The 139,512-nt window shown below is 50.0% G+C and overlaps 2 protein-coding genes and 2 long non-coding RNA genes across 6 annotated transcripts; 2 read left to right on the top strand and 2 right to left on the bottom strand.

Moving 5' to 3' along the window:
- Positions 1 to 33,798: 33,798 nt before the first annotated feature.
- Positions 33,799 to 48,620, top strand: Prom2 (prominin 2). Its single transcript, XM_006986449.4, has 24 exons — positions 33,799 to 34,183; positions 34,685 to 34,734; positions 35,105 to 35,307; positions 35,403 to 35,523; positions 35,757 to 35,820; positions 36,053 to 36,142; positions 36,465 to 36,667; positions 37,036 to 37,110; positions 38,025 to 38,088; positions 38,295 to 38,454; positions 38,746 to 38,898; positions 39,800 to 39,923; positions 40,334 to 40,425; positions 40,562 to 40,646; positions 42,519 to 42,665; positions 43,578 to 43,649; positions 44,328 to 44,420; positions 44,556 to 44,609; positions 44,880 to 44,960; positions 45,142 to 45,210; positions 45,940 to 46,029; positions 46,192 to 46,298; positions 46,613 to 46,685; positions 46,844 to 48,620. The coding sequence occupies exons 1-23, from the start codon at positions 33,940 to 33,942 to the stop codon at positions 46,674 to 46,676; spliced, it is 2,505 nt and encodes an 834-aa protein (XP_006986511.3). The 5' UTR covers positions 33,799 to 33,939; the 3' UTR covers positions 46,677 to 46,685; positions 46,844 to 48,620.
- On the bottom strand, positions 39,274 to 40,568 carry LOC121828821 (uncharacterized). The gene is made up of 2 exons (XR_013050735.1): positions 40,382 to 40,568; positions 39,274 to 40,027 (listed from the first exon to the last, which is right to left on the bottom strand). It is a non-coding gene; the product is annotated as an uncharacterized LOC121828821 (long non-coding RNA).
- A 5,460-nt stretch (positions 48,621 to 54,080) lies between the features above and the next one.
- On the top strand, positions 54,081 to 134,869 carry Kcnip3 (potassium voltage-gated channel interacting protein 3). Of its 3 annotated transcripts, none has more exons than XM_006986451.4 (9): positions 54,081 to 54,258; positions 63,861 to 64,026; positions 125,595 to 125,719; positions 126,139 to 126,208; positions 126,449 to 126,519; positions 130,952 to 131,059; positions 131,394 to 131,498; positions 132,136 to 132,198; positions 132,967 to 134,869. In XM_006986451.4, exons 1-9 carry the CDS (start codon positions 54,244 to 54,246, stop codon positions 133,012 to 133,014), a joined length of 771 nt encoding a protein of 256 aa, XP_006986513.1. In that variant the 5' UTR covers positions 54,081 to 54,243; the 3' UTR covers positions 133,015 to 134,869. The 3 variants fall into 3 exon arrangements, with proteins under 3 accessions (XP_006986513.1, XP_015860505.2, XP_006986514.1); XM_016005019.3 differs by having other exon boundaries at positions 54,106 to 54,258; positions 125,599 to 125,719; XM_006986452.3 differs by lacking the exons at positions 54,081 to 54,258; positions 63,861 to 64,026 and adding an exon at positions 97,489 to 98,018.
- On the bottom strand, positions 129,980 to 137,627 carry LOC143272985 (uncharacterized). Its single transcript, XR_013050734.1, has 5 exons — positions 137,498 to 137,627; positions 135,882 to 136,055; positions 132,118 to 132,188; positions 131,304 to 131,888; positions 129,980 to 131,022 (listed from the first exon to the last, which is right to left on the bottom strand). It is a non-coding gene; the product is annotated as an uncharacterized LOC143272985 (long non-coding RNA).
- Positions 137,628 to 139,512: the final 1,885 nt, after the last annotated feature.

Here is a 139,512-nt window from a genome sequence, read left to right as displayed (position 1 = left end):
TAAGTTCTAAGGAAACACGTGGGCATTTTAGCAACAGAAATAAAAGACTGAGAATTCACAGTGAGCGTGCCTAGGATCCGGAATGGTAGAACCGTTGTCCTTCAGCCTAAAGCACACGAACACGGAAGAAGTAGATGGAAAGGTCAGGGGAAAGAGTTGAGGGGTGAGGGGTGCGGTAACTTAGTGTTGACAGCCAGAAGAAAATAGTCGACTTGACGGCTGCTCTGTTCAGAGCTCACGTGAGGGCAGCTTCCCCCTAAAGCTGAGGAATATTGGCATGGAGGCCTGCTTCTGTGCTTTTGTCTTTCTGTCTAGCTTTTAAGATGTATACTTGGAATCATTTTATCCCAAGGCTGAAAACTTACAGCTTAGTTAGTTTACGAAAGAGACCTTTGATATGTTCAGTGTGTTTTAAACTATCTGAGTTACCTGAGAATGTTTATTTATAAAGATTTACCTCAACTATAAGTAGCTTGTACCTTGCATTTTTTTAATGCCATAGAAAATGTAGATTTGCACTGACATTGCATTGACTGTGAGAGCCTTGGGAAGACGGATATGCTTGCCTTTCTCTATTATACTCTTGGACTAGTGGCAGGTGACTTTGAACATGCACGTTTTTAATTGAAAAGGTGAAGGTTAGTATTGGAAACATCATTTGAAAGTGGCTATTTTACTTTCGGGTTTCCCTGTGCTGTGTCTCGGTGTGGATTACTGTTTTGTAGTTGTTGGGCTGCTTCAATCCATAGGTTTAGAAACTTTACCAAACATGGAGATTTTTCAGCCTGGTGCCATTTCTTCAAAATTACATTTTTTAGCCCACTACCCTACCTGGTCTCCATTTCTGGATTTGGATGGCAGAACCGTTAGCTCTGGTTGTAGTCTCACAAGTTTCTGAGACTGTTCGTTTTTTTTAATTCATTTTTTTCTATTAGTCTCCTTGATCTGCTGAAACAAAATCTCATAGATTAGGTAGTCCAAGGACGGTGTCTCCCAGAGTTCTGGAGTGTGAAGAGTCTAAGATTAGGATGCCATCTGACTCCATTTCCTGCCAGACTTCTGACTCACAGGCAATTGTCTTTCCTTTTTGGTTTTATAAGGATCTTATGTTGCATGTAGTCCAGGCTGGCTTCAGATTCTCTATGTAGCTAAAGATGGTCCCCATCCTCCTGCATCCCCTCCCCACATGCTGGTATTGTAGGCCTGCACCATCTTGTCTTCTTGATGAATTCTGACTCTCTCTCTTGGTTTGTTTTTGTTTTTTGAGACAGGGTTTCTCTGTGTAACTCTGACTGCCCTGGAACTTGCTTTGCAGACTAGATTGGCCTTGAACTCACAGAGATCTGCCTGCCTCTGCTTCCTGAGTGCTAGGATTAAAGGCATCACCACCACTGCCTGGCTATGATTATCTTCTTGATATGTCTTCATGCAGACTTTTGTTAGTGAATGTAGAGGGTGAGAGATAGAGATACTTCTCTCATTATGTTATCAGTCCCATTAGATTAGGACCCTACTCTTATAACCTCACTTAGCCTTAATTACCTCTTTTAAGTCCTATTTCTAAATACAGTTTACACTAGGAGCTCAGCCTTCAGCACACAGTTTTTAAGGAGACCCAAATGTATTCCTTGTCATGCCATTCCTGCCCCTTCCCACCTAATTCATGTCCATGCATGAATTACATACATTTGCTCCAGCCATTTCCAGAGTCTGGAATCCCAGCCCCAGCTGTAAAGTCTAAAGTCCAAAGTTTGGTCTATCACCTGAATCAGATATGACTGAGATATTTGATTATCCATCCTAAGCTATGCACCCGTGAAACTAAGTTATGTGCTTCTAAAATACTATGGTAGGATAGGCATAAGGCAGACATTCCTACACCAAAGGATAGAAATGCAAATGAAGGAATGGGTGATGGATGCCAAGCAAGCTCAAAACCCAGCAAATTGCACTAGATGGTAATATATGAGAATAATCCATTTTGGCTTGATTCACAGCTGGTGAACCTGTTAGTGTGACAGTCCTTCCTCTATGGCTCTGCCAAATAGCCCCACGCCCCGGGCTCTGCAGGGCAGTCTCAACTGTCGGGTTTATGGTGAAGGCCATCTTGCCTGTTGAAACCAAGATGAACTAGTTGAATTCATCTATGAGCTACGCCCATCACTTTACTAGCTCGGGAGCTGTACCCACCATCTCATCAAATGGCTGTCCAGACACAGTGTTAGCACTTTCTTCCTAGCACACTTTCTCGGGTTTTCCCATGAGCAGAATTTCCCCATACCTTTCGAGTCTCATTTCTTCTCGATTAACATTCCAGTGCATTAGTTCATCTGTCCCATCGCACATCTTAACAACTACAAGCAGTGAGACTCCACTCTTCCCTTTGGGTACCTTATCTAGAAGTTGCTGCTCTATACCCAGTTCCATCGCTCTCAAGGTCTTCCTTCCACAAAACACTAGTGTGTTCATCAGACAAGTCTAACATCATAAAAAGTTCATCTCTAGTTCCAAGAGCATGTTCCTCTGTAGATGAATTTCTAAATGGTCTTATTAAATAAAAAACACGGAGTTGGATATAGAGGTTAAAGCCTGAAAGAGATCAGGGAAATAGGGAAAGTCACAGCTAAACTTATCTCACCAACTCAGCAGCTTCCAAAGGCGAGTTACTTCCTGTCTACTTAGGCCTATATGCCTTGCTCTTCTGCCATCTGATTTGCTCTCTGTTCAGCTACATCACTTCCTCTTTCTGCCCAGCTCTGTCACTTCCTGTCTGTCTTTACAGACCTCCAGACCTCCATGGTTAACTAGTGTTGGATTAAGACGTGTGCCACCACACCTGGCTCTGTTTCCAGTGTGGCCTTGAACACACAGAGATCCTGTCTGCCAAGTGATAGGATTAAAGGTGTGTGCTAACATTGCCTGACTTCTGTGTTGTGGCTGGCTTTTTCCTCTGATCTCCAGGCAAGCTTTATTTATTAAAGCACAAATAAAATATCACCACATTCCTCACCGCCATCTAAGTCCTCACCAGAACAGCCTTCCCATTCTGCATGTACCTCAGGACTCTTCTGGCCTTTCCCCACTATCCAGTTGCAAAGGTGCTTAGGCATGTTTAATGTTTGCTATAGCAAAACTCCATTTCTTGGCACCACAACCTTAGTTGGCTCAGGATGCCATAGCAAAATACACTGACTAAGTGGCTCAAACAAAAGACATTTATTTCTCACAGTTCTGGAGGCTAGAAGTCCAAAATCAAGGTCCAGCAAGGTTCAGTTCCTGATGAGAGTGCTCCTCCTTATTTGAAGATGGTCTTCATATGGCCTTACCTCTATCTATCTATCTATCTATCTATCTATCTATCTATCTATCTATCTATCTATCTATCTATCTATCATCTATCTCTCTATCTATCTAGAGAGAGAGAGAACTCTCCTTTGCTTTTATAAGGCCAGCAGAGTAGTCCTGTTGGATTAAGACATTACTCCTATGACCTCTTTTAGCCTTAATTACTTCCTAAAAGCCAATCTTCAGATATAGTCCCATTGGGGAGTTGTGATGGCTGTTCTTGGTTGTCAACTAAAATACATCTGAAATTACCTACAACCTAAATGACTGGGTGTACCTGTGAGGGATTTGTTTCTTAACTAAATCATTTGAAGTGGGATGACCCACTTCTAATCTGGACCTTTGAGGTGGGAGGATCCACCTTAATCTGAACTATACCTGGTGACAGCCTGTATAAAGGACATGAAAGGACTCTCTCTCTCTCTCTCTCTCTCTCTCTCTCTCTCTCTCTCTCTCTCTCTCTCTCTCTCTCTCTCTCTCTCTCTCTCTGCCTGCTGGCATCCTCTTGCTAACAAGTCTACTCCTTCCTTATCATTAGAGCCGATTTCTTTGGGATCTCAGCATACACTGAAGACCAGCTGAGACATCCCACCTCGTGGCCAGAGCAACTACTGGATTCGTGGACCTTCTGTTGGTCCAGCTATTGTTGGAGTGGTTGGACCACAGCCTGTATGCTACTCTAATAAATCCCGTGTGTGTGTGTGTGTGTGTGTGTGTGTGTGTGTGTGTGTGTGTGTGTGTGTGTTCATTCTGTAAGTTCTGTTCCTCTGAAGAAGCCTAATACAAGGGTAGAGCTTCAACATAATGAATTGGAGGTGAATGGGAAGAGATAGATGGATACAATTCGATCCTTTGTCATTTTATCTGTTGATCATATTGGATATTTTCTTTTGTTTTGTTTGTTGTGTTCTCAAGTTCACAGTCAGTTTTCCCTCTCTCCCTTCATTGTACTCTGGAGCCCATCCATGAGCTTATTCCAGTTACTGTATTGCCTTGTTGGGTAATTATAATATCTATGCCATATTAGTGTGTTGGACATCTGTTTTAAGATTTTCTTGGTCTTGGAGTGATGAGTGATTTTATACTGAAATCTGGATATTTTGAATTTTACAAGACTTGGTATTCTATTTAATCTTCTGTATTGGCAGGCCTCCTCAGACATTACCCTGATAGAGAAAGGGCTGGGCTATCCATGTTTGAATTGGTGTTAGAAGTCTCGTTGTACCTGGGCCTCTAATGGCACCATGGTAGGGGACCTCAATACTGCTAGGGTGATATAGGATTTATAGCTCCCCATTCATGCCACCCTGGCTAGGAAATCCATGAATGTCATGACTTCCAGTATTAGAGAAGGGTGAGATAACTTCATTACCATGGGGCAAATCCTGACTCTAGACTTTCACTGATGCCAGTGTGGCTGGGAAGGTATATCTGGTCTCTGGATAGTTTGGAAAGCCTCATCCCTCCACTGGCATTGGTGAGGCGGGGGCTGGGGTAGGGTTTCAAACTCTGGCCCCGTGGGGGAGGAGTAGAAATGCAGTCTCCCCAAATATCCCTTGCTGGTAGGGAAGGACCACATGTTTTCCTGTGCTAGAACTGGGAAGTATTGTCTAAACGTTTTCTATGCTGCTGGACTGCCCCCTTCCGGACTCACTTGCTAGAAAGACTAGGTAGACTTTTCTTGGGCCTTTAAAAATCTACCTCCCCCTCTCCTCTTTCCTTTCCTGTTCTTCTCCCTGCTCCCACCTCTGCATTTTTTGGCTTGCCAGCTTCTCCAAAAAGGAGTTTGTGATACAAGGCTAAAAGAAGTTTCAAGAAAGTCTGCTGTGGGGTCCCTTGGGTTTCTAGGCCCTTGTGCATTTCGTCTCTCTCCACCTGTTAGGACCTTGCGTTTGTCTTGTTCCAATTCTGAGCCATGCTTGGGCTGACAGGGAAAACAGCTACTCCATCTCCCCCTCGCCATTCTTGTTCTGAGACTCACCCAGCACGTGGAGTTCTGTGGACAGAGCCTGCAGGTCTGTGGCGTACGGGGTGGTAGTGCAGGATAGCCAGTTAGAGCTGGTTCTGCAGAGGCTCCTGGGGGAAAAACACACACTGACTCCTCTAGCTTTTCTCAGTTGAATAGCAGTGCTTAGTTTGTGCGTTGCAACCTTGAGAAGGAAAGATAGCTACAGCTAAACATAGAAACTGTAGTGTTAATATTTTTGTTTGTATCTCCAAGATATGATTTATATATGTTTATTATTACTTCAAGAATGGGTAAGAACCACTGACAGATTGAATTTACATTTTTCAATTGCATTTTTTCCCCAATTACGTATGACTTATATCTGGCTATCGGTTCATTTAAGTTTGATATATGGTATTATAGAGAACCAACAAAATTAAAATGATAATTGATATTTGAGACAAGTCACTTTATGTTTGAACTGTTTGTTTATATATGTATTTTTCAAAATGTCATACCTCTTTGAGAGTGACTAGAACTAGGTGGAGAGTGGGTGCAAAGGTGATTGGTAAACTGTCAAGTGCTATATAATTTTGATTAGTATTGATATAGTCACTTATATGATCTGTCCATCCTGATTCTTTGTGACGGTATAGCTCAATAAAAATGACTGTCAATAAAATGGACAGAGTCTTTGTATTTTCTTTTTAAACTACGTTTTCTTGAGCAGTAGTAAATATATATGCCTTTTGTAATAAATATATTTTATTTTTTAAAGCATTTAATTTTTTACTTATGTGATTGCATGTGTATACAGAGGGTATGCCCACATACCTGTAGGTGCCCGCAGAGGTCAGACATATCAGATCTCCTGGACCTGGAGTTAGAGGCACTTATGTACAGCGCAGCTACCAAGAGCTGAACTCAGCTTCCTCTGCAAGAGCAGTACACACTCTTAACTGCTGATGCATCTCTCCAGCCCCAAGCTCTTTATTACTAATTAACAAACTGTATTGATTTATTTTGATGTTAAAGAATCCAAGCATTCCTGGGATTTACCCAGTGTTGTGATTTCCCCATCTCTGGAAAATATGGGAAAAGACATGCCTTGAATGTCTGTGTTCTCCTGCTAAGCTGGGACTGATGTGTTTATAGATTTGTTGATTAGCTTTAGGACTAGTCATATTTCTGTTTCTTATGTTTGGTTTGTAATTGTGTCCTTTTCCTTTTGAGATTGCTTCTTCATAGTCTTTCTCTTGATTCTGTTTACAAAGTTTTGTCAACTTTATTAGGCCTTGAAAATTAATTTTTTTGGGAATTTAGAAAGTCAACTTTATCAATATTTACTTTACACATAATAAAATTCATCCACGTGTTCAGTGAGCTTGGAAAAAGTTAATGCCTCTTTCATCCACCACTGTGATTGTGTGCTGTATGGTAGGGTAGCTGTTCCTGCTTCTCCCTCCTCCTCCTCTACTTCTGTTCCTGTGTTCTCCCCCACTCTGTTCTACCCTCCTTCTCTCCCTCCCTCCATCTCCTTCTCTCCTTCATTTCTTCCTTTATTGCCTACTGTGCTGTCTCATCTGTTCCCAAATTTCCTTTTTAAAGCTGAATAATATTCCTCTGAGTGTATGTCCTGCTCTTGAGCCATCTCTCCAGCCCTGCATTTACATCTTAAGAACTGTAATTAAAATCTAATTACATCGCTCCCCCTCTCCCCTTTCCTCCCTCCTGTTCTTCCCATGTCCCTTTCCTTCATCTCCTCCCAGACCCCAACCCTCAAGGAGGCTAGAGAGATGGTCAGTGGTTAAGAGAACACGCTGCTGTTGCAAGAGGACACCAGCTCAGTACCCAGCAATCATGTGGGTGGCTCACAACCACCTATAACTCCAGACCCAGGGGATGTGACACCCTCTTCTGGCCTCTGCATTGAACTCATGTGCAAATCCATACTCAGATATACACATTAAAAATAAGAATAAAAACTTTTGACGTGGGATATCTGAAATGTTGGCAGGGACTGGTGGGGATAGAGCATAGGGCCTCTTGAAGGCTAAGCATGCACTCTGCCATAGAGCTACATCCACAGTGCCTCTAGGTTTTTATCCGTTTTAAAATTTCATTTCTATTCATCTGTGGGAGTTTGGTAGACATACTCTTGATGTGTTCTCAAATACAGCGGTAGCGTGAATCCTAATCGGTCTTAATAATAAAAACTTGGAGTCAGAGAGCTGGGTAAATGCTGAAAGATCAGAGAAGTAAAGGAGCCAGCCAGTAGAGAGAGTTCTTACCTCTACCGAAATCCTCAGACTGAAAAGGGGGGCTCCTGTCTCCTGCCTTATGTTACTGTCTCCACCTCCCTAGTGCTGGGACTAAAGGCATGAGTTTCCCATGTGCTGGGATCAAAGGCATGATTCTCCCTAGTTCTGAGATTAAAGGTGTGAGCCTCCACCATCTGGTTCTGTTTCTTTTTTAGACTGGCTCAATCGCATGTAACCCAGAGTGACCTTGAACTCCTGATCTTCCTGCTTCCTCTTCCCAAGTGCTGGAATTAAAGGTGTGTGCCACCACTACCTGGCCCCTATGGTTAACTAGTGGCTAGCTCCACACTCTGATCTCCAGGCAAGCTTTATTTGTTAGAGCACAAACAAAATATCACCACAGACAGCTGCTGTCATCTATGAGGATGTGTTCCATGATGGTCTCAGTGGCACTTGAAACCTCATGTAATACCATATCTATGTACTTTATTCTTATAGTTTTTCTTTAGCATATGTGAATCATTGATCTTGTGCCTTAGAGTCATTATTGAGTAAAAGTAAGGACTACTTAAATGCAAGCACTGTGATATCCTGGCAGTCAATCCGATAACACGGTGGCCAAGTGACTAAGGAGAAGTAGTGTGTACAGTGTGGATACATTGGACAAAGAGATGATCCATGTTCCTCTTGGGGAGGATGGAGCGGAGGGGCATGACAGTTCATCATTCATCATGCCACTCAGATCAATGCACAACCAGAAACATAGGAATTGATTATTTCTGGGATTTTTCATTTAATATTTTCAGATGGTATTTGATGTAAGCTTTATTATTATTTGATGCAAGCCTTATTAGGGTACACAATATATCACCACAATTTGAAATTTCAGAAAATGGGGCCACAGGTAGAAGAAGAACCACTATGTCTGTATTGGGATAGTATCTCCCATCATTCAATAAAAAACAAACAAACAAACAAAAAACAATATGGAGGGCCAGTGAAATGGCTTCATGAATAAAGGTATCTACCACCAAGTCTGATACATAAATTCAATCCCACGCTGACAGGTGGGTGCATGCCCAAGAGAAATAAAAACACATTTACAAAAAGATTTCTACAAATGGGTCATTAGCTCACCATTACAGCAGCCCAAACAGGAAACAGCCCAAAGGTCCATCAGCAGTATAACAGAAAAAACAAATTACAGTGTTTTCATGCAATGGGCCATTAGTCAACAGTAAAAGAATGAGCTGTTAATACACAAGTGAATGCCGCAAACATCTTGCCTTGTGGAAAGAGCCAGAACCCACAGCACAATGCTACATGACTCCTTTCATGGGACCCTCTAACGGAGGCCAAAGTGATGGATAATAACAGAAAGGAGAAAGGCAGTTGCTTCTTAGGGAAGGACTGTCTGGGAAAGGGAGAGCGAGATTTCTAAAGTGCTTCAAAAAGTAATTAAGAAGCCAGGGTCTGGGGGTGTATACCTGTTATCGTCTCAGGATGCTGAGGCAGCATTGTGAGTTTGAGGCCACAGTGTGCTAAACTGGGGCTCTGATTCGAAATACAATATGGGAACATTAATAGCCTAGTAAAGGCCCAAGGTCAGTTTAACTTTGGGGTAACTGGAGCTGCTTGCACACTAATGCGCTCCCACCATGCTGTCCAGGGGTTCTGCTTTGGTTTCCTGCTTAGGATTCCTGTGCTTAAGAATTTCCATGTAGTTCTCATAATTGTCACCAGGTGGCAGTGTCGCTCAGTCAATCAGACTCCTGAGGTGGCTCCATGGAGCTTCTTGCCTCTATGCAGCTGTTTACATTGTCATCAGTCACTTTTGAGTAGACCACATTATTCACCCCGATTACCTATTTAATCCACCAGGCTCAGGGGAAAATGACTTATCTGTTTGTCTAGGACGTATCTGTGGCTTTGTTGCAGGAACCCAAGGATCCTGTTGAGGACTGAACAATAGCAAAATTCAGATACTGCAGTGGCATGACCTTTGTCTTGACAGGTGGCACATGTGCGGCACAATGCCCTGTGGAAGAGTTTGGAAAAGCAGAGGGGCCACGTGTGTGTGTGTGTGTGTGTGTGTGTGTGTGTGTGTGTGTGTGTGTGTAGAGAGAGAGAGAGAGATAGAGAGAGAAGGAGAGAAGCCAGTTGTGGTGACTCACACCAATAGGATAGCCTGAAGAGGTGGAAGCAGGAGGATCACAAGTTCGAGGCCAACTTGGACTGTGCCTTGGCACTGGTAAGTTGGCTCAGTAGGCAAAGACACTTGCCTCCACGTCTTAGGATGAGTGTGATTCCCCAGAACCCATATGGCAGAAGGAGAGAATCAACTTCTGCAAGTTTTCCTCACTTCCGCGTGTGCAATGTGGCATGCCCCCATCAAATGAATTAATCATATAGTAATATTCTCTAAAAGAACTTATGAAAGAGTAAATACATTTTAAACAAACCTGCATGTCTCCGTGCTCAAAGGCACACTTCCATAGCTTGCCCACTAGCTGTATGGCAGAGCTCTGGACCCAGGGGGGATTGCTGGCTTTGTTAAACACATGCCATGTCCCATGAACAGCTGTGATTGCTGAACACATCTGATAGCTTTAAGATGTAGGGAGTCAATTAATCATCATCAGTCATCACAGAGGCTTCCTCAGGGGTAGATGCAGAGACCCACAGCCAACAATTAGGTAGAGCTTTGGGAACCCTGCCGAAGAGGCAGAGGAAGGATTATAGGAACCAGAGGTGTCAGACACCAGAAGAACACAGCCCACAGAATCAACTAAGCAAAGCTCATAAGGGCTCACAGAGACTGAAGTGGCAACCACAGAGCCTGCATGGGTCTGGGCTAGACCCTCTGCCTACATGCTGTGGTTGTTTAGCTTGGAGTGTTTGTGGAACTCCTAACAATGGGAGTGCGGGTATCTCTGACTCTTTTACCTGTTCTTGGGACCCTTTTCCTCCTACTGGGTTGCCTTGTCCAGCCTTGATATAATGGTTTGTGCCTAGTTTTACTGCATCTTTTTATGCCATGTTCTGTTGACATCACTGGGAGGCCTGGTCTTTTCTGACAGGAAATAGAGGAGCAGTGGATCTGGGGGAAAGGACAGGTGGGAACAGACTGGAAGGAGTGGAAGGGGGTGAAACTGTGGTCAGGACATATTGCATGGGAGAAGACTAAATAAACAAACAAATAAATATGTAGGGACTATTGATATCTCAATTTTGAGGCAAAGAAACAGATAGCCAGGGTTCTCTGTGTCCAGTGTCAGGGCAGCTGGTCATGACTGACAGGGCCACAATCAGGGGAGGAAGATCTGAGATGCTTCTGTTTACTGGCTGGGAAGACAAAATGATACATAATTGCCATCATTCCCTTATAACTCTTGAGAAGGTCCCCAGTTCAGCAGTCCTTTGCACCCAGGTACGTGCTGACCAGTGAGCCAGACCTTCAAGGCCAGCCAGAGCAACATAAGACCATTTTTCAATGTCTCACCAACATGACTGCCTAAACATGTGCTGAACAAGGTCAACAATAGGCATGCCAAAGTGGATGGGGAAAACCCACGAGGTCTCAGTCTTGCACAAAGAATTGTACACAACTAAGGAATGAAGAGAATGGGGGAAATAGTCTCCCCCAAGGAAGAGCACACCAATTGGTTATCCAATACCAATGGTCAGCCCTGAAAACACGAATACAAGGAGTAGTATAGAGACTGAGCAGGTTGTGTTTGTAAATATGCATGTATATACATATGTGCATGCAATAACAATTAATGGGGGGAAAGGCCATGAATTTTAAAGAGGCCCAGGAGGGGTATATGAGAGGATGTGGAAGGAAGAAGGGGAAGAGAGAAATGATGCTATTATATTATAATCTCAAAATAAAGGGAAAAAAGAAATCAGCCCTAAAAACAGACCATGGTTCTCTTGTTGTGCATACTTAGCCTAGCTCTGCACTCTAGTCCTGTGGCCAGCTGCTGCAGGCTGCTCAGGGTTTGTGTTTAAAGGATGACAGCAGCATCCCTTGTTTTCCTGTACTTTCAGCCTGAGGTGGCTACATCGTGGGCAAAAGGTGTGTGTTTGGAATTGCTTGCTGATTCTTGGCAAAATAACCTGGAATTATTTTTAGCTCTGTAATCCTCACTTGCCTCATTGTGTAGGATGTCCTGTTCTCTGATAGACTACTCATTTTTTTAAAAAATGCCCTTTCACAAGGGATGACTTCCAGTCACATTCTTGGCTTTGGGTCCCCCTCCCCACTTTGTCCAGGGGTTCTTATAAGACTCCAAATTATAGCTCTTTGGTTTAGCTTTGTACACACACACACACACACACACACACACACACACACACACACACACACCTTAACTGTATTGGTTTCCTCCTCCATACACAGCTCAAAGCAGGCTGTTCCTAGCTGATACCTGCACGCTGTTTCTTGCTCCCACAGCCCACAGTCTGAGCCGGGCAGGACCAGTAACCAGCCCATCACCAGCAGTTTCCACAGTACCAGATCTGTACATTTGTTTCTATAGGTTTCCACACCCAAAGTTGGGAGGCAGATCCAGCCTAGAGTGGAAAGATGGCTCCACTTCCTCCCCTACTTGTCCGAGAGGTAGAGGGAGCTCTTGGGAGCAGCCCTGGGAAAGGAGCTGGAGAAATCACTCTCAGACCACACATGAGACAATTGGCAGTTTGTGAAGGTGAAGCCTGAGACCTTGTGCTTGGAAATGTACTGTTACAGTTTGGATCTTGAATGTCCACCAAAGGCCACATGTTTAAGGCTTGGTCCCCAGCCTACAGTATTGTTTGAGGGGGAACCTTCAGGTTATGAGGCCTAGGAAAAGGGAGGTAAGCTCCTGGGGTCATGTCCTCAAGGGAGATAGTGTGATCCTGCTCCCTTCCCCTCTTTCTTTGCTTCCTGGCCACCATGAGGTGAGCAGCCTCCTCCGTCTTTCACTCCCACAGTGATGTACTCCCTTACCACAGGCTAAAAAGCAACACAACTAACAGACCACGATCTGAAGCCTCCAAAACTGTGAGCCAAAACAACCCTTTTATCTTTAGAAGTTGATTTCTCTCAGATGTCTATTGAGGAACAAAAGCTAACCATTACACATACCCTCCAGATGGTCCTGCCCAGTCTGCTCTGAGTGTTTTCAGAGATTAACATACTGCTCAGAGACACACCCGCTTCAGTGGTGTAGCTATTGATAGGTTGCCCATGTTCCTGTGAAAAGTCTCTTACCCATCCTCGTGTGAAGAGCCTCTTACTCATGCTCCTGTGAAGTCTCTCACCCATGCTCCTGTGAAGAATCTCTCACCCATGCTCCTGTGAAGAGTCTCTCACCCATGCTCCTGTGAAGAATCTCTCACCCATGCTCCTGTGAAGAATCTCTCACCCATGCTCCTGTGAAGAGTCTCTCACCCATGCTCCTGTGAAGAGTCTCTCACCCATGCTCCTGTGAAGAATCTCTCACCCATGCTCCTGTGAAGAGTCTCTCACCCATGCTCCTGTGAAGAGTCTCTCACCCATGCTCCTGTGAAGTCTCTCACCCATGCTCCTGTGAAGTCTCTCACCCATGCTCCTGTAAAGAGTCTCTCACCCATGCTTCTGTGAAGTCTCTCACCCATGCTCCTGTTAAGAGTCTCTCACCCATGCTCCTGTGAAGTCTCTCACCCATGCTCCTGTGAAGAGTCTCTCACCCATGCTCCTGTGAAGTCTCTCACCCATGCTCCTGTGAAGTCTCTCACCCATGCTCCTGTGAAGAATCTCTCACCCATGCTCCTGTGAAGTCTCTCACCCATGCTCCTGTGAAGAGTCTCTCACCCATGGTCCTGTAAGGAACTCTATTGAAATTCATTGGTTAACAAAAAATAAGACATGAATGTAGAGGGGGAACTAGTTGGGAAGAGGAAAGGATCTGTGGGGGGGAGGATATAGTGAGGGTGAATATGATAAATAAAACATATGCATGTATGGAAATTATCACAATGAGACCCATTATAACTTACAATTAATAAATGCTAACAAAACATTTTAAAAAGAAAATTTCTTAAAGAGAATTACCTTCAAGTGGAACTATGGACTGGAACACAATGACGTCACAAGAAGGGAGATGCATCCAAGCAGATAGGTATTCCAGCACCCTGGGGCCCCCATCCAGATGGTGCAGTTAGAGGTTTAGTTGGTAGAAAACTATGGGAGAGCATTCAGGTCAGGAGACAGCATGTACTTGCAGGGAAAGAGACTTGAGGGACTAAGGTGCATTGGGGACAGGGACAGCCTCAGCAGAGCTACTATTGATGGCCAACTGAGAGGTCGGCCAGCTTATGAAGAAGCCTAGAACGCCTCCCACCAATGAGTACAGGAGTCCGGGGGACTGTTTCAAGACATAATTAACGCTGGGCCTTAATCAGCCAGGTTTACATTTCTCTTGGGCCAGTGTCAGTGGCTGGTACCTGTGTGGAGGGGAGACACAGCTTTCTCCTCTGCTGCCCTATCTTGAGAATTAGATTGATAGAAGGCAAGTTAATAGTAATAAAGCATGCAAATGTAAAATAAGTCTTTTTCATGACACGAGCCTTTAAAAGGAAATCCAACAAAACTGATGTGTGGTGACAGAGAGGTGACTCAGGAGTACCTACGCTCCTGCAGAGAACCTGGGTTCAGTTCCCAGCACCCACATGGCGGTGATGGGGGCAGTCTCACAACTGCCTGTAACTCCAGTTCCAGAGGATCTGACACCCTCTTCTGGCTTTTGAGGGTAGCTGCATGTATTTGGTGCACACACATACACTCAGGCACATACACATAGATAAATATTTTTAAAAGAACATGTTGTAGTGGGTAGCTGTTCCAGCTTTGACCTGGAAGTGCCACTTTTAGTGAGACTTCCGGTAAGTGCCATGCCTACCTATGACCTGCCTCTGAGGCGGGGCTGAGACAGGAGCCCTTAAGACCTGAGATCTGGATGTGCCGGCTCTCTTGGTTCCTTGTGATCATGGACGCTGGATGGTAGACCTAGCAGAGTTTTCCAGAGAACACTGCTGGACTGCACGCACTTCACCTCTCCCAGATCCTGTAACCAACCCCTTTACTGGCTTTAAGTTACCCCAAAATAAACCTTCTTTTTAACTACATGGAGTTGCCTTAATAAATCTCCCAATAACATGTTTGGTATAATATTGAACAAAGTGAGGCAGTTGTGGAAAAGATACAAGGATAGTGAAGGGGAGGACAGCTAAAGGAAGATGACCATAATTAAACTTCTCTCAGCCATGACTCCTCCTTAAAATGCGCTCTGTTCTTCCTGGTATGAAGAAAGCATCTCCTCTCCAGAGTTTCTAATCTGCCATCTTGAGGAACAAGAGCTAATCGCGCCCTACTCATACCTGCTGTTCTTTAAGTTGTCCTTGAGGTGACTCCTCCGTCAAAGCGGCATACTGTGTGGATGGCATGCTCCACCATCCTTCCCTGGGATTAGGGGTGTTTGGTGTACATGGGTAATTCTGCTGAGACCCAGGGATCCAGCTGACAGAGACATTGCTATTCTATAATAACATGCAGCTTTAGGGACCCCATTGCAGGGCTAGGGAGCTGTGGCCCCTTACTCTTGTCTGGATGTGGTTCATATTCCAAAACTCCATGTACTGAAAGACTACGTGGTCATTCTCACAAGCATCTCTCCCATGATTCTATCAGCCAAAGTGTCCTCACCAGAGTCAAGGCTGTGCTATTTAGATTTTTAGCCTCTAAAACTGTGAACTAAACAACCTTTTTATTTTATTAAGAACCCAGCTTCAGGTATTTCATTACAACAACAGAATAATATGGACTTCATGCCTGCTTTGCTATGTGTTAGCCAAACGGTGAACTCTTTATTTCCATCAATAGACTGTTCTCCAGCACTAGCCCTACAGTCTTAACCCAGAGGTTGAAAGGCCATAAGAAAGACCATGATGCTCACCTTCCCAGCACATGGGAGAGGAGAATGAAATGGGGCTTGGGGCTTGACTAGAGTGGTCATCAAATGTTTGGAAGATTATTTTTATTATTATTTAAATTTTTTGTTATTGTTGTTAATGATGATGGTGGTACTTGTGTATATGATGGTGTGTGAGTGTGGGTGTGCACGTGGTTCACAGGACAACTTTTGGGAGTTTGTTCTCTCCTTCTGTCTTGTTGAGGGAAAGTCCCTCTTACTTCTACCATGTTGCGTCCCCCAGGCTAGGGGCCTAGCTTCATCTCCAATCTTGCCATAGGAGTGCTGGGATTACAGGTGTGTATCACCACATCTGGATTTATATGTACTCCATATTTTTAATTCAGGTCATCCAGGCAAGTGCTTTTACCCACTGAGCTACCTTGCCAGCCCAGACCTTTTTTAAAAAATTAACAAATTAATTTTTTGTGGTGTTGGGCATAGAGTCCAAAGTCTTCTGTGTACTGGGCAAGGACTCTACCAGTGGTCTCTTGGTGTGTTTTGAGACAATATCTTAGAGTTACTATTGCTATAATGAAACACCATGACCAAAAAGCAACTTGGAGAGGAAGAGATTTATTTGGCTTGCATATCCAGAGTCATAATCCATTGAGGAAAGCGAAGGTAAGAATTCAAACTAGGCAGGAGCTGATGCATAGGCCATGAAGGAGTGCTGCTTACCGGCTTGCTCCCCATGGCTTGCTCAGCCTGCTTTCTTATAGCATCCAAGACCAGCAGCCCAAGGATGGCCCTACCCACAATGGGCTGGGTCCTTCCACATCAATCACTAATTAAGAAAATGGTCCACAGGCTTGCCTACAGTCCAGTCTTACGGAGCATTTTGTCAATTGGGGTTCCCTCCTCTCAGATGACTTTAGCTTGTGTCAAGTTGACATAAAACTATCCAGCTCAGACAGGGTCTCACTATGTAGCTCAGGATGAACTCATAATCCACCTGCCTCAGCTTCCCCTGGTGCAGGGACAACAGATCTGTACCACTGTGCCTGGCCGGGGCAGAGGACATGGAGTAGTCCTGGAGTGTGTTGAGGAGAAATGTCGTCACATGGCAGCAGACCGTTCTTCATAATGATGCAGACAGCACCTGAGTACCTTGACCGCAGAACAGGCAGATGACCGCCCTGGGCCCACTGCAGTGCGGAGCTTGGGGATGTCCCACAATGTATCAGATGCTGCTTGGCCTGGAGAATTCCTCTTGCTAGGGAAGGTCCTAAAGGGGACCCCAGGGACCTCACTCACTCACTCAAAGCAAAGGCCACTATGAACAGGGTCCCTTGGGGAGTATGACAGCCACCCACCTGACTGGGTGGAACCTGGATCCTTGAGCTGACTCTGGAAGCTTCTGCCTCCAGAACTCCTGCCCAGTTCCTGCTGCTCCGGCTTCCCAGCAGTCCCCAGGGCCAAGACCTTCTTCCTGCTGCCCGGCCTCTGCGATGCTGCCTTGCCGTGGCTGCATTGCCTCGCCAGACGGCACGCTACCTGCCGAGGCTTGCCCACGCTGGAGCTCTGGTATCTGCACTCACCTGCTTATCTAGTTCCTGCCGTGTCAGGCAGCTGCCACCCCATTTTGCCAAATTTCTGTCCATCCCTGCACTTGCCACCCCATCGCTTCACGCTGACTTGGAAGGGATGTGTGGGTCTGGCCACTATATCCCCCAGCCCACTCCCTGACTGAGCCCAGCTCAGGGCTCTTCCTTTCTAGGTTCCGTCCACTGACACACCCACATCAAGGGTCCATCTTCATTTGCACCCATACCTTCTTCACCAAAGTGCATTCCTGGACTTCCAGATGCCATCTCTTCTGCCAGCTTGCAGTCAGTCACACCATAGCTCCTCCCCCCTTCCACCCAAAGATTTGACCTTGAAGCCAGCCAGCCTCTTGGTTTCCTGTCCTGTGCCTGTGGGGCCAGAAATATCTGGCTGTGAAAACAAAGAGCCTGTCCCAGTCTTCCTCAGCCATGCCTCCTCTGGGAGAGCCATGCTTTCTGGGCGGAACCCACCCTCCCTACAAAGGCAACTGGCCTTTCTTCTCAGTCAGTGAAATCAGCAATAGATCTGTAAAGCCAGGGGCCAAACCTCAGCGATCATCTTGGGAAACTGAGGGTCTTGTGGTTGATGGTGGCAGAGGGATGAGGCGAATAAGCCTGCCGTGGGAGGCTGAAGCCAGCTTGGACACAGTGTTTTCGAGTGCACCACACCCAGCTCCCAGAGTGACAAGCAACGGCCAGGCAAGTGTCGATTCTAGTCCAAAACAAAACTCCCTTGTGTTTTCACCAGCTTGGGCTTTCAATGCCAGGATCTAAGGCAGGAAGAAGACTTAGCACACCACTACTGTTTGATTGCCTTCCCTCCAGAGTCCAGGCTTTGGAACCTGGGGGGGGGGGGGGGGGATATTGAGGGGCGGGGCTTCAGGCTCGGTTCCTTAAGTGTTTGCCTAGCGTTCACAAAGCGCTAGATTTGACCCCCAGCACATCAAAAACTGGACAAGGTGGCACACGCCTGGAATGCCAGTACTCAAGAGGTGGAGGCAGGCTCCCCATGGGAGCCCTTACCCTTTTGGAGGAGGTGATGGAGGGAGGAAGGCTAGGTGGGAGCAAGAGAAGGGATGAGAGGGGGATCTGTAGTTGGTATGTAAAATGAATTAAAAAATTTCTTAAATAAAAAAAAAAGAGGTGGAGGCAGGAGCTGCAGAAATCCAGTTTCATCCTCTGCTACATAGTAAGTTCGAGGTCAGTCTGGAATACATGAGCTTCTGTCTCAAAGGGGGAAAAGTGGGGAACTGGAGGGATGGCTTAGTGGTTAAAAGCACTGGCTGATCTTCCAGAAGACTCACCCAGCACTCACATGACAGCTTACAACTGTCCATAACTCCAGTTCCAGGAGACCCACACCATCTTCTGGCCCCCACAGACAATCAGGCACGCATGTGGTACACAGACATACATGCAGGCAAAAACACCCATACACATAAAATCAAAATAAGTATCTTTAATATTAAGATAAATTAAAAAGTGGGACCTTTAAGGGGAGATGAAGGACCCCCATCAGGAATGGATGAAGCCATTATAATCAGAGACTTTAACAGGGTTTAACAAAATAATAATCAAAAGGGTTTTCAAGGGAGCCATTGGGGACTCTGGGCTTCTCCCTGTGTACAGTCACATGGATGATGTTCACACGCTGCACGACACACAAGCATCCATGGAGTGACATATGAATGAGAAACTGGAAATGGCACAGATTGAGTAATGTCTTAGGGTTTCTGTTGCTGTGAAGCGACACCGTGACGACTCTTATACAGGAAAACATTTCACTGGAGCCCGCTTACAGTTCCAGATTTGATCCGTTGTCGTCTTGAGGGGACACATCACAGCATGAAGGCAGGCATGGTGCTCAAGAAGGAGCTCCTCCAATTACCAAGTTATAAATATCAGTTTGTCCATCCAAGCCACTGGCTCAAGTACTGCAGGAGGGCCTGTATGGGAGATGGGAGCGGAGGGCCTGTGCTCTTAGGGTGGAAACTCTTAGAGCCTGGTTTTGTTTGTTTGTTTGCTTTTCAGCTTTGAACCCTGAAACTGCTTGTGGCAGGTTCAGTTACTGACAGCACAGATCCCATTGAGTCAATTCAAGGGCTGAATGACTTCACAAGCCCTGGTCTCAGGAGATTCACTCTCATATTTGGGTAGTGGTTCATTTGACAATACAAACCTTCCGATTAACTATGTCCAAAATACTGTCTTGAATCATGAGATCCATCAATTTCTAGTATTGTCTAGACCTGAATCTAGAACTACATTGTAAAATCTTTAAAGCATGTGTTAGATGTATGTGTGAAAATTTTGTTTAAATGTAAACTTCATACCATGCTGTCATTTTTTGTCTTAATAAAACTATATATATATGTGTGTGTGTGTATATATATATATATATATATATATATATATATATATATATAGAAGGGAGCTCCTAGGAAGTGAACTGACTTGAGCTTCTGAGACCTCAAAGCTCACCCCCCACACACACAATAGTGATGCACTTGCTCCAACAAGGCCACACCTCCTAATAGTGCCACTCCCTATGGGCCAAGCATTCAAACACATGAGCCTATGGGGCCATTCCGATTCAAACCACCACAGATAGTATCATGGTCCCCCACTGTGTTGATGACCCTCCCCCTCCCTGAGCTACAGCTGGATACAGCTGTTATACTGTGTTCCCAGAGCACCTGGACCTCTAGGCAGCCATAAGAGCGAGTTCTGACCAAAGAGATAAAAGTTCAAGATTTGAAGACAACTTCTCAGAAGGCTGTTTTCGAGAAAGTTCCCACAATCAGGAGGGAGATCAGCTCCTCCTAGCCTCCAATGTGAACATGACTGCAGAATGCACGGCCAGTTTTTCTTTTTCTTTTTCTTTTTCTTTTTCTTTTTCTTTTTTTTTTTTTTTTTTTGGTTTTTCGAGACAGGGTTTCTCTGTAGCTTTGGAGCCTGTCCTGGACTAGCTCTGTAGACCAGGCTGGTCTCGAACTCACAGAGATCCACCTGCCTCTGCCTCCCGAGTGCTGGGATTACAGGCGTATGCCACCACCGCCCGGCCAGTTTTTCTCCATGAAGCAATTGCAAGTTAGACACAGAAATGTATTCCTCACAGTTCTCTGGGCTGAGAAGTTCAAAGTCAAGAAGCTGCCATAGAAGACGACCCAGGCCAGACTGGAATGGAAGAAGGCAGTCCTGATGCTTCTGGAGTCACCCACAGCCAGGATGCCCTGCTGTCCCTCTGTGCCACCCCCTCTCTGAGAACAGTAGTGCCCTCCCTCAGCCCACACCCTACTTGCTCTCTCTTCTACATACCCCTCCACTTGTAGGTACCCGGCTGTACCCGGTGCTCTGGTGCCTTATTCTTAAGGTCACTGGCTGCCTGTGGGAGACAGGGAGGGTGGGGTACAGATAGCCACAGCAGAAGTGGAGGAGTCTTGATATCCCTTCCACACCCTCTACAGAAACCTCAGAAGGGTGGGAAGTATGATTGCCTTGTCCCTCAGGTAAGGGTTACTCTGGGACAAGGGCCTGTGGTGCCCTAGATCTCAGTCCTCCTCTCACACTAGAACCCCCAAAACCCTGTATCCTGACCCTGGGGAGTCTTGTTGGAGGACTTTTGGTGATCCAGACATCTGCAGGTGGTTCTGATGGGAAACCTGGTAGACACCCCAACCCTTCCTTGGCAGTCAGGCTTTCTCTGTCCTCTTGCTCATCCTTTCTTTCTGGCTGAGCAAGCAGGGGCCTGCTCCTTCATGCTCCCCCCACCCCCCGAAACATGCTTATTTTTCAGTGCACAGTCATTCTGTATTAGATAAGCACACCTGTCCCAAAGGAGATCCTCATTGGGGGAAGGTGTTCATGTATGTTCGTGGTATGGAGGCCAGAAGACAGCCCTGGGTGTCGTTCCTCAGGTGCTATCCACTTTCTTTGCCTTTTATTTATTTTATTTTATTTTATTTTATTTTATTTTATTTTATTTTATTTTATTTTATTTTATTTTATTTTATTTTATTTTATTTTATTTATGAAACAGGGTCTCTCACTGACCTAGAACCCAATCAGTCAAGCTAGGCTGGCTGGCCAACAAGCTCCAGGGATCAGCCCATCTCTGCCTGTCCAGTGCTAGGGTTGTGAGCAAGCACCACCCTGCCCAGCTTTTTACAGGGTTCAGGGGATTAAACTCCTGTCCTTGTGCATATAAAGCAAACCCCGTACTGATGAGCAGTCTCTGCAGCCTGGAAGCCTCACTTCTGAGCTTATGTCATGAACTCAGGTGGGAAACAAGCTCTCTTGGCAGAGAGGAAAGGCCTTCTCCTGAAGAGGCTCAGAAGAGCAGCAGGCCGGTTCCTTTCCACAGAAAATGCCTTGCTTCCTGGGTGACACCACTGTGCACGTGCTTCTGGGGTATCTGCGGCAGCAGATGTCAGGTCCCCTGTGCTCTTTGTGACAGTCCGGGGGCAGGGGCAGCAGTGGACCTAACACTTTCCGACTCATCTCAGCCTGCCGAGGACATAAGCTGCATGGGAAGAGAAGGGTAGTGGGAGCATGCCTGTCTTCATCGGCTGTGGTTGTGATCCAGGCTCAGTGTATATAAAGGGGCAGAGAGTGGACATGAGTACTGAATGAGAGAACAGGGCTACGGTCAGGCCTTTTGACTGCATCCAGTGTGGAAGATCTTTCCCCGACCTTCCTGTCCATGTCCTGGCCCTCAGGTAGCCCAGGCAGCCTCTCCCGGCTTAGTGCCTTTTGATCCTGCCTGGAGACCAGCCTGTAACCTGCCACATCTGGTTATGGCTAGCTGTGGAGAGTGCTCAATCTGCAGGACTGAACTGCACCCGAAAGCGGCCCTGCCTCTGTGGCCTGACCTGTGACTTCTCAGCTGACTTGTGTTACAGAGCTGTCTTAGATGTCTCACCTCGTTATTGACCTTGTGATCAGCCAATCCATTACGGACTCTGCCTCGGCACACATAATCTAGGATCTAGGAATCTGTGGTCTGGTCTTTCTGTTTCCCAGGCCTCTGTGCACTGCTGTGTTTGAAGCCATCCTTCCAGCTGGTCAAGATTCTTTGAGACTTGTTCGGTCATCCAGCTCTGCACCGTCCCCCACTTGGTTTTGTGTAATTAGCCAGCTTTGAAAAAAAAGATTTCTAGGCTCCGAGGCAGAGCAGATGGCACCACCAGGAATTCCCTGAGGGACTTGGGGGTCTCAGCTGATGTGTTTTTTCTCTCTTACTTTCTTTGCATCCCAGCTGGCCGCACCTAACCTACTCCCCTCGCTCTATTGGGGTGAGATCTGTAGATAAACCCTTCTGCCAGCCCCGTCCCCAAAGAGGAATCTCTGCCCTTACACCCGGTGTCTTCCCCAAGCGCATCAAGGGAAGAGAGTGTGACCCTTGCTGGCTGTAACGTCACACCTCTTGGTTTTGAACATCGTCAAAGGACACTTGGTGCTCACTGTGCTCCCGAGAGTATGAGAGAGGCTGCTGCCATGATGTCGCATGACAAAACTTTCCTGGGGAGATGCAACGCACGTGTCTGCTCTCCCCAGATAGGGAGCCCACAGCAGACCAAGCATTCACACCACCGAAGTCCAACTTGGTGAACCACTGAGTTTTATTCAGGTGACTTACAGGAATATGGGTGAGGGGTCACTTACAGGAACAGAGATGACTCAAAGACAGCTGCATCACCAAGGCCCGCCCCAGCATGAGTGACAGCTCACAGAGGTGGGAACCTGGAGCTCAGGGCACAGCCTGAAGGCAGCTCAGCAGGTTGGAGGGTGTCCTTTCCAAGTGACTCAGTTGATCGACACCTCTTCAGGCAGTTTGGCTGATTTCTGTTTCTTCCAGGCAGCTGATCTGATATCAGACTCTTCTTTGCAGCTTGGCTTATCTGAGAGTCTTTTTTGCACCTCAGCTTTGCTCTTCTGAGAGGGACTCTCGGCTCTTATTGCTTTCTCTGGCTAGGAGAGGCCTAGTGAATCCGGTCAGCTTCAAGGACTTCCTGAAGCTGTTTTGAATTGTTTACCTTCCTGTATAAGGACCTTCCCTGCAAGATGGAATATCTCAGTCTTGGAGGAAACTGTTACACAACACATGAGCCCAGACAGACATGTGGCCTTGCACTTGTGGTGACAGAAAATGGTAGATTAGAGAAGACGTTGCTATGGTTCCAGGAATGTTGACTGTTCTCGGGGGGTTCATATACTGCAAGCTTGGTCCTCAGAATGGTGAGGATGGGTTAGCAGAATCCTTCAGAGGCGGAACCCACAGGGAAGTGACTCCGTCACTGGGACCACCACCCTTCCTTTAGCATCATTGTGACCACTACACAGAGATAACTTTTTTAAAACGAGAAAATGGGGATCTGGAGAGATGGCTCAGAGGTTAAGAGCACTGGCTCCTCTTCCAGAGGTCCTGAGTTCAATTCCCAGCATCCACATGATGGTTCACAACCATCTATAATGAGGTCTAGTGTCCTCTTCTGGCTGCAGGCATACATGCAGGTGGAACACTGTATACATAACAAATAAATAAATCTTTAAAAAAAATAAAAGAGAAAATGGATATTAAAATTTTTATATACTGGCACATTTCCAGGCTGTTTTGCAAAGAAAAAAAATTATGTTACATTAGTTCAAAACTCCACATTAAAGTTTATTTATTCAAATTCTAATTTTATAAACACATAATAAAAGAAATATAGATTTTATAAATATCTATTCAGAACAGTAATTATGAAGTATTCAAAATATCAGCCAGGTTTTTCCTCTTTAAATATATAAAATTCCCATAGACTTCATAAGAATTCCTCTTCAAGAGCCAAAACTTCCATCTTACAAAAGCCATCTAAATTCTCATCAGACACAATCAAAGTTATTAAGAATACCAAGAAATGGAAAAGCTCTGTATAAGGGAATACAGATAACACATAAGTAAATCCAATTACCGTACATGCCTTCTGTGGTTTTAAATGCTTTATAAAAAAAAAAAAAACTTCCACTGAAATATGGGTGAGAGTCCTTGCCTGACTGTGAACATGTATAAATTGTTACCCTTCCTCATGGGTGACAAGGTTCCCACGGCAGGGGCTGGGGAGAGAAGTCACCATGCATGTCCCCTGTGGAGGGACCTGAACCATCGAGACCCACTGCTTTCCTGACGGTAGCTTTTTCTAATAGTTCGTTCATTGTTTCTCTTCACTTCACAAAAAGCTTCAGGATCAGACAAATGGCTGAAGGATGACCAGATGAGAGAGGCAACCGACAAGTCTGTTCCCTTTGTTTGGTGACCATTTCTGGAAGCCTGGTCTATGACCACTGCCAAAGGCACACCCAGACACCCCAACCCAGGAAAACACGGGCAGAAACCCAGGCTGGTTCTTTGTCTTTCCTCTTCTGGTCTAAGCTGCGCTGTGACTGTAGTGTGTCAACCACTGTCTCCTCCAACACTTCTGGAAAGAACTTTGAGAAAGTATGACACCCAGGGTCATCCATGCACTTTTCTGAGCCTGGAGCTCAGCATTGTGCCTCCTCCTCTCCCCTTGGATCATGTCTGCCCCATAAAAGGTATCTTCAGATCACATGTCAGAGGCTGTGCCTGCCTGCACCCTCTTGGTCAACTCCTCTAAAGTATATGTGTCTCCTCTCTTTATTGCTCCCTGGGATCCATCTTTAGGCTCAGGCTGGTACAGTCACACAACAAATGATCCAAGACACTTGGCCCCAGAATTCACCTTCAGGCCACTTGACTTGGATGACTTCCCCCTGAGCAGGAAGGCCCAGCTTTACACAGTCTCAGCTCACAGTATCCTCTGGAAATGTGTCTCTGCTGAAGACATAAAGTCAACCCAAACATGAGGTCCAACACTTGTGAGAAAGCCATCTCTGTAGGTCAGGCCGTCATCACAGAGCGTCACAGCTGTAGAGTGATGGCTGACATCGCAGACCTTCCATGGGACTATGTTTGGTGAGCGCCCCTTCAGCTCAGTTTCAGAGGGTTTCAGCCCATCACGGCAGGGCAGCTCCACTCATGGTGGGTGAGCATGTGGTGAAGGCTGTTCACAGTGTGATGGACCAGGAAGCAGGATAGGAACCAGGCATCAACATCCCACCAGCTAGGCCCTACCTCAGAGGTTCTGCAACCTCTCAAAATAGCATCACCTGAGAAACATGCTTCTCAGGTTTAAAGCACAAGTCAGTCGGTTACATTTCAGATTCAAGCATTAACATCCTTGGATGAATTAAGGCTGATCTCATGGAGTTAGTTCTTTCAAGAGCAGATTTTTATAAAAGAATGCCTAGTATCTCTCGAGTCTCTCATTTCCTATCTCTCCGTGAGATCTCTTATGCATGGGCTTCCGCCATTGTGGTGCCAGCTGTTGAGAGGCCCTTACTAGAGCCAGGCAGATGCTAGCACCAGGCTCCTGGACTTCCAAAACTGTAAAGTGGAGTGAATTTATAAATTTACTCTTTTCTTTATAAATTATTCAGCTTCAGGTAATTTGTAATGGCAACCCCAAATTAGCTAAGACAAAGTTGGAATGGGCCCAGTAGCTCATCTCCAACAGGTATTCATTATCTCTCTTGGGTTCACAGAGGAGCTCCTGGAGTGCTACTGGACAACATATGGCCCCTCAACTTCAAGACTCTACAAAACGGACTTCCATTTCTGTCTTCTTCCACAGAGGCCATGGCGGCAGTGCCATGAGAGGAGGAGGGCCTGGCATCGGTATAAAATGTGGCCTAAGCCCTGATAATGAGCCAAGCCCTCTCATGACTGAGAACAGAGGCAGCAGAGGAGGCTCTGAGTGACCAGAAGGATGTGTTCCCAGGCCATCAGCCCTGAGGAGATCTTGCTCAGGCCAGAAGGTGCTGTTCTCCCCTCTGCCATGGTTTTTAGAACATGGTGCCCGACTTTCATATCCTAGGGGCTCGCGTGGCCATGCAGAGAGTACAGAGCCTACCCAGAGAGCTTGTGCTGAACAACTGAAGCTTTAGCTGGCCTGAGGCCTCCACGGTCATCTGAGAGATGTTTAATATTCAGTTGCTGCTTCTAGAAGCTTACCCCGCCATGAGTAACTGAAGCCCAGCCATCTCTACCTGCCTGGGCCCTGGCTGCCTACTCTGGCCACTCTAAGCTGCTATGGCCCCTGCATATCCAACACCTTCCAGCACATGCTCAGTAGCTGCACGGAAGCTATGCCCAGTCTGTAGTCACTGGCAGGGACTCTAAAGCACTTTCCTGAACCCAGTGGCCTCTCTTCGGGCCTCTTTCTCCTTACTGCCTGATGGCGATATGAAGACATTCCCGGGATAGCTGCTTATCCCCGGGGATAGCTGCTTACAGAAGAGCCTCCTCCATCCCTGCTCCACCCCCCCACCACCAACCCACCACCCACCACCTCTCACTCCCACCCCCATCCCCCAAACTTGGCCTCTTCCTCACAGGCTCTCTCTTTCATACAGAACTTTAGTCTGGGGCTTGCCCAGTTGTTTGATTGATTGATTTTTAAATTATGTTTGTTTGTTTTGAAGGGATCTTACTATTATACCCAGGCTGATCTCAAACTCCTGGGCTCAGGTGATCCTCCTGCCCCAGAATTCCTGGTAGCCGAAATGACACAGGTGTATGTCTATGTCCAGCTCCCCGCCCCCCACCAGAGTGTATCCCAGGCTGCCCTCTAATGTACCACCCTTCTACCTCAGCCTCCCATGTGCTGGAATCGCCTGTGTAGACATGCACCACCAGCTGACCTTTCCGTCTGTTCCCAGTTCACATTCTATACAAAGATAAGACAGTCCTTCATTCCAAAATGGTTTGGCAGAAGTTTTTAATGCTAAGACAATGTGTAAGGGTACCCATACAGCCATCCTGTTTTTTCCACTTTCAGTATTTAGCAAATTATATGAAACATTCAACACTTCTTTATAAAGGAGGCTCAGCAGGTAAAGGTACTTGCCACCAACCCGGATGACCTGAGTTCGATCCCTAGGATCCACATGGTAGAAGAGAACCAACTCCCAAAATTTGTCTTTTGACCTCTGCATGTGTTTACGTTGCCCCCCCCAAATAAATGTAATCTTTAAAAATTAGGGAGATAGAGAGATGGCTCCTCAGTTAATAGCATGTTCTGCTCTTGCAGAGGACCTGAGTTCAGCTCCTAGCACCATACCAGGTGACTCACAACCACCTGTAACTCTAGCTCCAGAGGATCTGATGCCTCTGTGGTCTACTCATGTGCTTATACCCCCCCCACACACACACACATATAATTAAAAATAATAAAAATAGATCTTAGGCAGATGTGACGGCATATACCTTTAACCTGCACTTGGGAGGCAGAAGTAGATAAATCTCTCTGAGTTCAAGGCCAGTGTGGTCTACATAGAGAGTTTCTGGCCTGCCAGGGCTACATAGTGAGACCCTCTCTCAAAAAACAACAAGTCTTTTAAAACGGGCTGTAGCCGGGCGGTAGTTGTGCGCACTTTTAATCCCAGCACTCGGGAGGCAGAGGCAAGTGAATCTCTGAGTTCAAGGCCAGCCCTGTCTACAAATCGAGTTCCAGGACAGCCAGGGCTACACAGAGAAACCCTGTCTCAAAAAAACAAAAATAAAATAATAAAATAGAATGGGCTTTGTACTAGATGTTTTTCCCAGCCATAGACTGCCTTAAACGCTCAGAACCTCATGCCCTTGACACGTGCACCCCAACTGTCCCATCCATGCATGCTGGGTGGAGGAAGTAGGGCTAAGTCGGCCTGATGATAGATTGTCCCACTAAGATCTGGCTTGGTGGTGGCATTGGCTCCTGATCCGGAGACTGACTCAGGAAAGTCCCTTCCCTGCCTCAATTTCTCCACCTGCCAAATAAGTGCCTTATCTTTAGCAGCCTTCCTGCCCCCAGGTTGAGGAAGAGGCCTGTATGTTTTGTTTTTCCTGGGGAAATCTCACCTTCAAAGTGCTGCATTTTTATTACAGACATTTATGAAAACAATGGTGGCAGGCAGTGATTGTCTTAATTATGATAATTAAGGAGAGAGAGAAAGAGAGAGAGAGAGAGAGTGAGTGGGTAGAAAAAGATCTGCTTGTTTAGCAAGTCCTCAAAGAGTTCAGTCTTCCCTGCTCTTCCCCACAACCCCAGAGCTTGGGCACAGACTCCTACATCACTAATTCATCCAAATCAGTGTACACACACACACACACACACACACACACACACACACACACACACCTCTTTTTGAAATTTTCAGTAGCAGTTTCCGTTTGCCCAGTAGTGGATTATATTAGGTTTGGTGAAAAGCTGTTTCCATCCTGTTGGTATGGGGCTAGAGTGAGATTGTGATAGCTCGCTCCGAAATCACTCTAACAGCCAGAACCTAGGGCGAGGGAGAAAGGGGACGTGGGCTACCAGGGAGGACAGTAGGCTAGCTGGGTGGGAGCAGCCTACTTTAGCTTTTCAGCACAGTCGGGGGCCAAATTAGTCAGGTGTCTCCTCCATACACCAGGCTGGGCTCCAGGGAACATGTTGGTCAGGTACACTGCCTGGGTACTGGGGTACCCCAACCCACTCCTCACCACAGCCTTGATCTTCATCTCTGAATCACCCTTTAATGAGGTCCCTTTTCAGTCTGCACCCCATTATTAAGTGTACCATTTCTTCCATGTCTGTGCACTATTGTCCCCCAATCTGAGAACTGTGGGGGTGACTGTAGGCAGATTTTTCATCGGGACCATTGGCTCTCCAATAATAACATGGAGACATGTTATTAATTATGAAAGCTCAGCATAATTATGAAAGAATAGTGTAGGCTTGTTTCTAACTAGCTCTTATAACTTAAATTAACCTATTTCAATCCATTACTTTTTGCCTCATGGCTTTATTACCTCCTCTCCATATTGCCCATCCTGCTTGCTCTGCATCTCCTGGTGTCTCTAGGTTCTTCTTCCCAGAGTCCTCTCTGCCTTGAAAATCCTGCCTCACTGTTGGCTGTTCAGCTTTTTATTAAACCAATCAGAGTGACACATCTTCACATGGTACAAAAAGACTATTCCACAATGTTTCTCCCTTTTTGTCTAAATAAAAAGGAAAGGTTTTAACTCTAACATAGTAAAACTATATACAATAAGAAAAATTATCAGGTATTATCTAACTAGAAAGGAAAGGTATTAACTTTAACAAATGAAACTATATACAAGAACAATTATCATGTAAGAATTACATTTACAATGTCCTGTCTATTTGTTTTTGGCATATCCAGTGAAAATACTGTATTTTCTATCTTATCTTGATGAATTAAAGTTTTGTAGCTAAACCATTTTTATTATAATTTGTATTACCATCTTAACACTACTTCTTTAGACCTCAAAACATTTTTTAGATAAACAATTTAAGCTTTTCTGTCTCTCAACCTATAAACTTTACAATCTCTTATGTAAGTTTCTTTTCTAAATTTGGTAACAAGGAAAACTGTAAAACTATAATTATCTAGTCTTCAATATCCATCAGAGACCCAAGAAGGATAAAGTATTATTTGAGTAAACAGGAAGTGCAGAGCAAACAACTTCCAAAACTATAGAAATGATAGAAACAGCTGGCTGCTTGGACAGTCACCCAAGGTTCTTCTGTAACATTGGGGCATCCATCTTTGACGGATAGACCTAGAATATCTGACAGATTTTTCTGTAAAGCAAGAATTTTGAAGGTAGGAATTTTGTCCTACCTTGTCTTATCAAAGTTCAGTAGTCATTTCTTTGTGTGGGTCCTGCTTGTCTAGCTTGGATAGCATGCATTAGGAGTCAAGGCAAGGGCAGATTTTTTGCCCAGTGGCTAGCTTTTGCCACAAAGAAAGCAAACTCATATGGAGGTTCTTCAATGCCCATCATCCTTTTTGAAGTAAATTTGTGCTGCCAAGAGCAAACTTGTTTCACTGTCATGAAAAGCCTTAGGTTACTAAAACATTTTAAATGCCATATTCTGTAGGTCTTTGAAGTGTTTGAAGATCACCTATCTAAAATATATCCTTGTGTGACCTTGAAAACATACCTAACATGACTATAAGTTTGATTGTTATAGATTACTAACTACTAACCTGTATTTATTATTTATTTATTTATTTATTTATTTATTTATTTATTTATTTATTTATTTTTGTTTGTTTGTTTGTTTTTCTTTCTTTTTTTTTTTTTTTTTTTTTTTGGTTTTTCGAGACAGGGTTTCTCTGTGTAGTTTTGCGCCTTTCCTGGAGCTCACTTGGTAGCCCAGGCTGGCCTCGAACTCACAGCGATCCGCCTGGCTCTGCCTCCCAAGTGCTGGGATTAAAGGCGTGCGCCACCACCGCCCGGCCTTGTTTGTTTGTTTTTCAAGACAGGGTTTCTCTGTGTAGTTTTGGTGCTTGTCCTGGATCTCGCTCTGTAGACCAGGCTGGCCTCGAACTCACAGAGATCTGCCTGGCTCTGCCTCCTGAGTGCTGGGATTGAAGGCATGCACCACCACCACCCAGCCCTGTATTTCTTTATTATTCTAAATAGCTTTCAAGGACTAAAACTTTTCATTACATTTTGTATGAGCTGCATAGGCACAATACCTTGAACAAGAATAGAAACATATATATGGTATAACAAAAATAACCTTAAATTTGTATCAATATACAAAAATCCATAGTAATGTAAATTATTTGAGACTAGTAGTTGCTCTTTTAGTTTGAAAGTAGATACAATAATCTACCCTTTTATCCTTTCTATATTCCCCCTTTTCTTTTCAGAATGAGATCCCTGAATCTAATTTCCTTTGCTTAGTATCCTCCCTGACCATGACCAATAACAACTTGTGACCAACTCCCCTAAGTAGTGACAAACATCCATCCAATGACCAAAAACCACTCACCCCACCTCTTGGGAATGTGGACATCATGTTCTTAAAATTACTTCCTGTTGTCTGGGGGTGACAGCATCTTTAGGGGACCCTGAAAAAAATTAAGGTAACAGTCAAGTCCTGGGGGAGCTATTTGTTGTCTAGTCTTGGTGTGATGAGATAATACAAGGCTGATCTTAAGTCCTGGCTGGAGTAGTCTATGAAGCTGGACCATCTTAGCTAACTGCCTTGAACTCTTCCTGAGCAGCTTGTAGTCCAGAGCTGATCTTTGGATGGTGTTTGTCAGCTTAGTGGCATTATCACAACCCAGATGGAATTATCATTGTGGGGCCCCATCATCTTTTTGGAGACTTCAAAGGTAGCTGTTAGGAATGTTCATGGTTAAAACTTGAATGTTTTAAATGTCATCTACAACAGATCTCAGAGAGACTAAAAGACAGTAATCTAAGAGAGAGAGAGAGAGAGAGAGAGAGAGAGAGAGAGAGAGAGTAATCTATTAAATACACCCAGGACACACAGGCTTAATTCCTAGTACCTGCTTCAGACACAAGCCTGAAATCACATACAGGAAGCTAGATGAAGCCTAAATATAGAATTAGTTATTATTCTGTATGGTCATTACTATTACAACATAAAGTTTAAATATATATACATATCTTAATCTTATAAATTTTAAGATAACATTGATACCTTAAGAAAAGTTTTAAAGAGTCAAAATAAAACCAAAGGATTATGAGATTAGTAGCAATAGAATAGTCCCTAATTTTGGTTTTTCTTCTGTCCCATACCAGGTGGCTCTTCTGACATGAGACAAGATTTTGGATTTTCCTTTAACAAGCATGGATTTAGAGGAGAGAGCCATGCTCCAACTCCAAAGCCAGCTTTAATTTTTAATTGAATTGGGACTACAAGAAGACTATTTGCCTTATATGTCTGTAGAGAACATTATAAACAAACATTTGGTAAGATTTATGAGATTTTATCCCATTGGAAGTGTGCTATACCACTAGGTCAATTTACTCTTTTTCTTAGGGCATTTTCTCTGGATGATTCATCCTTCTTCTTCAGATGTCTCATTTATCTAGTGGTCTTCAGATTCCTTAGTTGGATGCTTTTATTTTCCTGGAAAGAAAAAAAAAAAAACCCTACCCCAGCCTTAACTTTCAGGAGTTTCCCATTTTTGCCACATGTAGACAGATTTTTCAATGGACCATCAGCTCCCCAATAATGACACAGAGACTCATTATTAATTATGAAAGCTCAGCTGATAGCTTAGGCTTGTTTCTAACTAGCTCTTACAACCCAGAGAGGGTAATGCACCACCAGTGATAGTGCCAACCCTGATGACCTGGGTTTGATCCCCAGGACTCAAACAATGGAAGGAAAGAACCAACTTCTGCGAGTTGTCCTTTAACTACCATACACACACACACACACACACACACACACACACACACACACACAGAGAGAGAGAGAGAGAGAGAGAGAGAGAGAGAGAGAGAGAGAGAGAGAGAGAGAAAACAAATAAACATAATAAAACAATTGAAAGCCAGATGTGGTGGCAAGAATCTGCAATCCCAACACTCCTAAGATGGGAGGGTGAGACAGAACTACCCAGAAGCCCTAAGGCGCTCTAGCCCAGAGAAAGCATAATTGCAGAAACTGCGAGAAACCTTGCCTCTCCGCGAGGTGGCTTGGTAAAACTGTCCCCTGACCTCCACACTCACACACTGTGGCACTCCTGCTCTCGTGCACAGAGAGAGATCAGTAACTTTTTTTTTTTTTTGGTTTTTCGAGACAGGGTTTCTCTGTGTAGCTTTGCGCCTTTCCTGTGACTCACTTGGTAGCCCAGGCTGGCCTCGAACTCACAGAGATCCTCCTGCCTCTGCCTCCCGAGTGCTGGGATTAAAGGCGTGCGCCACCACCGCCCACATAGAGAGATCAGTAACTTTTAAAGTTAGTTGAATATATTTATGTGTATATATTATCTAACACGTATATTTTTATATATATTGCCCATGATCTACTGGAAAAGATCATTGTTGCGTGTGTCTTCACACCACAGACTGTTCTGTGATAACTGTTTGTGCTTATTAATGCATGAGAGTCTATCCAGACCAAAGGGGCATTTTCAGTTCACTGTGATGACTGCCCAGTGTGTTCTGGAGGGTGTTTCTCTCCCCAGTTCCTCAGTCTTCCAGGTTGTTTCTGGTGGCATGAAGAATGCGGCTAGAAGTATCCTCCATCCATCAGGAGCATTTCTCCATCACCTGCTTAGTTACAGGGTCCTGAGTGTTCAATCTCTCCCAAATCACAGACCCTCGGAGACACATCTCCGGGCATAGCGTCTATCAGTTCTTGTCGCTGATGACCAATGGGCATGGCTAGACCAAAGGGCAACCCTCTTCTCTCCCTAAGGACAGTGCCTGCTCCAGATTGGCCTGGCAGAGGTCACTCCTGGAGTCAAAACAGGCTCCAGAGGAAGCAGGAGGAAGGAGCCAGGATAGTTCTTGGTTTGTGGCTCTGGTCTTAAGACCCCTACTTTGGGGTCCTAAGGGTTTCATTCAGTGGTCATGTTTAACCTGCCCTTAGGTTGGGCTGCTGGGGTTTGAGTGTGGAAAACTGTTAGAAATTGGGCTACCTTAGATAATCCAGAGACTCTGGGGTACCCCTGGACGGGCTCCAGGCTGCCCTTGCCCAGCATGTGGGGAGGGGAGAGAGGCACAAGCTTCACTGAGATCGCCAAGGGCGGCTGGGCCTGGCCCAGCCCCCTATCCGGCCTCCGCCCCTGCCCTTCCTACGCTCCCGGCGGGCGACCTGGTAGCTCCAGAGCCCAAACCTGTCGGGCCGGTTTGTGGAGCCACGGGGACCGAGGGAAGAAGGCTGCAGAAGGATGCACGGCCTGCCCGGTGCTGGCCCGCGCTGTCCGCCGCCCGAACCTGTGCAGCCCACCCGCCCGAACTCATGACGCGCTCGCCCGGCCTCGTGGTACCCTTGCTGGGCCTGGGCCTGGGCCTGGCCCTGAGCCTGCCCGGAGCTGTAGCAGCCGACTGCGGGTCCTTGGCGCGGGCAGAGCATCTGGCATTCCATCCGGTAGCCAGGACGCGATGGCTGACCCCTCGTGTCCGCGCACCGGGGCCCCTGGACTCCCTCTATGGCACCGTGAGACGATTCCTCTCGGTAGTTCAGCTCAACCCCTTCCCGTCGGGTGAGTGTCCCCTCCCCCGGCGGACCTCCGCAGGCCCTGGGCCCCCAGCTAGCATCTGTGCACATCCCCTGTCAACAAGCACTTGACAGGGTGAGGTTTCTGGCACTGCACAGCCGCCTTCTTCTTCCGTACGTTCTGGGACTCCACGAGCAGTGCCCGAGCCTTCTTGTTTGACCTTGAGCCGGGGCTAGGTGCGAGAACATAATGTTAAATCTGGCTCATTGTCCCAGGGTCATGGTGCCGGGTCAGGGGGGCCACAAGAGGCAGGAGGAGGGGAAGGACTACCAGGCCAGCTGCAGAGCCTACCAGAAGGGTCCAGAAGGTCCGCTTGCAGGCCTTCTCTACCAGCTGCCTCTCCTGCGGCGTGATGAGGCCTGGCAAGGTGTCACAGCCACATGACACTGCCTTCTAAGAACCTCCCTTAGCCTGGCGATAGAGCGTCTAGACACAGGGGCAAGGCGGTGGCGGTCCCCAAACCCTCAGCTTGCTTCCTTTCCCTAGAGTTGATAAAGGCCCTGCTGAATGATCCATCCTCCGTGAAGAGGGATGAGGTGAGGTCTGAGCCGCAGGTGCTGGGGGAGGAGGGGGTTAAGGGTGAGCAGCAGGGCCCCACCCGCTCAGTTCAGCCCACCCTGCTGAGGGTTTACCATCCTTTTCCTTCCTGGGTTCAAGCCCCGCGTCTTCCTTTTGCTCGTGGTGGTGGGGTTTGCAGTGATCCCCATGGTCCCTAGACCTGGATTGCCTCATCTGTACCACGGCAATGAGCAGGGACACCGCTGACCTCCTGCATCCTGCCCCGGGGGTTCACCGGGGTATAAGCAGAGGCTCACAGGCTTTCTCTCCACCTCTGTCTTGCCCTGGAGTAGAGGAAAGGCAGGGCTGCCCCGTCCCCCGCCCCTCATGCCTCGCTGACTTGCCCAGGTGGTTCGGTATGAGGCAGGCTACGTGGTGTGTGCTGTGATCGCCGGCCTCTACCTCCTGTTGGTGCCCACCACCGGGCTCTGCTTCTGTTGCTGCCGATGCCGCCGGCGCTGTGGGGGCAGAGTGAAGACGGAGCACAAGGCCATGGCCTGTGAGCGTGGCACCCTCATGTCCTTCCTGCTCTTGACGACCCTCATGCTTCTGTGAGAGGCCGCCTAGGTCGGGGGGCAGGACGGGCTGGCGGCCCTGTGCTCCTGGGCACCCCACAAACCCTTTTCTCCTTGCCTCCGGCCCTCAGGATTGGTATGGTCTGTGCTTTTGCTACAAACCAGTACACACACCGTCAGACAGGCCCCAGTGTGGAGGCTGTGCCTGAGACCCTGCTCAGCCTGAGAGGCCTGGTGTCTGATGTTCCCGAAGTGAGTACTACCCAATTCCCTCATCTGTGTGTGAGTGCCCTGCTTCAAGACAGACCCAGAGAACCGCATCTCTGGGTCCCATAGACCTGCAAAGCAGAGAGGGTGTTCCTTCCTGTGTGCACGTGACTGCCACCCGATGGAAAGTCCCTGAAATACCTAACTGAAGGATGGGGCTGCTGAAGGACAGGAAAGATGGCTTACCCCTGCCCCCCAAAACCCCCATGTTTGCCTAGGAGCTTCAGGCCGTGGCTGAGCAGTTCTCTGTGCCCCAGGAGCGAGTCTCAAAGGAGCTGGAAGGTGAGGGTTACAGCTGGCCAGCTCCAGGTCCCTTAGTCCTGGCCTGCCTTGGGGAACCATCTCAGCTCCCTTAACCTGGACTTCACCAGGATACCACGTCACCAAAAAGAGTCTCCCCATGCAGCAGCCAACCACCCACACCACCCTGCAGAGCCCAGGGCTCGTGGGAGGCAACGGGGATGTCCTCAGCTCCTGGGGGGGCCATCCCTGTCAACTGTCCTGTGTTGTCCAGATGCCGGTGAGAAACTTGGGAACATAATTCATAACCAGCTCAAGAGCACAGTGTACCCGATGCTGGCATCAGTGCACAGCCTGGGCCAGGGTGAGTTGGACCAGTGCCCTGTATGTGGGTGGGTCCGGCAGGTGTCCTCCAGGAGCCAGTTCTCCCATCCCCCACCCCTGGGTTTCGCGTACTACCCCAGCCCCACCCAAGTCCTTTCTTCCCATTATGCTGGGATCCTGTGTGTGGCATCCCTGCCTACTTCCTGGCCTCATGTGCCCAGCGGCAGTTTCCACTGTGGCTATAGATAGTTTATGCCCCTCTAGCCAGGAGGAGGGAATAATATGGTGTCTCTTTTTTGCTGGGGTGCCGAGGACGCCAGGAAATGGGGAGGAGACCCTCAGGCTACATGCGACTCTCTTAGCCCTGCAGGTTTCCATAGACCACCTCCGAGCCCTGAACGCCACCTCAGCGGAGCTGCAGGAGGGTCAGCAGCACCTGGAACCACCTGTGCAAGCTCACCGGGAACGCCTGCTCACCCTGCTGCAGGAAGGCTGGTGCCACGGGGACTGCAAGGGGGCCCTGAGCCGGGCCAGCGCTCTGCAGCTGGATGCTGACTTTAGCCAGGTGCAGGCACTGAACAAGCCTACCGGGACTTGGAAGGGCTGGTCTAGCCTGCGCCTTTGGAATCCTCTGGCATCTTAGTGGCTCTCATGAGGCCAATTTTCAGGGAACACCTTCCTTAGGCTGTGCCTTCCTTCCCAGAGCACCCAGGGTTAATGACCCTTTGCTCTTAGAGGGAGCCAAAGCTCTCCATGGGCCACACACGTAGCCCCGAGCTTCATGTGTATTAGCTTCTTAGGCTCTCACTGCCCCTCAGGGTGATGGGGGGGGGGGCTCTGCGGTCCCCATTTTACATATGAGGATATTAGTGCAGAGGCACCTCCTTTCTCCCATAGGGATCCTTCTCCTATCATAGACACCCTCCATTTCAGGTGCCCCCTGTGGATGATGTCCTGCATCGCCTGAAGGGTGTCCCAGAGGCCAACTTCTCCAGCATGGTCCAGGAGGTAAGCCCTGTCCTGGTCACCTGGTCTTTTGCTCCACCTGCCTGGGAACTGACAAGGGAAGAGCATCAGTCTCACTCTCTGGAACAAGAACCTGGTTAAGCCAGGCGGTGGTGGTGGCACACCCCTTTAATCCCAGCACTCAGGAAGGAGAGGCAGGTGGATCTCTGAGTTCGAGGCCAGCCTGGTCTACAGGGTGAGTTCCAGGACAGCCAGAGCTGTACAGAGAAACTCTGTTTCGAAAAATCAATCAATCAAACAAACAAACAAGAACCCAGCTAAATCCAGGACGTGAGTCCACCCTCACCCTGCAGCTGCCTGGGCTAAAGACTTATGGTGCCCCGTCCTCACTGCAGTCAGATGGGAGAGGCAGGTCTGCAGCTCAGAAAGAGGAGCTGGGCTCCCATCAGGGATGGGGTCTTCAGGCCACAAGGGAGCAGGTGCTTTGACTGCACCCCGAAAGGCAGGCCTGCTCTCTGGGTGGAGACAGCCACGGTGGGGGTGGTGCCATGTGAGTCAGAAGAGCCTGTGACCCAGGGCCTGGAGTTGGGGAATCAGTGAGTCAGCTATGCTGGGAGGCTGGGAAGAAGGAAGCCAGAACTAAAGGAGATGGAAGGTTGGAGCTGGATTGAAGGAGTAGAGCTGGTTGTCAGGATGGGGTGGGTGGGGACCGGCGAGAGGGTGAAAGCCACCGCTGTCCAGGAGGTGACTGAGTAGAAGGGGTGTGAGGGCTCATAAGTGACACATGTGGAAGAGCTGACTTAGGCGGGAGAAGCCATGTTTGCAGGAACAAGAGGATCACTTCCTTGGCTGGGAGCATCGAATAGCAGCACCCTCCCTTTGGGCCTCTAACTTGGAGACCCCAAGGTGGAATCCCAGGTGATGAGCAATAGCCACAGCCTTGCTTGGTCCCGCAGGAGAACGCCACCTTCAATAGTCTCCCGCTCCTGGTTGCAGTGGAGATGGCCGATGCGCTCAAAGGTGAGGCCCTGCTCAGGGGCCTGGCTGCCTTCCTGGCATGCTTCCCCCACCATACCCCTTCCAGGGAGGCTTGCTGAGAGAGGAGCTGGGCAGAGTGGTGGGGACGGCTGACTTCCCTGCCTGGCGGGCTCTCTGTGGGCCCCAGAGGTTTGGCCCCGGCTCCTGGGTGCCCTCTGCATCCTCTGAGACCCTGTAGCTCTGGGCAGATCTGAAAAAGGCACTGGCTGAGCAGCCTGAAGGTGTGAGGATGCTGGCCCGAGGATTCCCAGGTTCAGAGGCAGCTTCGCGCTGGAGCCAGGCACTGGAGGGGCTGGAACAGCGCAGTCGCCCCTACTTGAAGGAGGTCAAACGATACGAGAAGTACAGGTGAGTGCGGGTTGAGCCTCCATCCCATCCCTGTCCACTTCCGGCCTTCCGACAATACCGCTGCCTTCTTTTAAGCCAAGAACCCTAACTCCTATGGCTTCCATGTCCCACCTGGCTGTGTACCTGAGCCTGGGGACCCTGTAAAAGCTACGAGACCTCAGGAAATGTTTGCGCCCCCCTACTCCTAAAGACCCAGTCTGGGGCCTAGAAGCCTAAGTCCCCGGCCGGCTGGCCGGCCCTCTGGTGCCCCTGCCTTCCTTCTCAGTAAGCCCCACCCTCTCTCTGTGGCAGGTGGATTTTGGGATGCGTGCTGTGCTCTGCCATCCTGCTTGTCGTGGTCTGTAACCTGCTGGGCCTCAGCCTAGGCATCTGGGGGTTGTTCGCCAGGGAGGACCCCAGCCACTCAGAAAGCAGAGGCGAGGCTGGAGCCCGCTTCCTCATGGCGTAAGAAGGGGCCCGGGAGGGGGAGGGGCTCTCAAGGCTGGATTGCCAGATTCCGTCCCCCACCCCCCAGTACAGTGGAGTCGGGCAAGTCAGGGGAATGAACCTTGGTGCTGACCTTGTCCCCACTCCTTGGGTGACTGGGTAAAGCAACGATCTCCCTGGGCCTCGGTGTCCTCCCCTCTAAGGGGGTTGGGCTGATGCAGGGACAGCAACAGGCGTTGTAACTATAGTGTGCCCAGCAAGCCCAAACACAGCTCCAGAATCCCTAACTCAGCGTCTAGGCGGTCCCAAAGCCACCATCAGGAGGCAGCCTCAAAGGCATTATCTGCTTGTCATCCTCAAACTAGATGGCCATTAAGGCCAAGGCTGCCACGTACGGTTGGCCAGGCTGTTTATCACACAAGGTGCCTGGTCAAAGGGAATAATGAGGAACTGCAATCCACCCCACATGTCACTCTCCAAACCTCACGGCCCGGCATGGGGCTGTGCCCACGCACAAAGAGGCTCTGTAAGTCAGGGGCCCTGGTGGAAGGGACCCGACTGCGCAGTCTGTTTGAAGTGTTATCTATGTAGGTGACTCATGTCTCGCTATGCCAGTGACGACTTAGAAAGGTTGAACACTGGTGGAGCAGGTCACTTCCACGGACCATAAGTCCAGAAATGGCTCTTTGAACAAACAGGTGTCCTTCCTCTAGGCTTCCAGGGCAGCAGGACCCAGCAATTGGATGGGGGAGGGGGAGGGTGCCAAGGAGCTGCCAGGAGTGCCGGGTTAGCCTTTGCCCAGGAGGCATGCCTTGTTGCCAGCTCGTGGCCCGTGCTGGCCCCAGGGTGTGGGTGGGGACAAGCACTGGTCCAGGGCAGTCAGCTTCCACATCCCTTCAGCCATGTCTCTCAACTCCAGAGGTGTGGCCTTCAGTTTCCTCTTCGCCGCCCCCCTCATCCTCCTCGTCTTCGCCACTTTCCTGGTGGGCGGCAATGTGCAGACGCTGGTGTGCCGGAGCTGGGAGAGCGGAGAGCTGTATGAGGTGGGCCTGGGCCTGATCCAGCGCCCAGGGAGCTAACGGGAGCTTGGGCCAAGAAACTGAGTCAGGAGGAAGCGGGAGGCAGAGGCGCAAACAGGAGAGAGGGACTGGAGGAAGGGGGATGAGATGCAGGGGAGAGAGGGGGCGGAGAGAGAGACACCCATGAGCCCTGAGTCCCTGAGGTGCTCCCTGGGTCCCATCAAGGACCCCAGGCAGTGGCACCCACACCCCCGCCTAACTCCGAAAGTCCTGTTTGCACCACTGCCAGAGATTCACGAGCCAAGTCCCCATGAGGAATCAGGGCCTGGAGTCACTTGAATTGGAGGGGGTAATGGAGGTGGGGGGGGCATCAAGCTTTAGGGCAGCTCTGCCCCTCACCTCTCTATGCCCCCTTTCTTCCTGCCCACCTGCAGTTTGCAGACACCCCAGGGAACTTGCCCCCATCCATGAACCTGTCCTACCTTCTTGGCCTGAGGAAGAACATCAGCATCCAACAGGCCTACCGGTGAGTGGGAGGCCTGGGGTTGGGGCTGGAGTGAGGAAATAGAGGGAGGAGCAGAAGTGGGTGTCCCCTCAGGGTGATGCCAGCCCCACCTGCCACCCCTGGGGGCTCTTCATTGATGTGTATCTTCTTTCCCCAGACAGTGTAAGGCAGGGGCAGTACTCTGGAATGTTCTACAGCTCAACGACTCCTATGACTTGGATAAGCACTTGGATATCAAACAGGTGATAGAATGTTCTAGAAGGCTGTTAAGATGCACCCCTTCCCCCGCCCCTCCTGTGCATTCCTTTCTTCTGTTCTTCTGGGGCATTATCTCCGAACTCAAAAAAAAGTCTCTTATCGAGGGACCTCAAGCCAGAGGTCTTAGCAACCAACTCGGGGCCTGTCCAGGGTTTGATCTATGGAAGATTCCAGGGCTGTGAGTGGGTGTGTGAGTAGCTGGCTGCCATGAACGCCTCTGAGCATGTGCTCCAAGGAAAGCATAATACAGCACAGGTTATGGGAGGAGAGGACAGGAACAGTAAGAGTAGGGTGTGTGTGTCCTGGGTGGCATGTCCTAGCTGGGAGTGAAACGGGAGTGAGCCACCGAGCAACACGGATGGAAAGCGCTCTGGGGTCTTGGCTGCACCTCAGAGCCAGTAGTTGGCCATGGCAGATTCTATCCGCCCACCCCCAGCCCTACCCCTGAGTATCAGGCTGTCCGTCCTCCCGGGACTCAGGTGGCCCATTTGCCAGAAGTGGTGCAGGGAGTTAAGAGTGGACTTTGGTGCAGAAGTGAGTGGAAAGGCAGCGTGAAAGTGGTGGAGAACAGAGGCGCTCATCAGTCCTGACAACAGAAAGCTTCAGGACCAGGAAAGGGCGAACGTCTTAGAATGTGGTCCTAACCGTGTATGAAATACGCCCCTTTCCCTCTCTCCATCCCTAGGAAAGGGGAGGGGAGAGGTCCCTGAGGAACCATTTCTCTAAGCATGTCCTAGGAAACACTCCCCCCTCCCCCTCCCCAGCTAGCACCCTTGCTGCCCACACAAAACTAGTTCATTTTGATCCTCCTAAGAAACCTGTTGGATTCATCTCCATCCCAAGTCAGGGCTGGGACAACCAAACAAGATCAGTCCTGACTTGATACTTTAAGCCTTGGCCAGGGATGTTTGCTTAATGGCAGTAGCTTTTCCCTCCCAAGTCTTTAACAGTGGCCCCCAAAGCTGGAGGCTCTGCAGCCTGGGCACAGGGGATCTCCAGCCCTGGTGGCTGGATGCCATCTCAGCCTTAAGTGGTCCCAGCCCCAGAGAGGAGGGGCCCATCTTACAGAAGAGTATGCACCAGTGAGGGACCATTGGTTCTGAGGGACCAGGCAGTTTTTTGAGGTTGCATGGTGACTTTGGAAAAAACTTCTCAGAAGAGACACCAAAAAGCCAATAAGCATAGATCAGAAAGGCAAAATGTGCCATCCAGGACGCCAGGCTGTCTACTGCTTCATGTCCGATCCCTGTCAGTGATGCCTGCAATGCCACTGCTAAGGGAGTTGGGGACCCCTCTCCCTGGAGGAAGTTTGCCTAGTAGAGTGGGGAGAGGTGACCAGAGATGGGCTGCCTTCTCTGATACTGAAGCTGGATGCCATGGCCACAAGACAGGCAAATTCTGGGTGTCTTTCCTGGAAATGTGGATCTGTCATCCATTCTTCATCCATTCCTTTACCCATTCACTCACTCACTGACAAGTCTACAAACTGGACTCCCCTACCACTGAACAGGCGCCACTCCAGATGAGGGGCCTTACAGCAGAAGAGCCAAAGTCCCCAGGACTATTGAGCTGATGTTATCGACAAGCCCAGGAATAAGGGATTTTAGAGCATGAGGTGCTGTGAAGACCTGATACAGAGGATGTGAGGAAGAAGGGCCAGAAAGCTGTTTTTGTATCAGGTGGCCAGGGAAAGTCTGTGTCACAGCCCAGTCATCACATGGTCCCTGGAAGCAGGCTGGGACTGAGTAGAGGTCTCTTGGGAGCCTGTGAGGGTGTGTCCACCTAGAGAACCAGGTGATGGCTCCCAGCCAAGCGACCAGGCTCAGCAATGTGCCTCATCCTGTCTTCTCCTCCAGTACACCCACAAGCTTCAGCAGGAGCTGCAGAACTTCAAGTTGGATGTGAAGGGTCTAGACCTGTTGAGCCCCGCTGCCCGCCGGGACCTGGAGGCTTTGCAGGGCAGCGGGCTGGAGAAAATCCACTTCCGAGACTTCCTTGTACAGGTCGGTGAGGGGCAGGCACATCTGCTTCCCCAGCAGGATGTGGCACTGAACAGAAGGGCCAGGCGCTGTGTGTTTTGCCTCTTTCCAGCTGCCCACAGTCTCTCCACTCCTGGGACTTCTTCCTGTTAAGGAACTAGGGCATGTCCCCAGGTCCCTTAAGCAAGAGTATGTGTTGCTGTTCATGGTCCTGAACCCACTGCTGCTGAGGGTAGAGGTGTGATACTGGGTTTCATTCTTTTCCTCACATGACATGGGTGTTTTGCCTACATGTATGTCTGTGCACCACATGCATGCAGTGCCTGAGGAGGCCAAAAGAGGGCAGCTGATACCATGGGACTGGAGTGTTAGATGGTTGTGAGCCACCAAGTGGGAACTGGAAATCCAACTCCCAACTCTGGTCATCGGGAAGAGCAACCAGTGCTTTTAACTGCTGAGCCATCTCTCCAGCTGGACACTGGCTTTTCTTCAGATCACTCTAGAGGACATCTTGGGTTTTTTTGTTTGTTTGTTTTTTCCTAGTCCATTGGAAACTCTGAAATACTTTACAGCTTCAGTTCAAACTCACCAGGACTCACGTCACAATAGACTTAGCTGGGGCTGGGAACATGGCTCAGTTGGTAGAGCGCTTGCCTAGCATGCACAAAGTCCTGGGTTCAATCCCCGGTACTACCTGAAGCCTGATACGTAGCACATGCCTGAATCCCAGCACTTGAGAAGTAGAAGGCGGAGGATGTGCAAGCTTGGGTTCAGCCTACGCTACATGAGACTTTCTCTGAGATAATCGAGCTGAGATGGGGTGGTGGTGGAAATGAATGGACTTAGTTGATGCAGGACACATTTGGGAATTCAGAGGCTGAGGGTATCTGGGGACATCTGAGTTCAGCCTTCTTGGTGTCTCCGGTCTTCCCTCAGATCCAGAAGCCTGTAGTGAAGACTGACATGGAGCAGCTGGCACAGGAGCTGGAAGGACTGGCCCAGACTCGAGTGAGAATGGAGCGGAGACCTTTTAGCCAGACCGCCATCAAGAAGATCTGGGCGGGAGGGACTCCAATGCTGGGGTTGGAGAGAGGGCGGGGACGGAGGCTGGAGACCGAGGGTCCCAGCCTTGGGTGCTGAGGCCTTCTACCCGCTGTTGAACCTGAGGGGCCTGCAGCTCCAGTTCTCATTCAGACACTGCTGCCCACTCGCTGTGTGGCCTTGGGCAGGCCATTTCGAATCTCTGGGCCTCTGTCCGTGCATCTGCAGACTGTCCCAGTCTCTGATCAGACGAAGTTTCTGGCCTAACCTTGCACAGCAGGGCCAGCTTCAGGCTCTACCAGGACAGATGCAGTGGGGACACCCCCCCCTCCAATGCACGCACTTCACACAGGGAGCCACTCTCTGTATTTACAGACATCTCCAGTTTCTGAAGTTCCCTTTAAGACATCTCAGACTCCACAGCCACCTTGGCTCTGGGTGGAGCAGAGAGCATTGGCCAGTTTTAGCTTACATGGTCCTGCGGCACGTTTCAGTTTCGTAGCCTCCATCAGCTCGGGGCAGACCTAGAGCAGGGAACATCTGAGCTTGAGGATTTTCTCTCTGAGCCCACACTTTTCACCTCCCTTGGAGGGCTGCTCTTCCTGTTGGGATGGGAGCCGTTCTAACCCTTCCGTCTGCCCTCAGAATGACTCCGCACTGAGGCAGCAACTACAGGAGGAGGCCAGAGAGCTCCGCAGCCTCTACCAGGAGAAGGTCATCCCCCAGCAGAGTCTCGTGGTAGGTTTGGAGGGAGTCTGGGGCAGGAGGGAGAGGAGGGGTGGAGAGAGGGCAGTGAAAGGAGGGAGGGGCCGGCCACATTCTCTGTTTCCTGCCTCTAAATCCTTGTGTGTCATAACCCTGATTCTTCCACAGGCCAAGCTCAACCTCAGTGTCAGGGCCCTGGCGTCCTCTGCCCCAAATCTGCAGGTGACTAATGGGAGTGGGAGGCCGGATGAGAACAGGTGGGCAGTAGAGGAAAACAGGAGGACTGGCTGCTTTGAGATCTCTGTGTCCCATTGGAGGGGGAAGGGGGAACGGGAAAGGGGTCAGATCATTGAGGACCTCTTTTTTGGCTTCTGGGCCCTAGAGCCTGCCCTTCATCCATTAAGGTGATGTGTGGTACATTGTAGGATGGATGGATGGACTGGCGGGTGAGTGGACAGATGGATAGCTGATTTGGGCTATTGTCTCCTGCAGGTGGATACCTCAGAGGTCCTCGCTAATGTCTCTCGTCTAAAAGGAGAGCTGCCTGCCCAGACCAACCTCATCATAAGGAATGTGAGTTGGGGGCAGAGTGCCGCCTTCGAGCCAAACATGGAGTGTCTACCCCAGGCTTCCCCTCCAGCCCATCTCTGACTGTGGCTCCCATGAGAGCCAGGCTCATCCTGGTGACGTCGGACATGGAGGGAAGTGGGGAGGCAGGACCCCTGCCAACCCTGGGCTTCTCTCTTTCCTGTAGGCCTCGGAGTGTTTCCTGACCAGGGAAATGGGCTACTTCTCTCAGTATGTGGCCTGGGTGAGAGAAGAGGTAAGTGAGTCCTCAGAACCCCACCCAGCCGCAAACCAGTGGTATACCAGTCCTCAGTATACCCACCCCAGTGGACCAGCTGTGGAGCCCTTTGGGGGGGGGGTACCCTAGGCCTTTGGGATTGGACCCAAACTCCCAAACCAACCTGCCATCTGCCACTCTTGTTCACAAAAATGGATCCTACCCCCCCCCCATTTCTACCCCTAGCCCCTTTGTGAGGCCCAAGCATAGGCTAGGTTGGCCATAGCTTTCTAGAACATTCCATCTACTCCTTGCCCCCATGCCTTTCCATGGATAGGTCCCTTCACTGCTTGTCTAAGGCCAGCCATCAAAGCCCACCTGCACATCCTGTGGGCCATAGCTTCTAGGAACAGTCTGGGATTCACAGGGGTTTGGTTTATCCTTGAGTATCTGTGTACGTATGTGTACGTGCATTTGAGGGCAGGTGTGTGTGTGCACACGTTGCCCCTCAGGAACAATAACTTAACACCATAATGAGGGACAGAGTGGGACTTACATACGGGCTGGTGAGTAGATGGAAGGAGCCAGACTACGCTGAACAGGAAGTTCAGTGTCCTATCCTTCCTGTGGGCCCTTGACCATTCTGTCTGTGTGTGCACCCGGCACTCTATGTTCAAGTGTGAGGTGGACCCCAGCTGTGTCTCTGGGCTTCTCTGTCTGCCTCTTAGCCTTATCTTCACATACACCAGTCTCATGTTGGCACCACAGGTGACCCAGCACATCGCCACCTGCCAGCCCCTCTCTGGAGCCCTGGACAACGGTCATGTGATCCTATGTGACATGATGGCTGACCCCTGGGTGAGTGTCCCCAGCCCATCATGGCTACAGAGCCCAGTGGACAGGGGCAGTAGGAGGGCGTGAGGCCAGGCGTGTGGAGTCAGTGCAGAGCCTCTGGGCACAGGGCTGGTGGGAAGGCACTGTTGCCCAGCCTGGTGAGCTGACCTCATGGCTCCCGTCCAGAATGCCTTCTGGTTCTGCCTGGGGTGGTGTACCTTCTTCCTCATCCCCAGCATCATCTTCGCCGTCAAGACCTCCAAATACTTCCGCCCCATCCGGAAACGCCTCAGGTAAGGGGCTGCCAGAACCACCGTGGGCATCAGATATCCAGTGGGCATCAGATGTCCAGGAATTCTTTACAGCCATTGGGCCACACCCTGTCCGGAACCCTCCCATGCAGAGAGAGCTTCTGGCCCAGCTCTAAGGAGCGTTGGGGCCCAAAAGTTCCCACATAAGCCTGCCGCATCTGAACCCGGGGAATAGCGTCTTGGGACTAATCATCCTCTGGACGGTTCCTGGGGCAGGGACATCAGAGCTCCAGTTGTCCCTGTGTCAGGGCTGAGGGTCTGTGCTGGGGACTCACTTTACCTCTGTGATGTCACAGCTCCACCAGCTCTGAGGAGACACAGCTGTTCCACATCCCCAGGGTCACCTCCCTGAAGCTGTAGGACCCACTGGTGAGTTCTGCCCCCCCCCCATAATCCCTCCATGCCTGAGCTGAGGGGCTCAGATCTGGGGTTTTCAACATGAAGGAGGGTAGGAAAGTTGACCCAGATGGGTCAGTGTGGATGGGACACATCCCTTCCCCCACCACCTTCACCGGTTTTCTTTTTAGTTTATAACAGGGCAAGATGATCCCGGGGCTTCCTGCCCTGCTTCCTTGTCTCAGCCTGGACCAGAAGACTTCAGGAATCACTTTCCCAGAGCCAGGCTGGCTTCCAGTGCTGGCTTGGACCCCCCCCCCCCCCCCACTTCTCCAGCTTACCTGGTCCCACCTCTGCATGATTTTCCTCATGACCCAAATCATACTCCGCCCTTACTGCACTGCAGAGCCAATGGGTCCTTCTGGGTCTCTAGCCCTTGTCCTCCTTGCTGTGGTATTCCAGCAACAGGAAGGGCCTCTTCTCCACCCGTGGGAGCTCCTCTCCAGCCCTCAGGTGGGACCCAGGCCCCTCCATTTACCCCGTCTCTTTCTCTCTGCTTCCTGTCCAAGTCCCTTTCTCCTTGTCTGAGTTCGATCCCCCCACCTGCCCCAACCTCCTTCCTGCTCCCTCCCCCAGCCTCTTGCTTGCTCTCTCCATGGAACTCCTGCCCCACCCCATTGCCCCTCTTTCCCATGTTCTCACTGCCATCTTGCTGGCTCCCAGGCCCTGCTTGCTGGCCACCTAACCAAGTAGGCAGCAGATGTCATGGTGGAAGTTATGACCCCTGAGCCTTGCAGGCTCTAGTCTGGATCTCCTGTTCCCAGTGGGGGTGAGACAGGCCGGTCTGGGGGCTGAACTGTCCTGTCTGCGTCCCAGGTTAGAAATAGCAGAGCTGGCCCTGGCCTTGTCTTCTCTCTGAGCACTGGCTCCTAAGAGAGGACCAGAGATGTGGGCCACGCTGGGGCTCCCCATTTGCCTCACAGACGGTCGCATGGGTGGTCCCCACTGTCTTTCCCAGAAAGGATCCAGTGGTGAGAACAGGGTTTTGCACTCCCCTTTCCATCCTGCACATATGGCCTGGGATTGCCCCTCACTTGTCTCTGCATGGTCCCTATGTGCTGGACACTGGGTCCAGAAAGGACAAAGAAAAGGGAGACAATATGGACAAGTGTCTGTTCCGTCACTGTGTCCTCACTTCCCTAAGCTTTGGTTCTGGGTCCCTGAGGCTGAGTCTCTAAGGCTGAGGTTCAGCACACAGTTGTGTTTAATGGGCATCTGTGGGAAGAATCCCAAGGCCTCTCTGACTACAGGCATCCTGGGACTGGGCAGCAGCAATTCAGTGTGGGGAGCAGAGCCTGCCTAATCATGTGATTCATAGCCTGCTTCTAATGCTGCTAGCTGGGGCACCTCCAACATGTGAGATAGGTCCCCCAAGCCGCAATTTCTTTTTCTGATAAAGTGGAGAGGCTCCTTAGAGCCTGTATGTAGGGTTGTGAAAGTCAAATGTGATGGGTGGAAACCCTTGTCAGGGCTTGGAGCAAGTGCTGCTCAGGAGTTGAGAGCGAGGCTGAGGGCAGAGGCAGAGTCTGGCCTTTGTGGTGGTCTGCTGTGTTTCTGAGCATATCTATGAAGCATCCTTTGAACCAGCAGCAATTTTGCTGCTAGGACTTAGGACGGTGGTACTGATGTGATAAGACTCCTGCAAGCACAGTCTCAAACAAGGTTTTTTGTTTGGTTGGTTTTTTGGTGGTTTTTTGTTTTGTTTTGTTTTTTCTTTTTTCTTTTCTTTTCTTTCTTTTTTTTTCTTTTTTTTCTTTTGGCTTTTCCCAGAGGTTGGAAGATTTTTGTTTTGTTGTTTGTTTGTTTTTTGGTTGTTACTTGTTACTTGGGGGTGAGGAAGTGACACCCTGTAATTTTTTTTAGATATAATTGATGGGATTTAAACAAATGAAATAAAGCAATTAAAAATCATTTCCAGTTCTGTCAGAGTTGCTTATCTGATCTATTATACATCTGAGCACGTTAAGCAAAGTTATTTTAAACTGAGTCTTTCGTGTAGAAGGGAGCTCCTGGTGACCTGCTCCTGGTGGCTGTTGTGTTCCTTGTTTTTCTTAGTTTCAGCTTGCCTCTTCTATAGGGTCAGTTGAATATTGGTACTCTGGTATCTGAAAATCTATCAGATAATAACTGGAGACCTGGAATGGTATCATCTTCCATGAGGGTGCTGTGTCCATCTGGCAGTGGCTGAGGACTCAGCCGACAGAGACCAAATAACTCAGAGTTCCTGGAGAGTGGGTCTGTGCCAACTCTTCACCCCCCACAACATGGAAGACTTGCCAGGCACCCCACTCTTGATGGGCATGGCTTTTAACCAGATGTTACTTAAAGCTCTGCTCAGCATCTTCTGAAATTAGAACACATCCTAGGATGGAAATACCCCCCCTTTCCCACCATGCCTGGCTTTAAGTGATACTGGGATTTGAACCCAGGACTTCATAAGCTTTAAGCAACCATTCTATCAAATGAACCACATCTCCATTCCAGTTCTGTGGTTCTTTACTGGCCCATTTGCTCCCTGCAGCTTAAAGACATATCATTTCAAACACTGAAAAGGCACATACATCACACATTCTCTTTAATGAGTGGTGTCTAACTGGGAATTATCCTCAAGCTTAGCACCCAGAAACCTCGTCACAGCCTCTTGGACAGTGTTTAGAGAAGTAGTTCAGAGGCTATGGCTGTAATCACTGGTCATCGGGGATGAGGGTGCTGGTGGTTAAGAAACAGAAATAACTGGAGAGAAAAGCGGATGCCTGTTTTTCTGGTTTAAAATGCTGGGTGGTACCTGGCTGGAGCTGCTCCATATAGAAGCTGAACCAACACACACACACACACACACACACACACACACACACACACACACACACACAGGCAGTTACTGTTGTTACCACAGCCGCTGAGGAGGTCAAGTTGTTATCTGTGGTTGAGCATAGTGAAGCCCCCGGAAACTACCTGGAAGCTTCAAGGTCATCTGAGTTAGATTCAGTTCCCCTGGTTCTGACCCTGGACATGTCCTACTGAATTCTCTGCGGGTCTCCATCTCCTGTGGGAACCTGGGAGGGAGGCCCTGACTCCAGGGAGGTTTGAGTCAGATGTCCTTGGTGTCCCTGTGGCAGGAGGGATGACAGATTGAGGGCCCTGCGAGCTCCGCTAGATCTCCACCTGGTTCCTCAGCACAGGACCCTGTGGCAGATTCTGCCAACGAAGCACCGTGTGGGTGAGGGCATCTGAGGTCGCGGGTGAGCCACTCAGGGGGTACAAAGCGAGGGCCACGTGGCTGGGGCTGGAGCAGAGGGAACAAACATTTATTCACTGAGCTAGGCGCTGTGTATTAGTCTAGAGCGAGGCGTGCCTTTAGTACTCGGTTTAGAAAAGGACAGCACAGAGATTGGGCATGGGCGAGATCCACCCAGAGCGATCTCCCAAGGCTGGGGACACTCCAGTGCCCATCAGAATTCCCTGGGACCAACCTGAGGTCCTGATCAGGGTTGATCATAGACAGTGTCGCTCTTCCCTCTGTCCAAGGGCCAAAACTGTTTCCTTACCTCTGCAGGCCACGTACTGAGCGAGGAGGCTGGCAGCCAGCCTGAGGAAACAAAGCCGTTTCTCCTGGCAGCTAGTCCTTCCCTGCGTATCTCAGGTACGCCATGTGGAGCACTTCACACTCTCCAGCCTCACAGACAATAATGAAGTTGTAGACCTGGGTGAGGACAGAGGTGGGGTGATGGGGAGCTAGACTGATCCCAGTCCTGACTGCTGGGGGATAGGGAATTTAGGGTGGAGGCAGCCAAGCCCTCATCTACGTTGAGGGTACCAAGGGGTCAGGGTCGGTGGAGACTTGAGGGAGGTTAGCTAAGGCCGAGGGTGAGGTGAGATGCCTTCCCTGCACTAAAGCCAGCGGGAAGAGGCATCGACAAGACCAAGAGGGTCGGCAAGGTGGCTCACTGGATAGGGGAGCTTGCTACCAAGCCTGGTGACTTGAATTTGCTCTCTAGGACCCACGTGGTTGGAGAACCAACTCCTACAAGTTACCCTTTGACTACCACATGTCTACTGTGGCCCGTGTCCCCTTCCCGACCCCTTCAAAAAAGAGAGCAAGTGGGGTGCATGGGGTTCCTGAGGTGTGGGGAATGTAGGGAACAGATGCTTCCTTCTCTCCTCCATAGGGTCACTGTTGGATATGTAAATGGCAGAGCCTAGGGGAGGGTTACTGGTCCAGATGAAGGCTCCTGTGGGAGCTGGCACGGGACCACAATGGTTGGCCTCTTCCAGGCCTGGCGAAGGAACAGGCTTCAGGCAAAAGCAGGTGCATCTGCCCCTGGGTGTTGGACGCTCCTCGTTAGTCGTGATCCCCCAACCACATAACAGCCCTGTGGAAGATCCGATGCGGTTGGAAGGAAGGTCGCCAACAATGGCTGGGTGTGAGTCTGCAGGGCATTGTCTAGATTCGTGATTGATGTGAGAGGGCCCAGCACACTGGGGCAGTACCAGCCCTGGACAAGTGGGCGTGGCTTGTATAAGAAAGCAGGCAGAGCAAGCCAGGAAGCCATGCTGGCTCTTCCTTGGTTTTCTGCTTCAGTGCCTGCCCTGACTTCCCTTCGTGATGAACCATAAGCTGAAATAAACCCATTCCTCCCACAAGTTGCCTGTGGGTGTGGTTGTTGACCACAGCAACAGAAAGCCAACTAGGAACTAGAACTCTAGGCCCTGGGAACCCTTGGAGCTGCCCACGACAGAAAGAAGATGAGCTGTAACCCCACCAAACCCAGAAAGACGCTGAGCTGGAGGCTGACCACCCACCTCCCTGGGAGCAGGCCTCCTGCCTTCGGAAGCTCAGTTTGACCCCAGGGACCTCCACTTCAGGGCAGGTGTGCCGACCCGAGTGAGCCAAAGGAGAGGCCCAGCTGTGCGGTGTGGCCTAAAGGGACCAAGAACTGCTTCTGTCCCCCTCCCAGGAAGTGTCCTGGGCCTGCCGGGTCTGGAAAGATTTCAAGGATCTGAGGAAGAGCGTGGAAGTGACTCCAGGTGTTCGCTGTGGCAGGCTGGGTCCGCTTCAGAGATTTGCAGCATCGAAGGAAGGCTTTTCTAGAGCGACAGACATTTTTGGAGCTCTTGTGAGACTAGACCCACCTCTTCCCAGTGGGGGCCTGAGAGATGGTCCCTACCCGCTCTCCCAGGCCCTCTGCAAGGCCCAGACACAGAAGGGTCCTGAGGGAAAGTTGTGAAGCTAGGTGCTCCTCAGAGCTAAGTCTGAGGGGGCCGGGGAGGAAAGAATTAAACCTGAGCCTGGTATGGAGAGGTCATGAGCAAGAATTGAGAATGGGTCGAAAGACTCCGGCCAAGGTTCTTGATGGTAGTCGTGTGTGTGAACCTCTCTCCTGGATAGGAGGAAAGGGCCCCGGCTGGCTGGAGTGGCCCATGGCTGTGTCTTCCAGTGTAATACCAAGAAGAAAACAGCCTCCTGAAACTTGGAGTCATCCCTCCCTCTTCCTCCTGCAAACTACACACCACCACACCTCCGGGCCCACCTGAAGAAGCCCCTGCTAAAACCCATCAGCCTAAGTGTTGCCAAACCACACTGGGCCTCCTCTGGCATCCTAAACCGATTTGGGGTCCAACGGACCTCCAAAGAATCTCTTCGGGAAAGTCAGCCTGTGTCCACGTGGCGGAGCAAGGCTGAGGTCCACTTGAGGAGGCTTGCCTTGGCTCTTTTTCATTCCTCCATCTTCCAGAGACCCTGGAAGGGCCCTGGCAATGTCTGGGGCACTGATTAAGTCCCTAAGAGAGTTCAAGGAAGAAAGATGGGTCAAGTGACTCCAGGCTCCTGGCAGGGCACAGACGCCTCGTGCCTGTGTTTTATGAGGGGCACCTGCTGGGTAGCGACTGTAGGAGGAGGTTGCTGACTCCCTGGTAGGCCCAGGACGGGAGGACTCTGTTCTAGGCTTGCTCTGCCACAGCCTGTCACTCCCAAGGAATGCATCTCAGAGGAGTGGAATTTTGCCAAGGGTGCCAAGCAGAGACTTGTGGCTCTCCGGAGGGAGGTACAGACTTGGGCTGCTCAGAAGACCCTGCCTCCTCAGAGTGCCATGAGTAAGACCTGGGCTTATTACACAATAAGCAGTGTCCGAGTTGACCCCTGACTCTTGGACATATATAATGGGTGGGTAGAAAATTCGCCAGAACTGGCTCTGAGTGAAAGGAACAGCCTGGATGGCTGATTTGTCAGGCAGGCGAAGACTCGGCTTTTCTGAGTGTTACCAGTGATGGTAAATGAACACAGACTGAGATAATGACCCTTCTCTCAGGAACCCACTTGTGACTCCAAGACCTCAGTCTGCCCTTCCTCGGGGAAACTTGCCTAATGCCAGGAAGACAGCTGGGAAGACTGGCCCTGACCTGGAAGCCTCTGGTCCTTGCCATCCCCTTTCCCAGAGAGCCCTCGGTCTGCTGCATCCTTTACCCAGACTGAAGTCCTGATGCACAGATGACAGAGCTGTCATCTCCCCTCTGGGGACAGGCTTCCTGCCTCTGGGGATCAACAGCCTCCGGGTTTTTGCCCCTGAGGGTCTGACAGCTGGAGCTAATTGGCTGACTCAATAAAAAGGGGGTGGGACGGGGTGGGGAGGGCAAGCTAGGGCTCCCAGGCCTTCTGGGAAGGAGGGGCTGGCGCAGGCTCTGTTTCCATGGGAACCACTGGCACAGGCAGGCTCCTCAGGGCGCCAAAAAGGGAAACTTGGCACAGGTTTCGGCACCTGGCTCCTGGTGGATTCCCTCAGAGATGAAAAAAATGCTCAAGAGCTTGTCTCCTGTAGGGCAGGAAGGAGCCTTCCCCGGGATGCGCAGGACCCTTGATCCCTTCTTCCATCCAAGAGATCTAGGGGAGGTCCTGTGGCTGCCCAGAATCCCTGAATTTGGCCCCAGCCTCAGAGCCAGAGGACCGTAAAACTGGAGAAGCGTGAAGTGCTTGCTAGGAAGGTTTCCATGCTGCAAGGCCTATGAGGGATTTCACGGGGGTGACTACGGGTGGGAGAGATCAGTAAGAAGTGGATGGACCCCGGGAGTCACTTTAGTGATGTAATCCCAAGGGCTCCCCTCTTTGTCCTGGGCGGAGACTGGTGAGGGGGTAACCTCCCCGCTTGCCCTGTGACTAAGAAGGGTGGGAACGGACCATGCATTAGAGAGAGAGATGAGAGCCCGGAACAGACCCCGAGTGAGCTCTAGACAGGAGCACTGAGAGGCTGAGAGGCCAGGATTCGGAGGCCTGGAGCAAAAGAAACTGGGGGGTGGAGGGACAGGGGGAGGGAGGGAGGGGAGAGAAGAGGGAGGAGAGAAGAGGCAGAGAGGTGGAGCTAAGACCCGGGAGGGAAAGAGGGAGGGTGGAAGGAGTGGGCAGGGGGCGGGGGAGAAGCCTCCAGTGACAATTGCGTCTGGGTCCAAGCAAGCATGAGGCAGCTGCCAGCCCGACCAGGCAGTCTGGCTTGTTCGGGCTGCAAAGCGGGAAGGCTGGTGACAGTTCCCTTCAGCAGCGGAGATGCAGAGGGCCAAGGTAGGCGCTGAGGGGCTGGGGGCTTGCCTGGACCTGGGGGAATCTGGTGCTTGGGTGTTGCTCTTGACTTAGGGAGTGTCTTGACACTGGCGCCTATTTCCTTGGTCCCTACTCCTCCTGACCCCAATAAGGGAAAGTCATGGTTGGGAGCATCCTGGCTGGGAGGCTGGAGTCCTGTGGCTCTTTTGGATGCAAGAAGCGCTGGGTGATTTAGGCAGAAGAGAAGCTTGAGGTTAGCTCCGTGGCTGGTCCTGTTCAAGTAGGTCCCTGGAGGAGGAGCTAGGACAGCTGACCCTGAACCTAGCCTCATAGTCCTTAACAAGACAGAGGAGCATGGAGAGGGGTGTCTTTGGGGGGAGGGTAGCCAATGAATGAAGCTTTCAAGGATTTCATTATCCTTCAGTTAGTAAATGAAGACCCCCTTCTTCTTAAAGTGGCGTGAGACGCCCCCCCCCCCCAATAAGGCCACAAGCAGCTCCACCTCCATGGGGCTGTTGGGAGATTGAGAGAGAGGGGAGGCAAAGAGGCACCAGACACACAGTTCATGAAATAGTTTCGAGGCGAGGGGAAGGATGGAGCCAAGAAAAATCAGCTGTGCCCCAGCTTAGCGTTGACCCTCGGAGAGTCTGGCCTGGAGCCCAGCATGCTGCCCACAAGTCCAGGATGGTCTTGCTTAGGAGGAGGAAGGACCAGATCCAGGTCCAGTTGAACACCCCAAATAAGGAAATCAAGGCCTTATAAGAAGAATAGACATTGGCCTGGCATCTGGCAGTCCCTCCTCCCAAGAGATGGCTTCCTGCCCCCCACTCCCCATGAGGACACGCAGCCCAGAGAGGGGTGGGGACTAGTTTCAGGCAGTACCGCCCCAGAGTCCCGGATACCATGCCTGTCCTGTCTGGTCCAATGCCCAGGACACCCAGAAGAGTGCGCAGATGAAACACAAAGCCCTTTGAGCCCCGGAGCAGGGCACCTTGAAAGGTACACTTCCTCTCCTGTCACACGCGTCCCCAGCAACCTCTGGCCTGGCAGGGGAGAGGCATCAACAGCCCTCTGCCCCAGACTCATGTGCACACTCAGATCACAAGCATACTGCATGCAGCATGCGCTGTGTGCATCCACAAACACTGGTGTGAGCGCAGACCTCACAGACAGGTAAGCACAGTCACGTATACCTCGTGACTGCCGCCCGCCCCCGGCGCCAGGCGGTGGGACTCTGTGTGTCCACAGACACAGGGATTTCTACAGCGTTATGTACATAGATGTGCACACAGTTGGCTCTGTCTGCCAGCAGGGGGCAGCCCCCTTTCCTTAGCCCTCTCTGGTGGCTCTTAATTTCCAGATGTCTCCTAACTACCACCAACCCTACCAGAGTGAGTGGCAGAGTCAGTGGTCAGAGTCCCACAGTCCATCTGGCCATTCTCTTGGCCATTGTGACCTGTACTATGCCCCAAATTGGCTCCTGGGAACCCATGTAGCTCATCATCTCATGCCCGCCCCTGGATTCCTATGCGTAACTTGGTCCATAGAGATGGTGGTCCTGGGTGAAGTGGGCACTGACCACAATGCCAAGCCTCCTGAGCCAAACCCTGGGTCAGGCGGAGTGAGCCAACAGCATCCAGGTTCTGAGGTGGCAAGGTGTCTGTCCTCATAGATCACTTTGGCCCTGGGCGCCTCTCCAGCATCTTGCAAGATGGGCTTTGATTTGTCCTGTTTGAAAAGGCAATCCCTGGGAACCCAGACAGGGTAGGGAGGAAGTAGCCCTGAAGGGCTGCCCTTCCCTCTAAGCCAATGTCCTCAGGCAGCCCAGCAAGTAGTTCTTGGTATTGTTCTTACTCCGACAGGGGAGGAACAGAGGCGGGTCCTAGACTGTAGTACATGTTGGAACTGGATTCGAACTCTGTCTGCCACAGCACAGGCCCTAAGCACTGGGTGGGGGTGGGAGGCAGGAAAAGACTCCAGGGGAGAGGGGCACGCCTTTATCCAAGCAGCCTGTGAGGGTTGACTCTAGAGTTTGTGACCTGTCTGTACCCTTAGCCTGCTACTTAGTGGCACAAGTTCGACTCTGCCCTAGCCGTGACCCACACCTGCATGAGCCCCTCCCTCCCCTTTCAGCACTGTGGATCCAGATGTGTGACTGAAAGAACCCAAGCTCCCTCCTTCCTCCTTTCTTTTCTGTTTCTTAGAGCCCAAGCGGGCTTTGCTGTGAGCCAGAGGATGACCTTGAACTCCTGATCCCCTGCCTCCACCTCCTGAGCAGTGGGATTACAGATGTGCGCCACTGTACCCAGTTCACGCAGGGGCTAAGACCCAGGGCTTCATCCACACCAGGTTAAGCATTCTAGCAATTTAGCTCACCTCAGCCCAGTCCCCGTCCCTTATCCTCACCTTCCTCAAAAGTGGAGAGCTGTTCAGCTCACTCGGGCTGGCTTTAGGGGCACCCTCTGCTCCCTCGGCCCCCTGGTCCTCACTGGGATTCTCAGGAGCTGTTGCAGGCTCCCAGATATGGCTTCTGTGAGGGCTTTCGAGGCAGAGGAGGAGGAGGAGGGGAAGAGTTTCTGCCCTGACCAGCCCTGCCCGGTCGTCGGGAAGTGCGCACAGTGTGGGTGACTCAGAGTGCTCCCCCAGCTCCCAGCCCCAGATGACTGATGTTCCCCCCCCCTTGAACAGGTGCATCTGTCAGCTGTGATCAGCCCACACCCCAGAACACCACAGAGCAGCCACGTGACAGTGCCAGAGCTGGAGCGCGTGGGGGCCGGGGGAGCTGGCAAGGCTGGGGCCGGCCGAGAGGGGCCTGTCCCTCGGCTCTCCCACCCTGGCCTGTCACAGCACTCTGCCCAGCTGCCCTTCCATCAGGCTTGGGCTCCACTCACACTCCGTGAGGCAGGACGGAGACACTAGACAGAAGGCATCATCTCCAGCCCTGTCAACCCTGCCTTTCCCTGCCCCCAGCCTATGGGTGACTTCTGGGACAAAGAGGAGATCCTTTCCCCTGGTGCCATGCCCATGCCAGGCCTTGTGGTAAAAGCCTCTCTCCAGACAGGCTCTCAGGGCAGTGGTCCCGGGCAACTCAGTTCTAGCTAGGGCTCCGTCCCCATGCCACTGAAGCAAACTTCCTCTTCTCTGGGCCTCCAACTTCCCGCTGGGAACATAGCCACTGCCTGGGCCCCAGATGGGCTCAGGCCCTTGTGTTGTCCAATGGGCAACTGGAAATACCCTATTGCAACTCTGCCCAATGTCCCGTAAGTATATAGAAAAGCCACTGGCCAGTCAGCACCAATCCTCACTATTTGGTATTAGAGAGTCCTGGCTGCAAAGGAAGTGACTTGGTGAGGGCTCAGGGCTGCCCCTGGGGTCTGTGAGCCCTGGCTCTGTATCAGATGGGCCTGGGATCAGCTCTAGCTCCTTTGTATATCTGCTGTGTGATCACAGACAAGTTACTTAGCCCCTCTGTGCCATGGTTCTCATATCACCAATCTCCTAGAAGGATAGTAGCCTGGACCTTGCATATCTGGTTGCTGGAGTTTAACCTAAGAAGGCATCCTGACTGAGATGGGTTACCAATGAGCAGCTTAGGTCAACCTGAGTTAATGGAGTGTCCTCATTGTCAAGGACGGGAGAGCTCTTGTCCTGGCAAGTTAGCAGGTACCAGACACAAGGCCAGGACAGCTCAGTTCTGTCCTCTGCTGCTGCAGCACCTTGAATATAAGGCCCGGGGATCTGTACATACACATGTGTGCTCATGTGCAGGTATGTACCTCCCAGTATGTGTGTGCACGCTCCCACCTACAGGGCCATGTGACTGTCTCAGCCTCCCCTGCCAGGATGACTACCTGGCTCACATCTGTCTGTGCCCAGGAGTGGGCGGAGAACTTAGGCTCTCAGAGCTTCCCAGTCCCTGGGGGCCTGCATGACACATCACCCACCACTGCTTGCTGCCATCTGTCCCATTCGATGGAAATAGAGCAAACAACCAGTGGATGCTGGGTGAGCCAGCATGCATCTAGGCAGTCCCTCTAAAAGGAGGGGTGCAGGCTCACCCCACATCTGTCTCAGACCCTGGCCTCGGGACAGTCTTCATGGAAAGGAAGGGGGTCGAGAACCTGGACAGCCATCCCCTGTCAAGGCCCAGGAATTTCTGTCTGGTGGGATGAGTACTCCAACCCTTAGCTGCACTTCTAATTTACAGAGTAGAGGTTTGGGGGTTGGGTTGTTTGGTTTTTAATAAAAACGAGCAGCCAGTCGATGCGGTCCCCAGGCAGCAGACCCCTCCTGACCAGGCGGGCATGGTCACTTAGCTCTCCAGGCACAATGTTCCCGAGTTAGGTTTTGGGGGTTGCTCTTTGCTGCCCTACACAAGCAATACAGCCCCTAACTCGGACCCAGGAAGACAGTGGTAATTGCCACGGCGGGGTGGGGAGGCTTGTTTGTGTGCATTACCTCACCTATATTTCCTCCGGGAAGGCATACCGTGATCCCTATCTGCAGATGAAGAAACCGAGGCTTAGGGTATTTGGTCCAGGATCACCCAGTGAGGACATGGGGGCCCAGCATCCAAGTCTCTGGCTGACTGGCCATGGGCCTCTTCCCTCTGCATTCTGCTCCCTGAAATAACTCCAGCCTGTCCCCGATCCCCTCACCTGCCCAAAGCAAGGTGTGGCCTCTGCACCAGCATCCAGTGTGTCCTGGTTGCTTTTAGAAAACTTCTCACTGCTCTTTCCACCCATGAGGCAGTGAGCTTGCTTTTGTGGTGTGTGTGTGTGTGTGTGTGTGTGTGTGTGTGTGTGTGTGTGTGTGTGAATGCACTTTGCATGCACATTTATGCCTAAGATATACCTCTGGAGAACTGCTAGATATTGTAATAGAAATGTGTCAGAACTCTCCACAGCCTTTAGATATGCAGCATTTGGCTAGCATATGCCCACTGGATGCCTCTACCAATCCTTCCCAGGCTGATATTTGGGGTTCTCTGGGGCCAGGGACTATACTAGCTGCCAAAGTTCTCACCTTTGGGCACCCCAATAGTCTGACTCCATCTTCTTGTTAGACAGACCCTCACAGGAGAAGGTGTTCCCTGCAAATCATAAGCAGTGTGCAGGGTAGCTGCCCCATGGGCACCATAGCTTTCAGGGAACCTGTGTGGGGTGAGGACCCACATAGTAGGGTATTGGGGTCAAGGGGCTGATGTGGTGAGAACTCTTGGGACAACAGTATCTAGTGCCTAGCTGGACCACCATCAGGGTAGATAGGGGCATGAGGGGCATGCTGCTCCCTCTGTCTCCATGGGAACAGGTTTCTGATCCTAATATCACTGTCCACACCTCAGCACATCCTAAACATCTGGCGTTCACCTCTCCACTCCATCCCACATGCACAGGTACACAGGTCAGGGTACCATCTTTGGAAGTCACCTCTTTTCTTTACCAAATCCCCAGGACTGGCCATAAGTGCGTCCACCACTAAGCTGTCTCATCAGCAAAGGAAGCTTTTACTGAGCTAAGTACAGTGAGAAAGGACAGAGACCCCACGTCCACTTTGCCCACTTTTCCTAGAGAAAACTCCCACAATACCATGTTGGGCCTGGTGGCACATGTCTACGATCTCGGTACCTGGGGGGTAGAAGCAGAAGGATCAGGAGTAAACCGTGACTTTGATGCCAGCCTGAGATATATAAGACCCTGACTTAAAAAAAAAAAAAAAAAAAGCAAAACAAAGAAAAAAAAACTAGTACAAGCTGGGTGTATATTGAAGGCCTTTAATCCTCAGGAGGCAGAGGCAGGTGAATCAGTGAATTTGGGGCTAGCCATGTCTAAATAGTGAGACCTTATTTAAAAAAAAAACAAAACCCAACTAGCATAATATCCTACCCGTGATATGGACATCACTGCCATCAAGGTACACGACCTACGCAACAAGGCAGCTCTGTCCCCAGAGGTCCTTCTGGTTTACCTTTTTGTGACCACACTTTTCTTCTCCCCCTGCCCTTCCCCCATGCGATTCTTGGCCTTTTAATCTGCTCTCCCTCCATTGCTAACAGGCTGTCACTTCAGAACGCTATGTAAATAGACTCACGCGGCATGTGACCTTTCAGGATTGGCTTTTTTGTTTAGCTTAATTCTGAGTCTTCATCCGAGTTGTGATGAGTGTCCAGGTCCTCTCTTCCCAAGGTTTGGAATTTCTGGGACAACTCTAGCACCTTGGTTTCTTCGTGCCTCCACTGAGGGACATCTGGCTGCTTCCAATTTGGGGCTCTTACAAATAAAACTACCATGAATATTCAGTTAGAAGTTTTTGTTTGAACATAAATTTTCAACCACCTGGGACAAACACCCAAGCGTGTAATTGCCAGGCTATGTGTTCGCTTCATTGGCCAAGGACCTTCGAGCTGTTCTCCAGAGCGGCTGAAGCATTCTGTTTTCCCAGCGGCCAGGCCACAGCGGCCCAGGTCCCCATCTGCACCGCTCTGGCTGTGGTCGCTATTTTTTTATTTCAGGCATGATTTTTTTTTAATGTGTTTATTTGTGTGTGTGTGTGTGTGTGTGTGTGTGTGTGTGTGTGTGTGTAAGTAGGTGTCAGAGGACAATCTGTGGCGTCTGTTCTCTCCTTTGTGTGGGTTGTAGGAATCGAACTCGGGGCGTCGGGCTTGTGCTATAGGTACTGGAGCCACTGAGCCGTCCCGCTGGCTCTCCTGGTGGTTTTCAATGGGCATTTCCCTGGCAGCAGAAGATGGCGTTCCCCAGGGCCTATGTGCCATCTCTGTTCCCTTTGGTGACATGTCTGTGCGTTTTTCTTCTGGATGGATTGTCCTTTTACGGTCGAGTTTATAAAGTGAAGGGCTCCAGGTACCAGGACCTATGACAGAAAGAGCAGTTTACACAGGTGTACACACACACACACACACACACACACACACACACACACACACACACACGGGAGTCGTCTCAGAGCTGACCTTTCTGGAGTGACCTGAGAAGGCAGAATAATAAGCTATAGTCCATATATATTCTGTTGCTGCAGGGAGATGTAGCAACAGACTGAGATGGAGGCACATGGAAGTGACCTGGTTAGAACAGTGCTCCAGGGGCCTGACCCCTGAGTGTGGCCTTGAGCATCCAGGGGACAAGTGTCCAGTGCAGGGATCCGCAGATGCCCAGGCAGAGCTGTGGAGAGAGGCAATCTGTGAGGAGCAGAGTGAGCTGGGGGCAGGCACGTGACACGGTTTGATTTGCAGGGTGACAGGAAGCCATCAGGGACTCCAAGTGGGGGGGGGTCGAGCAAACAGATGTTTCACTTCTGCCTCACTGTCCTCACTGACCCAGCAGCCCTCACTCTGTCCCCTCCCCTCACAGAAGTCCGGACAGGTGAGGGGGCAGGGGGGTCACCTCCCTCCCCTCAATGCCTTTGAGCCTGGGAGGCAAGAAGAGGGTGTCAGAAAAGCTATTTAACATTCCTGGGCAGCTCAATCAGACCCTCTCCCAGACAGACAAGTGTCAAATATTCATGAGGATGACCCGTGCTCACCCCTCCCTGATCCTGGCTCCCTCACAGTGTGCTGGGCCCAGGCCACGGGCTTGACTCCTCTGTGGGGAGGTATGGACAGGCTGGCTCCATTCCTCTGCTCTTCCTTCTCTTCAGAGATCTCTGCTACCTCAAGAAGGGAAACTGTCACAGCCTTTGTCCAGAGAGGCTCAAAGAAAGAATTCTGGCCACCCATTCGGAGAGAGGAATCCAGTCCAGGTGTCCAGACATCACTCCGACTCTCTGCCAGGGAGAAATATGGCACCATGACCCCCTAGCCCAGGGCGTTCTTTTGGAGACTATAGATCTGATTAGGGAGCTTGGGGAGCCAAACCTTCTGAAATCCCTCCGGGGACCTAGTCCTATGAACCTTTGGAAGCCTGTGGCCAAGATTACCCAAACTTTGGAGTCAGAATGCCATGTTACAGTGTGGTATGTCCCCACACTCCTCGTGGATTAGTTTTCTTGCCTGTAAAAATGTGGCGCGAGCCACCTGTCCGGGTTGTGACCACAAGATGACTTGAGCTCAGCCCAGCATGCACTGAGGGGTCTCAGCCTGCCCTATGGGAGAAATCCCAGGGTCCACCACACCTATCTAGGATTTGAGAGAAAAATCTACAGGTGCCAGCGCTTCAGGTGGGGGTAGGGGTGGGTGGGGATGGGCTTATAACGAGTAAGAGTAACCCTGTTAGCGGTTTTGAGGACCTCGGTTTCTTTTCCCCTCCGCAGTGCAGAGTCCTCAGCAATGAATTCATGAAATAATGAAACACCAGCTGCCCGACCCACCCTGCCCCCGCTCCTTGACCAACATACCGATTTTATTCATCGAGGCCATTTCTCTCCTGAATGAGATATTTAATAATGTAGAAGGTGCCTCTGACCCAGCCAGGGCATGGTGTGTGTGAGCACGTGCCTGCGTGCGGGTCTGTGTATGTGTGCATGAGTACATATACGTGTGTTTGAATATGCAAGTGTGTAAGCACAATTTGTGTAGGGAGATGCCTCCTTGCACATCGCTGGCACCCCCTTCCCTTCACACCGATGTTCCTCACTGCCAAGTGAGCTTTGGAGAAGGGGAGGAATGTCGGGGTATTGCTGAGGGTATGATGGGGTTACTGCTAAGAGCCAAGACCATACCTGTCCCACTGCAGGAGATAGGGCATAGACAAAGCAAAGCAGACACCCAGAGGCGCTGTCATGGCTGCCACCTGCCACCACTAGGGACTGATGATGACAGACAGTTGAACAGCCAGGACTGAAGGGCAGTATTGCTCTAGGCGAACAAATGTCTCTGCTCTGAATCCTCCACAGTGGCTCCAGGCCGACCGTTTCTGATTCACACCTATACAAATTCAGTTCCCACTATCTCTCAACAAACCCCAGAGCCCCCTAATTGGCTGGCCAGACAGCTGGCCATGGACATGCTTCTTTAGGTCATCGAGTTTGGTGGGTGTTCCAGGTGGTCACACAGATTTTTATCTACCCTCAGCTCATTTCCAGGTGAAAACTCAGGTCCCGAAAGGCCCTTTGCTAGGAGAAAGGAGTGCACCCACCTCACTGTGGCTCCTGTGTGAACCTGCTCTCTTCTCTAAGGAACTATTCCGCTCTGGCAGCCTAGCTTGTGGAGGGGCGAGCTTAAGATGAACAAGTCTGGGCTCACTTCTCTGGAACCTTCTCCTGGGGACCCACCCTATGCCAGAGCCTGAGTGCAGAATGGAAAGAAACCATGGAGCGATGGTGGGCAACAGAGCTGTGTGTGTGTGTGTGTGTGTGTATGTGTGTGTGTGTATGTGTGTATGTGTATGTGTGTGTATGTGTGTGGTGTGTGTGTGTGCATGTGTGTATGTGTGTGTGTGGTGTGTGTGTATGTGTATGTGTGTGTGTATGTGTGTGTGTGTGTGTGTGTGTGTGTGTGTGTGTGTGTGTGTGTAGGGGGTCCTCCAACCAGCACTGCTGTAGCCCCGTAGAGCCGGCTCCAGATGGGGTTAGGCCTGGCCTCCCCCAGGATATCAGAGTGGGCTACAGGATCTTCTGGAGGTCCCCACGGGGAGCCTGCATTAACCCCTCCACGTCTATTCCCTCCGCAGGAAGCAATGAAGGCATCAGATGGCAGCCTCCTTGGAGACCCCGGGCGCATACCGCTGAGCAAAAAGGAAGGCATCACGTGGCAGAGGCCACGGTTCACCCGCCAGGCCCTGATGCGTTGCTGCTTAATCAAGTGGATCCTGTCCAGTGCTGCCCCACAAGGCTCAGGTAGGACAAGCATGACGGATCCAGAGAGAGAGAGTATATAGATTGCTCTGAGTTCCGTCCCTCCTGAGGCCGCAGAGGCCACCTTGGACCGTACCACCTCCACCTCTGTTGGGAAATAGTGTCTCTGTTCATTCAAATCCTCTTCTCACTGATGCCTTGTTCCGCATAGAGCTGAGCTCTAGTGCAGGGCTGTAGTGCGGAACCACAGCACATGGAGACTGAGGGCTGGGATCGTACACAGGTTTTCCACAGAGTGGCTGGGATATGGAGGCAGGCTGGAGGCTATGAAGCCAGGCTCTGCCTCACCCAGCACTCACCTGTGGAGCTGGCTTGAACATATCACACGCCCTTTCTAAGTTCTCTACCTGTGGGTGGCTCTGGACCCACCCACAGGGCAGAGCTGTAAAATACCTTAATCTAGTTGTTCCTGGGTCTTGCCCCATATACCCAGAAACTGCAGTTAGCATTCTGGAGTGTTCATGGTATGGGGATGGAGTTGGGGTTGGCAGCAAGAACTGTACTGTGCTTATTCACGGCTATTTGGGGTATTTGCCAGGAGTGATAGTACAGAAAATGTAGAGACAACCTCACAGGGCCCCTGCAGTCTCTTGTACATATACACTCACACCTTTGCACACGTGAGTGTGCATACACAAGCGTGTACATGCACCATGCAAGTGGAAGTGCAGCCCCATACCAGCATGCCAAGATCCGTTGCAAGGTCCTTCCCCATACCACATATGTATTTGATGGCGCAGATGCATGTGTGAGAGTCTGTCACTGGGACAAGGTGCGTGCTTGGCCAGGAGACCTGCTTTACGTTTTCTTAAACAATTCAACTAGTTCTCTTGCTGTGTGATAGCCAGGGAGCCTCAGTCTCTTTGTCAGACAATGGGCACAGTCCGTGTTCCTAGCCTCCCAGGTTGGCTGGTGCTCACGAGGTAGAACGGAGGTAGCAAGCACAGTGGCCTGCACATGCATCTGCATGGGGGAACAGGGCTGCTGCATCCCAAGACTCCATCTTTATCTGCAAAGCCCACCCCAAGTAGCTCTTTGCTCTATTCCATTCCGCAAGAGCCTTTGTGTGCTTCTCTGTCACTGTTAGCTGACATTTGTCCCTGAACCTTTCCTGCAGAAGCACTAGAACATGTGGGGAGACTTCATGCCCCCCTTAGCTGTTTTGTGGACCCGCAGGCCGCAGAATGTGTTGAGTCTACCCTCACAGTGCTGTGTGATTTGCACTGGGCTGAAGTGTTTCCCATCCTCCACCACAGTGGCCACCACCACAGTGTGGCACTTTTGTGTGGCCTCTGAGTGTGTCCAAGGGACTCAGCTCTCCCCTAGATGGCTCATCTTTCTGTCCCCTTCAAACTCAGAGTCCCCCCACTATCTGTCATTCTGAGTGACAGCTAGAATCAAGGGCTTGCTGGAGTCCTCTGTTTTCCTTCATGATGACCTCTTCGACCCGCAGACCGGTTACTGGGCAGTAGCGGTTCTGGATGGGGCAGCACACCATCCAGATGTGCACACACCATCCAGATGTGCACACACGATCTGTGATGGCAATGCATGATGAGCTGGGTGGAGAAAGCAAGCAGGGTGTGTCTGCGGTTACCACAGGATGGGAGCAGCCACTCCAAGGGCAGGATGGCGTCTTCTTCTTTTTTTTTTTTTTTAAGATTTTTTTTTTATTTAGTCCTATATGTAATTTCTAGTTTGGGTTTTTTTGTTTTTTGTTTGTTTGTTTTTTGTTTTTTTGAGACAGGGTTTCTCTGTGTAGTTTTGGCGCCTGTCCTGGAACTCACTCTGTAGCCCAGGCTGGCCTCGAACTCACAGAGATCCACCTGGCTCTGCCTTTTGAGTGCTGGGATTAAAGGTGTGCACCACCGCCCGGCTCAGGGTGGCTTCTTAAAGGGCAGGGCCTTTTCCCAGTCACTCCCTTCAAAGGTACTCAGTAGTGGGTAGGGCCAGGACAGCATGGACCAGTCCAGCCCAGCCTGTGTTTGCATGGATGGGCACGTTTATCAGAAGTTGCTGGGCACTGAAAGGAGATATGTATGATGGATGGGAAGCAAGTCACAGGAAGCAGGTCCTGCAGCCCATCTCTTGCTTCATTTTACTAGGAGTCCACAGGTACTAAAAGAGATTAAACGGCTCATCGGGTTCTCCAGAGATTGGAACAGGGATACCACAGACTGAGGAATCAGACCCCGTATGTCCTGCCTCCCTTGGGCGGGCCTCAGTTACTCGTCTAAACACATCCATCTGCGTCCCTTAAGGAGGACACCATTGGTGTGTCCACACTGGAGGTTTTCGTGCATGTGAAACGCCGTGCTCTGGTTGATGAGTCGGCTTCTCGGCTCCGGCTGCACAGAACAATAAGCGGCATTCAGGGCATCTCCGTCACATGTCCAGGGAGGCCTGCCACGGTATCCTGAGCATCGGGTGCCTGTGGCAGCCCAGTGGCCCAGACACTGTCCTTGTTGTTGGTTTTTTCCATTCAGCAGTAGGATCAGAAGAACAGATATCTGGGATGACCAAAAGTGGAGGTCAAGGCCCAGCACAGCGTCCCCAAGATTTGAGTGAGTTGGGACCTGAACACAGAATGGGCAAGACTCAGGGACCTCGACGTGGTGGTACAAGGACTGGTCCAGTTGTGGCTGCGCCCTGAGGGGGACTGCCCAAGATGGAGTTAGGAGGGGGACAGCACAGTGGTCTCTAAGATGCATGGGCCCAGAGGGTGGGGTAGGGCAGGCGGCTTGACCTCCCACCCAGAAGCACCCATCCCCGCTCCAGGGCCCCAGGGACATCTCCTCCGTGCGCCAGAACTGTGACTCTGGCCTGCTCTGTGGGTGGCCCTTCCTGGCCGAGTGCCTTCTGAGGCATGGTTTCAGGTGTAGCTGATGCCACCCACTGGACGGACCTGCTTCTCCAGTCTGCCTCCCTAGGAGGCCTGTGAGATTTGGGTTTCTTCGATTATCTGACTTAGAATAAACTCCTTCCCAGAATGGCCCGGGGTCCTGGCAGCCTGAGTTAAGCAGAAGGCAGAGACCCTGGCTCTGGGGAAGTCACAGCAGCTCTGGAGGAGCAGGGAACCAGTGTGTGATGAAGCTCAGGTCCAGCGGCCACCGTGGGAGATGCCCCCCCACCCCCGTGATGAGCGGGGCTTGCTTCCCTGCCGCACAACACCACCATTCACGGAACTGAGGACATACGCGCTCCTACCCCTCCCCTGGAGTGCAGGCCCACAGGCTCATCAGCCATTCAGGTCACAGGGTCAGTTCAGATTCAAGAGAGGACAGGTGGACTGCATGCTCCTTGAGCAGCAGCACAGAGTGGCCATCTTTAATCCACTCAATTCCACTCCAGAGTCCCAGAGTTCTCAAGAGAGCAAACCAAGCCTTCACTCCTTAGAAGACTACACTGGCTTTGGAGCTACTGTGATCCCCGTCGATGGGTGTCATTGGGATTCCCAGAGAAGCCACGGAGCTGAGACACTACCCTCCTTGCTATTCTGTGTAGGGGGCCCATACACTCTAACTGATAAGAGTATCCCAAAGGAGCCAGGTAACATCCCAGCCTCTGGGGCAACAGCCCCATGGGTGTCTCCCCTTGGGGCTTCTCCCTCCGGAATCTAAATTCTCTCACCTGGAACCCAAAGAATTGGGGGCAAGGGAGGTACTGAGTGGGTAGGGTGATTGAAGGACCACCTCCTGGCTTCACCTGGTCCCTGTGCCACCTTCTGGACAGAGAGGTAGATCATGTTCAGTGCCGTGTCCCTTGTACCACCGTGCCTGAATCTTGCAGCAGCTTCCAGCCATTCCCACTCTCTAGTAGGCACCTCTGTTATTCCAGCTGTGCCAGGAGTGGCGAGAGGGGAAGAATGGAAGAGCAAACCCCTTGGCCAATGACAGTGACGTATGTGATCTCTGTGTGTGGTATGCACCGCAGCGGGAGTGCTGGAGGGTCAGTAACCAGGGGCTAGGCAACCCTAGCGAGGCTTAAGAGTTGCCCCTTGTCTACAATCGAGAGATGCAACTGAGCTTGGCTGCCACCTGCCGGCTGGCTGGGCACATGACACCAGCTGCAGCCCCCACGGCTGCCAGGAAGAGGCAGCTCTTCCCTTGAATGCCCAGTAATGTAAGTCAAAGGGGATAAATGGTACTTTGTTTATGTGCAGGTGCTGAAGTGGCTAGAAGGAGAAGCCACCTAGCTCCTAGGCTGCCAGGCACCTGCCAAGCCCTGGCACCCTCTCAAGAGCATTTAGGAAGGATTCATCCCCCAAATGGGTCCTTCTCCGACCATGCCCCTTCTACCTCCCTGACACCTGACCCCATGGTTAACCACAGGCCATGATCAATGGCAAACGCTCTCTCAGGCCGCTTCTCCTTCCAGGCAGTGCATGAAGCCGCGTGCGAAGCTGCTGTGCCCAGCATTCTCCCCACCACCACGGAGAGAGGGAAGATGTCCCTTTCCACTACTCTTGCCCTGAGGGGCTTCACTGCTTGGTGGCACCTTTCCTGCCCCTCTGCCTGTCAATCACATGTGATTTCCCTCCTTAAACAGTCTAAGAGACTCCTGTGGGAAATCGTCAAAGCAGCAGTAGGCTGGGCTGCCTGCCTACCTGTCCGCTCCACCCCCTGCATAGTCGGCCCTGGCTTGGACCTCACCACATCAGTACACGTGGTGATAAAGAGATGCACACACAACCCACTAGGCCTGGGACTAGAGGTAGATGCCCAGTTCCTGGCGGTTAGCCAGAGCGCACGGCACCCAGGCACCTACAGTCTTCAATGCGTCTACAACAGCCCGGTAGCCAGCAACTAGCTGTATGCAAAGGGAAAAAAATATTGTCAAAGAAACATGTTTTTCTGGAAAACTGAGTGCATGCCATTCTCCTGTTGGGACCTGCATGGTCCCCGAGGGTGTCACAACTTGCCTTAGACACAGTTTTTGCAGTTACTGAATATGCTGGGTCAATACACCCACCCAAGGCTAGAACTGCCTGCTGGGCCTGCTGCGAAGCCTTTGTGTGTGCTCAGTCCACCGCTCGGAGCAGCATACAGGAGCAGGTACACGACCAGTGTCTCCAAATACTGCGCTTTTTTTTTCCGCCTGGTAGAGTGTGCAACACACGACAGTTCCCCTTTCACTTTCCGGGAGTCAACTTGACTCGCCTGCATCTGTCTGTAACAGAAGCCCCGAGGAACAGCAGCTCCCTTTGAGTTCGGACAGAAGTAACCAAAGTTGGCAAGCGTGGTTCTTCAGCCCTTCCCTGCTCAGTCGCAATTATGACATCATCCCAGGCAAAGGGAAGGAAACGTCCCGTGGAAGGAGACAGTGCTGCTGCTTGTGTCAGTAAAGTAAGACAAGCGCAGAGAGTTCTAGAAGACTGTTTGTGTTCACTGGCCAGAACTAAGGCACACAGACCGCAAGGAACATGGAAGAATGGCGCTCTTGTTTTCCTGTTCTGCTTTGAGATAGGATCTCAGCTATTCGGTGTTGGCCTCAAACTTGCTGTGTAGTCGGGGATGACCTTGAACTTCTGGTCCTCTGGTCTCCAACCCCAGAGTGATGAGATTAAAGGTGTGAGCCACCACATCTATTTTTTTTTTCCGGTGCTGGGGATTGAACCCAGGGCCTCATGCATGCCAGCCAAGCATTCTCCTGACTGTACTACATTCCCAGGCCTAGAAGAGCAGTTTCTTACTGGGCATATGTCTCCTTCTGACAGATCCTGATGTCTATAAGCAGAAGCTCAGAGAAGGCCCCCAGAACTGTCACTCTTGATCACACAGAGCTCACAGGGCCATTTGGATGACTTGGGTGCCTCCTTGGTAGCCAGAGGACCTCAGCATGTATGGCATTTACTAGGTGCTCCAGCCATGCTCTGGATTGTCCCCTGTCCTCACCACAGAGACCACTTCCTCTCTCCATTGTCTTCCTCTCAGACACTCAGGTCGGATGGGAGCCTGGGTAGTGAAGTAGAAGCCAGGAGTCAAGAGGAGGCCGAAGGCTGGGGCAGGGTGGGAGCAGGCTGCCGAAAATCCCCGGGCCTGTGAGGTTCACACCCCGAGCTGCGAGTCACACTGGTGCCACCTCCTCCTAAGGTGCCAGAGCAGATGCCCACCCCCAGCCAGGCTTTCTGCAGCTGCTGACACTCTCATCTGGGCACGAGTGAGCTCCTGGGGACTGAGGGGATAAGCTCAGGTACCACGCAGGCTCAGGCTCGGGGAGACACAGCAGATCCTGGGTGAGGGCTGAAAGGCTGGTAGTCGAGGGCGCTTTCCTGAGAGCAGGAGACAGCAAGAGAGGCCAAGAGATGGGCGAAGACCAACAGAGGCATTGAAAGACTGAAAGAGAGACAAGCCAGAAGTGGGGGGGGGGGCTCCTCCCAAAAGAAGGCTGCTGAGCCGAGGGTTGGGAGAGGCAAGGAGAAACAGGACCCGGGCAGCGCCATGTCGGGGTGTGGCGAGGGCTGCTCCCCGAGACTGCAGGAGTGTCAGCATGGCTGTAAGAAGCACCTGGGTGACCTCATCAGTTTCTTCTTCCGCTTCATCTCCGGGAACCTGGCTCGAGGTGAGGGTTGCCTTGCTGGGACAGGGAAACCAGGTGCTGGAAGATGCCATTGGGGGGGACTGGGGACCGTGGCCCCTCCTCTGGGGGCAGGGATAAAAGCACTGGGGGTGTGGAAGCAGGATCAGTCTCTGAGCCTTGGACGTCCCCATAGCGACCCCTGCCCCTCAGAGGGCCAAGCCAAGGCTCTAGGACTCCTAAGTCTGGAGCGAGATGGGCTGGCTGGGGGAGATTCTCATCTTCCTAGTGGGTACAAACCCAAGCCTGCCTAACTGCTCTGGAGAGCCCTCCCTGCCTTGCACAAGAAGGCTCCCCTACCCTGAATGGTCCTCGGCTCCCTTCCTCCCTGAGGACTCCTCTCCCATCAGAGACAATATGGATCTGTCATTCAGAGGAGAAGAAAGGAGCCAGTGTGTGAGACTGTGTAGAGAAGATGTCTATCAATGACAGCCTTCTTCAGCCCCTCAGAAGCCCACTCATCTGGAAGCCTTGGCAGGAGGCAGGGGGATCTGTCCGGCCTATGTCCTAGATCCGGCCTGGGGGTGGGGGAGGTTTCAGAGTAGGACACAGCTGTGTGGCTTCCTCTGCTTCTCATCCAGGCTTGGCAGGGCCTGCTGGCTGGCAGTGGGCACTTCCAGACCCAGAAGGGGAGGGAATCCTGCAGATGGGGACCTGAGAAACGAAATAGCGAGAGCTTCAGACCTTGAAGCTCAGGACCCCCCAGGCTCTTTTGTCCTATCCCGTTATTGGAAGAAAAGGACCTAGGATAAAGTAGTCACATGACTCCCCAAAGAGACTTATTATTAAACCCATCAAACGAAGACGAGCCCTCCTAGGCATGTGACACACAAAGCAGCCTTCTGCTTCAGGGAGATGTCAGCGGCCCAGAGGGGTGACATGCTAGCAGCCAGCAGCCAGACTGGAGCAGTCGACCTCACTCTCTGGGGTGGACCCTGTCGCCTGCCTGTCTTCTCTCCTGCCCAGTCCGGGCACCTACATGAGAGCCAGGCACACCCAAGAGCTGTCAGGTTAACAAAGAGCATTTTACTGTTGCCGTGTGTGCACACACAGTCTTGCAGCTTGTGCGTAAGGATCAGAGGACAACGCTGTGGAGTCAGCTCCCTCTCTCCACTTTAACCTGAGTCCCGGGGATAGAACTCGGGAAGCCAGACTCCTGTAGCAAGGCCCTTACCTATAGAGATACCTCACCCCACCCCCATCCCTGCCCACAAAGAACGTTTTAAGAACAAAGACAGGAAATGCAGTAGCTTTGCCCATCCCCCAATCTATGGGGCAATGATGACTTAGAACACCAGAACAACGAGAAATGAAAGGACAGAAGTCTGCCACCATCAAGGGGTCCAGAGGGAGGTCAGAGTCTGGGCCAGTGTAGGCAGCTCCTCGGGGCCGGGAGGCAGACCTAGGAGCCCAGGGTTAGCAAGCCTTCTGGGGAATCTTTCGATGTCTTGTCATCTGGTGGCTTTTCCTCTCCAGAAGGTCTGTGGAGAGGAGGGTGGAATTAAAGATGGCAAGACCAGACTAGCCCCAGGAGAGACTCCAGGGAGCCAGGACCGGGATTGAGGGATACAATGGAAGCCACCAAGACACTGGCCATGATTCTGCTTCAGGACCTCGCTGCTCCTGCTGTCTGGGGGCTTTGAGCTCTTGCCTGACTACACTTGGTTGGCCCCTCATCTGACATACGTGTGTTTGTGTGTGTGTGTGTGTGTGTGTGTGTGTGTGTGTGTGTCCAGAATGCATACAGTAATGCCTGCCCTATGGGAGAAGGAGGTGATCAGCTTCCTTGCCAATAGACAAGCATCTGTATGGCCTGGTAACTGGTGGTTTTGTACATTTCAATACACCAGAAGGCTCCTGGGCCCTCTCTTGTTCTCTCCTCTAGAAGTCTGTCTGTCCTTCCCTCTTTTCTTAGTGAGAGTGCAAAGTCTTATATGGTGCAAGCCACAAAAATACATGAAGTAGGATTACAGCTGATTATGACAAGTTAACACCTGGAAGAAGCCAAGGGCCTTCCCGAGGTCAAGCCGAGGCTCAAGGAGTCTTGGTGATCTTGGCTTTTGATTATCAGCCATTTTCTATTATGAATTTCTTGTGTGCTATTATAACTTTTCCATCATTCATTGGGCACAATTTCCCCTCTACTAACGGAATATTTAGATAACCTTCTGCGCAGTAACGCAGCCAAGATTCCTAATTTCAGGCCTTTTCATCATTATCATCATTAGTAGCATCTGGCCAGGACCATTCCCAGATGGATGAAAGGATCTTATCAGAGATACCTCTGTACTCTCTAAGAACAGACTTAAGCATCCCGACTCTGTTTGAGAAGGCCTGGTGAATGTGCTAATTAAACTGAACATTCTCCCTTTCCAAAGTCTTATCTCTAATTTTAGATCTACCTTTAACTATTAACCCAGACCTGAAGGGTTCTACTTACAGGTCCATCAAGCTGACTCAGGCTGCCTAGCCACCGAGTGCACTCCTCCGCCCTGCCGAAAAGCAGTAGCCAAGATAGCGTGGACAGATAAGGGGCCAAAGGAAAACAAGGCAGTTGGGGTTTTTGTTGTTGTTTGTTTGTTTGTTTTGGGGGGGACATCTCGAGACAGGGTTTCTCTGTGTAGTTTTGGTGCCTGTCCTTGATATTGCTCTGTAGACCAGGCTGGCCTCGAACTCACAGAGATCTGCCTCCCGAGTGCTGGGATTAAAGGCGTGCACCACAACCACCCAGCAATAAGGCAGTTTTATTTTCACTCATCACTGATAGACTCCTAACACTTTAACCACGTCTAAGAATATAGTTGAGCACATAAAATCCCTTGCTCAGATATTGACCGAATTTAGCCCTCAGTTGATTCTATTCCCCATTAGTCACTTCCCTTTTGGGTGTTGCAGGTGATGGCTGGCAGTTACTGCTCTTTTGTGTGGATCTCATTGCCACCTCCTCTTGACCCTGAGGGAATTCAAGACTGGTGACCTTGTTCTAACCAGAGCGTTGCTATTGCATGGGTATGTAACTGTAAACCTCAGAGATTTGGGGGGAACGGATGAAAAGAAAAAAGAGAATGGAAGAACTAGATGGGTAGGAACTGGAGAGGAACAAACTGAGATGGGGAAGAACAGTGAAGGGCTAGAAGAGAGACTAGAGGAACAAGACAGAGGATGAGAAAGAACCAGATGGTGAATAACAAGATGAGAGAGAGAGGAGATGAGAGAGGAGCTGGATGCGAAAGAACTAGATGGATGAGAACCTAGATGGGGCAGAACTAAGATAGAACTTAGAGGGGACAGCAGATCAATGTAGAGAGAAATCACACAAGAAAGGCGCTAGGTATGAGAGCAGAACTGAAGCTGTGTAGATAGAATTTTATCCCAGACCAATGCCATCCATCCATCTCTAGAGGCAACTGTGGTGCCCTGTGGTTCTGCCTTCTAGGCGCTGAGCCCGCTCCCTCTCCAGGCCATGTTTAGGGCAGTGAGTGAAACTTGGAAGAGGGATCCTGGCTTTCTTCCCCTAGGTACACAAGGGCTCTGTAGCACATGCCCTCTGACTGCAGAGTGGAGGCAGGTATCCAGGTCATACCCATGAAAGCCAGGGTCGCCACAGCCATTGCCTTGACCCTGCTGCAGGTGTGGGTCAGACCCCTCACCCTGATCTCACATCCCAAATTCCAGGGGACCCACTCAGGTCACTGAAGGTGGGGGAGAAAACAGCCCATCCTTTCCCAAAATACTCTTCTAGACTGTAAGGAGGTCCCAGAGCAGGGTGGGACCTACAGAGTCACACCTCTTGTGCTGTCCTTTGGAAAGTCCCAGTTCACAGAGGGTAAGACACAAAGAGCCCAGAGACTGAGAGAGTAACACTGTGAATCCCCCGCCCATCCCAGAGCCCCTCAAGACAAGGTGGGTGTAGGGCAGAGGCCAGGAAGGGCTGCCAGCTTAAAGCAGCAGAGGCCATCCCTGCCCCGTCACAAAGTCCATCTGGCTTGATTTATCCAAGTATCATTTTGATGTACTAAAAATACTCTCCTACAAATAGACACAAGCATATACCCAGGTTCCATTGAATTCCTAAATGAGGCTGCCAGCCGCATGACAAAGCTAATTCAAATCAGTAAGAAACCCAGGGAGCTGGGAGAGCTTCAAACACACAGAGCCCAAGCCAGACGGCTCAGTTAGACCCACGTGGTGGGGAACAGAGGACCAGAGGCAGCGAGCGGCCACCCGTGAGGGCACCTTCTCTGTCAGAGAAAAGAGGGGCCTTCTTAGACATGCACATCTGGGTACCAAGTCACAGCATCAGTCAGCTTTCCCTGGCAGGTCAAGCGATGCTGAAGACAGGCTGGGTGCAGGCCAGCTTAGCCTTTATTTCCACAGTTTGGGAACACAGCCCCATCTGCCAGGCCAAGCTCTCACATCAGTTTCTTCATGTGAAGGATGAAATGGATGAAAGACTGAGGTCACCGGGATGGTTGTGTCAGGTGTGGGAAAGGAGCCACTCCGGGGGTGGCTTCCTGCCTGTGTCTTGTCGTTGGGCGGGCTCCTGGCCTGGCTCTGTTCTGTACTGAGGCTGGACATTGAGCAGGCCCCTCAGCTGACTCATCCATCACGTGGACACACTCTTTGGGGCCCCACCAGCATCTGCAAAGGACCACAGCAGTGGCTGGGCAGGCAGTACTGGGACCTGAGTTCGTGGCCCCGAGCTGAGGTTTCTTCCTTTCTGTCAGTCAAGTTAGTTCCCTTGTCTGCAACCGGCAATGTGGAGGATGACTTTCCAAAGCCAACCAGTTGTGACTTCTCCCCATTCCACTTGCCCGGGCGCAAGGCCTGTGTGTGTGTGTGTGTGTGTGTGTGTGTGTGTGTGTGTGTGTGTGTGTGTAGGTGTGTGTGTGTGTGTGTGTGTGTAGGTGTGCGTGCGTGTGTGTGTGTGTGTGTGTGTGTAGGTGTGTGTGTGTGTGTGTGTGTGTAGGTGTGTGTGTGTGTGTGTGTGTGTGTGTGTGTGTGTGTGTGTGTGTGTGTTGGCCGCTGCTGTCCGAGTTCTGGAAGCTCCTGTGTTCGATCATTGCTCTGTGGCCCTGCTAGAACTCTCTCCCAGGCTCTTTCGAGCGAGGCGGAGCCTAAAGCCCGCCCTGGGCAGTGCGGCCATCTTTCTTCAGAGAGAGGTGGTTTTCAGGCTGATGAGGCTGCAATGGTTCGGGACCCTTCCTGTTCCAACCTCTGCCCCCTCTGCCTCCGCCCTCTGTGTGTCCAGATAAACGGGAAGAATGGGAAGGGCGTGCTGGAGCAGACTGACGAGATGGGCGGGGATCCCCTACAAAGATGTGTTGGGCATCCTCACCACTTTCCCAGCCCAGAGAGGTGGCTGCAATTACTGTTGCTAGGCGGATGCTCATGGACAGGGGAGCCTGGATCCAGTTAGCCTGAACACCTCTCAGGAAAGCTCTCCCAAACCCTTCCGGCCCCACTTCCCGCCACCACACACAACTCCTGCCAAAGGAGCTCACTTAGTAGGCATTCCTCCATCTGTCCACCAGGGGGCAGCAGAGGCCGGGGCAGCAGGCAGGTTTAACCTTCGAAGACAGGTCTTACATAGGCTGTTCATTTCTTCTGACATATCCACTTCACACCTTAGAGGATTAAAGGCCCAGGACCTGGCATTTCTGGGCTTCTAGCTCTCTTTCAGGCTGCATCCTGGCTCCCAATTCCTTGAGCTGAGCCAAGAACAGACCAAGTGCCTCCTCCAGTTGGTCATCTACCCATCCCTAGTTATCCATGAAATCTCTGCTAGGACTGTGTTCCTTGGAATGGCAGTGGCCTCATCCTGCAATGCTCCAGAGGCTTCAGTGGTGGGTGGGTCCTAGGATGTTGCCTTCAAAGCCTCCTTTTGTGGTACTCCCCATTCCAGTGTGAATAAGTGGGCAGGCTCAGGTGACAGAGAGGGAATGGAGCAGAAAGGGTCAGGGAGGGGGCACAGGAAAATCTACATTTACAAATCCCTCCCTGGATGCACAGACCAGGGCTCCTGACCTCCAGCCCTTATACCAAGGGGTCTCTGAAGTGAAATGTGGAGAGAGGAACAGGACTGTCCTTCAGTAGTGAACTAAATCCTTTCCCTTCCCAAGGCCCGGCTCTTGCTCTCTTTGGAAATAATGTGGAAGACAGTGAGTAACTGGGGTCTTATTTTGTTTTGTTTTGTTTTGTTGTTTTTTGAGACAGTATCTCTCTATTATGTATCTCTGCCTGTCCTGGAACTCACTATATAGATCAGGCTGGCCTCAAACTCACAAAGTTCCACTTGCCTCTGCCTCCCGAGTACTGGCATGCAGCACACCAGGTTCAAAAAAACGGTTTTAATGACTTCACATCTCAGACAAAGGAGGCACTTTTATGGACTTTTCCAGCATGGAAGGAAATGATGAAGGGCTTTCTGAAAGCCCAGAGACCACAGCTCAAGCCCCTTGCCTGGTTAAGACTGGTTCAGGAGATTGAAGTGAGCTCCAGGAACTGACTCAGTGACAGGCAACAGCTGGGGAGAGATGAGGGCGGCTTCCCGGCCAGGGGCTGCAGAAGACAAGCTGAGCCTCTGCAGAGCTCATGGCATTTCTAGGCTGGTGACAGCCATGGCCCCTCCCCCACAGTCAGCATACCCACCCCACCCCATTCCCAAAAACAAAGACAGAGTGAGGACCCAGGCCTAAGCAGTGACCAGAATCACAGCAGGATTCCACTGGAACTCCGCCAGGATGGACAGGAGATAGCTGCAGATGTACTGGTAGGTTCAGCAGGGCCCAAAGCCCATGAACATGCCACACAGCCTCTGACTTTCAAGAAGGGCCCAGTGACAGGATGAATTTGCAGGAACCAAGGCACCAGCCAGTAGCAGCCTAAGGTCTCTCTAAGAGCATGGGGGGATCTCAGGCCAAGGAGTGAGTGAGGGACCCAAGAAGCCATTGTCTTCTGCCCCCAACACAGAGGAAGATTCCTGGCTCCGAAACACCTCTCCTGGCTGGAGAGAGGGGCTGACCACGGTGGGAAGAGTGAGCTGGGTGCTTGCTCTGGGCCAAGAAGACACTGGTGCCCACACCCATGCCACCAGCCACCACGACTGCCACCTTCCATGGGGAGAGCTTAAGGCTTAGAGAGGAAATTGTTGATCCATCCATTCACTCATCCGTCTGTCTATCCATCCTTCCATACACACACCCATCCATCCGTCAGTTCATTCTTCCACCTGCTCATCTATCTTTGCAACCATGTGTCCACCCATCTATCTCTCCACTCATCTGCCTATTCACGTATCCACTCATCCATCAATCCGCCCACCCACTCACTACATATTTGTGTAGCATCTACACAAAAGCCTGGCACAGAGTAGGGCTTGAGGCTGGTTAAGAACACAGGGACCAGGGAAGCCTTTCCTTTGCTAGTTTTCACCAGACAGGTTACTTTCTCACCCCAAAATGCCTGTGGAAACCTACTGTGGTTGGGGAATTTGCTGCCAGCTGTACTGGACAGAGCCCCGCCCCCCATCCTTTGAAACCCCCTTGGAGGAGGAAGGCAGAGGTGTTGACTTAGGTAGAGTTTATCCCTTGGCCCTCTATGGGGATCTCAAGTCCCTATATATTGCCCTTTGCAAGCTTCGTTGATACTGGGGAAATGCCCAATGGCAGCCGACTCCATCCACCCTTCCCGACTCCCGGACCTTTGTCTCAGCCCTGCAGCACCGAGAGATGCCTGAGGTTGTGTATATGTACGGGGACACCAAGGACAGTGCTCTTTCCTCTGAACGGCTCTCTCGGCCTTGGTGTCGCAGCTTGTGGCATCCAAGGGGTGCAGGTGAAAAGCTAGGGACTCCATCTCAGCACTTGGTGGGGGAGGTGAGCGTACAGTGGGTGGCTGAGCTATTTCTAAACACGGATCTCACAAGGAAACTGGTTGAGGTGAGTCTGTGGGGAGGCTGGAAGGCATTGTGGGCAGACTTAGCAGTGTGTGTGTGTGTGTGTGTGTGTGTGTGTGTGTGTGTACACGAGGACTGTGATATGTGCAGGTGCACTAGAACACACACACACTCATGCTCACACTCATCACTTTCACAGGTTTGGTGATACGCGTGCCTGTGACCAGGTCCTGCTGTGACAGCATTGTCAGCCTTGGAGGGGTCCTTGGAGATCTGCTGCCGACACAGGACCAACCTGGCCTGGATGGCCCCCTTAGTACCAGGAGTCAGGGGTGGCTGTGGGGCAGCACCTTGCAGGCACAAATGGAGGTCGGGCTCCCTTTCTCCCCAATCTTTGGATAGACCCTCAGGTGTGTGGGCTAGAGAAGGGTTACCTCTGAGAGGAAAAAGAAGAGGAGCTCAGAGGAGGATCGGAGAGGAGGAAATGGATGGTCCTGGGGTTAGCCCAAGGGTTCCTAGAGAGGATTGGAGAGTCCTAACTGTGTCCAGGTGACCCGAAGTGAGCGGTTTCATCCCTCAGCCTCTGTTTCCTCGTCTTTAGGATGGAGGGCTGTGAAGGCGCAAACTCCCTGGCTGCTGGTAGGATTAAGACGTAACAGTCAGGCAGGGTACTCGGCACATGTCCGAGTTTGCTTTTCTGTTCCTGTGATAAAACGTTCTTACCAGCCTTCCCCCGGGGAAAGGGTTTGTTTGGCATACACTTCCAGGTCACAATCTCTTGTCCAGGGAAGTCAGGACAGGAACTCAAGCAGGAGCTGTGGAGGAACACTGGTTAGCTCACTGGGTTAACAGTAAGCTGTCCCCACAGCCCGGGCCCACCTGCCGAGGGATGGTGCTATCCACAGTGGGCTGGGGCCTCCCATGTCATTATCGATCAAGACAGCCTCTCTCAGACACAGCCACAAGCCTCTCCGAGGAGAACAGTTCTTCAGTTGAGGTTCCCTCTTATCAGCTGACTGTGTCGTGTTAACACTAAAAACGATTAACTGGATCTGCTCACAATAGGCATCCAGTAAACGCCACAGCTCCTGGGTCAAGGCTGAGCCTCAGAGCAGCCCACACATGTCAACTCATACCTAGGGGCTCCGAGTGGGAGAACCCCTCTACAGAGATGTAAGTAGATTCTGTTTTAATTAAGCCCAGGACCTGGGATAAGACCAGAGTGCCAGGTATCTGTGTCCACCTGTGGCCCTGCCAGCCCACAGGCCAGCATGGCTTACATTACTCACAAGCACTGAGGTGGGCATCACCAGCCCATTTTATAGGTGAGGACTGTGACCAAGGGAGATTAACCTATCCATCCATCCATCCATCCCTCCATCCATCCATCCATGCACTCGCCCACCCATCCATCTGCCTACCCATCCATCCATCCATAATCAGGCTACTCTAGACAAGCTGTGCCTGACCCCCACCTGAGTCCTTAGGGAGCTTGTACCACAGGGACCCTTCTCACAGGTCTCACACAGCACTGGTCTGGCTGCCAAGGTGGGGAGAGGAGAGGAACTGGAACTGGGCATCTCTGGTAAGCCTGATGGGCGGTTGGATACAGACCCCTGTGTAGAGCATGTGGGTGGCTCACACATTTTACCGAGTAAATATTTACAGCCATTATGGCAATTGATCGCCTTCGATCCTGTGCGCAGCTGTGAGATGGCCCTGCTTACTCATGCTTTCTTAAAAACAGCTTCTCCCCTTGAGCGGCTTTAATAATTCAGCTCCTAATTGTCTCCAAACGCAAACTCGAAAATGCCAACTCAGGGCCTTCGTCCCCACCCTGGTCCTCTCCCATCGTCCCTCCAGGCTCTCACCTCTCTGCTGCTACGGATCTGGCCCTGGCTGTGGCCACACTGGGCAAGGGTCTGGGACCTGGTGGGGTCTGATGTTGTCCCTGCACTGTGCTGAAGCCAGGAGGAGAACTGAGTACACTTGAGCTCCAGGGCCAAAGGCAGAGGAGCCAGCAACAGGAAGTCCTAGCTGCGGCTCCCGGGGCACTGTGATAGCTGCAGGTAGGGAGAAGACATGGGGCACCATAGGGTGACAAGGGAAGCCAGTGCTGAATAGGCACTGAGCCAGGCCTCCAGCCAATGGTACACCTGCCACACCTGGGGGTGAGTGGGGTTGACATCACGGCTATACATATTGCCACTCTCTTGGTGGGTGATGCTCTCCAGTGCCTTCCAAGGGCTATCCCCATCTCCATGTGGGGTAACGGCCTGGGAATGGCATGGTGCCCTAACCCTGCCCCCGATGCAGGGTAAGCAGGGGTCATCCACAGCTCCGTTCTGAGCTCTGCTTCCTTGTCCAGGCAGCCAGCAGGGTAATGCAGGGGGTGCCATGGAAGATTCTCTTGTGCTTTCTACAGAGCTCCTGGGAGGTGTGAAATCTTCATAGCCAAGAGGCCAGGCCTAGCTGAGGCCAACACGGAGGATCACACACTGTGATGACCCCCAGTCCCTGTGAAGGGCTGTCCATCATGGCAGAAACTCCACTGCCCATGTTGGGCTGGGCAGGCCCCATGAGGTCCTTTCCTAGACTTTTTTTTTTTAAGATTTATTTTTATTCTGTGTATGTGTGTGCTATGTTCTGTGTGCATTGCGGTGCTTGCCAAGGCCAGAAGAGGGTGTTGGATCCCCAAGAACTGGAGTTAGAGATAGTTGTGAGCCACCAGGTATGTGCTGGGAACTGAACTCGGGTCCTCTACAAGCTCATCAAGTGCTCTTGACCACTGAGCAGTTTCTCCAGGCCCCTCCCGTCCATTTTAGACTTTTTAACAACAGTGGGCCCAATGTGGCCTAAGCGGGCACGACATGCAGGTCTGGTAGCCCAAGTTCCAGACAGGCAGAAGATTCCACTGAGGAAGGGTGAAGCTAATAAGCAAGAAGTCAGTGTTTGGGAGGTGACCGTTAGGGCTCACTCTTTGGTGACATCAGTCCCCTTCCCTCCATGGCTTGATTTAGAGTCTAGTAAACCCCTTTGACTGAGCAAGCTCAAGAAGTGACCCCTAATCCAGCTGTTCTGATGGGAAAGGACATATTCTCAGAGCTCAGGCAGCCAGGAGTTCAAGGGTTAACTGGGATTTCCTAAAGCCAACACCAGATTGCATGAGCAGGCTTAGGGTTGGCATGTGATATGAGTGCCCTCTAAGATCAGATGGATGTGGCCATGGTGGCGATTAGATGCTATTCTAATCCAAAAATGTGTAAATGTATTCCTTTGGGTTCTCCATGGAGGATTTTTTTATTTGTGTGTTTGTTTGTTTGTTTGTTTGTTCGTTCCTTCCTTCCTTCCTTCATTCCTTCATTCATTCATTCATTTATTTATTTATTTATTTATTTATTTATTTATTTATTTATTTATTTCCCTTTTAGCTGATTGTCCCACTGAGAATTCCAGTTTTTTCCCGTGACTTGGGGAAGCAGTGATTTATGGATCAGGTCTGTGTCTCAGTCAGTGGGTGTGGGTTTGGAATTCAAGGTTCTGGGTCTGAGGTGTTTCTCTTCCCATTGAACTCTGAGTTCAAACTTCTGTGAGGACCATTATTTGGTATATCAGTTCCACAAATGGACAAACTGGACAACAGGGTCCTGTGGAGTCACATCTTCTCTGCTTGGGACACACACACACACACACACACACACACACACACACACACACGGCTCAGTGAGTCAACTTGCTGAGAATATATTGCACATCCACCCAGAGAAGGGGCATGGACTGGGTGAGGGAGTTGGAGAAGGTGGAGGAAATGTCAGCGGGACCTCCCCGCTCCTAGGAAAGACAGACCAAACAACTAGATGGGTGAGGAGGTGGTGCCCCACCCCCACCCTGTGGCCAGAATGGGAAAGAAGATCCACAGAGTGAAATGATAACGGGGTCACACTGAATGGTGAACAGGACACCAGATCTAAGGTGTCCAGAGAAAGCTGGAGCCTTTGAACATGGGCAGGTGACAACAGACAGCGGAAGGGACAGAGATTCAGAAGGTCAGCATGTGGGTGGGAGGCCCCCTTCCTCCATCTTTGTAGGTCCCAGAAGATAAGCCATGGGCATGCAGCACATGCCACCCATTCACCCATCTACCTGCCCCCACCCTCTGCCAGCTTAGAGCCACAGGGCATTTTTTTTATTCTTCTCTCATATATTACATCCCAACTGCAGTTTCCCCTCTCTGCCTTCCCCCCTAGTCTTTCTCCCATGCCTCCCCCCTCTCCCCTAGATCAACACCCCTCTTGCCCCCACCCCCACCTCCCCCAGAAAAGAGCAGGCCTACCAGGGACATCAACCAAACATGGCATAAGGTGCTACAATAATACCAGGCACATAGCATCACATCAAGACTGTAAGAGGCAGCCCAGTATAAGGAAAAAGGCCCCATACGCAGGCAAATTAAGCAGAGACAGCCCCCACTCCCACTGTTAGGAGTCCCACAGGAGCACCAAGCTACTTAGCCATAACATATATGCAGAGGACCTAGGTCAGAACCTTGAAGGCTCCTTGATCTCTGTGAGCCCCCACGAGTCCCAGTCAGTGATTCTGTGGGCCACGTTCTCATGGTGTCCCTGTCCCCTCTGGTTCCTCCAATCCTTCCTCCCCTTCCTCCACAGGACTCCCTGAGCTCTGCCTAACATTTGTCTGTGGGACTCCATGTCTGCACCTATCAGTTGCTGGATAAAGTCTCTCTGGTCTCTTTGATGAGGGCTCTGCCAGGTTCCTGTCCCAGAACACTCTGCAGGCAGGACAAGCTGTGGGTCGAAGGTTTTGTGGCTGGGTTGGCGTCCCAATCCCTCCACTTGAGGCCTTGCCTGGTCTCAGAAGATGGCCGGTTCAGGCTCTGTGTCCCCATCACTGGGAGTCTCTGCTAGGGTTACTCTTGTAGATTCATTCCATGGAGCTTCCATTGCCCTAGATTTCCATCTTGCCTCCAAAATACTTCCCCAATTCCAGTCATTTCTCCTGGTATGTTCTCCTTCCCTCACCACCTGATCCCTCCTGTTCTCAACCCCACCCACACCCAGTCCACCCGAAAAATCTTCTCTATTACCCCTTCTCAGGGAGATCCTTGCATCCCCCCTTAATCACCCCTTGTTACTTAGCCTCCCTGGGTCTCTGGACCATAGCATGATTATCTTTCACTTGACAGTTAATATCATGTTTATAAGTGAATACGTACAGTGTTTGTCTTCCTGGGTCTGGGTTATCTCACTCAGAATGATTTTTTTTTTTCAAGTTCCACCCATCTGCCTGCAAATTTCACAATGTTATTGTTTTTAGTAGCTGAGTAGTAGTACTCCATTGTGTAAATGTACCAAATTTTCTTTATCCATTCTTCAGTTGAGGGCCATCTAGATTGTTTCCAGTTTCTGGCTCTTATGAGTAAGGTTACTGTGAACATAGTTGAGCAAGTGTCCTTGTGATAGGATGGAGCGTCCTCTGGGTATATGCTCAGGAATGGTATAGCTGGATTTTGAGGTAGATGGAGTTCCCATTTTCTGAGAAACTGCCATATTGATTTCCAAAGTAGCTATACAAGTTTGCACTCCCACCAGCAGTGGAGGAGTGTTCCCCTTGTTCCACATCCTCTCTAACATGAGTCATCACTTGTGTTTTTTATCTTAATCATTCTAATAAGTGTAAGATGGAATCTCAAAGTAGGTTTGATTTGCATTTCCTACTACTGGACGTTTTTTACACCTAGACTTATCCAGGAGCTACCAACACCCAAGGAAAAACGTATCAAAAATCTTTAAAGCCACACCTATAAGCCCAACATTTGGGAGGCTAAGGCAGGAGGATTGTCATGAATTCAGGGCTAGCCTGGACTACATTGTGGGTGCCAAGTAAGTCTGGGATAGATACCCTGTCTTAAAACAACAATACTATTTAGGCTTAGTTAAATAAAGACATGGCACACATAGAGGCAGTCATGGAGACAAAAGAATGTAGAAAAAATACAAAGACCACAGAGTGAAATAAATATGAATGTCCTTAGAGACCTAGAAGCACATTATACATATAACAAAAAAACCCTGCAATATTGGAAGTGACAGTCTAGCTGTTGAAATATAGAACATTTCATAGATGAGCTGTAATGCAGAATTATTACCATGCAAAGTAAATTAATGGCCTTGACTGTGATAGTCTAGAAATTCCATCAAGTTCTGGACTAAAAGATAAAGGCAAAAATATAAAAAAGAATTTAAGATCCAGGCATGGTAGCCCACATCTGTAATCCCAGCACTCAGGAGTCTGGGACAGAATAATCACCAACCAGTTCAGGGTCAAAACAAGTTACATAGCAGATTCAATGTCCACTTGTGCTACACAGCGAGATCTTGTCTCAAGGCAGCAACAGCAACAGATACAGATACACATGAAGAATTCAAAGCGGGGGCCTGGAGAAATGGCTCAGTAGTTATGAGGACTGGCTGCTCTTGCAAAGGACCTGGGTTTGGTTCCCAGCACCCACGTGGCAGCTCACAACTGTCTGTACATTTAGTTCTAGGGGATCTGTCACCCTTTTATGGCTCCCACAATCACCAGCCATACATGTGGTGCACATACATACATTCAGGCAAACACTTGGTATAGGTGAATTTTTCTGTCTCACCAGCTAGCTCCCAAATAACTGACATGGAGACTTATTATTAATTATGAAAGCTTGGCCGATAGCTTAGGCTTGTTCCTAACTAGTTCTTATAACTTAAACTAACCCATTTCTATTCATCTACTTGTTGCCATGTGACTCATGGTGTTTACCTGTCCTCCTCATGCCCTGCTTCCTCTCTGTCTAACTGGAGACTCTGTTTTCTTCTTCCCAGCATTCTCTCTGCCCTGAACATCCTGCCTAGCTATTGGCCATTTGGTTTTTTATTAAACCAATCACAGTGACATATCTTTACAAAGTATAATTAAATATCACAAAACAACCCATAAAATGAAAATAAACAAATCTTTAAAACTAAATAAATAGAATTCTAAAGTCACAGAGGAGAGCCAAGCAGTTTCAACATTTGTCTAAAAGAAAACAGGTGAGGGAAATCAGAAAAAAACAGGAGTGTGTTTCATTTAACTGTCTCAGAAATTTAGGAAGAAAGATACAGTGTGTGTGTGTGTGTGTGTGTGTACTAGTTCACATGTCTACATGTATGTGCAGATGGGCAGGTACCTGTGTGCATATGAGCTTATGGAGGTCAATGTCCTCTTTCTCAATTTCTCTCCAAAGAAGGTGCGTTTTACAGATGAGGCCACAGACAGATGGAAACTGAGATTTCTCCAGCTCTTTCCTGCAGGGACAGAGGCTATGGCTGAGGGATGGCAGGCACTAAAGCCTGGTTGTTTCCATCGGGTCACTCTGAGACATGTGACATGTCCCCTAAAAACACACATGGTGGAATAATGTCTCTCTGCCTTGTGCCCCAGAGTACTGCTGGGTTTTATGAGGAGGCCACTGTGGTCAGATAGATCTGGCAGTTCTCAATGGATGCAGTGGGACAAATTCTACAAGCAGGGCTTCTCAGAACCATTAGTGTTTGAGAGAAAAAACATGAAGCCCCTAGCCCTGAAGCACTCTGCTCTGAGCTTTTGTAGGTTCTTTGTGTGTTTGAAAGATTTTCTTACTGCACTTCTGGACCTTAATCTTCCCATCTGTAAAATGGGAATTATAGTCACAATTACATTCCTGACCATCTTCTGACGAGAGAGAGAGAGAGAGAGAGAGAGAGAGAGAGAGAGAGAGAGAGAGAGAATAAATCATCCAGCCTCCAGCTGCTATGGGCAGCTGCACAGACTCAACTTCTCATGCATGATTTACAAACTGAACTCCAGAGCACGTGTGTTTGTTCAGCACGTGAGGGGTGAGAAGAGATGGAGGACCTGCCTCAGGAAAATCCCAGGACATCACTGTGTGCTTGTCACTGAACCCTAGGGGACAGCACCTGGCAGTCAGAGGCCCTTTGCCCTCACTGTGGGACAGGAATATGATGGATGGCACAGGCCCTCTCTCCCCATGCCTCAAGTTGGTGTCTCTTATACTGAGTGGGTGGGGTTTAACAATATGTCATGGGGCCCAAGCTCACGTCAGCCTTGCTGTGTAGCCAAGGATAATATCGAGCTTACTTTTTATTTAGGATTTTGAGGCTGTTTCATGTGTGGGGGTGTTTTGCCTGCATCTATGCCTGTACACCACATGCGTGCAGCATTGCAGAGGCCAGAACCGGGCATTGGCTCTCCTGGGCCTGGACTTACAGACGGCTGTGAGCTGACATGTGAGTGCTAAGGACTCCGACCCAGGTCTTCTGCAAGAAGAGCTGGATTTTCTTTTCACAGCTGAGCCATCTCTCTAGCCTGACCTTGAATTTCTGATCCTCCTGCCCTGACACCCCACCCCCCGCCCCGAGTCTGAGATTCCAGGTGTGTGCAGCCACACTCAGTTTATAAGGTGATATCTTAGAAGCCATGTGGCTTCATGCATGTGTGGCAGGCACTCTACAGCTGAGCCGCAGCCCTGGCCTTGTGATTTTGTCTCTTTTTAGATTAAAGTTTCATGTTACAGTGCAGCATGACCTCAGACTGTGGCAATCACCCTGTCTCAGCCTTGTGGGAGCTGGGATTGCAGGCATGACCGCCCCATCCCTGCCTACAGATACTGTTTAAATGTCCAAGTCAGACTGGGGTGCAGCTGTGGGACAGGGTTGGTTAAGGAGTGGAGAGACTCGGGCCCTTTCTTGTCCCTCTTACGATGCTCTGTGACCTCACAGCCCAGGCTGGAGCTCATTGGTCCTATCTGGCCTATGAAAGTCAAGGGGCAGTCACAGCAGATGCTGCCTCTCTGGTCACACTGCCATTAGAGCGATTGTTAAACAGAAATACTTAAAGCAGGTCAGTGGTGGCTGACGCCTTTAATCCCAGCACTCGGAGCCAGAGGCTGGTGGGTCTATCATGAATTTGAGGCCAGCCTGGTCTACAGAGCAAGTTCCAGGACAGCCAAGGCTACACAAAGAATCATGTCTCATTGTAAGGGGGGGGGGGTAGAAAAAAAGAAAGAAAGAAAGAGAAATGCCTTGTAGCTTGAGTTTTCCTGGTCCTGCCTGGCCCACAGTCAGGACAAATCTCTCTCACCCGCCAGTCCCCAGTCGCTCAGACCCAACCGAGTAAACACACGGAGACTTACATTGCTTACAAACTGTATGGGTGCAGCAGGCTTCTTGTTATCTAGTTCTTATAGCTTAAATTAACCCATTTCTATTAATCTATACTTTGCCACATGGCTCGTGGCTTACCGGTACCTTACATCTCGCTTATCATGGAGGCGGCTGGCAGTGTCCTTCTGACTCAGCCTTCCACTTCCCAGAATTCTCTTCTCTGCTTGTCCCACCTATACTTCCTGCCTGGCTACTGGCCAATCAGTGTTTTATTTATCAACCCATCAGAGCAACACATTTGACATACAGAACATCCTACAGCAATGCCTAGACCATAGGAATGCTCCACGGCCCTGGGGATAAAGCCACCTGGACCTCTGGATGAGATTCCTGCCTTTGTCTCCTCTTCATTTGTGATTTCAGTACCAGAGACCATCAGCCCCCAGCCTGCTCTGCTCTCACTAGGTCTCTGTCCTGTGCACCTGGGCTCCTCCTTACGCCATCCCTGACTCTCAGTCCTGAGCATGGAAACTTCCCAGCCCCCTCCATGAACCTCTTCTAGCCCCCAGTTTGGGACAGCAGCTTCTCTTACCTTCTCTATCACAACCAAACCATGTCCAGATATGACTGGTTAAGGTCGGTCTCCTCTGGAGCGGAGCCCTTCCTCTGGGACTGGGGCAGGATCTGCCACCTTCAGTGCCGTGTGTGATGGAAACTAGGAAGAAGCCCAGCAAATTATCAGTTAAAGGAATACATGCATGTGCTTAGATGTAAGATTCTGGAACCTTGCGTCTTTGTAGACTGAGAGAAGAAATCTAAAACCACCTCCTCTCTGGGCTTCACCAACTGTCGCCTCTCTGCTTTCCTGGTGTCCTTTCAAGTCCCCTTGGCAGCTCCCCTGAGCTCTGAGGAAGGGGGTGTGCTGGGTGTTTTTAAGGCACCTCTCTGAGCGTGATGGTCCAAACCTGATGCTTCTGGGAACAGTTCAGGGCAAGTCCTAGAACGAGTGTGAATGAGGCTGTGCCTGGTATCTGATATATTTATTGTATGTGCATTCTGGGGACTGCACCTGGGACATATAATTAGTAGGCAATCAAAAAACAGAACTGTCACCACTATTGCTATTGTCTATCTTCCACACTACCCTGAGTTCAGAGAGAATAGGACACTGGCTGAGGCCTCCCAGCTCATCTGGGGCCAGGGGTGGCACCCCTACCTAAGGCTTGCTCACTCGCAGTGCACTCTCTGGCATCTTCTCCCTGTATAAGAGCCGGGGGTTTTGATCGCCAAGTTGCTTGCTGCTGCCTCCAGCTGAGGCAGGTCATCTGTACTAGGCATACCTCACTGAGCTGTCAGAAGACACCGTGGGGGTGGAGAGGCTGGCACCAAGATCCAGGATGGAAATTCCCCAAGACACCCTTGGGCCCTGGGCTTCAGTTCCAACCAAGAAACGCTTATGCCCCGGACATCTTCACAGATCAGCACAAGGCTGGGACTTGAGAGCACTTTGTGTTGATGTCATCATCGTGAGGATGGATGGCAATGTGTGACTAGGATGAGTGCCAGGAGCAACAAGCTAACCCTGAGCCAGCCAGTGAACTTCTAACTTCCTGGGCACCCAGGGCTCTGGCCTGGATCCAAGGGGGGTAAAATAACACTGCACTGGTTAGCAGGAGCCTGGTGCTCTATGGGACTCTGGCACAGGCCGGGGTGCTTGTGGAAAGGACTAAGGAGGGCTTCCCCAACCTTGAAGATGAGGAGGCTGGGGCTGAAGGAGATGAGGACCTTAGCCTAGGTCACCATGGCTCTGATCTCCTGACTGATCATTATCTATAACCAGCAGAGAGATGGGAAAGCCAAGTTCACCCGAGGGACAGGAATTTACCAAAGGAAATTCACAGACCAACATGGTGAGCATCGTACAGACTCGGGTTCAAAGTGAGGCTGGCGAGAAGAGCAACGGCTATTCCGACCCTGTCCTGTTGGAGCTGCATTATTGCCCTACATGAGAAGTCCCTCAGTGAGAGAGGATGGGAGGGTCTCCATCACAGGGTCCAGGAGGACAAACAGACTTCATGTCACTCCCCCTATCGCCTGTTGAGTAATGCTAGGCTCTCATGAAGACAGATGGAGGCTGCATGTGTCTTGCTGGGGATGGAGACCTAAAGCGATCCTCTCCTGCTTGCCCAAGGGACAGTCAAAGAGGACACTGGGTATTCTCATTTCCTTTCTGTTGCTATGATAAAAACACTCTGACTTATAATCAACTCCAGAGGAAAGGGTTACTTCATCTTACACTTCCAGGTCACAGTCCATCATTGTGGGAAGTCAGGGCAGGAACCTGAAGCAGAAACCATGGAGAAATGCTCACAAGCTCATTCTTATGTCTTTCTTGTACAGCGCAGGACTACCTGCCTAGGGAATGCCACCACCTACAGAAGGCTAGGTCCTCCTACATCAATTAACCATCAAGGAAACCTTCATCACCTCTTGAGATTACCTTCTGAGGTGATGCTAGGCTGTGTCAAGTTAATAGTTAATGTTAACTAGCACAGTGGACAATGAGAGGATTTTCCTTTAAGCTGTCAATGATGGCCCTAGAAGCACAGTGATATTTGGGGATATGCCTACACAGCCAAGTCATTCAGTCCTCCCATGAGGACTTTCTTCCAGGTCTTTCTTGGCCATGAGAAGCATGAAGACCAGATTCACTTAGGGAACACTCATCACTTACTTTCTGAGACAAAACCAAAATAAAATAAAATAAAATTCTAACCATGAAGATGACTTTAGAAGAGTTTCCTCATGAACTAAGAGGGTTTCCCCACCTAATCTATAGACCAATGGCCAGCTTGTCCTGGAGACATGCAATGTTATCTTGCTGCCTGGCAGGTTCTTCCTATATGACAAGGTGTGCACACTGTTGACAAAGGAAGACAACAGCTTCTATGGAGTTAAGGCCTCTAAGAGCCTATGTCTCTTATCCATGTGGGTGTTCCTGTTTGTGGGAGACCAGCCCCCACCTTTTAAAGGGTTCCTATGAGGAGTAGAGAGGGACAAGAAACTTACAGATAGAAAGATAGCAGAGAGGAGACAGACAGAAACACAGGATAGCTTCGGGAGGTCCTGGATCAAAATCCAACGGCCCCTTTTGTCTCTTCAAAAGGACTTTTTATAACAATGTCAAGGGCAGAGCAAAAGACCTCCCCCTTGCTAGATCAAAGCACACCACACAACCAAGTGTAGACCCTTCCAAACACCTGGTAACTGCGCCCGTGGTCAAATCACCCCCTTATGTAGCCCTGCTGGGTAAAGCAAGCTTAGATTCTCAGACCCTGAGTAAGTTCTCACTAGGAAACCTCTGTGGATCTCTACACCTGTTCCTATTTTATTCCTCATTTAAGGATTTCTTCCTTCCTAATCTTGAGGAAATGCCAAAGGAGACTGGGGCTGTTGGCCCTGTCTACCCCTGGAATAGAAATCCTTGGACACATGCTGGAATGAGGAAACGGCTATCATTCCCCCTCCTGTTTTTCCTTTTGATAAAGGGTCTCATATAGCTGAGACTGACCATGAACTCCTGAAAGATAGGATTACAGGCATATACCACCATGTTTGAAATCCTCTTCCTCTTGGAAGATATTCTAAGTTGACCATTCATTTTTTTCTTTCCTTGGAATTTTTAAAAAATGTTAATCTATTGTAGTCCGGTTTCTTCTTATTTTTCTGTGCCTAATTGTGGTTTTTCTTCGTATTTTTCTCAATTGGGATTTGTTCATCTTATTGAATCTTTCAACTGTTACTGGAAATTTCTTCAAATTCAGTTATTATTTTTATATTATTTTTCTAGGTTTTCTTTGTCCTTTTCTTCTAAGACTCCAACTATATATTTTTTTAGGCTTTAAAAACTTTGTCTTACATTCGTTTGTACTTTTCTTCTATTCATTTTAGTCCATTTATATTTAATGTAATCCCTAAAATGGTTGGACCGATAACTGAAAATTTTCTATTTGTTTCCTGTCTTAGGTGTCCCTCTCTTCCTCTTGACTGCCATGTCTTGTGTTTATGCTCCCTTGTTTCCTGGCTTTCCTGTGTTATAATTCTTTGTTGAGTAGTGATCTAGACGTATGCCCAGCTATGAGATCATCTCCTGCTCCAGGTCATGTGTGTTTTCTGGGTTCTTTTCAGAGTTTTAATTCTCAGCATTTTGAACAATATGCTCAGAGACAGTGACAAAATGTTAATCAGCTTTCCATTACTGTAACAACATACTTGTGGTGACTTAATGAGGAAAAAGATTTATTTGGCTCATGGTTTTGGAGATTTGAGTCCATGGTCACTAGGCCCTGTCATTTTGGGCTTGTGGTGGCACTGTATGTCATGGCCAGAGTCTGTGGCAGAGGAGGCCTCATGAGAGCCAAGGAACAAAAGGAAGACTGTGTGTCAGGATCCAAATAGGGACATGACCGTTCCCCGGTGACTTAACTTCCTTCTTCTAAGCCCCACTTCCTAAAGATTCCACGACTTGGTGTATGTGTGTGGAGGAGCGTGGGGGGAGTACGAGGAATTGAACACCCAGGGTCTCCCACATAAAGGGAGAAATCCAGAGTCTGCTTTAAGGGCAAAGGAATTTATTTGAGAAAGGAAACTCACAAGACAGAATAGAGGAATTTGTGGCAGGATCCTGGAAAGGTGAGGCATGGTCCCATACTGTTCTTCTGCCTGAGATCTGCCTGGTCTGTCCCAGCATCCAAAACCACGAGGGAGCAAAGAGAGCCTGAGTACGTGCATCCCAGGTCTTAAGAGCCTCTAAGAGGCCACACCTCAGGGGCACATACTTCAAGGTCATAGGCAGGTGTGACAGTTACCTGCTACCTCACTAGGGGCGGTGCTTCAAGGTCATAGCTAGAACAGCTACCCACAACACCCACATGTTAGGCAAGTGCTCTACCGTTGAGCTATGTCCCCAGCTCTCCACCATTTAACAGCACTGTGAGCTGGGGAGCAAGCCTTTGCCACATGAGTCTCTAGGGAACATTCACATCATAGCAGAAACAGAGACAGACCCCAGTTTGTTCTTCATAGCTCTGATTTGCTCTTACTAAAAACATATTAATCTGCTATTTTGAAATCCTTTTCTGCTTAGCTCCAGCCTCTGGGGCATCTCTGGGTTCTGAGTCAACATCATGACCAGCAACCTTTTCATTCTCATATCTAGAGATCTTCTGTTGCTTGCTGAACATTGTGATTTGTTACAGAGGCCTAGCATTAAATTATTCCCCTACCAAGACTGATAAATTTGGGGGCTGCTGTGGAGATAGCTTGCTGGGCAAAGTTGTTGTTGTGGTAGCATAATGAGTTAAGTTTGGATCCCCAGCACCCACATAAAAGCTGACAATCACCCCAACATTGTGGAGAGAGACAGGTGGATCCCAGAGGCTTGCTGGACAGCCAATCTAGCTGAAATAGTCAACTCCAGGTTTAGGGAGATGCTCTGTCTCAAAAATACTATGGAGAGCATTGGATGAAGGCACCTAACATCAACCTCACACATAGAGTCACCACACACACACACACACACAGAGTGTATTGGCTTTTCTATCTGAACACTCAAGTGAGCTTCCCAGGTGACTGGGGCCCTGCCCCATGCAGCTGTCTAGTGAGATCCTTTCTGCCCTGTGGCTCTGTCTTCCCCTCCCCTGGATCTCATCCTGATTGATCTGCATGTCTGAGGCCCTTCTTCACCATGTGAGGGTCCAGCCAGTGGGAAATCTCAGAGGGAGAGTCACCTACTGTACTGGTTCATGTTCATTGTCAACAACAGGGCTGGATTGGGAATCACCTGGGAGACACACCTGTGAATGTGCCTGTGTGTGTGTGTTTCCAGGGATTTAACTGAGGAGGGGAGATGTACCCTGAGCGTGGACAGCACCATCCTATGCACCGAAGGCCCTGAGTGTCAGCTCTCTTCTCTCTGAGCCCTAGACCTCTGGTTCTATATTCTTGCCGGCCCCTTTTATGGGAGTCTAGTCTTCATAACTAATAAATAATGTATTAATTAGGACTCTCTTGGTTACAAGAAACAGCCACCCATCTCAAGCTGTTGGCTTAAACAATAACCAGGGGATTTGCTGGCTCATATAACTGGAAGAGAGCTGTTTAGAAGTGCCATGAGGCACAGCTGGATCCAGACACACAGTAACTACAGCTGGTCTCCTCTTCTCTCTTATCTCCTGAGGGGACAGCATTCTCAGGCTCCCTGTTGCCCACCTCCGAGTCCCCACTGACTCCATAAGTCTCCTGTAGGGCTCTCATGGTCCTGGTCCCATCTAACACTCAGCCTGAGCTGAACACTGTAGTGGTGGAACCAGGGCTGCTTGCCAGTTCCATTCAGATCTCCAAAGCCACCAACCATGCTGTGGCTTCAGGAGCAAAGAGGCCAGCAAAAGCGATCGGGGTGCAGTTACCAAGTCTGAATGGGGATGGTGAGCAGCCAAACACGGCCTGGGTTGAGGCACAGCCATAGTCAGAGGGACAGAATCCCATGTTCATCTTGAGATGGCGGCTGAATGGAGCAGTCAGGGCCGGGAGGGGGTTGGGGGCTCTATGTTGGGAGTCCAGAAGGGAGGGATGGGGTGTGGCTTGATCTCCTGATGGTCAAGCAGAGAGGGATGGAGGCATGGTGCCAGAGCACAGATGTGCCATGGAGGTAGATGGGAAGAAGGGTGGGATGGGGGGAAGACTGGGGGCAACAGAGGCTGAAGGAGGTGGAGAGGTCAGCTTTGGGGGTGCTGAGCGTGAGACACCCGGGAAACATGGTGTGAGGTACTTTTTCTTTGTGGGATTCCACTCACTCCTGGCACCTTGTGAGTCTCTATGAAGCACGAGAAGAACAGTTCACTGAATGATGCCTCTTCTGCCCAGTAGAATGCACTAGGACCAAGGGAGGTCTGTTCCCCAGAGAGCTGGACAGTACAGCTTGCTGAGCTGTTCCCAGGGAGTGGGTCCCTGAGATTGCACAGAGTCAGAATCTTTGGAGTCTGGGCTAGCTTGGTGCTGGAGCAGGAAATAGTATATACCATGTCAGTCAAACTCCTAGGTCACCAGCCTTGAAGAACTAACAGCAGGGCTATGTGAGAAGTAAGAGACAAAGAATATAGGAGGCAGAGACAGGCCAGAAAGGCAGCAAAGGACGTCCAGGGAAGGCCACCAAACAGGGCTGGTGTAATCTTGGTGGGCTTCCTGGAGACAGCACCGAGAAGCAGCTTCAAGACTCTAGGCCAAAAGGACACTATGACTTCAAGTGCAAGCTTTCTGGACCCAACTTGCTTTGTCTGATAACTCCCTAGACCCGGCTTCCAGATACCCCTGAGTGCCCCAGGCATCCTGAGACTTGCAAACGAGGACCTGAGCTCCTCCCCTCCAGCACGCCAGGAAGCATGGGCAGCTCCTCTACATCTTCCTGTTCGTCTTCCCCTACAGGGATTTTCCCTCAAGTACCCTAGCCCTCCTGTCTTTTCCCCAAAGGCCAAGCGAGCTGCTGCAGCTTCCCAGGATGTGGCCGTGGGAGTGGGAACACTGGAGGAGTGACAGCTAGGCCACGCCCCGGGGGCGTGGCCGCCAAGAGGGTGTAGCCCGACATTTCCTGCCTGAGAGAGGACTTTGGGGGCTCCCTGCTTAGTCCGGGGAGGAAGGATGTGAGAGAATCCTCGCCTAACATCAGTGGACCTGGTTAGTCCTGGGGCTGGCAGGGCCCGAGTGAGCAGAGGAGTCAACTTCCATGCATTAGGCCTGCAGCCCAGGCTGTTCAGACTGCGGGGCCACTGCGCTCTTGGGCCTGTGATCCATTTAGCCGTCGTTAATATTTTACGCCGCACTGTCAGGGGATCGATGACTCGCTTATAGCTCCCTGCTTATAGGCAGTCATTGACGCTTCCACTGACATCCGAAAATGCTCAGGAGCAAAGGGAAACTGAGGCAGGGAGTCAGCAGTGAGTGCCAGCCTCAGAAGTTCCCAGGGATGGTTTCTTATGCATGCTGGGTTCTCTGCCTCACCTGGTACAGCTGTCTTCCTGCTCAGCTGGGCTGGGTGTAAATCATGGGGGTGGGGAGGTGAGGAGGGTCAGAGCCCACTCAAGCGCCACCCATAGTCTCACTGGATCCTTTACGAGCCCCGCGAAAGGCTAGTCACCACCCCATTTTATGGATGGGGAAACTGAACCTTACAGAGGTTATGACTATTGGGATGCCCATCAGGACTTTTACTCTACATGGACTCTAACTGGGACCTAGGCTGGGTATTTCTTAGTGCTTGAGTGTATAATTTATAGGTCATAGGAGACCTTTGACGTTCTGGCCTTTTAAACGTTTTCAGTACGTGGAGTTCTCCAGCAGAGCTATCTGGTGATCTTGGCCTCTCTGCCTAGCCCTCCGGCCTTGGTCAGTGAGTGGAAACTGCAGCTGCGCTAAAGCCTCGTGCTTACAGCTCCTTAAAAGTGCCCAGATTCTGGCTTTTAACCAAGAAGGTGAAAATAGTGAGGCCGGAGGCTGTGCGGCGCCCATCACTGAAGCGCTGGTCCAGAATGTAACGGGCTAGCGTTGCACCTGTGCCCCATTAATTCATCCCCTGGGCCTCACTTTCCTTGTGTGTAAAACGGGAGGTGAGAAATGCCCACCCGAGGACCCCTTCAAATATATCCAAAGGTATGGCCCAGATAGACGAGCTCCGGCGCAGGTGGGATGGGAGTGGGGTCTCTGCTGCGGTTCCCATACACCTGAGTGTAGAGCTGTGCCTGGGACTGAATGCCGCGTTGATGCTCTCTGAATGAGTGGGCGAGTAGTTGGTGAACTCCTAAAGGCAAGCTGAGGTTGTTCGGGCTGAAAGAGGGAACAGCCTTCTTAGGCTCTTAGGCGTGAAGCAGCGCTCAATTTCTCCTGCTATTTTAGCAGGAAAGGTTGGTATTGGCGGCGGCAGCGCTTCTCTCCCAGTCCCTCTGGGTCGGGGCGAGGGCTCCCGCGGTGCGCTGCACCAGCTGGAGAGCAGCAGAGAGTCTGCCCTCGGCGCCTAGCATCTGCTGGAGCTTCGCCGGCTGGATCATCTGCGGCTCCGCCCTGCCACTCCCCACCCTCTCCTCCTCCTGTCTTTCCGTGACTTCCTTGGCCCTACCGAGTGCCCCGAAGGGAAGAAAGCCATCCACAAACTAATTAGCACAGCTCTCAGCAACAGCTTAGATCTTCTCGACAGCCAGAAAGGCAAATCGGCCTTCTATGGAGAAGGCTGCAAGTCCGAGACACGACCAAGGTCACACAGCAGTCAGAACTTGAACTCGGTTAAGTAGGCTTCAGTGCCAAAGCCGAAGCTTCCTCACAAAGCCTCGGGAGTGCAAGCAGGTTTCCAGAACTGGAGAACTCTTGATACCAACTTCTCCATCTCCAAAGAGGGATCAAGTTGAATCTCAGCCTGTGGGCTGAGAGTTGCAGGAAACAGCCCGGAGAAACAGAGCTTCCCGGATCCTCGGCACCCCTCCCTCTGACTCTCATGCAGGGAGTGTGGCCGCCGCGCCCCTCCTCCTGGGCACCAGGCTCCCTCCAGCGGGTGGGGAAACCGCAGACCGCGCGGCCTCCCCAGGGCTGACGGGGCAGCGGTGGCAACGCGCCAGGCTTAGTCTGGAGCTGGACCATGCAAGGCGGGGCCTCATCCCTCCCACCTCTTCCCGGGCTGGCAAGGAGGGGCCGCAGGGGACAAGTCCCGGAGTGGTCGCTGCGCCTAGGCCAATGAGCGCGCGGGGAGCCGCGATGGAGCCTGGGGCGGCCGGGAGCGCCCCGGACCCCCGCCGGTGTGGCCCCGAGCCCTCGGGGCAGGACAGGGGGCGGCAGAGTCCTGGTGCCCTGTGCGGGGCATGGGGGCGTTGCTGGCTGACACCGGTGCCGGGAGCTGCGCCCCGCACTGCAACCGCCGCTGTGCCTCGAAGTTTGGTGGCTGATTTGGAAAGTTGCGCCCGGGTTCCAGCATCACGGCCAGTTCTTCTCACTGTCGCCTTCTCTTCGGCGGGGTCCTGGCCCCACCAACACCCGTAGCTCCGCCTGTCCGGGGCATGTGAGCCGCCGCCTCTGAAGCCGGGCGGGAGGCTCCGGCCTGGGCGCCTGCAGGCAGCGCACGGCCTAAGGGTGCGCCCTGGTCCCAGCCACGCTCACCATGGGCATCCAGGGTATGGAGCTGTGCGCCATGGCCGTGGTGGTGCTGCTGTTCATTGCCGTCCTCAAGCAGTTCGGCATCTTGGAACCCATGTCCATGGAAGGTAACGTGTGGCCGCCCGCCCTTCTGTGGCTCTTCCCTGGGAGGCCAGGGGTCGGTGGAAGGATAGCTGCATCCGTTTAGACGCCGCCCCCTCCTGGCTGCGGAGGGCTGGGGCTGGGACTAGGAGGGCAGAGAGAGCTCGGGCTGGACAGACCAAACCCGACTGGCAGCGTTGGCATAGATGGGAGAGATGGGCAGGGGGACATCTTGAATGAGCATTCCTAGCTGACCCAGGCCTGCGAGTTCGAGCTGCCTCTGGCTTGGGCCGCCTGGGGGACAAGGTGACCCAGTGTGAAGGTGCCAGGAAAGACCCACAACCCCAGGTGCTAGTAATCGGCGAATGGTTTGAGACCTTTGCCAATGGTGGGACTGTCCCTTTCGTCCTCCATCTGGCGTCCAGTTCCCTGTTCTCATGCAAAGCTCCTGTCCCTGAGATCAGTAACCAAATCCGCAGCCACATTTCTGTCCTAATAAAATATTAACAGACTACCCTTAAACCAGTCTTATCCATCTCTTTGGGACCCCTGACAAATATCCTTGGAAATGAATACCAGCCACAGGGCCCTCCCACTTCTGGGCAGGTTAGAAGGAGGGGTCTCCTCCAGACACATAGTTGGGCTAAGATTAGAAGGGAACACCAGAGAGAGAACTTCGCCAGCTGTTCCAAATGTTCAGGTGCAGCCCTGCTTCTCAGAACTGAGAGATGGGGGCTGGCTTCGGGTCATCTAGGTTCCTTATCTGCTTCAAGGGGGGATGGGCATCCTGCCTGCTTCAGCATTATAACGACCTTGCCAGGCCCCAGTTCTTGGGAATGGAACCCAGAGACTGTGGGAGGGAGGATGATCCTGTCTCTGAGCTGTCCAGCATCATCTTAGACATAGGGATGGGTCCCAACCCCTGCTAAGGGTTCATGAGGATCAGAAAGGGCAGGCCAGGATGCTAGGCCATCCATTACTCTGCTCCCAAGGCCAGGGTTGGCTCTTTCCTTGAAACCTATCACCACACACTCGCCACAGATGTCGTGGGATCCCTCATGCCTCTTTTCTAAATCTGAATGAAGACTAGAGAGAAAAAGCTTGCTTAGATCACCACCACCTCGGGCTCTTAGTGGGCAGGAAAGTTACCCAAGCCAGGCCTTGCCTGGCTGGAGATGCATCCTGGCAGTGAACTTGGTGGGGAACCATGTGAGGGTGCTTGGGGTTGGAGCAGGCATGGGGAGGGATTCACATACCCCCAGAAGACTTCCTGTACCCACCTTCTTCTGCACATCTGGCATTGGCAGCCTGGAGTATGTGAGGAGGTGTGATGCCCGGGGAAGCCATGACCATTCCATTGCAAATCCTTGTTTCCCGGGCCCTCCTGGACCCTCACTCCTGCCCATGCCCAGAAGCACCAGTCAGCCTCATCTCCATAGCTCTACAAAGGTGACTCCGGCCAAGGTCTGGGACAGGCTAAGGGCTGACTTTGTGAGTTCTCAGGAGAAGGACCATCTTTCTGAGGTGGACAGGATCCCTAAGACAGTGTATGATCGGACCTGCTAACCAGCCTCCTTCCAGTGCAGAACGTCCCCCTTTCCAGCCCACTAGGGCCTTTGGGAGTTCTGGAGTCTTGATGCAGGTGAGGGAGCACACAGCTGGAGCCAGTGAGGCCTGAGAGGGGATCCTGTCATCCTTACAAACTGTAAAGCCTCTTAGCCATGTGGGGTTTCCGCTGCACCATCTATAAATAGGGGCTGATGATTTAACCCCTGCACCCCAGTGCTATGACAGGCTTTAAGGTCCGTGCCCTGCTCCCCCGGAACCATTGCTATCACCAGCACCCCGCAAGGGATGGTTACTAGAAATAACAGAAGTGATTCAGGGTCGAGCACATTTCTCTTGTGTAGACAGCTTTCCCTTCCCCCCCTTCTTGGGTCAGAGCGGGGGAGTTGTAAGTTCTAGATGTTCTGTGGTGATGGGGAGTGGTGCCAGCTAAGGGCCTGGAGCGCCTTAGTGGCCAGCAGCGGCTAAGGGACTGTTTGTTGGGTGTGCTCTGAGGAGCCCAAGTCCAGCCATCCCACTGGGTATGAGTTGTTCTGTATGCTGCCGGGGTGAAAAGCCGCTGGAGTTCCTGGGCCTTGGCCCCACCACATGTGCGCATGTGCGCATGTGCAAACTGGCCATCTCTCTTGTCTTCTCTGAGCCTCCGTGGTTTTCACTTGTAAGAAACCAGAATTATGAGTCCTTTGGGACTTGGGGAACTGAAGAGCCTGGAGCTTTTCAGAGGCTTATGAAGGGGACCCTGTCTTGGCATTGGGACCAGGACCCAGCAGGGACTGGGCCGAGGGACCAGCGTTTGTTCTAAGTGGTGCCTGGCACGTGGGTCCTGGGTCTGGCGAGTCCATAAAGACCCTGCAGTTAAAGCAACATGGCAGGCAGGGGTGGTGGCGGCTTTCCCTGGCTGGCTGACGTCTAGTTCCACAGAGAGTCCCAAGTCTTGCCCCAGGCTCTTCACTGACCCTTGCTTGAGGATCAGTGGGAGGGTGCCGGGCGCCAGTTGCTGCGGCTCTGCCGTCTGTCTCTGAGGTACTGGTAATGTGACATTCTTCTTTGCCTTTTCCCTGCAGAAGCCTCAGCTCCCATACACCGGGGTCTCTCCGCAGCCCCACACTCACCATAAGGTGCCGGATGTCGGGGTTCCTTTGTGAGTTTATGATTTGTCTCGGCCAGGTGCTAGCAAGTGTGGGGGCGTGGCTATGTGCTGCTTCTAGAGTTCCGGTGCCTGGCACCCATGCCCGGTACCAGACAGCAGCTCGGTGGGGATTCTCTGAATCTCTGAGGGAATCTTTTCAACAAGGAGAGAAAACTGGGGCCTTCTATCTACCTCCAGCTCCGGCTGCCCCAGCCCCCAGCCTAAGGCTGGGTCTTGGGAGAGATACTGATGAGGTTGTTCATGAAGGGGCCTCTGGTGGCCAGGAGTGGGGTCTGCTGCTGAGTGGGCAGAGGCTGCGAGATGGTGTGTATTCAGGGTCAGTGGGGATGGGTGTGACGGGAAGGAGAGCAAGGGACATGGTGTAGGGGGCCTGGTCGGGTTCTATAGGGCATTTGTTGGTATTTGAGGGAGAGGTGTTAAATAGTATCCGTCTAGGTAGCCCAGACAGACCCCAAACTTGTGATCTTCCTGGCCCCTCCCCTCTACTGCTGGGATTACAGGTGTGTTGACTACCCTGGCTGGACGGGACCTTGGTTCTCGTTCATTGTACTATCCGAGGGGGCTTCAGAAAGCACACTTACTATGCCCACCCCAGGTATCAAAAGCCTGAGGCCTCTAGGCATGTTCTCTTTTAGGGATACTGGCCTTTTATTCTCAGAGAGGTCTGGAATCTCTGCGTGGAACTCCAACTCTGGACACCCAGGGGCAGGCAGGGCCGAACACACAGATGTAAGACCTTCAGGGATAAGCAAGCACTCAGGGCTTCTCAGTGTGTCCCCATGCCAGGAGCAGGGACACTCCCCAGGACTCATTAGAAACGAGCATCCAGCCAGGCCTGTGTCTCAGCTTCTGGGGAGGCAAAGGCAGGAACATCGAGGACCACCGAGGCTGCAGAATCAGTGGAAAGCCAGACTGGGCAGCTTGATGAGACCTGCCTCAAAATAAAGTTAAAAACAGGCTGAGGGTATACAGCTTGGTAGGAGAGTGTTTTGACTAGTGTGTGCAAGGCCCTGTGTTCAATCTCCAGTAAAATACGACACAGACACAGACACACTTGTATCTTGAGGTCCTCCCTAGACCTATGGTGTCTGGATGTGGGACCCAGCAGCTTGACTCTTATCCATCTCCAGAGATCACTGTGACATACCCCAGTTTGAAGACACAGCTCTTGGGGGACCTGGTCTTCTATAGGGACATTGACATCCATCCAGAGTCAAGGACATTTCCAGGTATAGGCAGATGCCTGGAACTTTAGTGAGAATCCTGGCTTCCCTGTCAGAAGCAGACAGAAGGAGGATTGGGACTCCAAGTATACACGGGGGTCCTCCTGGAGGTATTTGCGGCCATCCTGCAAGGGGGCAATGAGACTGGGGGAAATGGGTAGACTCAAACTATGTCCAAGGCAGGGCTTCTAGAGCTTGCTATGAGAAGAGATGGTCAAGGGGTGGAAGGTAGGGCTACCCTTGGGGCATGAGGGTTGGAATACAGGGAAAAAGCTGCAGGTTTGTGGGGATGCTCTGTGTTTCCAACCAGACCTGGTAAGTTTGGGGGGGAGCGTATTTTTTATATCATAAATACCTGGAACCCTCACAAGGTTATTGCTCTACAGTTCTGTAAGCCTTGCAGGTCTCCCTGCTAAGACGACACAGGTGTCCTGGGGGCTCTTGGGAATAATACTGTGGGAGCCCACAGAGGTTTCCTAGTGAGATCTGAGTTTGCTTTACCAGCAGGGCTGCATAAGAGGATGACTGGACCACGGGTCTGGGTACCAGGTGTTTGGAAGGGTCTGCACCAGGCTGTATCTAGCAGGAGGAGGTCTTTTGCCTCTGTAGATGTAACCAACCGTCTTATTAAATAAGAAACACAGAAACAATGTAAAAGAGAAAGCCAAGAAGTCAGAGCTCAGAGCTAAAATCTCACCCTTCCTCCTGCTGTCCCAGCTTCGCGAAAAGAGACCTACTTCCTGTCGGTTCGTATTTTTAAAGTATGTTGTTCTGCCTTCTCATTGGTTGTAAACCCAAACACATGACTGCCTCGTCACTGTCTGAATGTACAGCCCCCTAGGTCTTAAAGGCATATGTCTCCAATGCTGGCTGTATCCCTGAACACACAGAGATCTTATGGGATTAAAGGCGTGTGCCGCCACCGCCACACTCTTGCTATGGCTCTAATAGCTCTGACCCTGAACACACAGATATCTATGGGATTAAAGGCGTGTGCCACCACCGCCACACTCTTGCTATGGCTCTAATAGCTCTGACTCCCAGACAACTTTATTTATTAACATACAATCAAAATAATAATTCAGTACAATTAGATTATCACCACATTTCCCCTTTTCTATTTTAATAAAAAGAAAAAGAAAGCAAAAGGTTATAACTAACAAAAGAAAAACTATATACAAAAGTACAATAACTATATACAATATATACGAGTAATAAATACCTAAACAGGTATTTGACAAATCAGAGAAAATAATTCCATTATCTATCCTATTTTGATAATTCCAAGATGTATCTAATGTACTTTCTATCCTAATTAATTTTCAACTATAACTAACTAATCTTCAACCATAACTAACTAATCTTCAACTCCCTCAGAGACCCAAGAAGGGAATAATAGTAGCTAACAAAAATAAAAACAGGAAGTGCATGCAAGCAACTTCCAAAAAATTTTGTGAGTTGACAGAAACAGCCAGCTGCCTGGGCAGTCACCTGAGGTTTCTCCGCAGTGTTGGGGCATCATCTTCAGCCTATAGGCTTAGTGTATCTGACAGACTCATTTGTGAAGTAGGATGTACACAAGGTCAACAGTTCAACCTCACATTGGGTGAGAGCAGTCCACGTACCAGAAACACCTGAATTCCACTAGTGTCCTGTCATGATTCAGGATTTTAAATTCTAGAAATTGTTGACAGTTTTTTAATTCAGCTGTCCATTCTTCTTGGCTGTGTATATATGGCTTCATCTCAGCATCCCCTTCTTCTCCACATCCCTCTATTAAATGCCAGTCTACTTTTGAGAGGCATGAGCTTTCAGCTGCTGTTCCATTGTACAACAGAATCCATCGGCCCTCTGCCTGTTAAGCTGCCTTCGAAGAAAAGGGCACCGTACCTTTTCCGGATGCGAAGGCCACTTCAGGGATGGGGCCATATTGTCCTGGCCTCAGAAGATGCCTTTTGATAAAGCCATAACCACACTTGTTTTGGCAAGAATCAGTAGTCCCTTGTTTCGTGATCTGTCTGTCCATTTTGTCCTGTTGATTCGAGGATACTTTGTTGTCCAGTGGCTAACTTTTGCCAGAATGAAAGTTGACTCCATATGCAGTTTTTTCAATGCCCATATTTTCTCTAAAGTAGATTGGTACTGCCAGGAGCCGACATGTCTCAAAAAAGAAAAATTTTCTAAGTTATTAAAACATTTTAAATGCCATATTCTGTAGATCTCTGAAGGGTTTGAAGATGACCTGTCTAAAACATCTCTGCTCAATTTTTAAAACATATCTAATATGACTACAAGTTCTATGATAATGTCTAACTACTAGCTTTCATTTCTTTATATCCTAATAGTTGATAATAATAACATTCAAGGATCAGAAATTTGCATTACATTGTTAAATGGATGGAATAAATACAATTAGAAATATACATATAGCATTTTCTAACAATATCAGTTTCAAATTTGTGTACAATATAAAACAATTCAATCCAATGTAAAGTATTTAAAACTAGTAATTGTCTTTCTCTTTTCTTTCTTTTTTTTTCTTTCTTTCTTTCTTTCTTTTTTTTTTTTTTTAACAAGAACCTTAAATCTAATCTCCTTTGCTTAGCCTTTTTCCTAACCCTTGACAATAACTTGTAACCAACCCCCCTAAATACTGAAAATTATCCCAGACCCAAAACCCATTAAAAAGACCAAAAAACCACCCGCCCCACACCACCTCTTTGGGAATGTGGGCGTCGTATTCTTAAAATTGCTTCCTGCTGGGTATGGGCGAAGTTTTCTTTATCCTGAAAGAAAAATTTTAGGTTAATTGTCAAATTCTAGGAGAGGTAACATATCCTTCATTATCCAGTCTGTGTATAATGCCAAAGTTGAGGGTTTATCTCAAGTCCTTATTCAAGTAGTCTTTGAGACTGGATCATCTCAGCTAGTCATCTCAAATTTGCTCTGAGCACCTTGTAGTTCAAAGCTGATCTATGGATGATGTTTGTCAGCTTAATGATATTATTATGGTCCACGTGGAATTGTTGTTGTTGTGGGGCCCCATCTTCTTTCTGGAGACTTCAGTTGATGTTAGGCCTGGCCGTGATTTCCTGCAGAAAACTGATAAGAGACTCGAACACAAAAACATATATATGCAGCTAGCCTTTTTTCTAGAATTAGTTAGTACTCTATGTGACCATTCATATCTTAACAAAGTTTAGAATGTATATATATATATATATTAATCTTGTAAATTTTGATATAAAATTTATACTTTGAGAAAAGTTTAAAGAATCAGAATAGAATCAAAGAGTTGAGATTAGTAATAGAATAGTCCCTTAATTAATTTTGCTTTTGTCCTGTACCATAGCAGAAGATGGCTCTTATTCTGGCATGATACAGGGAGTTTGCATTTTCCTTTTAACAACATGCTTGATTTTAAAGAAGGAGAGAGCCATTCTCCAACTCCAAAGTCAGCTTTAAATTTTAATTGAACTGGGACTGTTAGAAGACCAATAGTGTTAAATCTTTAGAGAAAAGCAGAAACAAACATTTAGGAAGACATAAAATTTTTTTTTTAGATAATATATACCCATACACCGTTTCACTCTGTTTCTTGGGATAGATGATTTGTCCCTTTTCTTCAGTTGTCTCATTTGTCCAGTGTTCTTCAGATTCCTTAACCTTCATTCTCCTAAAAGACAAAAACAAAAACCTTTCCCCAAGACTAATTTTGGGGATGTTCCTTTTTGGCAAGTTATTATCTGATGAAATGAAAAGGCATGTTTTATTGATACAAGTTAGTTTAAATTGGATGTTCATGCTGGTTGATGAACTATCACCTCCTCTAATTAAGAGGTCTCTCTTGTTCAAATCGAACCTTTATCAATTTTGATGGTACCCACAGCTTATCTTCTCCTGTAGAAACAAAAGCAAAACCACGTCCCCAATGTAATACATACCCTGGTTTCCATTCTGAGGTCAGCACATCCTTAAAGTATATAGGCTGATTTAATTCTGTAGTTTTTTCTATTATCCAATGTCTCTCTGCAGCTGTTGTTCCTTTCTCATTGGCATTCAGAAAATTCAAAGTTAGAAGAGCATTATGCAGTCTATTTCTGGGGGTTTTTGTTACCCATTTCTGTTTATTTAGCATATCCTTTAGAGTTCTGTTTGATCTTTCTATAACTGCTTGACCTGTAGGATTATGTGGTATGCCTGTAATATGCTTTATATTGTAATAAGCAAAAAACTGTTTCATTTTAACAGAGACATATGATGGAGCATTGTCAGTTTTGATTTGTGCAGGTATACCCATGATGGCCATAACTTCTAGCAAATGAGTGATTACAGAATCAGCTTTTTCAGAACTCAAAGCAGTTGCCCATTGAAATCCTGAATAAGTATCGATAGTGTGGTGTACATATTTCAATTTTCCAAATTCTGCAAAGTGAAACACGTCCATCTGCCAGATTTCATTTCTCTGAGTACCCTTTGGGTTACATCCTGCTGGTAATGGAGTCTGATTGTAGAAGGAACAAGTAGGACATTTCTTTACTATTTCTTTGGCTTGTTGCCATGTTATGGAAAAATCCTTTTTTAAACCTTTACTATTGACGTGATGTTTTTTATGAAATTCTGAGGCCTCCAGCACATTTCCTATCAATAATTTATCAATCTCTTCATTGCCTTGTGCTAGAGGGCCTGGCAGACCAGTATGGGATCGAATGTGAGTTATATATAAAGGATGATTCCTTTTCCTGATTGTATCTTGTAATTGAATAAATAGTGAAGTTAATTCTGAAGCATCAGGGATAAATTCTGCAGTCTCAATATGTAACACCACTCTTTCAGCATACTGAGAGTCAGTTACTATGTTGAGAGGTTCTGAAAAATCCATTAATACCAACAGAATAGCATACAATTCTGATTTTTGCACTGAATTATACGGACTTTGAACCACTTTACTTAAATTTTCTGATTTGTAACCTGCCTTTCCTTCTTTGTTGGCATCTGTATAAAATGTACGAACTCCAGATATGGGTTTTTGCCGTACAATTCGAGGCAAGATCCATTCAGCTCTCTTTATAAGATCAATTCTATTGCTTTTGGGATATTTGCTGTTAATTTCTCCCAAAAAATTACTGCAAGCTCTTTGCCAAGGTTCACTTTCTGCCCATAATTTTTCAATGTCCTCCTTAGTTAATGGTACGACAATTTCTGCTGGGTCTATGCCTGCTAATTGACGAAGTCTCATTTTTCCTTTGTAAATCAAGTCAGAGATTTTTTCCACATAAGTTTTTAATTTTTTATTTGGTTTATTTGGTAAAAATATCCATTCCAATATAATATCTTCCCTCTGCATTAATATTCCAGTAGGAGAACGCCTAGAAGGTAAGATAACCAAAATGCAATCCAGCTTTGGATCAATACGATTCACGTGTCCTTCATGCACTTTCTTTTCTACCAAGGCTAATTCTTTCTCAGCTTCAGGTGATAATTCTCTTGGACTATTTAAGTCCTTGTCACCTTCTAAGGTTTTGAACAAATTAGTCAGTTCATCATTTTTTACCCCAACAATAGTTCGTAGATGAGAAATATCTCCAAATAATCTTTGAAAGTCATTAAGAGTCTGTAATCTATCTCTCCGAATTTGCACCTTTTGGGGTCTAATTTTTTGTAGCTCTATTTTATATCCTAAATAATTAATAGAATCTCCTCTTTGTATCTTTTCAGGAGCAATTTGTAATCCCCAGCGAGGCAAAATTTTCTTTACTTCTTCAAACATTATTTCTAAAGTATCTGCATTTGAGTCAGCTAGTAAAATATCGTCCATATAATGATAAATTATAGATTTAGGAAATTTTTTACGTATCACTTCCAATGGCTGTTGTACAAAATATTGGCACAGAGTTGGGCTATTCAACATTCCCTGTGGGAGGACCCTCCATTGAAATCTTTTAACCGGTTGAGAATTATTATAAGTAGGCACTGTAAAAGCAAATCTTTCTCTGTCTTTTTCTTGTAAGGGTATTGAAAAGAAACAGTCTTTTAAATCAATAACTATGAGAGGCCATCCTTTTGGTAACAGAGTAGGCAAAGGCATCCCAGATTGTAGAGAACCCATTGGCTGAATTACTTTGTTAATTGCCCTAAGGTCTGTTACCATTCTCCATTTACCAGATTTCTTTTTAATAACAAATACAGGAGAATTCCAAGGGCTGGTTGATTCTTCAATATGCTGAGTATTTAACTGTTCTTCTACCAGCTCTTCTAAAGCCTGGAGTTTCTCTGTTGTTAAAGGCCATTGCTGGACCCATACAGGCTTGTCTGTTAACCATTTTAAAGGTAGAGCTGTTGGTGTCTTTGGAAGATCATCAGTTATTGTGCCCTGTTCTTGTATAATATGGATGGCTGGTGACCACTCATTAGAACAATATCTTCTAATATTTCTCTCAGTAACATGTGCTAGTTTATGATTTGTTTCTGAGATTGGAGGGATGTTAATCTGAGTATTCCATTGTTGCAACAAGTCTCGACCCCACAGGTTCATAGTTATGTTAGCCACATATGGTTTTAATTTTCCTCTCTGTCCTTCTGGACCTATACATTCGAGCCATCTTGCACTCTGTTTCACCTGAGATAATGTCCCAATTCCTAACAGTTGAACGTTTACCTCCTGAAGAGGCCAAGTTGGATGCCAAAATTCTGGTGCAATTATGGTAACGTCCGCACCTGTGTCTACCAGACCAGACAACAAAACACCATTTATTTTTATCGTTAATTTTGGTCTTTGTTCATTAATAGAAGTTTGCCAAAAAATTTTCTTTATGTTTTCTCCTGAATTTTCTATTCTCTCTGTTTCATCATTCTGACCAGCATGATTTATTCCAATAGGCATTTGGTTATTTAATCGCTCTCCAGAGCAGGCATTTCCTCTATGGCTGCCGGAAAGGTTTGAACTGGATTTGCACTGGGGGCCTGCCTGAGGCCCCTCTGGGAGTTTCCCGAAGACTGAGGCAAAGGATTACCCTGTCTGTCCTTTGTTGATCTACATTCGTTGGTCCAGTGTTTTCCCTTACCACACCTTCTGCATACTCCAGAAGGAAGGGGCATTCTGTTGCCATTGTTCCTTGAAGAAACATTGTTTCTGGAAATGACCTGTCTACAGTCCCTTTTCAAATGTCCTTGCTTTCCACATCCAAAACATCTAACACTCCTCAAACCTTTTGAAATTACTTCTCCTACCCATGTATCATCATGCTCATCAGCTTCAACATTAATTGTTTCTCTAATCCAATCTTCCATAGGTGCAGATCTTGCCCTTAATGGCCTGATTATTCTTTTGCATGCTGCATTCGCATTCTCAAAGGCCAAAGATTCAATTATTGCCTTACCAGCTTCTGAATCCGAGACCGTTCTCTTTACTGCTGAAGCCAGTCTTTGTAAAAAATCTGTAAAAGACTCTTTTGGGCCTTGCTTCACCTTTGTAAATGACTCAGATTTTTTTCCTGGTTCCTCAACTTTGTCCCATGCATTCAAGGCTGCCGTTCGACATAAAATTAGGGTTTGGACATCATATAAACATTGTGCTTGTGCTGAAGCATATTGGCCTTCGCCCATAAGCTGATCCTGGCAAACTTGTACTCCTTTATCCCTCCATTGTTTTTCTATGTTTTTAGCCTCCTCCTTAAACCAAGTCAGAAATTGAAGTCTCTGGCTGGGTTCCAGAACACCTTGTGCGAGGTCCCGCCAGTCCTGTGGTACTATCCTATTATATGTTGACCAAGTGTTTAACATTTGCTTTACATATGGGGAATGCATGCCATAAGATACTATTGCCTCCTTAAACCTTTTTAAATCCAACATTTCAATTGGAGCCCAAGTATTTTGTGTAGCCATTTGATCAGGCATCTGCTGTACTGTTACAGGATAAATTAAGGGTGACTGTGTGAAAACAGGCTTTCTTTCTGCAACCTTATGATCCCGACTTGAAACAACTTCACTGTTAATTTCTTCTGTCTGAATTTTTACAGGTTTAACAAGTTCTTCTAACGCTGTTATCCTGGCACTTAAATTGACTATCTTTTTAAATATTAAAATGTGGATTATTATAGTGATGAGGTGCATAATTCCACCAATACTAATATTATATAGTTGTTCCATTGCCAGACTGCCTAAAATTTCGAACAAAAACCAATTTTCTTCCAATGTACACATAAAACCCATTTGTTTTTTAATGTGGAAAAAAATTCTCTTTTAGATAGTTTCCTTTAAAATATCTGATATATTATGACTTACCAAATCTGCGTAGAACAGTAGAAATCCGAGGGGATTTTCAAAGCAGCCACCTAGTGTCCCAGGTGTAAATCCAGAGAGAGAGAGAGAGAGAGAGAGAGAGAGAGAGAGAGAGAGAGAGAGAGGAAAGAGAGAACGCACAAGAAAGCGTAGCCGGCTAAAGCTTAAATGCAGCCACGTGTTCCCTCTTGTGCCGAGTCAAGGCTTGGGTCTGGCTTCCTTAAGCTCCGACCACGTGCGTTGGCTTTACAGGCAGGGCCCTGTTCGGCAGGGCAGGTCTGAGTTGTTTGTAGCACCGGCTTTAGGCAAGCTGCTCACAGACCTAGGCCCGGGCTAGAAGTTGCTACCTGGACTAGGACGCCAGCAGCTCGGACTAAGAAGCCGATCGCCGCCGGCCGCCGTGTGCCGCCGCTGCCGCCGCCGCCGCCGCCGCCGGCCGCCTGCCGCCCTTGCGGGAAAGCGGACCTGCCGCCAAGCCAAGCAGTTTTTAATGGATTCTTGTCACGTTGGGCGCCAGATGTAGATGTAACCAACCGTCTTATTAAATAAGAAACACAGAAACAATGTAAAAGAGAAAGCCAAGAAGTCAGAGCTCAGAGCTAAAATCTCACCCTTCCTCCTGCTGTCCCAGCTTCGCGAAAAGAGACCTACTTCCTGTCGATTCGTATTTTTAAAGTATGTTGTTCTGCCTTCTCATTGGTTGTAAACCCAAACACATGACTGCCTCGTCACTGTCTGAATGTACAGCCCCCTAGGTCTTAAAGGCATATGTCTCCAATGCTGGCTGTATCCCTGAACACACAGAGATCTTATGGGATTAAAGGCGTGTGCCGCCACCGCCACACTCTTGCTATGGCTCTAATAGCTCTGACCCTGAACACACAGATATCTATGGGATTAAAGGCGTGTGCCACCACCGCCACACTCTTGCTATGGCTCTAATAGCTCTGACTCCCAGACAACTTTATTTATTAACATACAATCAAAATAATAATTCAGTACAATTAGATTATCACCACATGCCTCAGCCCTTGGCATTGTTATAAAAAATCCCTTTTGAATAAAATTCTGAGCCAGTGGATAAGGATCCAGGCCCTCCCGAGGCTATCCTGTGTTTCTGTCTTTTTCTCTCCTCTATCCTTCTATCTAAATCTCTTATCCCTCTCTCCTCCAGAGTACCCAGGTAAAGGTGTACTTTTACAAATACAAGTACAAATGCTCCCTTGCCTTTACCCATTTCTTGGGGTGCCTCATTGGTTCATGGCCTCTTCCTCCATTTCAGCAACACCAGGCGGAGCCTTCTGTCCTGGCCTCTCTTCCAGTTTCCCTTCCACTTTATTCCGAGAGCCACCTGCATGATCCAGGGTGCATCCCGGTCTTAAGGTCAGCTGAGCAGCAACTTTAGTTAACTTCATCTGCGGCTGGAATCCCCCTTCTGCTGTGTGGCCAGATAAACCCATGGGTTCCAGGCGTTGATCTTGGACCTATTATTCTGCCTAGCACAAGGGTATGGTGGGAAAGACCCACATGGAATCATGAAGGAGGCAGAGGTTGCACCCATCTGCAGAGTGGCCTGAAGGGAGGTTTGCTATCAGCACGTGGTGAGGACACAGCGGTGTGAGACTAGAGCATCACTAAGGATGTGAGGCAATAAGGAACCAGGTTCCAGGGCTGAGCTAATGCTGCCATTGACAGATTAGAGGAAAACAGTGCTCAGAGCAATGGAGGAGGCAGGGAGGTCAGACGCTGCTGACAAGGTGGGTATGGGGGGCCCCATGTACATCTGAGGCTCTCTGTCATCTGTGGATGACACCCCATCACCAGCTGGAGCACCTCCCATTGTCCCTGAGATGCTCAGCCCCGCCTCCTCTGCCTTTCAGTCCTGGTCATCCTGTGTCCCGTTGGCCTAGCCAGAGAACTCTTGACTCTCAGCAGATGTCATCTATTGGCCAGACCAGTCCAGGAGAATAGGCGTCCTGGTGTGGAGTTGATACAGCCTCAGCACCTCACTGGAGATCCCTGACTGAAGAGGGGTGTGGCCTGTCCAGTCTGTGATTTGAGGATTTCCAGCAGTCTGTTTCCTAAACCTGGAACTCCATCTGGGACCCACCACTTGAGTCAGTTGTGATCTCCTGGAAATGTTTGGGGCATTAGAGCCTCCCAGCTGGCAGGAATTTGTTCTTGCTGGGGCATGAGGTGTATTCTAGCCAACATAATGGAAATAAAATGAGAGCTCTGTGATCAAGCCAACAGAAGGGCCAAGCTGCAGAAGCCCTGAGGAGAGAGAGACTCCTCCCAGGAAGGGGAAGGAGAGGTGTTTCCCCTGCACCTGGAGCCTGATAGGTCCCAGAAAACAGGACTCGCAGTGGACACTGCCATGGCCTAGTATGCACACCCCCACTCCACAGAAAGGCCTTCCTGTCAGGTATGAACCCAAGAGAGGGAAGATGTTGGACTAACACTGAGTGTCCAGAGCACACTCCTCCCCACCCCCTCCCACCCCCCCAGCACTGTTTGGGCTGGGTATTTCTCTAGGTTCCAGGCCCTTCTTAACTACTTGGCTCATTAGCTTGCTGTGTGACTGTGCCTTTAACCTCAAGGCTCAGTTTGCTGGTCTTTGAAATGGGAATCACGGGAGATTCTTTGCCTGTGTGGTTCACTGGGCTGTGGTGAGCTTTAAAATGTTTTGAAAGAGTGGAGGTGGGAACTCAGAGCCAGGGTCCCCGGGGCCTTAAGCCTGGGGACGTGGGGGCAAGGTTGACAGAGCCTGACTCCCTGCCCTTTGTCCACCTCCATGGCCCAGGGCTTGGCGTTGATGCTGCGTCTCAGTTCAGACCTCCTAAGTTTTAGCAGCTGGCCCCCCTCCATTTTCCTCCCCAAGATTTGGCAGTGATACTGGCTTCCCATCGAGTGAGGCCACTACATACCCTGCCACTCACAGGAAAGACCCTCTGACCAGATGGCAACAGGGTATAAGATGAGATGTGGTTCTAGAAAGAACGCTGGCCACTGCTCTCTGAGCAGCAGTGAGATGCTCCAATCTGAGCCAGCTCATCTGTAGAGAGGGCTTCAGAGAGGGGCATAGCTCCCCTGGGAATGTCCCTGATCTTTCCTTCGCATGACCCCAGGGATTATGTTAAGAGGACACTACCTTCAAAGTTCCTGTGTTCCTGTCCACACACAACTGTGGGCTCTCCACTAAGAGCCTCAGCATGCCCAGAACCACCTGGCAATCAGCAGGTGTCAGGTGGATTAGTTTAGAGTCTGCCGCCAATAGCACAGTTCCAAAGACCAGGGAAGTTATAAAGACAGAAGCCTGGCTTTACCTGCTGTTCTGAGCTTTCCAGGTTCAGGTCTGTCTAGTAATGGGTTCTCGCTGGGAGCATCACCTGGGCAGTGCAAGGCATTATATGGAGAGAGTCAAGGAACTTACCTGTGTTTCTCTTTTAGTCTCTTCCTTACAAAGCCATCAAGATTCCATTATGAGGGTTCCATTCTGACCACCTTATCTAATACCAATCACCACCTAAAAATCTCCCCCTCAGAATACCCAGATTGGATTCAGTTCCTACTTTCTTACCATGGGCATTAAATTTCACCAGCAGAAGCCTGAAAATGATTAATGCAGTTTTGATGGGACCCTGGTTAGTTCCCAAAAGAATAGAAACAAACATAAGCCAATCTGATTCTAATCTCTATGGCTTCCACCATGTCACGATGCACCCAGAAAGCCTTCACCAGGAGCCATCCCATTTAGATCCTTCAGTTACCAGAATTGAGAGCCAATAGATCTCTTCATCAAGTATCCAGTCGAGTACTCTTAATTTTTTTATTTTAAGTTTTCTTTCATATGTGTGGGTGTTGTCGTGGTTTGAATGCCAATGGTCCCCAGAGGCTCATATGTTTGAATATTTGGTCCCCAGTTGGTGGAACTGTTGGGGAAGGATTAGGAGGTGTGGCCTTATTGGAAGAGGCGTGTCACTGGGGGAAGGCTTTGAGGTTTCCAAACACTTGCACCACCATCACCCTCTCTCCTGCCTCTAACTTTTGGATCAAGATGTAAGCTCTTAGCTGTTCCTGACACCATGCCCTTGCTCCGCCATTACAGACTCTAACCTTAGACACCATTAGCCCCCAATAAACTCTTTCTTCCATATGTTGCCTTGGTCATGGTGTCTTACCACAGCAATGGAAAACTAACTAAGACAGCAGTTGGTACTAGGAAGTGGGCCATTGCTGGGACAGATCTGACCGTGCTGTCTTTTGGAAGCATGTGGAAGACTTTGGGACTTTGGACTAGGAAAGCTGTTGTGTGCTGTAAGCAGGGCTTAATGGGAAATCTTAGTAGGAGCATGGAAGGCAGTACAATGTGGACTATGGAGGCCCAGCTCAAGAGGTTTCAGAGGGGAATAATATTAGCAGTTGAGCTAGAAACTATTCTTGTGATATTTTGGCAAAGAATGTGGCTGATTTCTGCCTTTGTCCTAAAAATCTACCTGAGCAGGTGGATCTCTGAGTTCAAGGCCAGCCTGGTCTACAGGGCAAGTTCCAGGACAGTCAGGGATACACAAAGAAACCTGTCTTGAAAAAAATAAAAAACAGTCTTCCTGAGGCTGTTACTGATTTCCCTGGCAGAGGAGATTTCAGTACAGCCTAATGTTGGCTCTGTTGTGTGGTTATTAGTAATCATTGTTACAAAGGTCTACAGTGAAAAAGAGCAAGCAAGGCAAAAAGAAATACAAAACGTACAGTTTAAAGTGAAGAAGAGCAGCAGAAGATTTAATGTTGGAGTCAAGGCTTGTGCTGAAAGAGATTAGAAAACTAAAGAAAGGTTTGTTCCAAAATGGAATAAAGAGGCGGTGCCTTCAGAGACCCCACCCAGCTAAGCTTCCAACTTGTGCGAAGGAAAGACCAAAAGCATTTTATGCTCCAAACACAAAACAGCAAAGGAAAGCTGCAGCAAATTTCGGGGACCAGGCTCTACCCCAAGTGGGCAGCCACACTCGGCAGTGTCATCCTTGTGGTTCTGGATTTAGAGTCAAGAAGGACACATGAGTAAAGGGTTTGTGGAATCTTCCTCCACTGTTGCGTAGAGCTGCTGAGACCAGGCATGTGGCAGCAACCTGTGGTTCTCTTGGGAATTTTTCAACTGTCAAGAGATGGAGGCTAGTGGGAGGAAGCTGGGTCACTGGAAGCCCACAAGGGGACTATGTGTGAATGTCATTCCTTAGGAGCTGTTCTCCCTGGGGAGATGGAGTCACTCACTGAACTTGGAGCTTGTCAATTCAGCAAGGCTGGCCAGCCGGTGAATTCCTTGAGATCCTCCTGCCTCAGCTTCCCCAGTACCTGAATTACAAGCAAACCACCATAGCCAGCTTTTCTACAGGGGCATTGGGAATTGGATGCAGGTCCTCATGTCTGCATGGCAAGTACTTTATTGGCTGGGCTGCCTCCCCAGCCTCCTTGAGAGCCCAGATTCTTTTTCCCTATTCACATCCCAGCCCCAGTGAGAGGAGCAGGTTTTTGGGACCCTGTACTCTTGTGGTGATGTGCTAGGTGGACATTACTCCAAAACAAAAGGACCTGGAGATCATGGACTGAACTATCCAAGACCCTGATGGAAACAAACTTTCCTTCCTGTAATTTGTTTACCTCAGGTATTTTGTTACAGTGATGGGAAGCTAACAAACTCAGAAATCTTCCTTAAGGTCCAGAGTTCCTTTACAGGTAAAAGAGACAACTCAGACTAAAGTGGAAGTCTTGCCCCGTGCCTCCTGCTCCCTCCACAGATGTCACTGGGACTCTTCTGTGGGACCACAGGGTCTAGGTCACAGGTGTGTCTAGCATTTTGACATTACAACTTAATGTTGAGTTATAATAAGAAAAAAATTTAAAACTTCAAAAATCTCAAGTTTTAAGTCAGTTTGCAATGTTTGTATTGGACTACATCCATGGTTATCCTCAAACTCATGTGGCCCATGGGTTGGTTAGGCTGGTGTAAAGTCACTGGTGTGGGACCATATTAAGGACTTTAGTGGTCCTGGGACATCCCAAAATAAGTGGAAATTCAACTTTGTGTCCAACAGTCTGGTGTGAGCGAGCCCAGGAGCTCTCCCCTTGATGACCACAGAGATGTTTTTAAAGTGCCGGATTCAATCTTAACTATGCCAGGTGTCCCTGGTGACTTGAGGGGGACTCGTCTGTTCACTCTGGCCAGGCAATGTGACACAGTGGTGACTGCGGGATGCAGGAGTGTGCTGCTGCACCCTGAGGGGCCCTAACTCAGCTGTACTGGGGAGGAGGTGGGGACAGAGTATCGGAAAGGTTGAGCTCACAGGGCCTGGAGCCGGTGAGTACCTCCTTGCTTCTGGAGTCTTCTACAAAGAAGGAACTTTGGGGTCCTCAGCCCACTCTAGAGGAGGTTTAAGGGGGCAGTCTACTCTTGTTTCTGCCTCCTCTCATACTGTGGCAAGACGCAGGAGGCCTTCAGGGCAGCTGCTTGGAGGCGTCAGCCACAAGGAAGCTTTGGTGTGTTCAGCTACTGGAGCAGGCCAAGAAGTCCCCTTTCCCGGGCCCTGTATAGGTCCCCCTAGTGAATCCAAGATCTAAGCCATGTTTCTCCAGCCCCTACAAGTGAGTCATGCACAGAGGGAGGCATGTGGAGTGCAGGGCAGGCCCCTGCTCTGTGCTGTTTATGCACTGGTAAGAAAGCCCAGCTTGAATATGAGGGTGATTTGGCTGCAACATCTGCTACCCTATTGATTACCAGCATTGATTAGACTGATCTGGCTGGCTAGGCAGGTGTCCCCTCCCTCCCTCCCTCCCTCCCTCCCTCCCTCCCTCCCTCCCTCCCTCCCTCCCTCCCTCCCTCCCTCCCTCCCAATTCTATGTGTCTCTCTGTGTGCTTGGCCTGAGAGGATAGCCTCAGACCAAATAGAGGAGGAATGATCTTTAGCTAAGGGCACACAAGTAGCCGCATTCATCTCTAGAACCTTCAAACGAGCTCTCAAAAAAGCCCAGTCTTCAATGTTTCAGATGCTGATTCAGTCCCAATGCCATGGACTTTTTAAAACATGAAGAAAAGCTTCAGGACTAGGGAAATTGGTGAAGTATTTGACCTGAAAACATGAGGCCCTGTTTTCAAACAATTCAGTCCCCTAACCCACAAAGCTCAGCAGAGTAGCATGAGTCCCAGTGCTGACACAGGAAGGTCCTTGAGGTTTACTGAGGCCTGCTGGGCAGAGGTAGAGATTCTAGCTGTCCTGGTGCTCTGGTCATCAGTGGATGCACTGATGGGCAGTGTGGGGGAGACACTGGAGTTTGAACAACACAAAATCCATTTAGCTATATGCTTGTCCTTCTGAGTAACCCTAACCTCAAGGCTCTTCCTCCCCTACCCTGGCCCATCTAGTGGCTGGGAACTGCTTTTTTCTTCTTGACATTTCTTGTTAGGACCAAACATTTGGGGGGCACTCATCCAAATCACTGCAATGATATCCAGGATACCCTGTCTCCAAATCTGGCCACATAGAGCATTAGGGCTTGGGTAGAGCATCCAGTCCATACACAGAAAGCAGAAATAGGCGTATGCCAGCAAGTCACAGCCAACCCAAGGTGTAAGACCAGGATGGGGTAGAGAGCAGTGGGGTCGTCCCCTCTGAGAAGGTGACTGGCATATGAGCAGAGGCCCAGTGGGGGTAGGGTGCCTGGTAGGTTTTATGGGCATGGGACAGTATAGCTGAGTGGAGAGGGGGAGGGGAGAGAGATGTCAGAGGTGAAATCTGAGCTGGGGGTGCTCGGAGGGGACACCAACTGATTTTGTAGTAGGCTTGAGGCAGGATAGGAGCAAATGTGTTTCCAGAAGCTTCCTCTGGCATCCTAAGAAGAAGAAGAAGAAGCTGCGTGGTCAAAGGCAGAGCAGCCTACCTAGAAATTGGTGGTTGGGATCCTGAAGAGAAGGGAAGGAGTCAGCCAGGGCATGAGGATTTCTCTCTCTCTCTCTCTCTCTCTCTCTCTCTCTCTCTCTCTCTCTCTCTCTCTCTCTCTCTCTCTGTGTGTGTGTGTGTGTGTGTGTGTGTGTGTTTTCACATCTGGAGGACAATTTGCAGGAGTTAGTTTTTCCTTGCCTTATGTGGGTCCAGACCTCTGCCCCAACTAGTGCTGATTTCCGATGTGCAGCGACATCACTGGTCCATTTCCATCTTCAATGTTAACTCTGTCACTTCCCTTTCACCCCTGGGTCTTTAGTCATCTGGCTGTGTGCTAGAATCCAGAGGTGTGTAGCTTTGCTCTCTGTATGTGGATACCCAGTTTGTAGTGCTCCCTACTAAACAAACTGTGAAATCCCCTTAACTCTTCAGAGCTCCCTGGGAAACTGGTGAGTGGGTTCACCCACATCACAGCCACACAGTGTTCTCTGTAGTGGCTGTGCAATACACAGATAGGGTAGATCTGTAATAGGAAAAAGTCCTTACGCAGACTGAGTTTATCAAGGTTCTAGAAAAATCCAACTGGGTTTCAGTGTGTGTGTGTGTGTGTGTGTGTGTGTGTGTGTGTTTACACAAACATGAAAACCAGAGGTCAACCTCAGATGTTATTCCTCAGGGGTCAGCCTTGTTTTTGAGATAGGGTTAGACTGGCCGGACAGGGGGTCCCAGGAATCCCACTGTCTCCCCCTCCCAGCACTGGGGTTCCAAGCTTGAGCCATCTCACTCGTCTCTTTATGCGGGGACTGGGGACAAAGCAGCCACTTTACCAACTGAGGCATCTCCCCAGGATTTTTTGTTGGAATTCATTGACTATGCATGTATATGACTTTAAGGAGAAATGGCGTGTTTGTAATATTATCCATCTCTACAATATGATGTTACTATCGCGTGGCCCTATGCAGCATGGACGTTCATCTGTCTGTAGAGGTCCCTTAAGTCTCCCTTACTGCTTCAGTGTCTTTGGGTTGTACTGCTCGTGTGGGTGTCACCTGCTGTTTTTAGTGTGTTTTCACGGTGGCTATTACTGGTGCAGAGAGCTGCTATTGACTTTTCATGAATTCATCTCCCCCTCTTCCTCCCTGTCTTCTTCCTCCTCCTTCTCTTCCACCTTATCCTTCTCTTGACATGGGCTGACATAGCTCAGGTTGGCCTTGACTTGCTATGTAGCCAAGGCTGGCCCTGAGCTCCTAATCCTCTAGTCTCTGCCGCCCAAGTGCTGAGATCACAAGTGTACACCACCACATTTGGTTATCAGTAAGATTTTCATAAATTTTCCCTTCTTATAATCCCCAGATCTTAATTATCATACACTTAAAGAAAGAAAATAAACCACAGTGGAGCTGGCTAACATTTGGGTCATGATCCTGTATCTGTCTTCTAGAGTGAAACGGCATCCGACTTCCCTCCTGATGTCGCTGTTACAAGGTTTGGAGACCAAGATTACCGTGTTGATGGGTAGTGTGAGGATCACTGGTGGTCCTTTGAGAACTGACTGTCTGCTTGGCTTTTAAAGTGGCAGGGTCAGGGGCACTTTGTCCCTTACAGGGTCAGGGACACTTTGTCCTCTGCAGGATCAGGGACACTTTGTCCCCTGCTGCTGGTTTCTCCAGACACAGTCTCACCGAGTAGCCCGAGCTAGCCCTGGACTCTCGTTCTTCCTGCTTGGCCCTCACAACCCTTCAGCCTCAGTCTGCACACTCTCCCACACATCACCATGCCTGGCTTTGTCATTTTAAAAAAGTGTTCATTTTCAACCTCTTCTCTCTCTCCTCCCTGTCCCCCACCTCCCCTCAGCCACCTGTGACTTCAGCTGCAGGGCATCTGGGCCCTTTTCTGGCCTCTGTGGGCACCTGCACACACATGGCACACACATGCACAGGCACAGGGCAGATCGTCCCAGACCTGGTCTTCACAGACTTAGCTTTAGGCTTTGTCCATGAACATCTGCGTTTACTCTTCCTTAGACCTAAAACAGTGGTTCTCAACCTTCCTGATGCTGCGACCCTTTAATACAGTTCCTCATATTGTGGTGACCCCCCACAACCATAAAGTTGTTTTGTAGCTACTTTTTAAATATAATTTTGTTACCCTTATGAATTGTAATATAAATATCTGAATACAGGATATCTGACCCACAGGTTGAGAACCACTGGTCTAGAGCAAATTGTCTTAAACTGGGGCTCACAGCTCATACTGGGTCATGTTACTAAATGTGGAGTTGAGAAAAAGCTGCCTCAGTTTAACATTTTGAGATGGCTTTGCGTTGCTATGGACAAATAGACCCTTGTTTGTTTTTAACAGAGAATATTGTTCTTTTATAATGAATGGGCCACATACCATGCTTTTATTGACTGGGCGGCTTTCAGTTTTGTTGCTGAAAACATTAATAAGAATAAGGCTTCTTTGAATAGCCATGCACAAGTCTCCCTGTAGACTTTGTGAAGCCCCATTTACCCCATGTGATTATGGGCCATAAGTTTGATAAGTGTTTCCTAAGAAATTGCCAAGCAGTGGCCCATTGAGTATACCATTTTATGTACTTGCCATAACAGTACACAAGCTCCCAGGAGATTCACACCCTCACCATCATTCACCACATCCATCTCATGGGCATGACAGATGATTGGATGAATCATCATTTACATTGGCTCATTTGCATTTCTTTGATTGATGGGTTGGTGCTGAGGGCAGCCCTTCTTGTACTGACCATTTATAGATCTTTCGGAGAAGGTGGAGTTATCAGTTATATTATCATTGACTTGCAGAACTTCATTACATGTTCTGGAGATGAGCCCTCATCAGATATATGCACTAGAAATATGTTTTCCCAGCCTGTGATTTCCTACTGGATTTCTTAATGGCTTTATAGGTTTTTGACTGTATTTATTTGTTTAATTTTTTCTTGAGCTCTACTCTTACTTTTCTCTATCATTATCACTTGTTGTTTTGGTTGTTATTGTTTGTTTGTTTGTTTGTTTTGAGACGGGGTCTGGAACTGTAGCCTAGTCTGGCTTTGAACTGGGGACTATCCGCCTGCAACGGGCTCCTGAGTGTTAGGCTTACAGACTGTGAGTCACCAGGCCTGGCTCAGCTCAAGTGCTACTATATTTTTGTTAATGGCCCTTCTTCTGTTTACCTTGAATTTCTAAATTATTTCGGTGTGTGTGTGTGTGTGTGTGTGTGTGTGTGTGTGTGTGTGTGTGTGTGTGTGTGTGTGTTTTCTTGTGGGTACACATGCCATGGTGACAATTGGTGGGAGTCAGTTCTCATCTTCCACTCTCTTTTCCTGTGCTCTGTGTACATCAGGACCGTACACAGGTTCGTGGCTTCCGGGCAGTTCTGTCTCCACCACCACCCCACCTCCTCATCATAGGAGCGCTAGAATTACAGAAGAACGTTATACCACATCTGACTTTATATGTGGGTTCCCAGGAGCCAAATTTAGGTTGTCAGGTTTGCATTGCAAGTGCCTGTACCCAGGGGACCCCCTCACTGGCCCCACACATCTGTTTTTACCTTGAGAAAGAGCTCGGGTCCTCATGTTTTCACGGCAAGGGTTACCAACTGAGGTACCTTCCCAGCTCCTAAAAGGCTTCAGTGGAAGAGTCTGTATCACTGCTTTTCATCCAGCTCTCTTCTCCTCCTCCTGCTCCTTTTCCTCCTCCTCTTTCTCCTCCTGCTCCTTTTCCTCCTCCTCCTCCTCCTCCTCCTCCTCCTCCTCCTCCTCCTCCTCCTCCTCCTCCTCTTTCTCCTCCTTCTCCTCCTTCTCCTCATCTCCTCCTCCCCCTTCTTTTGGTTATTGATTGATTTTTTTTTTGTTTGGTTGTTTTTTTAGGCAGGATTTTCTGTGTAGTGTTGGCTCTCCTGGAACTAACTTTGTAGACCAGGATAGTCTTGAACTCCTTTCTCCTCCTCCTTCTCCTTCTGAGATAGAATTTTACTCTAACCTAGAATGGCCTGGAACTCTCATAGCAATCCTCCTACCTCGGTCTCCTGAATGCTGGGATTACAGTCCTGAGCCACTGTACCTGGGTACCTATCTTCCCCCTCCTTCTCCTCCTCCTCTTCCTCTTCCTCCTCCTCCTTTCTTCTTGGTTTTTCGAGACAGGGTTTCTCTGTGTAGTCCTAGCTGTCCTAGAACTCACTTTGTAGACCAGGCTGTCCTCGAACTCACAGAGATCCACTTGCCTCTGCCTCCCAAGTGCTGGGATTAAAGGCGTGCGCCACCATGCCTGGCCTGATAGAAGAATTTAAGGGCTATGATATTCTCTCTGGGCACAACTTTACCCACACTCAGCAGATCTTGACAGCCCATGTCTTCACCACCACTCAGTTCAAACTTTGCCTTCTCTAATGTGTAGGCTCGTTACAAGTGTATTGTTTCATTTTCAAACACTTAAGGTTTTTCTAAACATTTATTTGGATTTTTAACTTATTACTGCTATGGTCAGATCCATTTTATGTACCAGCATCTGGTATATCCTGGCAACCACAGGGTAGGCTTTTGAAAAGAATGTATGTTCTACAATTTCTGTATAGTGTTCTATAAATATTAATTAGATGAAATTGGTTGATAGTGGCTTCTGAATCTTTTATATCTACTTGCGCCAGTTGCTGAAAAAGAATGTTTGTATCTTCAATTATGGTTGTGCTGTATCTGTTCCTTCCTGTGGTTCTGATTTTTTTATCTACTTATTTACTTTGCTTCAGATATTTAACAGCTATGTTTAAGTGATGCAATATATTCTGTATCGTTCTGTCCTGTCTTCAGGATGAAATAATCTTCTCATCATGGAATTTCTGAGGTTCTTATCCTTTCTCCCCCCTTTTATTCTAGCCCAGCCTGTGCTTCTGTATTCAGGATATCTTTTCTGTAGAAAGCATGTTACTGGGCATTTTTATAACCCAGTCTAAAAAGTCTCCCTCCTCACGAAGGCAAGCCCTCCTTCCGGCATCCATGCTGCTCTGGGCAGCTCACACTGAAGGCTCCTCCCTGGGGTGTGTCCTCCACATCTGTCTGCCCATCCTGCTATGAGAGACAAAGATGTCTCTAGCTCCCCATCTGATTTTTAAAAAAATGAAACAAACAAAAACCTCACTGTGCGGGGCTGGAGAGATGGCTCTGCAGTTAAGAGCACTGACTGTTCTTCCAGAGGACTTGGGTTCAATTCCCATCACCCTCATGGAAGTTTACAACTGTCTCTAACTCCAAGATCTGGCATGCTCACACAGACATACATGCAGGCAAAATACCAATGCAAATGAAATAAAAGTAAATAAATTATTAAAAAAAAAAAACCTCACTGCTGCTGTGAGCATCCTTGTACAGGTGGCCCTGTCTGGAGACAAATCCTCTTGGGACACCAGCCAGAGTGGCATTGCAGGCTCACATGTGGCTTGTCAGGGCCTCATTTGATAGGTAGCCAGATTTACCAGGAGTCCAGGGCTTGAGTACAGATTAGTGGTAGAATGCTCACCCATTCAATGTTCACGCTGCATTCAGGTTCAGTATCACAAAAATGTTAAAAGCCTGGGATGTCCCTATGAAGATGGGAATGACCAGAGAGAAGGGGAAAGACATGGAGAAGAGAACTAGAAGGAGCGCCCGGGCTTGAGGACTGGGACCCACTGCCCACATGGGAGGGGTCACCTTAACTAGGGACGGGTGCCACATCATGGAGCAGGAGGGGAAATGTTGTTGTTGCTTTTACTCTTTGGGGGGGCCTGCCACCCAGCTTTCAAAAAAAAAGTCTCACGGAGATGAATTCTTACTTATAAACACCACCCGGCCTTAGCTTGGCTTAGTTTCCAGCCAGCTTCCCTTAACTTAACTTACCCCGTCTATCTTTTGCCTCTTCCCGTTTTCTTACTTCTGTAAATCTTACTCGTACCCCACTGCTGGCTGTGTAGCTGGGTGGCTGGCCCCTGGAGTCCTCCTCCCTCTCTGGCTCCTCCTTTTCAATCCCTCTTCCCAGATTTCTTCTTCTATTTATCCACTCTGCCTGCCAGCCCCGCCTATCCTTTCTCCTGCCTCACTATTGGCCGCTCAGCTCTTTAATAGACCATCAGGTGTTTTAGACAGGCACAGTAACACAGCTTCACAGAGTTAAACAAATGCAACATAAACAAAAGTAACACCCCTTAAAATGATGCTCTACAACAGGGAAGCAGGCGGGTAGATGGTCTGGAAAGCACTTTGGGGAATTTGCCTTTGAGTACAGCCTCTAAATCAGTGGTTCTCAACTGGTGGGTCACGGCCCCTTTGGGGGTGGAACCACCCTTTCACAGGGTCTCCTAAGACCATCAGAAAACAGATATTTACATTATGATTCATAACAGTAGGAAATTTATGGTTATAAAGCAGCAACAAAATGTTATGGTCGGGGGTCACCTCAGCGTGAGGACCTGTGTTAAAGGGTCGAAGCGTTAGGGAGGTCGAGAACCGCTGCTCTCCATGAAGCAGAAGCCCAGAAACATAAGAGAAGGAAGAGGTAATAACGTCTTCACCTGGGACCAGGGTATGTGGTTGGCCAGGGAAACAGCGGGTGCTTCTGAGGCCAGGCTACCCTATGTGTGCCAGCCGCCCCGAGTGTGCAGGCCACCCCGAGTGTGCAGGCCGCCCCGAGTGTGCAGGCTACCCCACGTGTGCAGACTGACCCAAGTGTGCCCGCCGCCCCGAGTGTGCCGGCTGCCCCATGTGTGCAGACTGACCCGAGTGTGCCGGCCGCCCCGAAGCCTTCCAGGCTGGCTATATGTAGTTCCTGACCTACCGTGTTGGCAGAGACGTGATTATAGTACAAAGGATCTTCTACACCCGTGTCCGCGGAAGACAAGCACTTTGAGAACTTGTTACCCACAAGGGGTGGGCACTTGCAGTTCTCCTGCCCAGAGATTCTACTGTGCATTGTGAGCAAGACGCATGCCGCTCCCGAGAAAATGTATGGGGGAGGGTCTGACCGTTAGGAAATGTCACCGGAAGTCTCAGTCTATCCCCCAAGGCAGCCCTGGCACACATTCTGGTGTGTCGTTTTGTTCGTTTGTCTGAACAGAAATGGAAATAAAAACCCTGGCCCTATCCAGCAAGCTCCTCAGGCTGGGGTGGACCAAGGCTGGTGCCTTCCTCATTCCTGTGAGGTCAAGGAGGGCTACACCTCCCCCTTTCCTGTGAAGTCAAGGAGGGCTACAGGAAGAGACCGTCTAAAAATGGTATCTTGCCGTGAGATCTCTCCCGTGTCTCCCTCCCACTCCCCTCCCCATCTGTGCGGGGCCATGCACAGCCAGCATGGCGGTGCAGGGGAGTCACACAAGGAGAGTCCCCCACCCTCTCTTTCCGCCTGTGTCCTGGTTCCTGCCCACACCACATGTCTCTCTCCCTGCTGGGTCTGTGTCCTCCAGACAGCAGTGACAGTGAACTGGAGTTGTCCACCGTGCGCCACCAGCCGGAGGGCTTGGACCAGCTGCAGGCCCTGACCAAGTTCACCAAGAAGGAGCTGCAGTCCCTTTACCGAGGCTTCAAGAATGTGAGTGCCCCCGTGTCCCCGGTCCCCATCAGAGCCTCGAGAGAGATCCTGGCCCACCTTCCTGTTTCCTACCCAGGAAATGGGGTCTTTGCAGGGCTCGTATGGAACGGAAGAGCTATTTGGGGGGTGGGGTTGAGCATGGATATTGTGAAAGCCACCGTGCCCTTCTGTGACAGCCTCCAATGCTGGACCAGGCGGGACAGCGTTGGCATGAAGGGAACAGCCTCCGCAACCGCGTCTACCCTGCCATCTGCCTGCCCTACCAAAGGCTTCCCTAGCCCGGGGCTCAGAGGGGCACAATGTGCCTCAGGCAGTGGGCACCTCATCCTTCCAGAGGGTGGAGAGAGGTCAGCCCTGTGGAGTCAGGCATGGAGCCAGAAGTGGCCCAGGCCACTGAGAGGTGTGACTTCTCCCTGCAGGAGTGTCCCACGGGCCTGGTGGACGAAGACACCTTCAAACTCATCTACTCACAGTTCTTCCCGCAGGGAGGTAAGTCCAAACCCCGGGCCTCCCCGACTGCTTGCAAGCCCTGACCATGTCCCCTTTCTGGGGAAGGGGTCTGGGGACCATTCCCACCTGCCTAGCCACCCCTTCCTTTTTGGAGGGCCTGATGCTGCTCTGACCTATCAGAGGGGAGCCCCCACTGGGCACGAGCTCCGGGCAGGACTGTGTGAGACCGGAACAGACTTCCAGATAACCCAACTCCAGTCTGGCCCTTTCTCCCCCCAGACGCCACCACCTACGCACATTTCCTCTTCAACGCCTTCGATGCGGACGGGAACGGGGCCATCCACTTCGAGGTAGGTCCCCGCTGACCCCTGGGTCCTGCCCCCGTGGTCTTCGGAGTGGTTCCCTTGGTACCAACTTCTTAGGGCTGTTGAATGAGTCAGACTCGATCCCGGGCAGAGCCTTCCACATGTCACTCAGGACACAAGGAGACCGATGACAGTTGGCTAGCTTTCTTTTCCATTCTGGGGGTTTGCCTCCAACTTAGTTAAGCCAGCCAGGGAAGCTGCCAGGACACCCTCAGCTAGCAGTGACCCAATGCAAATCTACACCTTTGAGGTCAAGGATTTTTAAAAATGTAGTTATCATGTCTTTGGGGAGGGGCATACGCCACAGCAAGTGCATGGAGGTTAGAGACAACTCTCAGGAGTCAATGTTCATCCACCATTTGGGGCCTGGGGATCGAACTCAGGTTGTCAGGCTTGGCGGCAAGTGCCTTTAACAGCTCACCAGCCCTTGTTTTTGTTTCTTTGAAACCAGGTCTCTCTGTACTAATCCAGACTGGCCTCAAACTCGTAACTCTCCCGCCTTAGCCTCCAGAGTGCCGGGAACACAGCCATGAGCTACCACGCCTGGGTCTCACATGGCTCAAAGTGGGGTTTCAAGTCATTGTTCCCTGACCTTATTACTAAGCAAGCAGGTCAGAAACACTCAGAACATGTTGAGTGGACTTGAGGCCTCCAGGCTGTCATCCCATGAGTGACGGCCAGTGTTGCTCGGAGTGGGGAAGGAGAAGCCAGAAGCCCCCACATCGCTCCGGACAGCCTGGGCTCCCCGTGAGCAGTGGTGTCATGGGTTCCTCCCAGGGCTGGCCACATGCAGTCATTTGAGACAGGCCCCATTTGTGGAGCCCAGGTCCCTAAAAATAGCCGCAGGAGAAAAGCTGAAACCTCTTCGGAGAGGACCTCACTGAGAGCGAGCCTGATCGATAAGTGCCCCAGCTTGGCTTCCAAGGCCAAGGACGGCCAGCAGGAAAGCGGTCTAGCAAGCACACAGCTCCGAAAGGCCGTGGACAGCCAGGCCGGGGTAATAATAACTCGTCAATAATGCCACTGGGTTATTTTTACACAGCACCAGCCACAGTGATACACCGGATGGGCCTGGGAGCCTGGGCTCAGCTCTGTGACCACAGCCCCCACGCCCACCAGAAGGGCCAGTCCCTCTGTGTACACCGGTATAGTTACCACTAATTTCCATTAACACCTGAGGCACCGGCGTCATTGCACATAGAAAATACAATGAGAACCGGGAGCTGGCCGGGAACTGCGTGGCCGCCCCAGGCTTCCCCTGTGGCCAGTTCCTGAGGTTCTGCCCTGGGACCACAGAGCCTCTTGAAGAAGCATGGAAAGGAATCCAATGAGAGGTCCCAGCCACAGCCATGTGGGAGAGCTTTACCTATCTGTCAACAAGCCCTTGGGTCAGCTTCAGGACCCTTTTGTGAGTCCATGGACCAGGAAGGTCATGGCGCCGGCCCCCTCCCGTGAGCATCACTTCCTGTCCCTGGGGACCCTTCCGAAATGACAGAGAGAGGGATCTGGGGGTAGGTGGTGTGTCTGAGAAGCAGGGCATGTACTCAGTGGCTGAGATGGGACCTCTGACACCTTCTCGGGTCATTCAGACTGATACCTTCCGGAGCCTTCCACACACTTCTCTGTGTGTGAAATGAATCCCTTTGGTTTCAGTCCCCTGAGGAACTTCCTGGTTGTGGCATTCTGGGAAGCCTTCTGGGGGGGGGGACATATTTCCACTGCTCCATCCTCGGTGTGCCCCAGGATCCCAGGAGTCTAGAATGATCGTTTCAGGTGGGTGGACAGTGCTCTGGAAGATACTTAGCCCAATTCAACATCTCAGAACCTTCCACCTGCTGTGGACAGTGCTGAACGTGGGTGTGCCTTTACCAGTCCATGCCACGAAGGACCTTTCTAATTCAGCTGGTTTATCTTAGCAAACACTTCAGTAACTGTGGGTGACTCCCGGGTACCCAGCTTGGAAATGGCATTGGACAAGCTGCTCATTTGGAAAGCAGAGCTCTCACGTGTCTGGAGGGTGTGGCCACCTCTTTGTACTATATCCCCAACCCTATAATGGCTTCCATGTTACCGACCAAGTTGGCTTCCCTAATATGGTGTGAGCTGTCATCTCAGGTTTCTTAGCAGCTTCTTTATGCTCATCTGTGGGATCTTGACTTGGAAACCTGAATAAGCCCTGGGTGGCTCTTTGGAGCTTACACCTCGGAGCCTGGAGTTAAGACTGGTGGTGATCACACGTGAAATTATGCTGCTTGACAAATGAGGCCCTCCGGTGGCTTTGCAGGGACAGTCTGTCAGTCCTCTGTTAGCTGCCGGCTGTGTGGCTAAATGCAAGGTTTCTATAGAGAAGATAGGAGGGTGCTTGCGCCCCCTTGTGGTCTACTTGAGAAGGATCGCATCCAAACTAGACACCACACTTCTCAGCCTCCTAGAGGGAAGGCCTGTGGAGTGGGCAATGTGGAGGTGGATTGTCAAGGCTTCAGGGATGACTTTGAATCTTCCTTGCTTGGGTAAACCACAGCAACACTTTCCCAAGCTTAAAAGTGTAAGAAATACCACCTAGTTTCTCCTTTGAATTTTTTTTTTTTCATGACTTCCAAGGCCAGTAGACTGACAGGGCAGACTTTGGGAAAACTGGGTGACCCCCTACACCAAAAGCTTACAACTCCTCGGGTCTGTCCTGTTTAGATTTGGTGTCTTAAGCCTCCCTGAGCGCACACTTTTCCCCTCCTCCTCTTGACACCTGACTGCAGGATTCAGGTTGTCATGTGACTCAGTGAAAGATCTCCAGCTCCATCAGACCCGCCTTGGACCTGCTTTCTCTTCCCCTTCCCCAGGTCAAGGCCCCTGGACTGGGGACCTCCCTTAACTTCTCCCTGGCTTTGCTCTCTTTTCAAGGGTGCATCTCCCAGCAGCTGCTTGGAAAGAGTGTATGGGAAGTGAGTTTATAGCCACTGGGTATCCCCCGGAAATGCCTTTTTCCCTTCCTCTCTTTCGCCTGCTGCATGGATAGAACTCCAGGGAGAATGTTTCTCGGGCATCATTCCCCCAGGGCTACTGTTCAACAAGCCATCCGATGACTCTGATCAGGTGTGGGACCTTATTGACAAGGATGGATGATTGATATTGATTGGTTTCTCCCGGTTGGCTTTGTGCTCCTCTCTGGAAACCCTCTCTTGGCAGCCAGTTTTGCTAAGCCTCCCCAGGAACACCTGTGCCATGTGTTCAGCTGTCACTGATCTCACACTGTGCCCTTGAAGGGTGGGGGTGGGGCCTGGGAACTTAGCGCTTTGCCTTCTGGGAAATCTTTCCTGATTTCTCTGACTCACTTTGCTGCATTTTCTCTGGTTCTGCCTGGAGTTTCTGTCCTGGCACTCACTGTCCCCCGGGATATCTCTCTCTCTCTCTCTCTCTCTCTCTCTCTCTCTCTGTGTGTGTGTGTGTGTGTACACATGCACTTTTTAGAAGACCCTACTTGCTCCTCCAAACCTTTTCTCATTTTAATCCCTACCAACCAGCGAGCTCTTTCTGGTCTTGGATTATTCTTCTGTCTTCTTTTATAAACAGTGTCCTACGTTTTTATGTAAGGCATGCCAGGTTTCTAACCTCTGCATCTCCTTGTTTTTGTTATTTTTTTTTATTCCTTCTGGAATGTTCTGTTCCTTACAAATGGCTATTCTGTTTCCCTTGGTCTCTCCTTGTCCTGTGGGCTTCCTTGTGGCCAGAGGAGTCTAACCTGGGAGTGGGGACCAGGTCCTTTGAGGCTCGACCCTGTCCCTCTGCAGCCTCCATTGGCAGTTCCCCAGGATATCCCCTTCCTTTCAGAAGAGCCAAAGAGGACCCCGTGGTGGGGAGGGGGAAGAGGGCTTGCCTCTCATGCCTCCCAGCTGGAATTTGTACACAGCAACTGTGTGGACATTCGCATCTTGTCATGTTATCTGTCACATCCCACAGGTGACAGCAGCCGACCAGACTGAACACTGTGCACTTAGCTTGTTAAGCTAAAAGGGTTCAAGAATCTTTGATTTGTAGACGCTTCATGGACTAAAGTAAAACACTCCCCTGTGCTGAAGGAGCACCCCAGACAGCAGAAATACATGAAATGAGCACAAGTCACCAAACCAACAGCTGAGTCTCTGCTTGACTCAATATTGACTAACACACACACACACACACACACACACACACACACACACACACACACACACAGAGTTATGCATGTGCTCACACACATAAGGACACACAACCTCACACACATGCACACATACTCACATGCTGACCACCTGAAGGGACACATCTGCCACTCGACCGTGGAAGACCCTCGTGTGAAGGAAGGTGACTTTCAGTGGGAGTCACGTGGTGAGCTGGAAAGGGAGCCTCAGCCGTGGCTGCTGCTCACCCTCCCTCTCCTCTACAGGACTTTGTGGTCGGGCTCTCCATCCTGCTCCGAGGGACAGTCCATGAGAAGCTCAAGTGGGCCTTCAATCTCTACGACATTAACAAGGATGGCTACATCACCAAAGAGGTACTGGGTTGGCAGATCTGCCCGTCCCTCCTCTCCTGATGCCACTGGCCTGGTGACTCTCAGCCCTGCCTTGGGGCCTTGCCACCCAGTCCCACAGACAGTCTGGTTTGGCCCAAACAGTTTTATGTCAAACAGTCCTATAGCTTCTTGTTTGGGAGACAGGTACATAAAAATCTCCTGGGAGTCACCGGATAGGAGGAGCCAGCTCATCTCTGTAGCTCCCAGGTACCTCAAATGCACTCACCGCTGCCCTGGTGGTAGGTTGGCCCTTGGAGGTAACACTCGAGACCCCCAGGCACAGTGGAAGCAGCTCATGCAGCCCTCTGTCCTCCAGGAGATGCTGGCCATCATGAAATCCATCTACGACATGATGGGCCGCCACACCTACCCCATCCTGCGGGAAGACGCACCCCTGGAGCATGTGGAGAGGTTCTTCCAGGTATGTGAGCCCTGACCTTTGATGGGGGTGGGGGACAACCCTAGTGAGCCTCTTACCCTGGTTGAGCCTTCAGCCAATGCCAGTGAAGAGATGGGGTTGGGTTCCCCGCCCAAGCTGATGGTCAGAGTCCCTTGGGGGGTGAATGAAGCCCAGGCCCCCTCCCAGGGAACTTCCTCTGGAAAATGAGGTCCTCTGGGCTCCTAGGTGCAGAGGCAGCTGGCACCCACACAGGGTCCAGTGTTTTAGTGCCTTTGGGACATATTTGGAGGACGGTCTCCTCCTGCCACCCTACCTGAGTAATATTAAAGTTGCCTCCACTCTGAAGGGGCTGAAGGAACCAATGGTTTCCATTTTATTGGGGGTCATCCAGTGCCTCTGAAGTGCTGGCTTCTGTTCCAAAGTTGAGGGATTAGACAGGCACAGAGGGAATGCTGGGAAGCTAAGCTAAGGTGAGCCAGCAGGGAGCCTCCTAAGCAGGCTACCTGAGGAGTCACCAAGGGTAAGGTTGGCTGGAAAGGGTGGGAAATAGAGGGGCCAGGAGAACCGGAGGAAGGCACTCCCCCACCCCCGCAGTGTGCTCAGGCCGGACTAGGGGAGGCCCTAAGGGAGATAGGCTCACCTTGGACATGGCTTGCAGAAAATGGACAGGAACCAGGATGGAGTGGTGACCATTGACGAGTTTCTGGAGACCTGTCAGAAGGTAGGTGGCTTCAGATGTTGGGCTTGGAGCCTCGGTGGTCTCTCTCTCTCTCTCTCTCTCTCTCTCTCTCTCTCTCTCTCTCTCTCTCTCTCTCTCTCTGTGTGTGTGTGTGTGTGTGTGTGTGTGTGTGTGTGTGTGTGTGTGTGTGTGTGTGTTTCTCTTCCCCTCCCTCCTCACACACAGGATCCTGTTCCTATCAGGGTATGTGGAGGATGTCATTAGCTGTCCTCAGGCCCCACTTACTGAGAAACTTCCATCTTTCCTGAGTCCATCTCCTCTCTGTCCCCTCCTTCACCCAGTCCTGACCCCCCTCTCTCGGCTTTTCTCATGGTATCCCCAATCAGAGAGCAAATGTGCGGTCAGCAGGAGGGTGATCAGCCCAGTGCCCATCCCCCAGACAGAGTCACACTAAGGGAGAGGTACCTAGAGCTTTCTTGGCCCTGCTGCTGACCCTCCTCTGAGTCCTTGGGGACAGGAAACACATGCCACTGCCTCCTGCCTCTTGATCGCCCCTGGTCCCTGACCTGATTTGGAGCCAGGAGGGTTTTGTGCATCAGTGATGACCAGACCCTGCTATCCATCCCTAGGGATGACAGGCTGCACCCTGCCACTTGGACTCTGGGACCAGCTGCTCCCCACTTCTCTGCTCCTCAGTGCTCCATCTACCCAGTGAGACGTGGTCCCTGACAGGAATCTGCAGTCAGTCAGGGCTGGGGAATACCACTGCCCTGCCCCAGGTCCTGACCGGCCTCTCCTTTCTTCCCACAGGATGAGAACATCATGAGCTCCATGCAGTTGTTTGAGAACGTCATCTAGGACATATGGGAGGGGACCCTGGGTGGTCACTGCTTCTCAGCCTGGAGAAGCCTCAATCCTGCCTCATATGAGCAGCCTCTATGAGAAACATTTTTTTCTAATATATTTGCAAAAACTGAGCAGTTTACTCCCAAGACAGACACACAGACACAGTCTCTCTCTCTCCATCACACACACACACACACACACACACACACACACACACACACACACGGTTCCTCTGGCTTGGCAGAGGAGGTGGCAGCCAGAAGGCACCCTCGGCTATTCCCAGGTCAATAGATGAGGCTGCCTCTGGGGTGACCAGCCCTGGATGTTACCCAGAAGGAGCTCAAAGTCCAAGAGTGCCTGATCTACAAAGCGAAGGTCCTTTGTGTCCTTTCTACCACTTGGGAGACCAGGCTACTCACTGCCCATGGACCCACGTCCCTAGGAAGTTCCCAGAAACCCCGCAGGGGCCAAGAGAGAAGAGGTCTGAGGAGGGGAGAAATAATGGTAGAAGCTGAACCTGTAGCTTCATGCTATGCTCGTCCGGGGTCCCGGAACCCCAGTGCCAGGCCACCTGTTGTGGGGTGAGCATAGATCGTGAGGGGCCACTGGGCTATGTCCTTTAAGAGCAGGGCAGGATCAAGAGTTTTGGAGAAGCTGGGGGAACAATTTGTCCACACTATTGGGTGATGGACCAGACCATCAACTGGCCTATGGGAATGTGATGGGCAGAGGTCTCCCAACTCCCAGCACCAGGCTGGCCTCTCCAAGGTCCTCTTTGGTTCTAGGGGGAGGTCACCTGGCTCAGGGACTGATAAGTAGGGAGCTGGACTGTAATGGGAAAGGCCTGGTAGGGGGCATCCTCCTCCTCTTCCCTGGCCACTTGCCACCCAGTTCCTTGGCACAGTGGATCGGCCATAGCTCTGTGGCGGCCCTTGAATAGGCTCATCCCAACCCATACAAAAAGCACAAACACCCTAGCAGATCAGGCCATGCCCACAAGGGGAAGCAGGTTGGGGGAGGCCTGGGTCCCCGCAGCCCTGACTCAGTTGCCTGAGGAAGATGCTCGGAATCCACCCTGTGCCTCGAAGCCTTGGGGTCTCACAGCTCTTTCCCAGCCTGGCTCGCCAACGTTCTAAAGCACAAACCCAAGGACCGTGCTTGCCTGGGCTGCACCCCGGGGATGGGAGCCCCCATCAGCTCTAAGCTGAAGCTAGCCATAAGGGATAGGGACCTGTGACCAGGCAGCAGGTCCACAGACCCTTGGGAGGAGTGCTGCTCCTGCCTGCCCAGGCCTCCCCCATAAGGGACCAGGTCCCAGGTAGCATGTTCCCCAATGGAACATTCCCACAAAATACATTCCATCAGCTGTAGCCCAGTCTCTGCTCAGGCCCTGCCCTGAGAGTCTGTGGGTGTTCCCCCAGAAGGCCAGCCCCAGGATAAGGGAGGTCCTTAGAGGAAAGGCAGGGTGACAGTGGCCCCCATACACAGGTGGACCCCCATCTCAGGGCTGCACTGACCCCATATCCATCCTGACTGGGGGCCCCCATCACCCCATCTAGAGACCATCAGCTTTCCCTGGCTCAGGGACCTCCCCTACCCCAGCCTGGCCCTTCCCAATGTGGGGTTCCTGTGCTTGTGAGAAGCCAAGGCCACAGGAGAAGGTTACCACTCTAACTGACCCCACCCTCTAGCCTCTGGCTGCACGCCCAACTAGGAGGGGTCTGTCCCCCTGGCAGGGACATAGACTGGCCGCATGTCTGCATGGCAGAAGTGTCTCCCTTGGGTGCAGCCTGGGAGAGTGGTTCCTGTCTCAGCGCCCACCAATATCCAGTCCTATATATTTTAATAAAATAAACTTGATAAAGGAGATGGACTCTCTTCGGGTTTATCTGAACTGTCAGTCAGTCAGTCCCTCCCTGCTGCTGTTAACTACAGTTCCTGCCCAGTAGCTTGATGGTGAACGCTGACAGATGGCTTTGAGGGAGGAAATATCCAGAAATCCTCCGATTCCCAGTGTGACATCAGGAGAGGGAAAAAGGCATACACCAAGGGCCCTGGGGACCTCCGATGGCTATCTGTTCCAGCCCTGGAGCTGGGAACACACAAGACTGTAGGACACAGCGGCTTTCTGCGATGTCATTTATATTTCATCTCCAGATCATTTTTCTTCCCGATTCCAGAAAGTTACTTCTGGGTGTCCTTTGGCAAGGGAAGGCAGGCCATGTGGAAAGGAAGCAGGAAAGAGATGGCAGTGTAGCTTGGACTGGAGCACTTACCTGGCATTCATAGAGCCCTGAATTTGATCCCTAACCCCAGGTAAACTGGGTATGGTACCACATGCTTGTAATCCCAGCCCTCAGGAGGCAGAGGCAGAAGGATCAAGGATCAGCTGCATGGTCAGTTTGAGCCCAGCCTGGGCTACATGAGACTTTGTAGATTCGTGTGTCGAATAGCAGAGAGAGGACTCACTCCTGCCCGGGGGTGGTTGGAGCATGGTGACCAGGTGGTTGTTTGCGGCTGAACAGACAGATGCTTGCTTGGAGCAGGGGGGTGATGGGGTGGGGGGTATAGTACCTGGCAAGTGGCCCCACTGGACAGAAGATTGATGAATGGGTGACAGAACAAGATGAGGACTGTAAGATAATCCCAGAGGGTCCTGAGCCATCCTTAACCACACAAGGCAGCCAGTAGCAGCCCTTGACATTCATTGGGAGCAACAGCTATGGAGTCAGTCGGCTGTGTGACCCGGACAAGTCACACAATCTTAGTGCTTCACTTTCCTCCCTCGTGAAACAGGCACAGGAAGAGAGAGACAGAGACAGAGAGAGAGACGGAGACAGACAGACAGAGACTGTGCGACACTGAAGATTCAGGCTTACATGAGCACAAGGGTGTTCAACCTGACAGTGGGTTCAGGCCTCTCTGTGAGCTGGAACACAGGGGCTCCGAAGGCTACTTCCCTGAAACGTGGCTCCTCTCTGCCTCTGCTCTCTGTTGTGAGCCGTGTCCTCCTGCTCCCATGGGATCTTCTTTGTCTCTGAAGGACACACTCCCTAGAGGAACCAACTGCTCTAAGCACTTCCTTCTGGGTGTGCTAGTTAGCACATGTCATCTCAGCCCCTAGGATGCTGAGGCAAGAGGATTAATCCACCAGTTTGTGGACAGTCTGGGCTACACTGACTTCCAGGTCAGCCTGGGCTGTTCAATGAGACCTGTCTCAGACAGGAAGACAAAAACTGTCCTTCCTGCTCAGTTGGGCTGTCCTCTGTCCAGTTTCTTACCAGCCTGTGGATTGGCGGCTCATTGGGACAGATGTCAATGCTGATCCAAGCAGCTCTGGCCAGCACAGGGTCTGGGCAAGAAGGAGGTGGGTGTGGGCCTCTGAACAAGAGCATTTTATCCCTGCAAGCCTACCCTGAAAGTAGAGAAGGATAATGTCTCCAACACACAGTTCCAGTAATTCCTAACATGGTACCATGCCTCCGAAGGCCTTTGACATCTTTGACATGGGCAGAGGTCCCATGCTTCCACTCGGGAACTTTCTGCCTCATTCTGAATATAATGTCACTGAACCTCAATTTCCTTATCTGGAAAAAAAAAAACCCTTGATTCATACTTTGACAATTGAAGGTTGTCTGTCTGTTTTGAGACAGGGTCTCACTACGTAGCTCAGTCTGGCCTCCTCTTCAGTGGCCTTCCTACGCGCTGACATTTTTGTATACTATTTCCCATTCTATAGTAGCACAACTCACACTGATAAGTCATCAGATAAAGGACATTGTGATGGGCTCCAGTTTCCCTGGTTACCCCAAACCTCCTGTGGGGACCAGCTTGCTAAGGTGGGAAAGTCTACACCAGCAAGACCATAGCCAGTGATCTAATATCCACATGTCCTGTCCCTTGTACCACCCACCTCACCATCTGAGCCCAACAGAAAGAGGGCCAAGCAAGCTCTGATGTCAGGGACCTGGCCTGTCACCTCCCTGCCACCATTGCCCCATGAAGTAGACCTCTCATGACCTTAATAACACAGTATGGGGGAAGTGAGGTCCCACCTCATCCCCCACCCCCATGGCACTCAGCCATACAGCTTCCCAAAGAAATGGCCAGTCGGCCTTTTAGAGGCTTCTCCCCATGATTGTTCACACAACCTGCAATCTGGTCGCACTTCCCAGTGTTCTGTCCCTACTGACCACCAGGGGGAGACGGCGCCATTTCTCCTTTCAGCGGCTCTGACTCAAGGTCCCAGGGGAAGACTTGGAAGGAAAATTGTCATTTCCTTCAGAGGACCAAAGACATTTTCCTATTTCTACTTCATCCTTCTTGGGATTTAAAAAATAAAAAGCGCCACTCATGGAGTGTATCGAGAAATAATTCCATAAATGCACCCAGAGTAAACCAACCTGAGGGGAGGTGGGGGACATAGCTGTGTCCTGTTTTATTAGCCAGGACACAGAGAACCCCTCACACACATAACCCCTTGGCCTTCTCTTACCTTGGGGGGAAAATATCTCAAGAATCTCCCTCATGGCTGACAGCTGGCCCCCTGTGAGCCTCAGGAGGCAGGTCTGCGGGACCCCTGGGAAGGAATGGGGAAGAGCTGAAAGGCAGTTTCTCATGGGACTGAACTTAGAACATCCGCACCCTCCCCCTTGGAGGCAGAGTTCTTTGTGCGATCTCAGGACTCTTGAGTCTGATCTTTGTTCGGTGACCTGGAACCTTCAGAGACATCAGCACCAGCCTTTGTCCTCCAAACTCAGGTCACCGCTGCCGCCGTGGCCACCCTCAGAGACTATGCAGCAGCAGGGCCGCTTGCTCTTGGTGAGGTCTCTCCACTGCTGGTCTGCTCTGCCCGGCGTCCGCTTCCTTCCTCCGCATGCCTCCTTCCCGGCCCTGTCAAACCTAAATTAAGGGAGACACTGAGCTAGTTTCCTGACCCCATCCACACACGAGGCCACAGCCTGAGGAAACCAGGGTGGATGCGCTGCACTCTCTGCCACCAGGAAACTCGGGTCTCACAGAGACACTGGAAGGCAGAAAAGAAGTGCGAGGCTGGGTGATGGGATGGTACCCCGGCCACAGGGTGGGAGATGCCCAGTGTGAGGGAGGATCCAAGGAGTCTTGCCTTCCTGAAGAGCCATGTCTAAACAAGAGCAGGCACCCTGAAGATGGGTCTAAAGGTAAGGACTTGCTGTGCGAACATGAAGACCTGGGTTCGGATCCCCAACACTCACATAAAAAGTGTCATGCGGCACACACATGTGACCCCGTGCAGGAGGATAGCGAGAGCTCACTGGCCTATCAGTGAGATCCAGGTTCAGTGTGAGACCCTGTCTCAAAAAATGAAGTAGATCCCCAAACTTGTCCTCAGGTATTCTGTCATTCTTGGGACTCTTGCAGTCAGTGTGACATTTAATCAAGTCACCCAGAAATGGTGCTTGGTTCTCTCTCTTCCTAATTTCCAATAAAACTAGATATTCAAAACTAACTCATAAACATTGATTTGAAAATTCTCTCCATATTCATAACAGCTACTGCCTCCTCGTAGGTCTTAGACATCACTCTGCTTGACTACAATGTCCCAGGAACTTCATGTCCCATTTGCTTCTAATTCATATGCCTCTCTACCAGCAGAGCACACTCTCTGAGTAAGGGACTATTTTGCCAGAACTTCGTGCTCGGGACATTTATATAACAAACACCTTCATGTTTAAAAACGGACACATCTAAAGGACACTGAAGACACTGTCCACAGTCTTTCTTCTGTGAATGGCCCTTGTCTTCCACCGAGAATGAGCATCCTGTAACCGAGACTGTGTTACAGTTTTATAAGTCCACTGTTGAGCACACCCAGCTCTAAAAGTCAGAAATGATAGGAACACAAGTGTGTTTCCTGATGGGCCAACTAAGTGCTAGGAAAAGGGAAAAGGAACCGCACCAAGTTCTGACTGCCCCTCCCCTCGGGCAAAGCATCTCTGCGACAAGCACCAGGATCATGCTCTTTCGGGTAACCCGGGAGTTTCACTGAAGCAATACTGTAAGAAAAAGGGAATTTAAATTTTTCACGTTTGTGAAGCTCGGAACGTAGGTTTCTAAAACTGTATAACTGGCCTCAGTCAGAGCGTTTGTCTGAATGAAGATTTATTTAATTACAGTCACAGCAGCCATATGGGATGGGGCAGGAGTAGAGCATGTGGACCTTGAGGGCGAAAGCCCTGAGTTCTCACTTCGCTTTTCCAGTTACTGGGACCTGAACACTGACTTGTTTGACAGAGCCAGTTTCCTGTATGTGAAACAAACAAACAAACAAACAAACAAACAAAAAACTTGCTGGCCAGTGGTGGCGCATACCTCTAATCCCAGCACTCAAGAGGCAGAGGCAGGTGGATCTCTGTGAGTTCAAGGCCAGCCTAGGCTACAGAGTGAGTTCCAGGAAAGGCTCCAAAGACACACACACACATACACACACACACACACACACACACACACACACACACAAGATGGAAAGTG

Source organism: Peromyscus maniculatus, chromosome 4 (assembly GCF_049852395.1).
Source record: "Peromyscus maniculatus bairdii isolate BWxNUB_F1_BW_parent chromosome 4, HU_Pman_BW_mat_3.1, whole genome shotgun sequence".
Classification (NCBI taxonomy): domain Eukaryota; kingdom Metazoa; phylum Chordata; class Mammalia; order Rodentia; family Cricetidae; genus Peromyscus; species Peromyscus maniculatus.
This window is presented reverse-complemented; position numbering and strand designations above follow the sequence as displayed.

Excerpts from the sequence above, each read along its gene's own strand:
- Kcnip3 (XM_016005019.3), top strand. The coding sequence starts at position 54,156 with ATGAGGCAGCTGCCAGCCCGACCAGGCAGTCTGGCTTGTTCGGGCTGC. Across the intron at positions 54,259-63,860 it reads CGGAGATGCAGAGGGCCAAG|GAAGCAATGAAGGCATCAGA; the intron begins GTAGGCGCTGAG and ends TTCCCTCCGCAG. Across the intron at positions 125,720-126,138 it reads TTTACCGAGGCTTCAAGAAT|GAGTGTCCCACGGGCCTGGT; the intron begins GTGAGTGCCCCC and ends TTCTCCCTGCAG.
- Prom2 (XM_006986449.4), top strand. The coding sequence starts at position 33,940 with ATGACGCGCTCGCCCGGCCTCGTGGTACCCTTGCTGGGCCTGGGCCTG. Across the intron at positions 40,426-40,561 it reads AGCATCCAACAGGCCTACCG|ACAGTGTAAGGCAGGGGCAG; the intron begins GTGAGTGGGAGG and ends TTCTTTCCCCAG. Across the intron at positions 40,647-42,518 it reads AGCACTTGGATATCAAACAG|TACACCCACAAGCTTCAGCA; the intron begins GTGATAGAATGT and ends CTTCTCCTCCAG.